Here is a 124,674-nt window from a genome sequence, read left to right as displayed (position 1 = left end):
GAAACAGCGAGGTGAAAGGTGAACCGCGTTATAGCGAGGGACCGCTGTAATTTTGAAGGTAAGTCACAACATACCCTTCGTAAATACTAATGTATAGAAACCCTTACCATTCATTTTTTGTGTGGCTTTTTTCACAGTTTGTTAACATGCTGTGTAGGTGTGTACTTGACTAGCCGATATCAACATAACGGGGAAACATCTGGTTTGACTATTCTTCACCTGTAGTTTGAATGCTGAACATTTGCCTGTTTAAATCATAAGACCAGTCATTATACAGAGATACTTCTGAATGTGGACGATGTGTCTTCTGCATGCAGTAATGCAGTTCTGCTTGTGTTGAGTGATGTAAACAACTGATCATCTAAACGCTTTAAACGTCAAAATTGATCATTAGATTTTTTATGACACAACAGTGGTGAGTGTTCCCACCTTCTGCTCTTTGTAACTTAACGCAATCTTTCCGTTTTCGAGTTTTGGACATGATTTTGGAGTATATCTTCGCAGTAGCGACTGACCGCAAAGTAAAGCTACCGGAAATGCACAACCCCACATCCGGTCTCAAACCAGGAAGTTAGCATTGTCTCGTGCACATAGTCAATTTATGGCAAATATTTTTAAAGGGGCTTTTTAAGCTAATTTCCAGATCCATTTTTTGTCGTTGGACTCACAGTTCAAAATAATCTTTATTTTTAATCTTGTACTGAACATTGTTGTAATAAAAATAAATAGTTTTAGCTGCTCTCTTTTTACGAGCACTGAAGCCTGAGCTTTTGGTTCACAGGGGTTACTTGTGCATACACTCATTATTTGAAATTGTGCTGTTATGAGCATCCATTACTGTGACAGTTAATATATTTGATGAAAGAAAATATGAAAGAAGATAAAGGTTCTAATAAAACAGCATGTATGTGTGTTTCTCTGAAAGGATTGAAAAAATAAAACTATACAGTAAAGAAGAAAATTCAAAGTACTCTAATGTAGACCACACACTATAGCACATATTTTTATTACTGGATTTATCCTACACTGGACAGAGCTCAGAGCTTGTGAGCATTGGCAGTGTGGACTGTCATAACTGGCAGAACCCATTTGGTGCATAGCTTGCAGAAAATTGTATATAGAAAAGTGTATATGAGGCAGATTCAGGAACAGGTTTTGGTCTTTGGAATGAACATATTCTGCTATAGATTCAGAGTTTTTAAACCTAGAAATAGCTGTTAAAATATATTGGTATGATTTAAAATAAGAGAAATATTCAATAAAGTCATGCACCAAACCATACCAAGTAACAGTTCTTAAATCAGACTTGATAAAGCTGTAAAAAGTAGCATTATCTTGAATGGTAGCAAAATGTAACTCAGCCAAACCACACGAGGTCACGTTGGAAAAACAAGCAGCACAGAGAGAGATACTGAGCTACAATAATGACCTGGATAATGGCTTAAATGGTGGAATCCAAGCAGCCAAAGAACCTTTAATTATTTACTTCTTTGTCAAGTTGTCCAAAATTAGAAGAAACTGAGCATTAGTATGAAAGCATTAGGATTTTGTTTTGTTTATGTCTGTGGCGTGCACATAAATGTGGGGTATTACCAGCCATTGCAGATTAGAAAGAGCTCATACCATACCAATATGCCGAGTCTCAGCACCAGACTTTAAAAACCTGGGTCACTAAGCAAGCCAGAGGGCAGTATGCAGCAACAATAATGCTTATTGGAAGTAGCACAGACTCTTGGGGCCTATGGGGGTCCTAACACTCATTACAGTAAGTGGACTTCAGTCAATTCAATACTTAGCGACAAAGCTGTAATCTTGTTAATGATGAAGTGATGTGCTCTTTGACACTTAATCTGACTGTGGTCTTTTATTCTACTATTTCTATTTTGTTCTATTAATATCTCATATTCTACATTAGTCATTGTTAATAATTTAACACAAATCATCTGTCATAGATCAAAAGGCTGGGACTTTTTCTGTTAGGTGTGTATGTACTTGGCTATTCTTATGTCTAAGGTTATATGTAAAAGCAGCTACAGAATTTAAGGTTATGTTCATTAAGTAGGCCATGCCATACTTGTAGAGGCAGTAATGGTGGTTTTAGTTTAGGGCTAGTAGATCCAGCGTCCACAATCAAGACTAGAAGTTCTTAAGACCACATCTCACAATGCTGTGATTGCAACCGTTCCCCAACTCTCTGTGAATGGTACTCATGGCCTTTGATCAATGGTCTTGACAATTTGTATATTAATGATCAAGGGACTGACCTCATAGCCCATTGTTCATTTGGTGGGCTGGTTTCAGTTATTGTGCAAATGTACTGTTTATAAGATTGGGGAAACCTGCAGTCAGCTGAGACTGAAGAAGTCACTTGGATGAATGACGAAACGATGAACTGAAAACACTACGTCCAGATGAATAGAATCAACTTTTTGGAATTCTTAAGACCATAGTTAAGACCTGCAGAGTAGAGTCAAGATCAGGATTTTTTTTTTTTAAAATAACACCATAATGAAAAATAACAAAAGTGTGAAGAAGAAAAAAAAAATTAATTAGAAAAATAATTAGAAAAACCCACAAGTACAATTTGTAGAAAATGATGCACAAAATGAGGAAAATCACTTAAAAAATTTTTTAGTTTTATAAACGTAAAAGGATGACACACGTGTTATGTTTATACATGCATAGAGAAACTGAATTATACATAATATAAAAATATACATATAGTGTCCAGTCTATCTGAAATCCCCCCTTATTTTTCTTGATATGGTTTGGTTTCATAAGTTATGATTCTTTCGCACTTTTTCCTTCTTTTCTGTATTGATTTTATTTTTATTTTTGGAAACAACAACAACAATAACAATAATAATAATAACAATAATAATAATAATAATGATGATGATGATGATGATGATGCAAAACCGGCAGTTCATGAGTACAGACCTGAAAAACACAAACTGTTCTGGTGCCACACATAAGGTTCGAGGGTGACTTGGCATAGTGTAAAACTATGAACTACTCCTCCAGATTTTCTGATAATGCTATTCCTGGTGTAGTTATGCCAGCATGATTAATCCACATGTGTTGAGGCATATTGTTATACTTCCACTTATATATATATTTAAACAGCTGGTCATCTGTCTCGTAGGAATTGTTTACTGAAGAGGTTTTTTGTGTGTTTTTTGTTGCTTTTGCCTGCTGCTCTGACTCTTCTGAGATTAAGTTCTAAATTTTGTGTCCATCGGTAACTTGAGATAGGCTGGTTGTCCTCCCCAGTCACGTGGTCAGCCTGAGCATCCTTTGGCAGATCCAGCAGGCTGCCTCGCGTGTCTCCAGTAAAGGTTGCAGAGTGAACCATCCCCGCTGCTGCGTCCTATAGTCGCCTCATCTCCCGCTTCTAGCTCCTTCTCCTCTGTGCAGACTGCTCTGCGAAAACGCAGGTAAGTCCGCGAAATGATCCATGCAAGCGTTACAGCGTTGAGTTTTGAGTGGGCAACTACGCACCGTGGCATCAGCGTGATGCTGCGTGGATAATTGCCGTGCAGCAAAGACATGCATGTGCTTTGGCAAAGTAAATGGCTGCTTAATGCTGCGGATTTAATGCTTTCGCTCAAACTGAGACATGCCAGCTTGCAAAGGAAGGCTGCAGAGTGAGTCCTCGCAGGTGCAGCGCTGTCTGCGGGTGCAGGGGCTGCTGGAGAGGCAGATACGTCTTCATTACTCATTGTGCAGGTGGAGCAGCGTTCCTCCGAGTCGGAGGCGGTGGCGTTGTGCTCATTGTAGTACGCTGATAGTCGATATTGTTGTTTTATCGCAGAAAGTAGCTCTAGTTGTCGCTCGCAGAAGATCGGTGGCTCTGGATTGTGTGAAATAGTCCGACGTTCAAGTTCAAACAGTAGCTGGAGGTGGCGGTAAGGTCACATAGTAATGACTCAGCAACCGTCGTCTGCTGAGGAGAGTAAACTCGGGCTGCTTTTGGAGGATTTCCAGGAACTGAAGGTTTAAAGAAGCTGCCTGTTTGTTCCCGTGGAAACCAGCGGAGTGGAGGTAACCTGGCACCTTTGTGCTTCTCTGTTTTTATAAATAAGGAATTTCAGAATTGAGTGCGAGTATTGATCATCGAGCCACTTATGTCTGAGCCACAAGGAGCTGAGTGGGATTTCAGCTGACAATATGTCCTCCAGAAGGGCTGCTCAGCTATCATAAATAAACAAGGAGCCTTTCGGAGGTTTCATCTCACTCCCTGTTTGCATTTTATGACAGCATAATTCAGTTTACATTACATAAACACTCACATTTTATAATAAAGCATGAACGATTTGCCATAATGTGTAGAGGCTCAGGTTACCCTGTGAGAATCATTTCCTCTCTGCCTGTAGTAGAGTGAAGAATTGCCTCGTGTTTAAGTTATCTTGCTCTTATTCCTGCCTCCATCCAAGTGCAAGGCAGTGATTTTGATAGTATTAGTATTGTTAATATGCTCGCGGACCACATCAGGCACTTTGCAAATTTTTATTCCTGTTTGCCAAACATTTTAAGATGTGGAAAACTGCAGTTACTTTGGTGTTATTTTTCAGTTTTATTGAAATCTTGGAAAGGAATTTGTGAAACAAATATTGAATATTGAAAAAATTGAAAAATGATCACTAATTCAAGTCACTGAATTGGACCTCTTGACTATGTTTGTGCTGTTGGAGAAGTTAATGACATTATCTGACATGTAATATGGGCTGCTGTGTGGTATAGCACATCTGACTATTTCATTAGTCGGTTACTTTATACTAATTAGCTGGTTTATGTATCTGTGTTTTGCACTCATTCAGTGGATGCTTTCAGCTTCTAGCCATAGCTGTTAACTTAACCCCTATCCTCTCTTCCCAGTATGGTCACTTTTGGGGCTAAAAGCCAAACGTTGTAGCAGCCAAAATGCTAATGTTAAGGATTGAAAAAGAAATATTTGAGAAAACTGAAACTGACCAGTCCAGAAACTGACCTGTCAAGAAGTTTATTCCTCTGTTTTGTTGAGGAAGTAATTTTATTAGACTGTTCGCACTAATGAGCTAGTTTGTTGGTTTGGTTTGGTTAAAGCTGGTGTAGTTTGATTAGTAATTGAAAAACAGGTACATCAGTAAAATTAAGTGAAAAACATGCAAAAATATTATGGATTTAATTGGAAAAACTGAAAATCTGACTTGTAATACCTTACATAATATATTACTGCGAAAAGTACTTGTATTACTGGAACAACTTACCAGGTGTCACTGCCAAAACAAGTTACTATAACAAGAGCTACAGTAAGTAGAAACAAGCATCAAATAGGCAACTAGCTTGGTAGTAAACCAAAGTCATTTTGATCTGATGGTAGCAACAGGTGGATATTTAGATTCACAGTAGTGACAATCAGACGTCTTTACTGTAAGAATTCTTTGAGTAGTTTGTTGAGACACTTCACTCTGGTTGAAAATGGTTGACTCGCCCATCATACTTATATTATTGCTAAAAGTTGAACAGTAGGTGTCTATCTTCTTGAAAAGAAGATCACCATTACTGTGCCAAATCTTTTTCAATTCAATTCAGTTTTATTTATGTATCACAAAATCACAACAACAGTTGCCTCACAGTGCTTTATTTGTATACAAAAGAATAATACAGGGAAAACAGAGGAAACCCCAACATATGACCCTCTATGACCAAGTGGTTTGGCGACAGTGAGAAGGAAAAACTCTCTTTCAACAGGAAGAAACCTACAGGAAAACCAGGCTCAGGTGTCCATCTGGTGACTGGTTGGGGGTGAAGACGGGACAGAAATCTGCTTCAGTTTTTTTTAATTTTTATTTTATTTTAGTTTTTTCCCCTGAAAAAAGTCAGTGGTAGTTTTATTTTTTAAAATGACTATAATATGGATGGTGTTTGTCCGAGACTAGTTTTAGGAAAATCAATAACGTTGTTATAGTACAAAGACAAAATATTTTTAATACCCCTTATTCTGAGTAATTTAGACATCTCAATAGATTTGTGTTGTCCAATTGTACTGACAAAGAATAAAACTAAATACACTTTCTCTGTGTATTCAGTCATTTTAGTACACAAATTGATTTCAGGTCATTTCTTCTGATGAAAATGAAAATGATTTATCAAACCTCGTTTTAGGTTGACAGAATAACCTAGTAGCTCTTTTCATTTTTGTCTACTTATGGTTGCAATAAAAACTTTGTAGAGAGTCACAGTCATCTTGTTTCTGTTGTTGAATTATTTAAAATGTTATGTATAACTGCTGTTAACAGCACCAATGAAATGTAATTTATTCTCAGTTTGAATTCAAAAAAGAGCTTTACATAAACACATTCATCTTTTCTCCGTTTGGTTTTATCAACATTGATTTTGTGATATAAATTGTTTATGGCGTCTGAGATAGAAATTAGAAATGGATTAATGATAAATTCAGTGTCTGAACTAAATCAGATTGAATAAATAATTTATCATTGTCGTTCCAGTCTCACAATATGAATGCACAAAACTGATGACTATAGTTATGAAAAGAGCTTTATACTTTTTGGTCGTCAAGCTTAAAATATTGCACTCTAAGTCTGTAGCATCATTGTGTTCAAGTTTGAGGCTTTGTAGAATTATGAGCCATCATGTCTCTGAGTTTGCTGCCCACTTATCTCTAAATTTAGATGTATATATGAAGAAATAGCTCACTGCTGTGTCTGAAGTGCCCCGATCTGGCCTGGAGTTGGAGAAGTGGTTGTTACTGCAGTCTTTGAGACTAGTAGATGAGTTTGTGTGCAGCAGTGGTCTGCACAGATTATATTTACATGACGCTTTTAGCAGTATTCAGGCGGATACATGTGATTTAACAGGTTAAATGTGGTTAACAGCAAGTCACGATCTTACACTCTCCGTCTGCACTGTATGTGAGGTCCTGTCCATGTTTGTCAGTGTGCACTGTGAAAGTCTGCAAGATGTCTCTACACTGATGCCAAGACTAATTCTTTGTCAAACTCGACCACTCTCTTTCTTTGGTTTCTTTGTTTTCATTACAATTGCTTAGTATGATGAAGCAGCAAAATCTCAGGGACACCAGGTAAACATTTCGAGGTTTACCTTAAATTTAAATTTTCCCATGGCACCTCTTGGGTGAATCTGTCCTGCATACAGTCATGGGCTTCATGCTTACTATACTTGATTTAGAAATGAAATGGACTTTTCTGTTACCTGAGGGGAAGCAGTTTGCATTAACATTTTTTTTATCAGTCAAAAATTAAAGTTAATAAGATGCCACATCCCAGCCACAGGTTCTTATTTATTTCACCCTTTTTTACTTATGTCATTAGCATCTTTTCTGAGTAGCATAAAATGACTTCATCTACAATTTAGTTATACAAGCTTCTAACAAGTCTTGAATCTTGTCTCTTACATAGAAAAATTCAATTTTTAATGACAGTTTCTTGACATCCTATAAAGAGCCGCAGTAGCTGCCAGTACAGAACACTAACGTGGGCGATGCTTACCAGTTTAACAATGTCACACCACAATTAACTGACTAAATTAATACTTCTGAAATTGTGTTTTTCTCTGTGGTTAAGGCTCTAAAATATACTGTCTCACATCCCATATTACATAAAAGGCTACAAGGCAAAAGCAAGTAATACAATAAAGCCTATATTAGCTATTTGCGGATCTACAAATATCGGCACTTATAATGTTTGATAAATGAACATTTGAAAAAGTAAAGAGGACACGGCAGAAACACCCAAGGCCATGTTGTGAGTGTTGGTGTTACATAGTTTGGCCACCAGAGGGCATTTTCAACTTCTCTGTTGGCAACACAGAAATACAACAACAGGCTGATCCAAGATGAGTCGGACAAAGTGTAAACGAGTAAATAAATAGCTTAAAAAAATATTAAGAAAATCTGTTGAATCTATATGTGTCGGAAACAAAAAAAAATATTGTCCGATATACTGATATATCAGATTTTTTAAATCTGATATATCAGTATCGGTTTTAAGAGTCTTTAAAATACTAAATACCTCTATTTTTGTTCAACGTTATTTAACTTGAATATGTGCCATGTGGTGCTGTTATGCCACATTAGATTAAAAGTCTTTTTAAAGTGCTGTTAGTTGAGTCCCTGCAGCCATCTGGGGGCTACAACACCTAATTTGCAAATGGCTGCACCAAAAGATAGCTCCATTAGATGTATTGATCCGCTGCGATTACCTTGATTAAATGATGTGTCACAAACACCAAGCTGTTGAACAGTAACTCTACAAGCATCTGTGGCTTTCTGCCTCTGTGCACATTACACTCGACTAATTTATGCATGATAAACAAAAAGTTTGCAGTCAGACACAAAAACAAATTAGCTTCTTCTTCTTATATAAATCAAACTGAATTCCCCTGAAAATACTATATCACTTGGGTTAACTGAGACATATATGGTGGTTTTTCTTTGCAAAGTTTGGAACTAGTGGTATATTACTTTAAATTCTCAAAATGCGGTTATACCCAGCAAACATGGTAGAAAGAGTGACCCTAACCCTCCTTGGTCAAAAGTGCACTGCAGATGCTCACAAGGCAAGAATTATTAATCACATTAATGCAGTCAATAAATTAAATATTTGTATTTGCCGTACTTTGCTAGTACTCCTGGAGCCTGTGATTTTTCTTTTAAATTACAAACTTCACTTTTGTGCTATTTCTGTGTCAGCATAAGATTTTTTAAAATGTCCTTTTGTTCTAATAAAAGGACATTCTAAAAAAAAAAAAAATGATTGAAACCAGTTTTTGAACACAAAGTTTTTCCAAAACAAGTATGATCAGATAACGTTCAACAACTACATAGAGCTGGGGGGGAACTTAAGTTTCTGACATCCAACCATTATATCACAAGCTAGGTCACAGTGGCAGCAGGCTAAGTAAAGTGTCCTAGATGTCCTGGGCAGGGCGATACATCCAGTTCCTCCTGGGGGGATCATGGGGCATTTTCAGGCCAGAAGAAATAAACATTCTCTCTAGTGGGTTGTGGGAATACCCTGGGATCTCCTCCTGTTGAGCGTGCCGGGAAACCCTCCAAAGGGAGGTGCTTAGGAGGTATCGTGACCAGATGCCAGAACTACCTCAGCTGGCTTCTTTCAACATGGTCGAGCAGCAGTCCTAAACCAAGATGCTTCCAGATGTCCATGCTCCTCACTCATATATCGAAGGCTGAAATATGAGTGAGTTTGGCCTTTTAAACTCATTTAAAAAGCCAAACTCATTTTGGCTACTCACAACTTTTATTTTTAACGATGACTAAAAGTCATAAATTCAACAACATAAAATTTAATCCAGGAAGTGAGTCAACATACACTTTTTAGCTTTCTCTTTATAAAAAAAAAAGTTTTACATATTTATTACTTATTTAGTTTAATTCATTTATTTTGCTTAAAGAAATACTAATGTCAAAATCACAGCCTAAAAGGAAATAAATCAGAGCATTAATTTTGTTGTTTTTGGGGTCATCCCAGCACTTTGATGGATGTACGGAAATCTGAAGGTGGGGAGAGAAGTGGTGAGAGTCCACATTCAGTACAGAGCAGGCATCAATTAAAAAAGACAAACATGGAAAGAAGGAGTTATAATGGAGCTGGGTTGCAAAGCAGCTTGCACAGGTGCAGGGACTATAAATATGAGAGTAGGCCTGGGCTTGACTTTCTACTATATAGCGGTAATAAAAAAAAAAACCCACATAGGCAAATTTAAATTAAGTGGGGTTGCAGTTATTATCTTTATTATTTAATATGTTATTACATTTCTTTATTAATAAGTCATGTATTAATTGGTCTATCAAATGTTAGTAAATACCATGTTTACTCAGAACTTCATAACATCATCAGATGTCTTGTAAATCTACAATAGTATATGTATTACAATGTATAGTATTAACCCTTTAAAACTGGTCGGAGAGGGCACGCTCCGTTTTGCGTAACTATTTTTAAATCCCTGTAGAACCAGAACCATGCAAGCTAGCACAATAATTGTTTTGCACATGAAACCGGAGGAGTTGTACTTACATCTTATGTCATCATCTTGTTGTTCCACATATGGCTTTGCAAAAACAGCATAAAAAGCGCTTGCAACAACAAAAATACAAACAGCAGCAACAAAAATATAATATTCCAGAAACACGCTTTGCCGATCTGATCAACTGTTCATAACACTTCCTTTGTTGGGATAGACGTCAGCGCGAACTATCGCGTGTCCACCATTACCTGGCCGAAACCGGAAGTGACGTCTTTTTCGCGGAAAATGTAGTTTTTTACCTTAGGGACCTTATAAGCCTGTATTGGTGATTTTAAAAGTCATGTCTGACTTCATGCTTTTTTTGAATAGTTTCTGGGATGCTTAGAACTCAAATTGCACTGCTGTAAATAGTTTATTTTGATGCACCTGCTGTTTTTTTGCAAATTCGCATTATAATATTTATTTTTGTTTTTCCAGCACTATATAAAATTTGGTGTATTTCAAAAATAAAACTATGAAGACACTCAAAATAAATTTCCTGTTGTTAGAAACTACTTTGTGCAACTTTTTTGTATTTACAGTTTTGAGGGACAAACCTCTTAAATTTCTCTAAATGGTAAAAATGATAAATGGCCTGTATTTATATAGGGCTTTACTAGTCCCTAAGGACCCCAAAGCGCTTTACACATCCAGTCATCCACCCATTCACACACACATTCACACACTGGTGATGGCAAGCTACATTGTAGCCACAGCCACCCTGGGGCGCACTGACAGAGGCGAGGCTGCCGGACACTGGCGCCACCAGGCCCTCTGACCACCACCAGTAGGCAACGGGTGAAGTGTCTTGCCCAAGGACACAACGACCGAGACTGTCCAAGCCGGGGCTCGAACCGGCAACCTTCCGATTACAAGGCGAACTCCCAACTCTTGAGCCATGATCGCCCCGTGAAATTTAAATTTCTCTAACTAGAAATATATGTAAAAAAAAAACCCCAACCCAAATACGATTTTACATCTTTTGTAGTTTATTGCACTTTTTTGCACTTTTTATTTATGTAGTTATTATAGACTTAATGCATACATATTATTCAAATTTGGGCTATAACGGTTGTATTGATGTATAGCAACTTGAAATGCTCCCAAAAATGGCACTACAGCATGTAAAAATATAAAGATAACTCTGGCGGACTTGTTTCTATGGTAGGTCTTAAAGGGTTAACCACCAATAGGCCCAACTATTGACATCAGTATTAGTGTACATTCAGAATTGGTATGGTTATTCAATTCCATTAACTCCGTGACTAGTCCTTAAACCTCCTAGTCTAGAGAATTCTTGTGGTACTTTTTTACAGCTCGTTTCTAACTTCTAGACCTTGTGATCGAATTACTTTTGGCAGTTGATATTTTATGCTGATCTCTTGAAACAGGTAACAGTTTAAACAAGGTGGCTGTCAAGCAGAGGGAGCCCAGAATGACGGTATTTATAAAGTCAATTGCAAGGTTAAGCATCCACTTTACATAGTAATCTGAGCAAATGAAATGCCTGTCTGTAAACACATTTTTTGGCATATCTGCCAACCTGCCATGTACTTGTGATATGACAAGGATTTCTTTCTCACATTCGTTATGCAATCATTGCATCGTCATATAAATATGTTTTTTCTTTCTTGCTCAGTTGCTGATGTTTAACAGAAATCCAGCGGAATACTTTACCGTCATCTCATCTTTACTTTTCTCTGTAGGTATCACACCCTGACCAGTCACCCTGATTCTTTGTATTGCAGACTGGATGTTTACCAGGCCTTTTGTTTTCCTTTTTTCTAATGTTGGCGTTCCTCAGCTGCTTCCGCCACCAGTGTCTGTAACACAATCACTAATATATCAATCCTTTCACACATTCAAAGGCAGAACCATTCAGAGCTCTCTGATTACATGGCTGTGTCAAGGGGGTGAGACATTTGATATCACTGGGCACTGGTCTGGGTGGTGGTAGGCAGGGCAAGATATGGGTCAGCTTTGTGGTGTGACTACCTACTCCATGTTCACCCCGTTACCACTCCATATTCACGTTGCTTGATGTATATTTTCGTTGCATATCCATAAAGCTGTGCTTTAAAACACTGAGAGTTACTCACAATGGATTAGCCTGTGGTTATGCAGGGGAGGTGTATGCATCTGCTGTGTACTGAACTGTTAATGCAGTACTATGGAGTGCATGTGCATAGTACCTCACTGTTAAAGACATAACCTCAAACTGCTCTAGATCTCAGCAGCCTACAGTACTTCTATTTGTGCAGTGCCTTGTGTATAATGTGAGCTGTGAGCCAAATGTAAATGTCTCAAAGGGAGCAAGTGAGTCAGCTGAATAAAACTGAGACAGATGTGGAGCCTCATATTGTGACTGTGGGAAAACAGCAACACCAAACACAACTGGTCACTCGGGGTTGATTTAACTGGGTTTCATTAATTCCCATGACTATTTTATGTTGGCAGTACATTCTTACTTATTATTTGCTTAATTTAGCCTAATGTATTCTGTTTTGCGTCCTTCTTGTTTATACTGCAGCGAAGCCTTATAAAAACCAAGGGGTATTATTAGCTCAATAAATCAAAAATATGAGTTAATCAAAGCAAAGCCTGCGCATGACAAAAGGATTTTCGGATTAGCGTATTCTGGTATTTCCTTCTCTGTCTGGTCTGGCAAAGCAATGTAGGCACACCAAAATTATAGACAGCACAGACTCAGTCTTTGGAGGAGTTAGTGGATTTTAAATGGCAGCTCTTCCCCTGCCCCGTCCCCTCCTGCACTGCCCAGAATAATATAATTACAGACCAACAACCGGCATGTTTACATGGAAGAGAAGCACCTGTTTTCCATCATGTTGAGACCAGTCCAATCACTAGCATTTATTTTTGACATTTTCAGGATGATTCAGCTGTCTGCTCTTTGTGGATGTGTGCTACTGGGGTTTTCAAATTATGAAACTGATCTAAAGACTTGAAATCATTTAATTCATGGAGCACCGGCAGTAATGACCTGTGAAGATATCTTAACAGTCACTTAGCTGGTAAGATGCTAATTTCTATCTGGAAATTTAATTTTAACATAATGGTAACAGTCCCACTGAGACTCACAGTGAGCTGGTTTTTGCATCAGTCTGGTATTTTCTGGTACAGAGCTCTAGATTTCCCCGTTTCCCTGCCAATGTCAGCTAGGTGAGAAGTGGGGAAATAGCTGTTTCAAATATATAATTACTTTACCTGACTTACTGTAATAAATAGGTTTAACTAACTTATCTAGGTCACACTACACCAAAGACAAATAATTCTACCGTAATACCATTTTACGTATTAAATGTTATTACCGTCACTCAGATATATACTTTTATTGGCCACATTTTCAATTATGACATAAAAAGCCAAGCAGTCAGTGACCAAACCTTCAGACTTTTTTTCAGTTTAACAATTTTTTGTCTCATAGGCAGCATGCTCATTGGCTAGTGATCATGATTTACAAAAAAAAGAGTTTTTGTTATTCAGTACGATCCAAAATAATTTAGTGAGCTCATAAACTCACCAGAACAGCGTAGGCTTAAGTATTTTTTTCTAACCACAGCTATCGACATCTAGTGACATTCAAGTAAAATTCATGTAGCTTCATTTTTCCACAGCAAAAGCTACGTGCATGTTTTATAATGTCAATTACATTACTACCACCTGAATATACTTTTACATAAATAATAATGTACAAGCCAACCAGCTCATAGCTGCAAAAGGTCAAAGCAGCTACAAAGGCAGTACAATCTGTAAGCAAACACTTCCAACATCTTTTTGTGGTACTCATTGTTATATAAAGCTTTTCTACTCTGAGCACTCAAAGCGCTTTATAATCAGTAATAGCAAACTTTAGACTTGCTTATAGGTGGATTTTGTTATGTTTTTACAGAACATTGTTTAATTTGGACCACTTCCTGTAATTATGCTAAGCTACCTAGCTTAAAAAAAACCTCAACATTTTTTAAAAAGGAAAAAATTAAAATTAGATTCTCTGATTCACATTTTGTTTTCAGATTTGTCTGTGGACTTTTAGTTTACTGTGTGTAATTTGTGGTTATATATGACTGTGTTTCTTTGGATGTGTATCCATCAGCATATGGTGATTATGTACTATATAACCTTACATGTGCTTGGTCACTGGAGAAACTATCCATCATATCTGGCTGCTAACCTCCTACCCTGTTCATTCTCCAGCAGGTTATGCCACCCCAAAGGCTTCCTGGATCCCCAGCAGTGAAAGAGAAGGGCTGATCCCGTCCTCCTCCAGGTTCCTGCCGTGCAGCCCTTCTTTCCCTCTTTCTCTCTCCTGCTTATTCCCCTCTCCCAAAGACACAAACCCTACCTGACCCCAACACCTAAACACTTTGACCTTTGTCACCCACTTCTTGGACCACTCTTGTTGGTCCAGTCACGTCCACCGCATCATCTTCCTCACAGCAATTCCATAGCCAGTCTCCCCTCATTCCAGCCACACTAGTCCACTTCCCTGCGGGACCCTGCACGTTTTAGAGGTCTGCTCTACCCTCTGGCTGCTTGCCGGGCCCCATGGCTACAGGAGGTCATGCCCCTGACATAGATGTGTTAATAAACCTACAGCAGGTAAGAAGTATTGTTTTCTTAAACTGAACCTGTTATTATAAAAATAACGATAGTTAGCATAATAATATAATAATGGATTGCACAGGAGGGGTTAATGAATGTCATTACAGTAGATGTCTATCTGAAACTTCAAGGATGCAGTTCATTTTCTTTCATCTTTTTCAATGCCATGTGCCAACACAGTGCAGAGCAGCTACCTGAATGATCCAACCACCAGCCTTCTGTTTAGTAGATGACCTGCTCCACCTCCTGAGCTACAGCCACCTATTAGACCCCTTTCCTACAATATTGCTCAAAGAAGTCCTACCATTTATTAGTGGTTTAGTAGAATCTGTTTAAAATGATGGTAATGAAACCATTACTCAAAAAAAGACATACCTTGACCCAGCTGTCTTAGCTATTTGTAGATCAATCTCCAACTTTTATTTTAAACATTATTGAAAGAGTAGTTGTAAAACCGCTAACTCAGCATCTCCAGAGGAATGGCTTAATTGAAGAGTTTTAGTCAGGATACAGAATTCATTACAATACAGAAAGTGAAGGTTACAAATCATATCATGCCGTTCACGGTAATACTGGTATAATGTTGGGCAACGATAAGAAAATGAAATATCGCGATAGAATATGGAGCATGCACAGTGCCTTTATTATCATACGCACATGGCGGAAAAAGCATGGCGGCGACGGAGAAGGGCAAAAGCGGATCGTTGAATGAAACGGATGAACCAGAATTGGTTTGTAAAAATGCTGCAACTTCATTGGTGTGGAACTGGTTTAGCCTTCGTCCGTCAGATACACAACAAAGCACTATTTTTGGTAGAGCATGCTAGAGGGCCGTCGTTTTTTCCGTGTTTTTTGGAAAATACGGCACACTTAAAATCAATCCTTTGATTTTTCTGAAAATCGACAGTGCCCCTTATAATCCCGTGTGCCTTATGTATGAATTCTGGTTGTGCTTACTGGCCTCAAAACGATTTTCTGTGGTACACGGCGCTCGAAAATCTGTCAAATGTTTTAGTACGACTTTGCTAAGCTATGAACCTGCACTGCTTGATGGGTTGTCGGAGCATTACGGCTACCGTAGTCAGGAGCCTCGCGGAGTGATACGTACTGTGCTTCAACATAATATTACCGTATTGTGTGTGTATAACCTCTTTTTAAGTTTTGTGGATATTATACATGGTTATGCTGAGGATATGTCGGCCAATTCCCACTGCAAATGCCTTTTGGTTAAACTGTCAGCAAGGAATTTGCATTTGCACTGTTAAATTTTTATATAACTTTAATGGAGATAAAAAACAGCTGCTTGTTTAAGTGAAAATACATTGATGGTTTTTTTTTGCACTAATAAAGTTGTGGAGTTGTAAAGTATTTTGTCTAGTGTCAATTATATCGTCAGTTATATCGTTATCGCAAATTTTTAAATGTATATCGTGATAAATATTTCTGGTCATATCGCCCTGCTCTAATTATGAGACATATTGTACATTTTCATTGCAATGCATCTGATAACCAGCTTCATCTATCCACATGAATGTCTTAAATACATAAAGGCCTGCTTCTAAATTCAGATAGACTTGAGGTCAGTCCTTAAAGAAACATGGTGTCTAACCAGCTAGTTACTCTATTACTCTGGATAAGTAATAGAGTAAGTAATCTGAATAAGAAAAGTGTTGTGTAGCAGATGTTATTATAGCAGCTTGTACAATAGAGTCGTGTTCCTTTAAAGCTACAGGAGGTCTCCAGAAACTTCAGTGCTGTTAGCGAGTGCGGCTTGAGATCAGAAAGCTAAGTGAGAAAAAAAGCCTACATGATTGTTTGACAGATAGCCATGAAATGATTTGTTTGAGTTGGTGTTAAGTCAGTTCTTAGCTGCAACATCTCCAGCTCTCAGTTCACACTTTCACACCAGTTAACTGCCAGAACACTTGTTTCGACCAGAGAGCAATGCCTGCAGATATTTCCATATCCATAATGGTGTACAATAGGCAATAAAACATAATATTTGTTGTTGTTTTGAATATTTTCTACTTGGATCTGTTAATTCAGTCGGAAGCATTTGGACATTACTGTTCTGTCATCCTCAGGCTAACGCTGCCCTTTGACGCACCATGTGTACCGAAAACAAAGGGCTTGTTTCCAATATTTCCAAAGGCATTGTTTATATTTTTGCCATATGGCAGCAAGCAATAACATTTTAAATTAACATAAGCTCGGCCGCATGCACCAATGTTACAGGACTAGCTGACAGTCCATTGATAAACTAACTGCTATTGTTCGTACTAGCCAGCCAGAAACATGCCAGCACAAGACCCATTGTACTCAGGAGACATATTTGCACCATCTGCTCTTTTAGTGGTCTACAATTACTTTTGGTGGAGCAGTTTATAGTTTGGCAGAGGAAATTAGGTGGATGGTGCAAAACTGATAATAAGCTCAGTTGCCTTCTCTGTTTAAATTCTTAAAACTGTTCAATCCAAGGTCATAAATGGATAATGAGCAGACCATATTTGCATATCAGAGTTCATTGAAGTTGAGCAAATTGCAGAGATTCAATTAATGAGTTGACTTTTGTCATAAAATCCTGCTGTTTAGACTCTGGTGTGGCTCGGTGTACATCCTTGCTCATATTTTGAGCAATAGCATTTCCTTACACAATAGCAAGATGATTATCTTGAGTGAAAAGAGCACTGAAATGTCTTGAAGACTAAATTGTTACTTCCAATTTCTCCAAGCAGTGATGAGTCACCCTCGGGTCTGTGGAAAATGCTCCATGTCCAGCTTTGCACAATGCTTTGTAGCTTTGCTTCAAGCGAAACAGAATAGCCGGTGATCTCAGGGAAAAACAGTTCTATCATCTAAGTAGGTGATGTGTCATTATGCACAGCGGGAACTGTGTCCTCCAAAGTGCATGTAACATATTGTAGTTTGGTGGCAATAACAGGCTCAACGATTGGCTGCAAAGAGTAGACTCTTTTCTACCTTCAATCACTTGTCTGCTCTGTGTTCAAATACACAGACGGAGCCTCTGCAGTGAGACGGAGCGGCTTCTCTGCACAGGTTTTAGTCTCCTATAGTCTGATTGATTCTGCTAGTCGAGACTTTGTTTTTGTGGTTTAGTGTGAGGGCATGTGTGTATGAATCATATGAAAGCAAAGCCCAATGGTCCCCGTTGCCACAGAGACCGCTGGTGTTGCTCTCTAACGTGAATGGTAAATGGACTGTTATTTATACCAAGCTTTTCTACGCTTAGTGAGCACTCAAGGCGCTTTTTACTGTAAGCCACATTCACCCATTCACACATACATTTATACAGTATTTTATTCTATACCTTTAAACACTTCTAACCACCACATACACACTCACTCTCTAATGGAGGCAGGTGTGGTTTAGGGTTACTGGGGGACACTTTGACATGTTCACTGGAGGTGTGAACTGGCTGAAACAACACAGCATAGGTCCTGGTTTAGTCACGTATTTTTGTTTCTTGCAATTTAAGGCACATCAATCAAATCAATCAAAGTGTATTTCTATAGCACATATTAATAACAACTGAGTTGACCAAAGTGCTTCACAGTCAGACAGAGCATGAGACAATGAGAGCGAAACAGTTAAGAAGGAACAGGGCAAGAAACAATAAAGGTGACAACACAACAAGCCAGATAATAGCCAACGAATATGAGCAGGGAGGTTATTCCAGAGTCTAGGTGCTACGGTTGCAAAGACCTGATCACCTCTGGACTGCATGTTGATGGGGGAATGCACATTGCTGCTAACAGCACTGATCATCATATGGTGGTAATGTGGGATGCTGCACTCCTGTAATTTATTGTATTTCTTATATTTGCATTGCACCTTTTGCTTATGTATCTAAGTGTTTTTTCTCAACGCTAACAGTGATGTTTCATATGTGGTGCAGCATGGAAGAACCTGGTTAAATTCTATCATTTTAATTTGCCATATTTTTGAAACTTCTAAATAAAAAAACCAAACCATGATGACTTGTTGCAGACCTTTTCTTTTTGTCCTTAGATTTACATTGTACTCTTTGACAGCCCCAGGGGAAACAAGTATCCAGCTTTGTTAATCAGTTGCATTGCATTTAAATGTTAAATTGACAAATCAGTGGTATCTCTTTATTTGCTTGGTCTTCAGTTATTTGAAGTTCTTATTTTAAGTGCTTACTACGTAAAAGGATCACTGGCTTGGTTGCAGTGCTGTCAGTTTGTCCTCTCTGTAGTAAACTTTAATTGAAGGTTTCACCAAAAGGGTTCCAAGTACACCTTCAACCTAAAACTGATACTGTGTGGCACCGTATTGTTCAAAAGTTTCAATTCTATACTGCAGCGCGGGCATATGTATAAGATAACGCAACATATGTTGAATATTTCTATTTGATAGCATGTTGCAGTTATAAATGGGCTAATTTACTGAAGACAAAGGCTGCTGTTTTCTACAGGGACTCTATAGAAGTTAACAGAAGTAATTAGGCTCATAAGGCTTATGGGTGCATGCAATAATTGAACCATATTTGAGGAGAGCTCACCATCCCTCATTTTATTTCAAAACATCATATTTATGCAAACTGTTCAGTTTGAAATAATTGCTCATAAACATCAGCTGTGCAGTGAGAAGAAAAGCAAAACACTGATGCTGATATTTATGTTAGTTGTGATTAGTTTTTCTGGGAAGCGTGCCAGCTCCTTAAATCAAAGAGGCCCGGCTTTAAGCGACAGGGAAGCAGCTTTAAACGCGGCACGCCAAATAAAAGGAGGAGGAAGCAACAGAAAGAGGAGCACTCTGCGAGGAAACACAAAGAGAAGAATTTTAAAGAGCTAAATATTTTTATCCGCCTGTGTTTTAATTAGTAAAAGGTTCATTTTATATTTTAAATTTAGTGTCCAATGGTGTTTTCCAGTATCCTAAATGTTGTATAAGCAAGGCCTGGCTACAGCTTTTATAAGCCAAAACCAAAGTTTATTCAAAGTCTTTGTTTCTTTGATGGTTGCTTCGGTAGCTGATGTGTACTCATTCGTCTCACGTTTGCTAATTTATTCAACTCGGCTTTATTTTCTTTCACGTAAACACATATTTTGATACAACTAATGTGACGTCCTTTTTTTATTTCATTTTAAAAAAATGTTACAAATACAACCTGTGAACCTGCTGCTCTCTATGACTTCATTAGATAATACATGTACAATGGTAGGACGCTAATTTAATATGAAGCTTCATCATGGTTAACTTAGTTTTCATTACTGTGAGAAGAAACAAGGAAGATCTAATTTAACGTGCATTAAAGACACAGAAAGTTCCCATCATGCATGCTGTTTTTCCTCGTATAGTTGTGACAGTCAAACAGTGCATGCTGCGATCTCTGTTTGCATTTAAAAACTTAAATAATTTACTTGAATGAACTATTGCAGTATATTACCTCAAACATAGAAGTACTTGTGTACTTTGGGTGAAGAGTTTGGTCATTCAACAAGGGTACAGCTGTTAAAAGGGGACAGTTAAGATAGTTCTTAGGAGTGAAAGAAGCTTCTATGTCCACTGTGAGCGACCATCTTTGAACAGAGGCGGTGGCTTACGACACCAACTGTGTGCCGTCTATAATCCGGTTTTGAGATCCCTTCGCAGACGCCTTAATGCCCACTCACATCCTCGGCGATATGATCTCAGTGGATCTAGGCTTCACAATGGGTTCACCCGAAACCTTGACTGATTGTGACCCACACCTGTTTTCACACCTTGGCTCTTGTGATTAGGCAGAGGATCAATAGGGGGTCCACGACCCTCTTGGGGACACTCCCATAGGGCTTAAAATCTGGGACTCTCCACTAATTGCTCTTAGAACTGAAGATGAGAGGTGAAACGTCTTCAAGCAACTTAAAGAAGTCCAGATGCTTTTTTTTTTCGCAGCTCCTTAGACTACGATGACCTGGATGACTGAGAACCTTCACAGACACATGTAACATAATCCAAATTTCTTTACAGTAGCTTATCATTTATAACTGACCTCACAGTAATCCTGATTCACCTTGTAACTTCATAACTGAAATGCGCGTACAGAACCCCGATGGCTTTCACTTAGTGTTTCCTGATCACTAACACGAGTACACGTAATCCTCACACAAAGCAAACACAGCCCCACATACGCCCTCCTGAACAGTAGTCAGCCGCTGATAAATATTTAAATGCATCTCTGGCTCACCATACCACAAATTATTAAAAATTAATATTGTAGTAGATGTCGGGCGGTTAGAGTAAAGGTTAGAGAGGATCTCAGCTGTGTTGATTGGACTTTTTTAATTTAAGCTTCTTTACATTTTAATTGGTTCAAAGTGACCAAACCAGCCACAGAGATTTTGAATTTTCATGAAATATTACATCTACAGACAGTAGATTGTAACCCACGGTGATGGCACTCATAGCAAACAGGGCAAATATACATTCCTGATTTTTTTCGGGGTTTTTTTGTGTAATATATCTGATTTCCATTTGGGCATACAGTACTTAAAGCATACAATATTTCAAATCACTGTAAAGCCATTGTGTGTGATTCTATTTCTGTACGTATCACGCCGCCACCACCTGGGCTGGGGTGGCCCACCTCCTGTGTCCTTCCACCTCATCTGACTTCAAAGCTAACATGAAAGAGTTAGGCCTCTTGTCTGTAGTAAACTCTCCCTAGAATATTGTTCCCTGTTGCAATATGTCGGGACTATTAAATTCAGGGTCTTACTCTGACGAATAGCCCTCACCAGAGCAGGTGAAGGAAATGAGGAAGTGAATGGGGAAATTGACTCATTGGAACACAGAGCACATTAAACCATGAACAAAACTGAGCTGGACATGCAGTAAAAACAAGGCGTTCACTGCTCACTCACTTTAAAAAAAAAAAACCAAAAAAAAACAACCTTTCTTTTATTCTGCCTAGCTACATCTGCCTCAGCCTTGTGTAGATAGGTAGCTTGGATCATTAAATGCATCATGTCCCTTCATCCTGCTGGTAATTAGGAAGTAATGGAGCCCTGGCACACAGCAATCTGAGACCACTGAACGGTAGCCAAAGTACGCACTGTGCCAGCACCAATCTGAGGCCGAGGAAGCAGCATGTGCCAGTGATTCTGACCTATCACAAGCACCAAATAGCTGAGGCAGGACACTCCCATCAGTCTTCACTGTCTCCAGGGGCTCTCTAGTGCATTAGTTCTTTGCTGCTTAGCACTTTGTTGTATTGATTTGATGTCCTCTGTGCATGTAACAGAGAATATACAGTCGCTGTGTTCCTATTCTGATGATGCAGAATTATTTTAAAATACAATCACATGTTTTGTTTTTTTTTGTTTTGTTTTTTAACAGCAAAAATAAATCTTTGGCTTGAGTGCAAATCATGTCTGGAAATAGAAACAGCAGACCTACTTTCCATATAAAATAGTAGCAAAAATAATTATTTGTTTTGCATTCATCCCAGATTAGCATTACACTTTCATTTAGCATGAATGTTCCCCTCGTGTGGCTGCTGTTTCTGATGAGTCAAGGTGTGTCGTGCTAAAGAACTGTCCGGTTAGATTTCCCACTTTGCTAGCATATACAATATAGTAATCAGGGTAACACATTTCATGTATCACGTAGAGATTTTATAGCAAACTGGAAAAACTTCTTGTTAAAGCTGAGGTTCAATGACAGGGGGCAAGAGTGGCCTTTGGATATATGAGTTACGGTTATTGCCATGCAGTTAATCATCCTTTTTTGTCTTTACTGAAAGTATTTGTACTGTCGTCCAGGTAAGGGTGGAAGAGGAAGATGAGGATGGATGCGTGGAGGACCAGGAGGAAGAAGAGGAGGAAGAGAACTGGGAGAAAGCTCTGTCCGTGGAGCGCTTTGCAGACATCATCAGTGACTCTGCTTCTACCAGTGGAGACAGGATGGGGCGACACTACACTGAGAAAGACTTTGAGTGTAAGCAAAGCTGCCGTGCGCACGTGTACACATGATAGTATAGCTTCACTTGCACAAACAAAAGAAGCCACTGGGACAAGAATGCAGTCAAATGTCGAATTTGATATTTTGGATTTGTTTTTATATTACTGACCAAAACTCATTTTCATTAGCATTTTTCAAATCGTCTGTTGTTCATTTTCGGTGACCTTTGCAAATTGTAGCTTCAGTTCACTGTTCTCAGCTCACAGGACTGACACCTGGTGTTGTCTTCTGCTGCTGTAGCCCATCTGCAATGTGTTGTTCATTCAGAGATGCTCTTCTGCATCCTTTGGTTATAACAAGTGGTTATAAGAAGAATCAACAAGGCCCTTTCACCCAGAGAGCTGATGCTGTAAACCCCAGAGATGGTTGTGTGGGAAAATCCCAGCAGATCAGCAGTTACTGAAATACTGAGACTAGACCGTCTGGCACCAGCAGCCATGACAGTACTCCTGTCATGTGGTATCCATCAGCTTTATCTGCAGTGCACTCTGTACACTGTGTATGAATTTCTACCACGTATCTTAGAATTGAGCACTGCACACTTATTTGAACTATTTACTAGATTTTGTGAACAAAGTAAGCAAGCAAGTAAAATGTATTTATATAGAGCTTTTCAAGACAAGGAAACAATCACAAAATTTTTACAGAGGAAAAGCTGCAACTCTGTCCAAACAAATTACAGGATGTATCCGTAAGAATTTCAAAAGGTGGTATTTTTTTAAGTAATGGACATAGAAGCTTATTGTAAATCTTAAAATACATGACTGAATATGACATTTTACAAACAAAATTTAAAAGTGCCTATTTAATGTGTCCCCCTCTGGACGTACGGCATGTGTCCATATAATAGACACATTTGTCCTATACTTTTGGGAGCATGGCTGGAGTCACTGCAGCCATTGCTGCTGGTACCTATACACTCAGTACACTGAAGACTACAATTTAAGATACACTGACATGAAACAATGTCAAGACAAGTCGATGTTTATTGTCAACCCAACAATATGCACTCAAGTATACAGTGGGACGAAATATCATCCTCCTGGATCAAAGGTGCAAACAATAGAAATGAAAATGAAAAAATATACATATGCAAGAAATAAGACAATGCCACATTATGTGACAGTGCACATAATGTCGATTTTTCTACAGTGCTTTAAAAAAAATCTTTTACTGTTGGTATCTGGGCAGCATTGGCATCATAACAATCATCAGTGCTGAAATATCCTGTACTGTAAATACACATGTATCCCAGCTGATCCTGACCCTGTCCGTTGTGGTAAGAGATTAGATCAAAGCAGGGCACCATATATTGGGTATGTTGAGTAAAAGGCTGGATTAGCTTTCAAGAGATTAGCTGATGGCTATCACCTGACAGGAGATAAGGAGCTGCTTTCCTTTGGTGTTTGTTAAAGAGTGTTTTAGTTATGTCTTTCTAGGGTCTTAGGAATTAAAGGAAGAGTCTTTCAACTGAAAGTTACACTTTTTTTACACTGCATGTTTGCTATTGAAAGGAATTCAAAGTCTTGGCCCAAGCAAACTATAAGTAGTCCTAAGGCTGGCTGGTATATCAGCTTTTTTAAGTACCCAGCTGGTTCTGAGGTTCTCCTCAAAGTTTCCAACTTCTTTAACAACAGAAGCTCACAGCTCACATCAGCACACTGCTGCCGCTTGGAAATTACTTGGAAGCGATTTTTGATTAAAAGTGCAGTTTCAGTCGGCAACTGTTCATTGCCTGAAAAGAAACAGAACAATATGTCTGTTGGTGGTATGACAATATAGGCTGCAGCCTGTGTGGGCACAGAGAGTAGGAGAGAAACAACGAATATAAAGGGCTCACACATCCTGAAACGAGGAAAAATGCAAATATAATGCTAATTAGTGATTTTAGTGAAAGTTTTTCAACACGTTTGGCGACTATAGTATTTCAGAAAAAGAATAACGTCTGCATTTTATTTTTATGACTTTCTCTGATATCTATCACTGTAAATGGCTAGAAAAGGTAAAAAAAAATTCATATAATATATATACCCTTTTAGCCAAATACAAACTATAAGAAGTCTCATCCCAATATTCTTCAAACTGTTCTGCATTCTGCTGAGCTGAATCCCAGTTAGAAATTGTTTGGGGAGAAGTCGATAATAAGTATAGGAGTTTTTCAGACAGGCTGAAATGTGTGAGGTAGCTAAGAATAAAAACATCCCCTCATGGTACCGCTGTCATTCTGTGGAGGACCCATGACTTTAACATGTGCAGAATTAATTTACACTGGGAATTGTCAGAGGAGAATGGTCAGACTGCTGCTTATAGGAAGGAAAAATGAACTCAGATAACCACAGTATGCAGAATATCATCTGTAAATGCACAACATATTGCTCCTTGAAGAAGATGGGCTAAAGCAGCAGAAGACCGCACTGGGTGCCGCTCCTGTTAGCCAAGAAAAGGAAACTGAGGCTATGATTCACATTGGTTTGCTAAAATTGGGCAACAGATGACTGGAAAAATGTTGCCTGATGAATCTGGATTTCTGCTACAACACTTGGATTGTAGTGTGAGTGAATTTGATCATGGGTCCATCCTAGAAGTTCAGGCTGCTTGTGGTGGTGTAATGCTGTGGGGGATGTTCTCTAGGAATACCTTGAAAACCTTATTATCAACTGGCAATTGTTTGAACACCACAACCTTCCAGACTATTGTTGTTGATTATTCCCATCCAGTTATGACCACAGTGTACCCATCTTCTAATGGCTGCTTTGTGAAGAATAATGTATCACAGAGCTCAGATTATTTCTGTCTGGTTTCTTGATCATGACGGTGAGTTCGCTGTACTCAAATGGCCTCCACATTCATCGGACTGCAATCCAATAAACCCCCTTTGAGCTGTTGGAGTGAGCGATTGATGTCATGGATGTGCAGCTGGGAAGTCTGTATACATCACCAAAGAAAAAGCATTTCACGTGATATGGAATGAGCTGCTCAGCCAGCTGATGTGAATAAACCATCTGATATCATGGCCTCTCTTTGACACAGATCACAGACACACATTTCACCATATGCACCACCCCTTGTCCACTCACCTGCCCGTGCCCCAGCGTTTACGGAAGAGGGTACACAGCATGGAGAAGAGGCGCAAAAAGAAGCGCAGGAAAAAAAAGACTTCGCTGCCGCCTTCTGACGTTACGCCTACCATACACGAGGTAGACGAGGAAGAGGCAGAGTCAGAGACCGAAGGGCAAGGGGTGGCTGTCACTCCCGCAGAGCTCCCTGAGGTCCAGCCACAGGTAAAATGTGACTTATACAGTGTAATCCACTCATGTACCTGAGCTGCTGATAAGATGATTGTGGCATTAATACTTAAACAAAAGAGAATTATCTGTGGTTTTGATTATGGTTTTACTACGTATAGCCAGATTTATATATGCCTCCCCCTCACTGATCCTCCTCTTTCTCTCAGTTTAGTTTGGGGAGCCAAGAGGACTTGGGGGAACCCCTTCACCACACTATCGTCTACACGGAAAACGAAGAACAACCTTTGTCGAGGAAAACAACTGCGCTGACTCTGACAAAGGGGGCGGCTCATAATGGGGGAATAACTGTTACTGGACAGAACGATGACATGGATGGAGGAGAAGCAGCATGCAACAGGTGTGGTTTCACAACATCTGAGTCCTCTCCAATGTCCTAGTAAACATTTGTAACATGTATAAAATCTGCAACACTGCCCAACACAAAGATGGCAAATATTCATATAATTTGTTTCATATGTTTCGCATAATTAGCGTGTCTGTTGCTACAGGACATTGTGAAAAAAGCCGATATGCTACAGCCTACTCACTGACCAGTACTGACTTCTTGTCAGTCTTTTAGCTAAATTAGCTCAAATTGAAACCTTTTCTAGGTCCCATATTCTACCACTTTAATACACATATTAATATTACGTCTTAAAGTCGTAGATGTAATAGTAATATGTGTATTGATATTACATCCAGAATGTGTATTTTAAATTCCAGTCGTAAATGCTGCACACTTGCACTCTGACTGTTTGATAATCAGTTTCAGTGTTGGTAACTTTAAATCAAACTAGTGTGGCTGCTGCACCTGCCCCTTTGAGGAAGAAGTTTATGAGTGATAGAGAGAAGCGGCCTTTAGCTGTGCATCTCTATTTTGATCTCCACCAACCCATGAATGTGTCGTTTTTCAGGTATCTGACCATTAGCAGCTAGCTGCTAAAGTTAAGCTAGCTGCTAAAGTTAAGCTAGCTGCTAAAGTTGTCTGTTTGTGGCTGATATGTTGGACAGGTAACAGTGTGTTCATTAAAGATTATATTGCTGGAAACAGCTGCCCACTGAAGCTGAAAACACAGCTGATTAAAGCAGTGGGAGGCTATTAAAGCTGTGGGCCATAAAACTGAAATACATTGCTAAAAGATGCTATAACACTGTGGGGGAATACAGGGATGAGATTAGCTGCAGGATTATCATTGTGAGCAAATTCTTTCACACTACACCAAGTCTTTTGTTAAACTTTCATCCACTTAATTATGCAGCTTTAACAGCCTTTTGTTATCAGTTTATCCCTGACTGCTGTCTGTTTCACAAGGCAGAATTTGGCAGTGATAAAGCCTATCACAGGAGCATGTTGCTGGTTACATTTTCCTCACAACAGTCATAATTTAGTATTTTATCAGTTTCAAATTTATTAAATACATTTTGGTTTATATTAAGTGCTTTCTGTTGTTTTCTGAATTTGAAACCTTTAACTGTGTGAATACTTTTTCGTGCAGCAAAACATATAAAACAGGCTCGTGCATACGAGAGCATAGGCTAAGTAAGCTGTATTTTTAGATATGTGATACTTGTCATTGGAAGCCAATAACATTTATAACCCATACGTGCAGTTTTTAGGGCAGTTATGATCCATTAATGGTTCCAGCTGAATCATTCATATCTGGCTTGCTAACACATACAATATAACCATCAGAATATGAATTATTTGGTGATGCTTTGAATTATGCATGGAGTTTGCTGTTGGGAGGTCAGGGGCGCCATGGTGATTCAAGTCCTTGTCTCTGCTAATGGCTCACTGGATAAAAGCACAGAAACGAGCATCATGCCTGAGCCATGCAACGTTTCATTGCTGTGTTTGAGTGAGCTCAGCTAAGGATGACTCAGAGGCTTGGAGAGGAGATCCAGGCCTGTTGTTGTGTTGTGAAGCCCTCTGTTGGTAAAGTAACCGCAGTGCATGAGCCAAGAGAGTATTTATCAAAAACGATTTTAACATAAAGTATATTAATACTTTATAATGTGATGATTTATGGTTGATTTGTGGACTACATTGTGGTTCATATTTTGGTTTTGAAAACAATAAAATAAAGTTCTTTCATAATGTCAAAGAATTAATTATTTAATTATTAAATTAAAATTAACTTATAGTGCTCTTTGTCAGTGTTCCCTCAGGATCAGATCCCTCAAGTTCAATCACACCTCATGGCTGGTTCCGCAAGAAGCCTGTCCACCACCGTCTGCCGGGCACCCAGCGAAGCAACTACGACCTGCGGGAGCGGATCTGCATCGGCAGCATGACTGCCCTGGAGACTGCCGTCTATCAGCAGGTGCCCACTGATGAGGCTGAAGCCCAAATGTTGGTCAGCGCTGATCTGGATGACATGAAAAGTAAGAAAAATACTACACTGTATTTTTAGGGAAGTTTATGTTCAACCCAGTATCACAGAAAAACATGTAATAGACACGTGTTCCACTGTGTCCATTTCACGCTTTGCCTCTCCAAAGTGTGAAAAGCACATGAATGCAGAAGTTGCAGCAAGTTGCAGTGAGATGCAATACCAGCAGAGGGAGATATTTTATTGAGAGCAACATGATTATAATTCAATTCAATTCAGTTTTATTTATATAGAGCCAAATCACAGCAACAGTTGCCGCAATGTGCTTGATTTATAACCGCGGGGAAGTATTTAAACAGCCATTACTCACACATTTACATGTACATATTTAGAAAAAAATATAGAATTGAGCTTGATCTAATAATGCTGTGAATAAATCGATTGGTGTGTTTAGTACTTTTCACTGGACAGCATCACAGTCGGCGAGGCTCTGTGTCACTCTATTTTATTACCATTTCTTCCACATCATGTTGACGAAGGTGTAGAAACTCCTTTTAATAGAGTGGAGACATACAATGCAGTAATAGAGAGAAGGACTGGAGGGAGGCTTAGGGCAGGAAGATAAAACCCGGTGGAGAGGAAATTGGTAACAGCGTAGAGGGGTAAGGGAAGAGTGCTGGTGCTGAGGTAAGTCAGCCTGCAGGCTGCTGGAGCAGGAGCAGGAGGGCGGGGTTGGCAATGGCCATAACAATGAGAAAACGAGTGAGGAGGTAAGAGGAGATTTAGAGTAAATTGATGCAAAGACCTGTTGAAACCTGTGTGTGTTTGAAATGCTGGAATAACTGTCTGTTTTCAGGTAGCTATGGTATTGTTTTTATTATTAAATGCAAGTCAAATAGGGGTTTTTATGTGATTATTGGGGACAATACAAAAAAATAGCCTTTTAAATTCCTCACTGGTGTTGAGGAAAAGCTTTGGAGCAGGACAACGGTAGATGGTTGTCTCCATCTCTGAAAGCACCTTCTGAGATGACTCATTTTTTCTTATCACCCACGCCACAACAGTGATGTGTGTAGTGGTGGAGGAGGGAGGGGAGTCTTTGTGAGCTGCCTGTATTGTTATATATCAGCCAGGGACTATGTGTGTTAGTGTATTATTGATGTAAATGCCAAGTAAATGCAGTGAGTTAAAAATGAAGACCTTGACTCGCATCAGTGCTCTGATCTGATCGTACGTGGATGTGACTTCAGATTCTTGGCTGTGTGCACCTCGCAATAAAGGAAAGTCAATGTCAGTATGTATTATTCTTAACATAGAGCTGGATATGTTTCCCTTGATGTTATCTTGAGTGCTGTTGAAGACATAATAAAGCCTGCTGCTTTGACTACAGATTAAATGATTAAATAGAACCCTGTTTCCCTCTCATTAAGTGACTAATTATATCCAGAAATAACAGGACATTTTTGATGACATAATAATAATGTGTGTTGTGGGTTTGCTGCCCTCTGCTGGCTCTGAAAAGTACTTCCACTATGCTTACACAATTGAAACATTCACGTCTTTATCTTTATATATATATATATATATATATATATATATATATATATATATATATATATATATATATATATATATATATATATAATTATTTTTAAATAATTGAATTTTGAATATTTGAATATTGATTGAAATAACAAGAATATTAATGTATTAAAATCAGATTCAACAGTTCCTTTTATTTAAATATCTTTAAATTTCAAATTCTTACATTTAAAAGCACAGCATTGCACAGATTTAAAATACTTTAGTCCCAGATTTGTAGTATAATCGGACCTAACTAATGGTTTTGATGCAAAAAAAAAATAAAAAAAAAAATAGGAAAAAGTCTACTACAAACTGTATTTTGTTTCAGCAGTGCTTCTTTTAACCTAGAGAGCCTGCAACATTTATTGACTCCATTTCTTCACTGAGGCCCAACATTGACGGGTTTTGCTGTTTTGGCTCCATCATGAACATCCCACACATCCGGTCTCATGAAACCAGCCCACACAGCCCCACGTATGCACTGTTAAAAAATAAGCCTTCCAAAACAGAGGATGGAGGAAGGAGGAATATAATATCGACTCATAATTTTTGCAAATGTAGGCTGTTCCTGTAATAAAGTCTTTGTATTTATTCAGTTATATGTCACTATGCTTTACATATATTGTGTCCTTAACAGCAGTTGGCTTCATATTGTAATTTGTAGCACAGTTATGGAAGTAGACATGAGCTACACTTATTTTTGCACTCCATACTTCATTTTGTTACGATTAGTCTTAATTGTAGGAGACTTCTTTTTTTTTTTTTTTACCACATGTTGCACAAAGCATCACTTTAGGAAGTGAAGGTCCATGCTTAAATGCTCAGAATTAACAGAAAGAAATTGTAAGTGATAATAAAAAAATAAATGCTAAAAGAGGATTTTTTATTTTTTTTTTTTGAAGCAAAAGCTTGTATGGCCACAGAAATACTCTCTCTCCGAGCATCAGGGGGCTTTAATTAACAGAAGCCTGCAGTCGATTCCCCTTCAACGCCGACCCTGCCCCTGGCTTTTCCTGCTTTCCCAGAGCAGAGCAATCATTGACTGTTTAGGGCCCCTCTAGAAACAGAAAAACAGGGCATTGGATTTGTAGGGAGTGATGCTTAGAACATGGAATGGCCATGTATATCATTAGTGTCTGCTCCCCTGTTACACTTTGGTAATTTGCCCTTCAAGTAGACAGACAGGTCTTAATCCGTGATGTGATTGGGACAAGTTTGCAACAAGTCACTTATTAAACCACATGTAGATGGTGTAGAGTGAACACCTCAGCAGGTCATTCATAAAACACACAGTTTTTTGGATACAGACACAGTCGGTTTATTTCAACAATGACATGAGCAGCACAAATAAACAGGTACTCTGATAAGAATATGTAATCTAATATAAAAAAGGACCATGAAAATCTGATAGCTCAGGTAGAGTGTGGGATTTATCAAGACAAGAATTGTTTCATTATAAATAAGTCTGCCTTATAACCCTGAAATCTGGTTAACAGATGTAGGGATATATAGAAGAAGAAGAACAAAACTTTATTTACTGTCAGATCAAATTTCATACTAACATCCTAATAACTAAGTTAATGCTGATGTGCCACATGCATTAATGAGGGCACGGCTTACATTTTTCCCTGCATGCTGTGAGAAACTGCAGGTATTTATTAAAGTCAAAGGAAAGAATCAGACTCACAGGAACCTGTGAGGCACAACAATTATTCTATCATGTTTCAGTTGTATTTTGATATTTCAATATGTCACTTAGATACACAAAATACACAAAAGTTAATGTTTGATGATGGCGAGCTGTGTGTGTGCAGATTGGTAAGTAAAGGCACACCGAGGTTTTTCTCTTTGTATTATGGACCGAACTCTGCAAATAGACCATATGGCCTATATTAGACTACTGTGCTAATTGTTACATTGATGGCAGATGTAGTGTTACTTGAAAATAAAAGTATTAAGGGCCAAAATTATGAGGGGCTTCACTCTTAAAATTCAGGGTGAGGACTTGGTGAAGAGCTACGAGAGAGCCAGAGCTTTGGCACCATGCTCACAGCTTTGAGCGAGCCACCCACACCAATTACACGCTCATTCTGCTAACAACTCCCCCCTGGTATTCCAAATAAATTAACACTCCTAGCAGCAGCTATCACCGGCATTCTAGGCTCAGTGGAGTTAGAGCTTAGAGTTGGAGGGGGTTTTTTTTGGTTGTTTTTTTGGTGTTAAATGGTGGCCTAACAGCAGTAAGATGCACACTGTAATCCTTAGTACCTGTGTTTAATTAAATAAGTAATTAATTTAATAGTACAAAAGTTTTGTGTTAGCATAGAGCAACAGAAAATCTGGCCAAACACTAGTTGTGTTGACAGCTGTAAGGTAATAAAATCAACTTGAGGTATTCTTGATCGTATTCAACAGGATTCAAAAAGATACTTCTCAACCGAAATGGGAATATGACCTCAGTAATGTTAGTCCGCCTCTTTAAATATCATTATTTAAAGCTTAAAATATCAGAATCTGTGCTTCCGATGTTTAAAAGCAATGTGACACTCTTTGACGTTAATATTCAGGTTGGGACGTTTATGGGCCAACTGTTAAATATGGTGATTAATTAAATAATACTGGGACTTAAACTCCAAGATGAGATAGAGGGGAAAAAGGGGGGATAAAAAAAGGAAGAGTATAATTGCAAATGACAAGCCTGTGGTTGCTGGCATTCGTCAGATCAGTGTTTTTTGCAGCAGCACATCATACAAAGCTCGAAGTGCTGCTGTCAGTCTTTGTGAGACAGCAAAAAATGGAACAATTTATGAGATTCTCTAATGGAAAAACAAGGTATGCTTGATGGAAATGTTACAGTGCGAAGTTCACCCACTAGACTCAGATTATTGTGCAAAGCATCGTTTGGTTTTAAAGAGAATTCGCAGTTTTGATCAGACAGATCTAATCTAGCAAAAAACCCGTGCATACACACAACACACTCATGCAGGCATTCGTACAAATGCAGAGTGAGTCACAAACCCAATGGACATGGTGAATGTCCTGTTCAGCTCACATTGGTGCACCTGGTTTGGCCAGTGAGACCAGGGCATCTGGGGGGGATGCAATGGTTTCCATGGAGATGCAGGGACAGGAAAGGTGCAGCTTCCTCTAACAATTAACGCCGTTAAACAGTATATCCTCAACGCGGAGTGCAGAAGCGGGTATTCTGTTCTTCTCATCAGATAGGTTTAATTTCCGCTGGTGTATTGTTTGTTTCTCAGTATGTATTTCTGTATCTCTCTTTGTGCTGTGTATGTGTGCTTTTTCAGTTTAATTCAGTTTAGGTGGAGATCGCAACCTTTGGCCCTTCTATACATCACATGGTTTGAAAGTGATTGCGGTGCTATGGAAACAAAAGGCATCAACTCGATCTCTGATCCGCTCTTTCATGCCTTGCCAGCAACCCCAATAATCAATAGCGTGTGGACATTGTTAGAAAAGGGTGGTGCCTCCATTCAGCTGACAGCTGATGGTCTGTTAAAGTAGACCATCCCTTATCAATAAGTGATTTTGGATTTGCAGCTAAAGTGGATGTCAAAATCTTTTATTTAGCTCCCTGATGGTGGATCTAGCAGAAGGTTGCTGCCTCGGGTGCTGCTCCAGCTTTGCATTTGGACTTAAGGCAAAAAAGTGTATTTTTGTGACACTGAGGATCTGCACATGTGACTAACTTATATTTTTGGAGTGAAAGGAATATTGAATATTTTGATTGACAATCACACCGATTCTTTTTTTTGTTCCACTTTGATGCGTGCAACTTATTTTTCAAAAGTTGCTACTGTGACCACCAACTGTTTTTTTTCTCTCGAGAGTCGGTTAGCTTGGACTTGGGTGCTATTGCACAACCAACGCAAAGAGGCAGTTGCATCCAGACTCTTCAGGTCAGTAGACCAGTGAGAGCAACGGCATTCAAGAGTTGGATGAGCAGGGTGTCCCCTTGGAGAGAGGTGGATAGGAGGAGGTACCGACCGTGGAGATGACAGACATTGAGGGACAGGAGAACCAAGGAACCAAGAAGCACCATGGACCAGAACGACGTTGCAGCACCCAGAAAGGCTTTGGAACCTCAAAGCAACACCAATTTGAACACCGCAGCTCATTTTCAATCGTGGATGGATTTGAGGATTTTGAAGAGTTTGTCTTGGATTTTGATGATTATGACTTGCTTGAGTCAATCCACAGCCAGCTGGGGTCACCCCTCGAGCCTATCCGTAAGTTGGCCGTATTTTCCATGGAGGTTCACCACTTCTGAGTAGGATTTCATCTGTTTGATTGATATTTGACAGCAGTGACAGTTACGTCATGCTTCCGAAACACATCAGGGAATTCACATGGGCAAGCATTTTATTCTATTTTTACATGATTAATCAATGGAAGGGAGCTCACTTGTTTCCATTGATCGTTTAGCCTGCTGCTAGCTTCATTATTGGCAGTAGAGGCTCATTCATGGCCACACACTGAACAGTGTTGTCCACGGTATTGACTGAATTGACACAGTGCTCGACTGCTGCTGTTTCCTACTCTTCTATTGATCCAGTGGCACCTATTTGGCTTTGGGCTCATCCACAGCTAGAGCGGAAAGACATTTCATTGACAAACCATGAGTGGTTCTGCTTTTTTAATCCCTGTGTTGGCTTTGAAACATGGCGTATTAGTGCTGTCATGATGCTCCACCACATGGATGAGAAATTTTGGGATGAGCCTGAGTATAGGATATAAGTTAAAACCTTAATTAGAATAGAATAGAATTCAGCTTTATTGTCATTGCACATGTCACAGGTATAAGGCAACGGATTGCAGTTTGCATCCATCCAGAAGTGCTTTAGCCATGATATAGATATATTACAATATATATTAGCACTAATATAGATATGTAAGTATATTACAGAAATGGGTCTATTATGGTATGTTATAATGTACACGATATGAAGGTATGTTATAAATATGCTATAACTATAAGTATGTACAGGCTGTAGTGAGTACAAGCTATGAACAGGATATAAATATGAAAAACTATACAGAAATATGAGATATACAGCTATACAGAAATGGGAACTATGCAGGTTATAAACAGTTGTAGAATTAAAAATTATTGTATTATACAGAATGATTATTTACACAGAATTATACAGTAGTGCAGTTAAGATAAGTGAGATATGTGGATAATTTCTACAAAGGCTGTATAAAGTGCTAGTGGTTGTGAGTGGTGGTTCAGTCCATGTTATTATTGTGTGTATGAAGGTACAGTTGTCCATTTTGTGTGTGTGTGTGTGTGTGTGTGTGTGTGTGTGTGTGTGTGTGTGTGCGCGTGTAGGTGGTTGTGGGTGTGTGTATGTCCAGTCCATGTGTTAACGTGGGTCAGATGTCAGGAGGCAGAGTTCAGGAGTCTGACAGCTGTGGGGAAGAAGCTGTTCCGGTACCTGGTGGTCTTAGTCCGGAGGCTCCTGTAGCACCTCCCAGAGGGGAGGAGGGTGAAGAGTCCATGTGATGGGTGACTGGGGTTTTTGATAATTTTCCCAGCCCTTTTCAGACACCGCTTCCTGTAGATGTCCTTTATGGCAGGAAGTGGTGCTCCGGCGATGCGCTGGGCAGTTTTCACGACCCTCTGCAACACCTTCTGGTCCGAGGCAGAGCAGTTCCCGTACCAGACTGTTATACAGTTGGTCAGGATACTCTCGATGGTGCAACGATAGAAGTTCACCAGGATGTCTGAGGACAGGTGGTTCTTCCTCAGAGTCCTCAAGAAGAAGAGGCGCTGGTGAGCCTTCTTGACCAGCTTGGAGCAGTTGGTCGTCCAGATGAGATCCTCGGAGATGTGGACTCCCAGGAACTTGAAGCTGCTCACACGCTCCACAGCCGTCCCCTTAATGTAGATCGGTGGATGTGGGTCAGCATTCCTCCTGTAGTCCACGATGAGCTCCTTGGTCTTCTCGGTGTTAAGCAGCAGGTTGTTTGTGTTGCACCACTCAGCCAGACGATCCACCTCCTCCCTGTAGACGGCCTCATCGTTGTCACTGATGAGGCCAATCACCGTGGTGTCATCTGCAAACTTAATGATGGTGTTAGAACCATCGGTAGGTCTGCAGTCGTGGGTGAAGAGGGAGTAGAGGAAAGGGCTCATCACACAGCCTTGTGGTACACCGGTGTTCATTGTGATTGTAGATGAGCAGTGGTTATCCAGCCGGACATGTTGGGGGCGGTTAGGTTATAATTAGGTTATAATGTGCATTTTTGGACTTCTTTTTTACCTTTCCCGAGGCAGATGAAAGCACTGGGGTTTATTTTTGGAGGTCTTAAAATACATTTAGTTCTTTATTACCTGTTTTAGCAGATGTGTCAAATTATGACTCCAACCAAAGTGATTCCTTTACCTTTAAACATCTTGATGGCAATAAGGTTTTTCAACACAAACCATGATGTTTTTTTGCCATCACCAGTGTGTGAATGTGTGTGTGAATGGGTGGATGACTGGATATGTAAAGCGCTTTGGGGTCCTTAGGGACTAGTAAAGCGCTATATAAATACAGGCCATTTACCATTTACCATTTTTTAACCCAAGGCCAGTATTTTCATGTGACATTAAATGACAATGAAAATGTACAGTGAGAGAAAGCGAAATTTTAGCGCTGCCATCATGAGTCTTAGCATTTTGAGCACTGCACCTCAGTACATTGTTGCTTCATTGTTGAACGGCTAGCGTACAGTAGTTTTATTTATGTTATTTATTTGTATTATTTTATACACAAATTCATCGTGTTAAAGACCGTATTTCACAACATCTTCTTAACTACTGCCTGTGGGTTTGTATAACTGGAGTGGTGCCACTATAGGCTGGATTGACATGAAGCCAAATTTAAAATATGTAATTTGAAATGTTGCATGTTGGCATTTTATTTGAAAAAATCTTTCTGCCTGTTTTAGAATGTGTCTGAATGTGTTTTAGAACATGTCATTAGAAGTTAGTATCATTAGAAGGCATAGCACACATTTTCACTGATTATGCATAAGATACTAGAGGTGGGAATCACCATACAACTCGCGATACGATATTATCACAATACTTAACGCACGATACGATATTATTGCGATTTTTAAAAAAAAAAAAAAATTTGCGATATTTAAATTCTGCACATAAAGGTAAACTTTATCAATATTCATTTTATCTAATATCAAAGTCTCACACTCAGTCTTTCTCTCATTTCAGTCAGTTTTATTGTTGACTAACTGAACAGTTTGTATTACAGTCTAGTCCAACTTAACTGAATGCAACCATTGGGTACAATTATAGCTATTCTGAACTATGCAATTTATGAAAACTATGCAGCCCATTCAGCAACTGAAGAATTTGAAAGTAAATAAAAAAAAAAATAATAGAATTTTACATTAAATAAAAAAGTTTTAAACTTAATTAAAATTAAACATGTCTTAAATTAAAATAAGTAAACTGTCATGTTTATTGCTGCCAAAAAAAAAAGTTAAACACATTTGGACAGTGAAGGAATGTCAGGATTCTTGCTCAGAAAAAGGATCAACATGCTCTGAAGTCAACATGCTCTGACTCCAGAGCATGTTGACTTCAGAGAAAAAAATGTTTGTGACAAAATATCGATTTCTACTGTCCCTGTATCGATACATTATTAGCACACAAAATATCACAATACTACACAGTATCGATTTTTTCCCCCACCCCTATAAGATACCCACTTTTATCGATTCATAAAGGCATAAAAACCTAGATGACCTCTAATTTCCTGCTTCTAAATTCAAATAAAACTGAGGTTATTGTACTCGGCCCTTAAAATCTTAGAGATACAGTGTCTAACATACAGTGCCATACTCTGGATGGCATTACCTTGGCCTCCAGTGACACTGTAAGGAATCTTGGAGTCATTTTTGACCAGGATATGTCCTTCAGTGTGTATATCAAATAAATATGTAGGACTGCTTTTTTACATTTGTGCATTATCTCTAAAATTAGAAACATCCTTTCCCAGAGTGATGCTGAAAAAACTAGTACATGCATTCATTAATTGTAGGGTGGACTACTGTTTTTCACTATTATCAGGATGTCCTAAAAACTCCCTGAAAAGCCTTCATTTGATCCAAAATTCTGCAGGAAGACTGCTGAACGGGACCAAGAAAGACAAAATATATTTTGTCCATACTGGCTTCTCTTCATTGGCTCCCTGTTCAATCTAGAATTGAATTTAAACTTGTAAAATAATCATTCCGCCTTTTATCTTAAAGACTTCATACCACCCCATTAGAACACTTTGCTCTCAGACTGCTGGTTCACTTGTGGTTTCTGGGGTATTTAAAACTAGAGTTTTCTGTTGTACAAGCTTCTAGTTTGGTTTCAGAGAAAGACTCTGCTTTTAAGATTAGACTTTAAATTTTCATTTAGAGGAAAGTGATGTAGTTAGAGCTGTGACACGTGACCCTGAGTCTCCTTTAGTCATGCAGTAATAAGCCTAGGCTGCTGGGAGCTTCCCATTATTAGTGTTTCTTCTTACTCACCTTTTTTTTTTTAAGCCACCCCAGGATAGAGGGTCCTGTGATTTTGGGGTTTTTCTCTGTCTTTAAAATATATATATATATATATATATATATATATATATATATATTTATTAGGGGTGCAACGATACTCGTATCGATATTGAACGTTCGATACAGTGCTTTCGGTTTTTAAATTTTTTTTTAATTTACTTTATCAACTTTTCTTCTGATGATGCTGTCTGTGTTGAGAGCTCAGTGGATCTGCGTTAGACTACTCCTCCTAGGCTGCACTGTCGAGCGCAGATCCACTGAGCGCAGCGCAAGCTAGCAAGACAGAAGCTAAGCTCCTTGCAACATGGCAAATTGAAACCCCCCCCCCCCCCCCCTCATTCAGATCTGGCCTTTGGAACTATCTTGGTCTTCATGTGAAGTATGACCCTGAAGGTAAGCGCGTCATGGACAAAAGTAAAACAGTATGTCGGATGTGCCACGCAATGCTCAATTACATGGGTGGGAACTACTGCATTAGCGCAGTTAGCTCGTTAACGTGTTGGCCGTCCAGCCCCACGCACGGGGCAATCCGCGGTAGCTCGTTAACGGAGATTTGCCGTGTTGTGGCGTTAATGTCATTTCAGATTAACGTTGACAGCACTAGTGGGAACACAACGAATATGACTGCACATTTACGCTGACATCATCCTAGTGCAAAGACAAGTGGAAGCAGACAAAAACAACAAGCACACATGCTACAAACTTTACCTGAGTCATTTAGACAGCCCTTAGCACATGATTCTCCTTATGGGGACCTGATATGTTTAATATGCTGCTGAGACTATACCCCAGAAGAAGCGTATAGTATAGCTTTTATTTTGGAAAGAGCCATTTCTCTGTAATAAACTCTCTTTTCCAAAGATGAGTGATTTCTCGATCAGATAGATTTATTATTTTATCCCTTTGTTGTTTCAGCAATATTAAATTTAAAAACTGTACGTTTGAGTTAAAATATATATTTATTATTTTAATAAATGACAAATGAAAAAAGCATGAGCATTTTTTGCATCGAAAAAATATCGAACCGTGACACCAAAGTATCGAACCGAACCGAATCGTGAACTTTGTGTATCGTTGCACCCCTAATAAATAAATAAATAAATAAATATATATTTTATTTTTATTTTTTAAGCTCTATCAGCAAATGTAAGGTTACAGGCCTTGATACTTCCAAAGATTTTTTTCTAAATGCTTGAAAGTTCATCAGACATTTACAAAATATCTGGACAATTGTTGCTCTAGTGTGTTGGATTATACCCTACTATGGTTCAGGTATCATTGGGCATCTAAGTCATGGTTTCTCTGCGAGTTTGGAGAAAGTCTGACATGGGTTCAACGAGTTCAGGAAGATGGATAGAATGTCCTTTTCACCTACACTGGAATGCCCTTTCTTTGCCCTGCCCTGTGGTGAGAAAAAAAACAGCTCATCCAGATCAGCTGAGGCAGTTCAAACAAGGCCAACCTTCAGAGGTTTTCGCCTGGGAGACTTTACAAAATAAAATGTAGCTTAACTTCATTTTCATTTCCATTCTCTCTGTTTCCCCAAGGAAGGCATGACGCAGCAGGATGGAACACTAACAGCAGTTTGTGCACTCGGCCTCCAGCTGCTCAGGGAGAAAAATTAAAAAAGACAGTGTTTACTCAGGAAGAAATTATTTTCATGCACTGGCCGCTCTGGCTGGTCGGCAGCAGTACAGTCCACCATTACTTTGGCATACACAAACCAGATCCACCAACCTGTGTTTCTTTAGTTTTGTAATGAATTGTAAATAGATTATGATAATCAGAACTTGAAATCATTTCTCTCTAAACATATTTCCACATATGTGGAAAAGCTATGTTAGCTTTAGATTTCCATTCCCCTTATTCAAATTTAGGGACCACCCAATCTTCCCCCTCTGTTGAATGGAGAGTTGTTGCCAAGGCTGCCTCATTATCCAAAATTCAATAACATGTGATTGGCAGGTCGAGGAAATTGAATTTGAATATAGTTTTTATGAACTGACAAATGTTTGTGCGTAAAACCTCCTCTTCTGTAACAATTTCCTGTTCCACACAATACTGTGTAGTCTGTGCCTTATGTTATTGGACGTTCCAGTATGGAGCACATTTTATAATTAAACACACACTTAAAAAAGCATTTCAGCCTACCTCTTACTAAATGTACATATTCGGGTTGTTTACTAATAATCCAGACATCATGACTTAGCACTTCTGACCTCTTACATTCTGATTCGACAACACTAGGTCACAGATTTGAGGATAACCCTGGGGTGCGTCGGCACCTGGTGAAGAAGTCATCCCGATGTCACATGAGCCGAACCAGCAACAGTTCTACGCCCCTGTCCAGCCTGAAGAAGAAGAAGAGGGCTTCGGAAAAGAAAACTCACGAGGTTTGCAGCGCGGTGACAGCCATGTTTTGTTTTGCTTATTTTTTTAATCACATGCAGTAGCATAGCTGGTGTTCTTTTCACTGTGTTATAGTTTTTGTTTTTTGTGCATCAGCATGACAAAATGTGGTCCTGGAGACATATACTGTTGCAGGGACACAGTCAGATGTGAGTACTTTTGCACATGTGCTGGGGCTCACAGCCTCCTGATAGTTGTTTCTATGACTGTGAGTCTTCGATTTTATTATGATAGCATCATAAAGAAACTTCTTTGGTTCATGAGTGAACTTTCTTTAAATAGCTTGCTTTGTTAAGAATTCTACCCTTAAACAGTGTTAAATAATATTGTGTTGGCACAGTGGCAGAGATAAACAGTGACAACAACTGAGATTGTTACTGACATTTTTACTGTGTAATAAAGGTGCTGCAGGGAAAATATCTTGTCCTTTAACTAATAAGTGATCCAAAGGCTGCTAGCAAGTTACAAAAGGAGACACTGTACAATGGCTTTACCTTTTTTGCCTCATATCAGATCGTACCTTAAATTCCGAATTAGTCCCCTCAGCCACAAAAGAATCCGGGTCACGGCACCAAGTATTAAATCCAGTTCTTGTGTATTCTCTTAACGGCAAAGAAAGACACTGCTCAAAGTGGTCTATTTATACACTTCCTCTACACGTCACGCACACTTTAAGTTTCAATCAAACACTACTTAGTTTCACTTTCTGCCTGCAGCTCATATTCTCTGCAAAAGCATGCAGTTTCCTGTCAGTACTTTTTGGCACAGACTGTACTCAGAGTTGGACCTCTCTTATACATAAAACAATATAATCAGCAAATAAGTGCTAAGAATATATATTAAATACATGACACCACTAACATCTCCCTGCTGCTCTCCAAAAGTGATTATAAGAGATGGATGTAGCTTCTGTGGCTGAAATGATCATTTAATATGCAAGTGCCTTTAACCCGCATTGTTTTTAATTTCCAGCAGGGGGCATCTCCTCTAGGTACATAATGAAACTAATTTCCATAGAAGTCTATGGGAGAACAGCCCTCGTCTCGTGACCTGTGACCGAAGTAAACACCTTCCTCACGAGTTCATGGTTTCAAGTCTTGCTGATTATAACATGATGTTCTTTTTGTAAATAATGGTCTTCATTACAGTCAAAAAAGAAATTAAATCCAGGTATATTCAGTTAACAAGTTGCTATCATTTAAATGTCTCTTGTGTTCCAGTTTCTGGGTCAGACTGGTTCCTTTTTGAAAAAGCTGGTGCTTCTAGAACGACCTTTGCTAAGCAATAAGTTGTGTCATGATGGCTTTATCCATTTACAGTCTGTGTTTGAAAAAAGGTTGATGAAGGGATTGAGAAATAACCAACATGCAGATATAAACTGTAGGCAGACAAACCAAAACTAAAAGCTTGAAAAGGCGAAAATAGATCAGCAATGCTCAGGGGAATTGCAGAGTGGGGGATAATTTTGTGTATGCTTTTCCCCTTTCTCACACACAATCCTAGTTAGTATTAGTATAAGTATTGAGCAGTAGAGCTTTAATTACAGGTCCCAAGTGTAGTCTTACTGTAGCTTAAGCACAAAGTGCATATTTGTTTCTTCTGAGTTTGACAGTCAAAAACAAAAATTGTGTTGCTCTGAGGAAAAAAGTCATTCTTTTTAAAAATGTAACAGATTGTCCCTCTAGACCACTTTATTCTTCTTAGTTCTGTCCAAAGACAACGAGTGCATGATGCACACAGCCTTTCTCTTAGCTGGTTGAGTGTGCTGTGTGCACTGTCTTCAATCATTATTTTATTCTTTCTCCGTGTATGTTTTGGTAAACAAACTGTATTGAAGATAGGAACTTGGAAAAGAAGTTGGGGGGATTTTCACAGCTTTAAATGCGTTCCAAGGAACTTGATCATGGATTATAAACAACGTGATAGACATGTTTTTCCCCACTGAGTTACACCCTCATAACACAGTTGTCAAACATATTCCAAAAGTAATCTTAGACAGGTACGTGTAACGGGTCAAGCGTGTGCTTTACCGCTTATGTTTCTGCCCTGTTTTATCTCCAGTTGTTTGTGGAGCTGAACGAGCTGATTGTGGAGAAGGACCATGAAATGCGATGGAAGGAGCGCGCTCGCTGGATCAAGTTCGAGGAGGATGTGGACGATGAGACGGACCGCTGGGGAAAACCTCATGTGGCCTCGCTGTCCTTCCGCAGCTTGCTGGAGCTTCGCCGCACCATCACACATGGTAAAAAGCTCCTGCGTGTGTCCAGCAAGCATCAGGTTATCAGTCATGCAGTTTATCGTATGTGCAGCTGAAATGAAATTCACAAACATAACTGTGATATGCAGAAAACCGCAAATTGTTTCCTGCTTTGTTTCTAGCTTGCTTAAAACTGTTTCTTCCCCTTAAGACTGAATAAAGTTGCAGCAGCGACTTGTTTGGGTTGGCCTTTCTTCTCTAGGTGCCATCCTATTGGACCTCGAACAGACCTCTCTGCCCGGCATCGCCCACCTGGTCGTGGAGACGATGATCATTTCCGATCAGATCAGAGCCGAGGATAGGCCCAACGTTCTTCGGGCCCTGCTTCTCAAACACAGGTCAGTAACCAGGCTGACCCTAGCATTAGGCTGTGCCTGATTGAGTGCATCACCAATTCATAACATTATTTCCTGCGGTGGTAAACAGTGAAGAACCACAGTTCAAGGAGAAGATGTTTCAAGTTAATGGAAAAGAGATGAAAAATAAAAGCCGAGCAGAGCAGTGAATCAGGGAAATAAAAGTGATTGTTTTCCCCAATTGGTTTGCAGCAGTTTAATTATAAAGACTAGTTAAAATGCTAACACCACCTTCGATTTTTGTAACACAGGGTGTCATCCTGTGCACTGCTGCTGCTTTATGTTTGTAGGCGTGTGTGCCAGTGTGTGCACTAGCTCTGACAGATAGAGAGCAGAAAAAAAGATGTGACTTGGTCTGTAAGTTTTTCCAAAAGTTCTCATTGTGTCAGGGGACACAGAAGAGCAAACCATTTAGCTTTCGTGAAATATTTGAAAGGAGTCTGGTTAAGGCTCTTTTTGACTTTGTGCCTGACCCTGAGTAAAGATCATATTAACATGTAACACACTCATGTTAAGAAAAGGTTGTTTAAGTGTTCTTTATGCGTTTGGATTTACAGTAGCTTAATGAGAATGTGCTTCCTTAACATGTTTATCTTTGGATCTTTGAGAAAAAAAGCTTCCTGTTTATCCCTTGACTTCTGTTTCATGAGATATTCCCTAAAATCAGTGAGATTTAGTTGGTTCTTTACCCATGTATTAACCAACCTGTCAATTTAGGGTACTGTGGATGCAGCTTTGTTTACATTCTGACCCTGGATTGTAGGTTTGGTCGTATGAAGAATTAGATCCAAGCCTTCCTGCTCATTAATCATTATCCCACAGAGGAGAGAAAAAAAATTCAACTCAGGGGAACTGAGCTGGGAATTTCCAAAAAGTGACATTTAACAAGACTTGGCTCATCAACTGCTGTACTTCCCCGGGTTGACTGAACTGCAAATGTCAAGACTGGGCTGTATCTGTACTGAGTGTTAAAGCCTGTGCTGTTAGACTTGGCGTTTGAGTCTTCGTTGTGTGGTCCTTCCTGGATGTTTGATCTTTGCCTTTGTTTAAGACTGTTGCTGATTCCTATGCACTGAGAGTGAAAAGGAGAGTGTAAAATTTATGTGTCCCCAAAATTCACTTTATAAATCCAGGCTTACTTTTTTCCTAAAAAACTATACGTGTTTTCATTTCAAATGTTTCCTGTTTCTTTCTAGCTGGCTCAGCTGTTATTTGAGCCGAGGAGTTTTCAGCGCTTTGCTTTTTTCTGCATTAGTAAGTCTAAGCCTGCCACTGCTGGATCGATGGTGTTGTTGGAAATTATTGGGTGTGATGCTGTTAAACCAGCGGAAGTGTATATGAGTAGATATGGGAAGGTGGTGGTAATCATAGGACACTAGAACGTGCTTTTCGTTGTCATAATCCGAATTCAAAAAAGTAATATTTAACTAGCTATTCACAAAACACGTGAGGATATAGTTACTTACATCCTGTACCCAAGTCAAACAAATAAAAGCATGGAACTGTGACTCCAGTGCTCCCTGATATTGCCACTCATTGATTTGCCCTGGTATTGACACGAAAGCTAAACTGTGATACACGTGGCCAATCGAATAGCGCTCTATAACACAGCGAATTACATTTTACAGTTACATAACGAGAGACTGGAAACAAGTCGAGTAAATGTTGGCTAAATTACCAGAGGAAAGACGAGCCCTGCCTGTCAGAAGTACATACAATGTTGCCATCTTACTCACAAAGCCTCCAATTAATATTAATAGAAACAAATCTAAATCCTGTTCTGCAGCTTATGATATTTAACTCAAGAGCTCCTGTGACTTTTGCTTTTCTAAAATGATGCTTTTGTACTTAGGTGGAAGTAGTATAGAAAATAAGTTAAGGAAGACAAGCGCGTTCCAGAACAACTTTTGAACTTGGAGTGAGACAGTTTTGTCAACTGGTGTTGAATTTTCCCTCACGCCTGTTATTGTTATACTTTACAAGGAGCTCAGAATGTCCCTTTTTTCTCCTGACTGCATAGAACCTCAGTCCTGCCAGGTTCCCCCTTTTTTTTTAAGGCAGAATGGTACAGCCTGGATTTGAAGAAGAAGAATCTCTCCTGGATAATGGTGTGGTGACCTTAGTTAGACCCATGGATTATAGCGAACATGGCAACATTTACAGTTCTTTTTTTACATATTTTGCACACATGCTCACAAAGCGCCACAGCAGATGCACTCAGAAGAAGCAGGCCAGTGGACGTTCTTAGCAGCGGGCCTTCATGCATTCGTTCCACATTTCACTGCCTTTTCGCATAAATTCCCAGCATGTCACTGGCTGGTTCCACAGGGAAAAGAACACTCCGTCATTAGAGTCATCGCTAGGCTAAAAGATCAGATTTATGACGTGGAATAAAATCACACTGAAGTGTGCTGCTAGGATTTAGCTCATCGCTTACTCAGACCACTTTAAGGATCCTTTGGAAACGTTTTGTGTGCAATTGACTTCAGTGTCACACTTCGTTCTTTTGTCTTGGGGCGCTGTCTCTTCCAATTTGAGCGCAGTCTTATTGGACCATGTGGGCCTAATGAGTGAGGTGATGTCACCAGTGGACTGAACAGTGATGTAGTGAAACTTGGCCAGTTTGACATGCTTAAAAACTCGTCTTTAAGTGGGGTGAAATGTGCTTAACATCACACGCAAAGAAAGCAGAGAAAATAAGAGCTACAAAGGTCAGTCTCTGGCTCTTTTATTGATACCGTAATGCAAATATCACGTTAATGTGTCAACTCAGATTTTCCTGAAACCGCTTTCTGATTAGCTGCAAAGCGGTTTAATTTTGGAAGGATTTTGCTGATGACTTTTCTAAGATTTATGACCTCCACTGCAGCCACATGAGGTAAAGATGGTCAACACATTAAATGAACAAAAGATGGATTAGGTGAATAAGAAGCACAGCTGTTTTGAGCATTTCTAAAATCCAGGTAATTCTGCAGCCCACTTAAAAATGATTAAGCTGTCCTTAGCATTAGGCAATTGAGCATGGATATTTTTGGCCTTGAAAACAGTAGTTATTAAATAATAGTAAAAGCAGCTGCACCTTCTGGAGGCTTTGAGTTAAGATTATATTTCTGATTCTTACCTTTGAAAAAGTGCTTGCAGAAGCACCCACTGGAATTTCAGGTCTTGTGAAAGTTCACGTAGGTATTTATTAATGTCATGGACTTCAGCCGGGGAAAAATGTTGACATTTACAAGACTGGACTTGCACCAAATTTGATTCAGACTATTTCCGTTGTTCTTATTCCCCTGAATGACCCTTATCATTTGGTATCACCAGTTCTTAGCTGTCTCCAGCTACGAGCAGGCTCGGGCAGTTAACACATTTAATTTTGGAGGTGCCGCCTCGTTGACAGAAGCGTGTTTCCGTTCTAAAGCAGCAACAAAAGTAAGCACAGTTGGGGGAGTTGTTGGTAGCATAATCCCATAACCTTCATCTCGAGTTCGACCACCTCCTTTTGAAGGTAACTTTCTTGGCCTTTCACTTTTACTCACTGACTTTTGTTTTCATTCACTGTCTGGTTAGATTTAGGCATTGAAATGTTACAGCAGTAGTCTATTTTGTACCACCACAAGTACGAGTCTGCATAGGTTCAAGTGTTGGAGATAGGACCTGAAATCCCCATCTCAATGTCCAGCCTCCAGTTTTCTATCACTGTGCAGGCTTTTCCTTGCAGACAGTATAGGATGGCAGTTGCTGGCCATATCTATGGATGAGATAACAACTGCAACTGGCATTTCAAAATGAGAATGTATATAACAATTTGATAACTTTGATGATCTCTTAGCCCTTTTTTGGCTCTCACATGAGATTGACTTTTGGGATTCAAATGAAATGAGTGGACAGGTATTGGTTGCTTATATCATCATTAGAATCTGCTCTCTTGCTGTGACCCTAATCTCCTTCACAGCCTTGGCTGTGCTTTTGTGCATTCTGCTAATTTGCAAAAGCCTCCATGTTAAGATGCTCATTGCTGTTTAATATTGTGATGTTAACTTTAATCACATTAACATTTTTTGCAGTTTAGTGAAAGTGTCACTACACTCATATTGCAGGCATAGCTGGAAATTATACTTTGTATATATATATATTTTTTTTTTTGCAGCCATCTAAGCGATCACAAAAATCGTTTTCATCGCCACCACTCATCCAGCAGTCTTCATGGCAGCTACAACCACAACCACGTCCACGACACCAACCAGCCATTGGTGTCCGAAGAGCACGATGAGCACCACGAACACAAAGGACCCGTGTACGATCCCAAACAAGACGTTTTTGTTAGCCTGTTTGTAAGTTTTCTCTTCTCTCTTTAATGTGTTACACATTTGTCAGTGTCTCTGTAGTTAACGTCATTTACACAGCTCATTTGATTTTTAAGAGGCTCCTGACAGAGATCTGAGAAATATGGGGTCTCGGCGATGAAACAATGTGACGTCGTTGAAACAGTGCAGGCAGACAGCGCGTTAAATTGGCTCTACCAAAGCCAAAGTGAGTGATTAAGTAGCTCTGACAAGATCCCACCGGGGTAATTGGACTCAGCTATCTAAGTGGACGGAGATTAAAGGGACGCTGGGCTGTCTTGTTTTAGTTTATGGTTTGCATTAAGTTCTAAGAAGCACACAGTGAGCACAGATTTTGAACGTGGTTACACAAAATTCCTGATGTGAGGCCCGTGGCTCTCACTTTGGCCTTTGAGACGCTTCTTTAACAAGGTCAGAGGTCATGTAAGTAGTTCTTGAAGTCGGAGAACGCAGGCCTCCCTGCGCCACATGTGTTGAGTTAAGTTCTTAGTCGGCGTACAGGTGCTTCTGGTTAAAGCATCTTGATATATTAGCTGCGAAAACTTGTTCCTCCTCAGCTTAAAATGTTGGCAAATTTAAACCAGCTTATTAAAAAATATTTTTCAGGCATAAAAAATGGTTTGAAATGAGATGTGACTGTTGATACCTACGTTCCCACAAATGTAAGAATGTCACATTATTAGCGCAGTTCTTTGTTATATCACATCACCCTGGCTAGCCAGTAATGTGGGTAATCTTTGTACTGTTCTTCCTCCAAGAAATCTCTCCACCCTCTGCCGGAGACTCATCCAGCCACAGCCAGATCTATGAAACTTCTCGCCAAGATTCCCAAAGACGCTGAGGCGGTCATTGTTTTAGTTGGTAAGCTTTGGGACAGAGTTTTTCTTTTCAATTTTTATAAACCACTGGGAGAATAATGCTAATTTCTTGATTTGGCTGTGTCTCACAAACTGCCACTCTCAATATTTTTCTTGTGAAGTACATCAAATCAGTAAGCAGGTTTTTTTTATTTCTTTATTTTGTCCTGTTCTGTAAGGTTGTGTTGAATTTCTGGAGCAGCCGGCTATGGCCTTTGTCAGGCTGAGCGAGGCAGTCCTTCTGGAGTCGGTGCTTGAGGTTCCCGTCCCTGTTCGATTTATTTTCGTCCTTCTCGGTCCCAGTCAGTCCAACGTGGACTATCATGAAATTGGACGTTCTTTCTCCACTCTCATGTCAGACAAGGTAGCCTCCAAATCTCATTCTAAGGCTCTAAGGTGTGTAATTTTTTTTTTTTACTAATAATGATAATCTGCTAAACCAAAATAGTTTTGAATCCTATAATATCTTTCCAGTGATAGAAAGTGGGGGTTAAAATTGGACAAGTCACACAGATTTCTAATTATCCTGCTTTTTCTGTCACGGCCATCCACTTCTGTTCTGGATTAGAACTTCCATGAGGTTGCCTACTTTGCTGATGACAGACAAGACCTCCTGAATGGCATCAATGAATTCCTGGACTACAGCATCGTGATTCCACCGTCAGACGTGGAGGGAAAAGACCTCCTGAAGACAGTGGCTGACTTCCAGAAACAGATGCTGCGGAAGAGAAAGGAAAGAGAGCTCAAGAAGCACAGCTCCTTAATTGGAGTAGAGTCAGAAATCAAAGGTAAAAAATAATGTACTTGAATTGTTCCAGTCAGCACTGGTTCAGAAAAGGCTGGAAAACTTCAGTGAACAACTAGACACCTGGACACTTGAGACTTGTGTATTAGGGCTCAAATCAACAGAAGAAATGTGTCTAATCTATTCTCGTGTCTTTTCTCTTCTGTAAGTTCTGATGTTTTCATAGAATCTATTGTAAATAGAAAAAATATAAAATTCATTCACTACCTTGTTTTTTGGAGGAAGAAATTATTAGATTTAGAAGAGCAAATGAATCGTTAAGTTATCAGCCAAATGCTAAAAAGCTTTGTTAGCAAGGAATGTGCATAGGCTATATAGACAGAAACCAATACAAGCTAATTAACAACCAAATAAAATACTAGAATTTTGCTTACAAAAGCTGGACTTCTTGGATGGCCTTTTCCAAAATCAACCGGCAGCATAAATATGGTCAAATGGTCCACATCAGTAACTAGCATCATAAACAGCTAGCATCAATCGCTACGTATTTTAGCACCCACTGGTCAGTCACAGAAGTAATGAACTAATATTTGCAAAAAAAAAAGCAGCAATAAAATTTAAGCATGGAAGATAAAGCACATAATTTACCCCCTGTACAGCTGTTATAAAGGAAACGTTTCTTTCTACTATAAAGTTGGACATTTTAAAATGAGGGTCAAAAAGAAATGACTCCCTTTTGGAGGTAACGTCAAGTGGCCAGTTGAAGAACTGCAGTGGTTTATTGTTTTTTACTCATTGATGGTCCGTGGATATTAGTTTGTTCATGCTGTGATGCCTGTATGAATGCCCACAGAGGTGAGTCCTGAGGAGGAGGAGGAGGGAGAACAGGAAGTGGATCCATTAAAGCGCTCAGGAATGCCGTTTGGAGGTTTGATCCACGACATCCGCAGGCGTTACCCGCAATATGTGAGCGACTTAAAAGACGCCCTGGACATGCAGTGCATTGCTGCTGTCATCTTCATCTATTTTGCTGCACTGTCACCCACTATTACCTTTGGAGGCCTCCTGGGTAATCAAAACTTACTTAAAAGATATAGTCCATATTCTTTGATGTACTGCATCTAATTTGTCTATCTCTGTGTGGCTACTTCTGCATACAGGAGAGAAAACAGAGGGCATGATGGGAGTGACTGAACTCATTGTTTCCACTGCAACTATCGGAGTTATATTCTCACTGCTTGCTGGACAACCCCTTCTCATCACTGGCTTCTCTGGACCCTTACTGGTGTTTGAAGAGGCCTTCTATAAGGTGACTTTTAACAAGACAATGACAGCACAAAGCCTCCCTCTTCATATCATCCCATGTACTTTTTCCTCTTGTCAGGTGATTAATCTGTCCTCTCACTCAGTTTTGTCAGGTCTACAACTTTGAGTACCTGACTGGTCGAGTGTGGATCGGCTTCTGGCTCATCTTCATCGTCCTGGTGATTGTGGCAGCAGAGGGTAGCTTCCTTGTCCGCTACATCTCACCTTTTACACAGGAGATTTTCGCTTTCCTCATCTCCCTCATCTTCATCTATGAAACTTTCTCTAAGCTCATCAAGGTAAGAATTTAAACAGTAATCAGTCCTGCAAACGCTAATAAAATCAGTCACATTGTATAGATTTACTCTTTTTCTTTTTTTCTTTTTTTTTTTCTTCCAGGTTTTTAAGGAACATCCACTGATGGCAGTGTATCCCACTGACGCCAGTGGGTCTCGAAATTTTGATGATCCCATATACAACCAGCCTAACACTGCTCTTCTTTCTCTGGTGCTCATGATGGGCACTTTCTTTGTTGCATTCTTTCTCAGGAAGTTTCGAAACAGCCGGTTTTTAGGTGGCAAGGTAATAAACTTCCTTTAACCCTTTCAAACAAATCATATCATGCTTCTCATGAGAATATAAATGGACTCTATAGAGCATTTTTTATTACATCTAGTCTAAGTCTAAAGTGAATGGACTTCTTTATGTTTCATGGAGACAAGGGTGAAACCACTGCGATACCTTGCCCTCACCCTATCATATGATCTATTAAGGTCAGCTGACATGTGTTGTGAGTGGGGGTTGAGGCGCTTGGGAAGAGATCTCAAGACTGCATTGTAGGTGGCTGACAGTTGGTGTCATAATCCACCGCATCTGTTTAATTACGGTTGTACACAGGGCACATAGATGGCTTCTTTTACTCTTCTGTCAAGCCCGCTTTGTTGTCGAAAGAGTGACCTTTACCCTTTAGGTGAGCGTGTACAGTATAGTGCTGCTCTGCACAGCATGCACAGTGTTGTTATCTTGTGTTTGGGAGCTTTTGTCCTTGAGATAAACCAGTATTTGTCTGAAGCTGCAGCTGGGTCTAAAGTACAATGCTCATGATAGGGTGAGGGAAGGTGTCACAGTGGTTTCAGCCAAAACCTCTGGTGATGTTAAGGACCCACACCTTTTTTCACACCTTGGCTCAGGTGAGGTCAGCAACCCTCACTAAGGTTTAAATACCTCTCTGAAACTCTCTTCCATTTGGTTTTAGAAGTGACGACACCTCTTGAATGAGAGGTGAAACATCTTCTTGAAATTTAAATTTCATTTACTTTCTAAATAAATACATATTTTACTGTATATTTTAGAAACGGTGTTGTTTAAACTTCATCCTCTGTGGCTTTTCTGCATGCTGTTACTACTAAATATTGTGGAAAGGTGTCCAAACCTCAGCAGGGATGTGTGACATGCTGTGAAAGAACAAGGGCCATATATGAAACATTGCTCTTTAGCACTCCTAGTGGAGGAAAACGTCAGCGTTTATGTCAGAAGGTTGATTCTGTCCATCTGGACAGAAATGTTTTGTCACTCATACAAATGTATTCTTCATTCGCAGTTGAATGCATAATGACTGTTATGCAACTGTATCATTTATAAGTTTGGGAAAACCTGCAGTGAGCTAAGACTGAATAACTCACTTGTTCCAGATGAATATTTCTGGCATTTCTGTACCTGGATGACAGAGCATGTATCAAGACTTCACAGTTTATATTTGAAGGTAAACTGTAGCTTAAGATGAGACGAGGCAGGTAGGCTGTGTGATTTCAGATCGTAAATATCTTTGTCTCTGCACTGAAACGGTTATGTGCAGTTATTCAGTGATGCAAATACGTTTTTAAGCTTCTGTTTTACAGACAAACTACTGCTGGCTAGTCTTGATAGCTAAAGTGGTTTGTTTTGATGAAAAAAGAGCAGATCAGTCATATAATTTATACTCATTCATATGAAAAGCAATTCAAATCAGCATTTTTCCACTCAACAGGAGGTTGTTCCCTTCTGCATGACTTCTTTTTTCATAATCTTTGACTTATGCTCAAGTGATGTTTCTCTTTATGAGATCTGGGATGTATTTTCACTTTTAATTTATTGTTTGGTTTCTTGATATCCCCAGGCCAGAAGGATTATCGGTGACTTTGGCATCCCGATCTCAATCTTAGTTTCAGTACTGGTGGATTACGCCATTACTGACACTTACACACAGGTAGCGTCACTGCTAATCACAGAAATCCTGCACAGCAAGTGCAGACATTTTTCAAAAGCTCTAACACATTTTTCTTTTCAGTATTAAAAACAGATTTTTTTTTTCTCTCTTTTAGAAACTCGATGTGCCATCAGGTTTTTCTGTCACGTCTCCTGATAAGAGAGGTTGGTTTATCAGCCCCTTTGGTGACAAGAAGCCCTTCCCCACTTGGATGATGGGGGCGTCTGTTGTTCCTGCCCTGCTTGTGTTCATTCTTATTTTCATGGAAACTCAAATTACTTCGTACGTTCGCACGCCATGATTATATACAGTTGCAAAGAATTCTGTACATGTGCATGAAATATGTTCACTAAAATAAACATTTTCTTGTTTTCGTCTTGTTCCTCCAACATCTTAGGTTGATAGTCAGTAAGAAGGAGCGTCGGCTGGTTAAAGGCTCCGGCTTCCATCTGGATCTCCTGCTCATTGTCATCCTGGGTGCCCTCTGCCCCCTTTTTGGCTTGCCGTGGCTCACGGCAGCCACTGTGCGCTCTGTCACTCATGTTAACGCGCTCACAGTGATGAGCAAGGCCACGGCTCCTGGAGAAAAGCCCATGATCCAGGAGGTGAAAGAGCAGAGGCTCACCGGACTTCTTGTGGCTGTGCTTGTTGGTAAGAGGAGAGGCAAGGATGGGAGTGGGGAGTACCAAATGACTATGCAGCACACCCCCTTCCTTTTTTGATCATAGCTTAGCAACTGTAGTTAGAAAGGCCTGACATCAAGCCTGTTGTTTTAGATATACATACATTGTATTTATGTATATTTATTTGCAGACTTTCTAAACAGATGGTTGTTTAGAACGTCTACAGCACTTTGACTGCAATTTCTCTTTTTTTTTTTTAAAAAAAATGTGTATCATGCTCTGTTATGTAAGATTTCAAATAATCAATTAAGTCCATAAACTCATTAGGAAAAGGTCCTAATTGCTGAGGAGTTGGGGTATTTTCTCCCCACTGCAGGCCATTAAAAGGAATGCAGTTTTAAGGTGCTTTAACACAAGAATGGAGCGTCAAAGTCTGAAAGTGAAGCCAGTGGCCGAGTCAAATGAAAAGAACGCTTTTTAAGGAATCTGTGCAGTCCTGTGAAAAACAAATTAAACCATTAATTCTTTCGGAGGAGTTAAGAGGATAAGTAGTAGCCAGATGCTGCTAATCAAATGCACTTGACTAACTGATCTTTAGCAAGTTTGGACACTTCTATAAAAGCAGTATTCGTAGTTTTCTGGTCTGGAGCATTCGGATGTGTTACTACAATGCCACATTTTCCCCAGGAGTGGACGGACCAGCATATTCAGCCAGATCTCAGATTTTTCAGTGCACAGAGACAGTGTTAGAAAACCCAAAAGCTCAGATTCTACAGGTCTCAATTAGCATGGTAAATATTAAAGTGCATGACAACACAATCAGAAAAACTGAACAAGTATTGCTTGTTTGGAAAGGGTTGCTAGGAGAAAGCCTCTTCTCTGTAAAAAGAAAGAACATAGTGTACTTAGCTTTGCAAAGTTTACATCTGAACAAACCACAGGACTTCTGGAACAATGTGCTTTGGACATATGAGTGGAGTCATAATGTTTGGTAATAATGCACTGTGCCACTTGTGGCAAAAGCCAAACTAAAGGTTGGCTGAAATTGGGTCTTGCAACAGAACAATGATCCAAATTATAGCAGTAAATCAACAAAAGGAAAAGGAGGAGATTAAGGAAGGAGAACTGTGCATAAATTAATCCTCAAATAGTTGACCTGCTATACCTAATGAGCTACATCAACCCTAAAGTTCTTCTTAAGTCAGACAGAAAAAGATTACTTCAAGTTACTTAATGTTAAGATGGCTCTACAAGATACTGAATGGGGTGCACTTGGTCTTTCAGGGGTTTGCACAGAGTCTGTGAAAATGTCCATTTTCACATGATTGCATATACACTGTGTGGCTGCTGCCATAGTAAGTATAGCAACATTAATTCCAAAGTCAAAATAAACGCAATTATTTTGTCCAATTACAGAAAAACATATAAAGCCTGTTGTTTTTTAAGAGTTTGCCAACATTAACGCAGAAATTAACCTATTTAATTTAGTTAAAATTAATTGAAAAGGGGAGACAATGTAATCGGCTGGCAGAATTACACTTCTTATCATTCTATGTAAGGAAAGTGTAAGGATCAGAATTTACATCAGATCAATATTCAAGATGGAATAAAACAAGAATCTGAACCAGTGGCTATTTCTAGGTAAATAAACGCGAGCTGGAAGAGTGGCAGCTCTGCATGTCTAGACATTCATGAAGGTTGACTCAGCCCAACAACAGCTTAAAATGATTTTTCATTCTGTTTGTCTTCAAAATGAGCCGAGACAGTCGTTCTACAAGAAGAAAATTTTGTGAAAGTGAAAATGCACTGCCTGACATTGCAGCATTGTTTTTCATCCACTGACTCATTGCGTTTTGCCGACTGAAAGTCTTGTTTCAATTAAGGTAGGGTTCCCGAAGCAATCTTAAGTCTAGTTTGATCCAGTTTGGGTATGCAGGCGTGGTGAGTCATCGTGATTGTTGAGCTTTTGTTTGAGTGAAATGCTGTTTGGATTAGGAAGAAGACTGTTTGGATTAGCCCTCAGAGTATCTTAACCAAGGCATCTGAAGAGGGAGTGTGTTTCTAATAAAAGGCACGACAGCGTGTTTGTTTTTAAGGGCCGTTCCCGTTCCCTTGTTGAATGAATAATTTTCTCCACAGTTGCCAGTTATTGTGCACGCATGCAGTAAAATCATGTTAAAAGTCCCCCTTTAAATCCCTGTTTGCCCATCAGGTATGTCCATAGTGATGACAGATATTCTCCGCCTCATCCCTCTGGCTGTGCTCTTCGGGATCTTCCTGTACATGGGGGTCACCTCTCTGACGGGCATCCAGCTGTACGAACGCATAACGCTTATGGTCACGCCTGCCAAGCACCACCCGGACCACATCTACGTCACCAAGGTAGCACACGCAATAGCAGTGTTTACATGCCCTCTGCTCTATTATGAGCGGTAACATGGAGAAACCAAAGCCAGCAGAGCAGCAACTGCGGGACCAAAATGACGTCCGTCCTCAGCGTTTGAGTTAAATCAAAAGAAAAACAGAGAGGCTTAGATGCTGAGAGTCAGAGACATAATACAACGTCACAGTGGATAATGACAAATCCCAATGAAAACCATACACACCAGATTTCTGGTTTAAAGTCCTGGTTTCGAAAGAGTTTTTTCCTGGAGTTTGGACCCAAATCTGAGAGTAACCTCAACAGTTTAGGGAAAAGCACAGTTCATTTTCTGGCCATCTGGTTACTAATTCATCCATTCCTCTTATTTCACCTGCAGCTGTCAGACTATAGCATAGTTTTATCTACTCTTTGTATTACTGGTGTCAAACCATTTACATCTGTAATTTAAAACATCTAATTAAAATATTAAAGCAAAAAAAAAAAATCAGAAAAGATAAAAATAAAAACTAGACTCTAGAAAAATGTCTTAATTTTAGTCTTTTAGCGTTACTTCATGTCGTGTTGCGCTGTATTCTAAAACCTTGTAAATTTTGCCTCCCATAAATCATTCAGTATTTATATTGCATCAGCTGGCTATAGCATTGCCTCAAAATGCTTTATATTAAAAGGTAAAGATCCTGCAATACTCGAGAGAGTCTTCTATAAGAAGACACATCCTCCTCTGTCACACCAACCCTCTGCATGTCCTCCTTCACTACATCCATGAACCTCTGGATGAAGCTCCGTCTTCAACATCCTTTGCCCAATATATTGTTGCTGAAATTTGAAATAAATTAAGGTGCACACAGCCAGGCTGTCTTTATGAGTTTCATTACTTTTGTTAAGCGGTCAAACAGCACGGGCAATGTGACAGCAGCCTGCATCTTTATAGAGACGGGTTATCTCTCTGCCATGGTCACAGAATACTTTGTGTAATAAAAAAATAACTCGTACATCAACATGTGATATATCTGGAAAATAGCAAAGCTCCGATATTGTCAGGTCAGCTAATCTTAACACCATCAAACCAACTTAACACCTTCAACTCAAAAACATAACCTCTTTTTCTAAAGTTGCTGTGTTTACATGTGCAGCAGATTACCTAGATGTTAAAAAAACAGTTATAACTGGGATGTAGTGGGATCTTTATGTACACACAGCAGCAGTACGTGAAAACACACACTCTCCATGGGACTACATAGTAGGATTGTATTTCATGTCTTACCAGAAACTTAAACAGCACGTCCTCAAGTGCGCAGATGCTTGCTCTCTCTCTCTTTTTTTTAACAGCACGGTTTCCAACCTAATAGCTCACGTAGAAAAGCTTAGATCTTGTTATGTAGGGAACACTCCCTGCTAACAGGTCTCCCATTCACAGCCAGAGCAACTTTGCAGCTGCTTATCGTGATAACTTGCAATAAAGCCTATGAGACTGTAAATAAATTACAACCATTCCCATGTCTTAAAATCCAGTCTTAATGGCTTTGTAATTCAAAATTTTCCCTGGTGAATTTCTTAAAAAAAGAGAGACAGGAAATCTAACCCTCATGCATGTTTAAAAAAACGATTAGATGCAGAATTTTCCACTAGATGGAGCCAAAAATGTGATTTGTGCATCTCTGGATATATCTGTCTGTGCTGTAATTTCCTGGTTTCTAACCCTCTGACCAATATGTGTGTGTTTCTTCAGGTTAAGACATGGCGCATGAACATGTTTACCATCACCCAGCTGGCATGCATCGTGGCTCTGTGGGTAGTGAAGTCTACTGCGGCCTCCCTGGCGTTCCCCTTCGTCCTCATCATGACGGTGCCGCTGCGACGCCTCATCCTCTCCAGGATCTTCGAGGAGCGTGAGCTCCAGGCGGTAGGTTTAGGTAGCAGAGGCTTTCCGAGAATGTTTGCCACAATCATCCGATCCCACATAGCCTCGAGATACTTACTGTATACGGCAAATTTAAAATTCAGCGGACGTTGGCATGTTTTTATATCGGTCTAATACTGACTTGCAGGGCTTGAAACAAACTTGACCCCTGACAGTTCTGATGATTATTTTTGCCCCTGTGATCATGGACATCTTTCTCATCCAAATTATTTCAAGACATATGCAGATATTGCTTTTGGGTTTCATGTTTTCTTGGACAGATCCACCTAAACCCATACATGTCATCACTGTCAAATTAAAACCTTCCATTTCCTAAATGTCAACTTTTTAAGAGCAAGAAAATAAGCTTATTCTTAACTTGACCACCGTTCATGTGTTCTCATGAACCCTCTGCGCTGCACAATTGCCCCAAACCACCTAAAGGACTGGCAAAAGTTGAAAATTGCCAAAGCTGAACCTCCTTGACGTCAAATCCTCCACTCCCTCGAACCTTCACCCTTGTATGAACTCCATAATAAATGTTCCTGTTTCACATTCTTTGCTTTGCTTTTCTGCACTATAGACAATTGGTAAACCAAAGAAAGTCAAAGGGGAAAAATGGCCTTGTAGCTCTGGTTTGTCTCATGTTCACATTAGTGGATGAAATAATGTGAACCTGAGGGAAAGTCATTCCTAGAAAAACTTCTAATGATCCATGTATGGGAAATGCAAATTAAAAAAACAAAACAAAAAAGAAAACTACTAAGTACATGATTTGGACCTTTGCTAGTCAAGATTGACACATACCATCAATGATTTTCTACAATAATTCCATAAATATAACCTAAATCCCAAAAAAGTGGAAACGGTTTGTAAAATGTTAATAAAAACAGAATGCAGCGATCTGCAGATCTCATAAATAAATCCATATTTTCTTCACATGGGAATATAAAAAACATATCAAAGGTTTACATTTTCCTGTGTTGCTACATTTTCTTGCTTCCAGAAAAATACTAGCTCAGTCTGAATCTGACACATCTCAAAAACGATGAGACAAAGGCAACAAAAAACTGGGAAAGTAAGTGGCACTAAAAAGAAACAGCTGGAGGAACATTTTGCAAGTAATTAGGTTAACTGGCAACTGGTCGGTTACATGACTGAATAAAAGGGAATTGTGGAACACTCTCAGAATAATATTCCTCAGTGTAAAATTGTGAAGCCATATGCAAACATGATCCAGAAACACGCTTCTCTGGGCCAAGGCTCATTTAAAATGGACTGAGGCAAAGTGGGAAACTGTTCTGTGGTCAGACGAATCAAGATTTGAAATTCTTTTTGGACAACATAGACGCTGCATCCTCTGAACTAAAGTGGAGAGGGAACCTCTGGCTGGTTATTGGTTCAAAAGCCTGCATTTCCGATTCTAGGGGGGATGTATGAGTGCCTTAGTTTGCACATCTGGAAAGTCACCATAGGGTATATACAACTTTTAGAGCAACTACACTACCATCCAGACAATGTCTTTTTGAGAAGGCCTTGCATATTTCAGCAAGACAATGCTAAAGTGCATACTTCATACCTTTACAAGACCTTTCTGAAACATTTGGGACATGATGGAAAATACAACAAAGCAGGCCCAGGACTGTTAAGCAGCTAGAATCCTCTATCAGACAAGAATGAGACAACATTCCTTTCCCAAAAGTCCAGCATCTGCTCTCCTGAGTTCATTTACAGACTGATGTAAAAAGACGATGAGACGCTACAAAGTGGTAAACATGTACCTGTCCCAACTTTCTCGAGATATATTGCTGCCATCAAACTCAAAATGACCGTATGACTTTGAAATGGTAATTTGTCTCAATTTAAACATTTGTATTTTTTCTGTGTTCTATAGTTCACAAAATATGGGTTTGAGATTTGCAGATCATTGCGTTTTCTATGTAGTTAAAATTACAGCATTCCAATGTTTTTTTGGGTTTTTTTGAACTGGGGATTCTAATTGTTTCACGAATGTTCTTCTTGTTACCACATTTTCCAATAACAAGCTATAACTCAGTTCTAAACTGTATATAAAGAAAAAGAATTTTATATATTTTTAAAAGCAGACGTTTTAAAAAATTTCTTACTTTTGTCTATATGTTAAACATAATTTGAAAGCCTGCACCTGTGATGCTAAATTGGCTAATGCAGATTAACACAGAAAATTAGATAGACATTACTGTAGTCTGCTTCTTCAAGATTTGGTGACTTTTAAACAGTCAGGCTAGCTTTTTCCATCTGTTTCTGTCTTTGTGTTTAATTTAGGTTAAGTTGCTGCCCGTTGCTACTTGAACTCGCTAAAAAGTCAATAATAGCTGAGCAGTGGTAAACCTTGAAAAAGTTATACGCAAACCAGAAACCTTCAGATTAAAAGTTGTGCCTCGCCACCGCAGCCAACAATTATCAAAAGATGCAGCTTTTATTTTAAAGGTTAATGTTTTCTGTTTCCAGAAAACAGTTTGTGTCACGCTTTTCCTAACTTCACCATTGCTAGCAGAGTACCCAGCGGCAGCAAATGCCATCAACCTTCAGCAACCACTTGCCAAGTGGTCAGGGAATACATGACTAGCAGATGGTTGCCGGCTGGTCTCTTGGGCTCTGTGCTAAAGCCTTAGCTTGCGAAAAGCAGCCTATTTTTTTCAGGCGTTCACAATGATGGTGTCAGTGTGCTAGTTTATTCCACAGCATTGTTTTAATTGGCAGCGCTAAACTATGCTTAATTTGTCCAGAATGAACATTAAATGAAAATAATAAGGTATTTCAACCCTTTGCAGCTGGATTGTGATGAAGATTCGCCCAACTTTGATGAAGATGGACGAGATGAGTACAATGAGATCCACATGCTTGTATAAATTTAAGCTGGAACCAGCTAAAAGGATCACCTACAACCCTGCAGGTCTGACCGATCGGAGGAAGCAAATCTTGGAAACCTCATTGTCTCTGGATAGCAAGAAGAGCTTCTGCAATGGTGTTTGTAAAATATACAGAATCTATAGCTGGATAAGCACTTTTTACCTTTATTTAATCCATTTTTTTAAAAGCACATCTAATGTTAGATCTTTGTGGTGGTGTCGATGTCTTAACCCTGACAGAAATAGCTCTGAATGCATACCTGAAGTGGACTATACCAAATCTAGCAGCATACATAACTTATATGAACTCTTTTTACCTGATGTCTCCCTTTAATTAGTCTGCAGGTTCTGGGCATAAGTGCAATGATAGCGGGGACCTTTAGGACTGCAGCAGGCTTGATTAATTCAGGCTTATTTTGGGACTGATCTGTGAGAAAGGAAAGATTTTCTTTAATGAGGAGAGGATTTCAATCAAACTTAATAATTTTTTCAGATGAACTTTCTCTAAATGTAAAGCCTTCAATTGGTTTTACCGCCTCTGTTGTTAAACTGCCTTTTTCCTTTGTATTACTGCCTTTGTCTATAGGTTGCAATGGTGTGCAAACAAGGAGTTAAGTCAGTCCTTTTCCTTTCTGTACAGACTTGTAGGAAAAAAGGTCACGTTTCTCTGCCAACCCAGCTCCCTGGCACAAGTCCTCATCTCTAAATGTAGTCTCCCGTGAATCCAAAATCCCCTAGAGACTGTGCCTCTTCATGGGCTGCCACTGTACTTTTTTTAAGGTGATTAATGCCCTCCACTGATCCCATTATTATGACCTTGGATGTATAAGTAAATAGCTAACATGGTCTAAACCTATTTTTCTACTTTGTTGTATCTATTTATTTTGTGACCTTTTGGACTTAACGCTATACCATGTTCTTAGTGGTATTTAGATTTCGGATAGCTTAAGCTACTGTTAGAGTTAGTGTAAAATATAAAGAACATTGTGTAGAGTGACACGTTAAAAACAGAAAAATGTGTCTTTATTTGAAGTATCTGTAAGTTTTTTGCTAAATTTGGTATATTTTTTAAGAGATGTCATGAATAATGCACTTGGCTAACACAGACACGATAGTACTGAAAATGTTGGGGAGCATTTAAACATTTGCAGGATGCATGAAGGTTGCATTGCACAGACTGACTGTGAGCTTGGGATTGTAATTTACCATCTATTTTTAGAGTTATCCTATATTGCAACGGACACCTGCTGCTTCAATAGGTACACCTGTTCATCTCTTTGTTATCGCAAATCTAATCAGGCAATCGTACTGCAGCAACTGCAGTAATGTATGTATGCATATAGACAGGTCAAGATGACTTCTTGAAATTTGTCCAAGCATCAGATTTGGGAAGAAAGGTGTTTTTAAGTGACTTTAAATGTGACATGGTAGTCGGTGATAGGCAGTCTGGTCCGAGTATTTCCGAAACTGCTGATTTGCTAGGATTTTCCCACAAAACCATCTCAAGGGTTTACACAGAATGTTGAGACCATTCTGTTCTCTTTCTGGGTGAAAATGCATAGCTGATGCCAGAGGTCAGAGGAGATTCTGCTTTGAGCTGATAGGAAGGCAGCAGTAGCTAAATTAACTGCTCATTGCAGCCAAGGTATGCAGAAGAACATCTTGGAATGAACAACATATTGAACCTGGAATCGGATGAGCTACAACAGCAGAAGACCAAAAACCTCAAAATCCCTCCACCAGATCTCAAAAGGGGGTCCAACCTGGTACTACCTAAGGTGTACCTAATAAAGTGTAGTTTTGACACATGCACATTTTCATAAGCCGTTCTTATTTCATGCTACACAGAAACACATAGCAGCTGCTGTACATAAAACAACAAAAAGATAAAACTAATTCATTAATTAGTGTTGGAAATTGGTGTGATTTTACTATATTTGGATCAATGGTCCATTTACGGTCAGCAATTAAAAGCTTAGGAACTGAAAGAAGAAGCTTCACATTTAGATGTTTTGAGGATATTCACTGTCTGGTTCACCAAACATTAGGATTATAAAGTTTATTCGTATTGATTTTAAATAGACGAGAGTTGTTGAATGCAACAAAAAAAGTGAGCACATTGGGTTCTGGTCTTTTTCCATGTTTGCATTCGGTGGCTCCCTTGCTTTCATCACTGACACACTCGGGAAGCGTCAGCTGAGTCCTGGGGATTCTAACTGGGTGGATAACTGCAGAAAGTCAGCAATTGTCTGCTGTTTTTTTCTTACAATATCTTGATGGCTCACTCTTTGATCACATTCAGTGAAAGTGGAAAAGAACAGCAGAGATGATTGAACCCAAACCCAAATTCCTCACTCTGGGGGATGCTTGGCAAAAAGGTTAATTCAACATGAAAGTCTGTTTCTTTGCACTGTTACTACCAAAATGTATCTACTGCTAACATTTAGTCTATGAACCTTTTAAAAGAAAACAGTGCATAGTAAGTTAGGAGAGAGAGAGACTGCTTGGCAGCTGAAGAGGTTTCTATAAATTACTGGCAAACAAGGCCAAAACCCCACTATAAACATACTTTAAATGGTCAGCAATGTACTGTTATTCATCTTATTTCACATAACCATGCCCTATATTATGAGCCATGCAAAGATTCAGTCTCAGGGGAAACTGACCTTTGATCTGTAAATATTGCTCCCCAGCCTTTAGTTTGTTGCCTCTTTGTGTAAATAAAGCGGTCAGGGCAATCCGGCGCTTGCTATGTAAAAATCTATGGCTTACAGTCCCGGCTTTTATGTTGTACAATGTAGGAAAAAGAGGTCAAGTGCGTAGAATTATGTGTTTACTCCAGTGAAGTGACATAGAAGTTTAACGGTAAATGAATCTCTCTTTCCCCCCTAGATTGTTCTCTGTAGGCCTGCACTTGAAGCTCCACTTTGATGTGAAGCGTACACCTGCTGCAGTCTGTATTTAATTCTGCAGCTCCCCGAGTTAATGAGTAACACAATGTGCTTTGAATTAGCACTCTGTAGCAGTTTCATTTAAAATGGGCTGCGTTATTAATGGACCTTTTCAACCATGTGTTTATGTTTCAGGAGTTTACAGAGACTGGAATGGCAAACTGAGGGCAGAGACAGTGAGGTATTTTCTTCATTATACCCACCCCTATCCGTATTCGTGACATTATTGAATGTTTGCCTCTGACTGAGTGTGTTTTTAGGGGCAGGAACTTGATTTATGGAAGTTCACTAATGACACAACTATGAGTGGTCACCATGTTAGAAAGCGCACTGCCAAATAAAAAAATGCAAACAAAATGAAAAAACTATTTTTGTTGTTGATGTTTTGGGGTTTTTTTTTTACTCTTTTTTTTTTTTTTTGTGACATTTATGTATTTTTTTGTAACCTAGAATTATTCTAATATTGTGTAAATTTAAAAAGTGTAAGATAAACTCTAGATTGCCCTGAGTAAGCAAGCATCCATCATATTTTCTGCCTTACAGACAATTTTTTTCAGTTTGTATTCATCTCATTTACAAGGACGACAGTTCATTTGAAATAATCTGGACTACCTTCCACTGTAGTTGTCACCCTGAAAGCTGTACTTGCTAGTTGTAGTCTGTGAGTCCAAAAGAAATTTAGCAAGCAGCATTTGGATGGTATTGTGGCAAAAACAATGTGTAATGACCATTTTTAAACACCACGGCCAACCAAAGAATTATTGCTTCCTATGTCCATTTCTTTATAACCCCAATGTCCCAATCTTCCGCTGGCTTCTTCCAGCAGGCTAACACACCATGTCACAAAGCTCAAGTGATCTTAAACTAGAGTTCAGCTATCACTCCAATTGAGCACCTTTGGGATGCAGTGCAATGGGAGATGGTAGATGTGCAGCCAACAAATCTGCAGTAACTGTGCAAAGCTATGCTATCATGTCAGTCTGAACCGAAAATCTCAGAGGAATGTTTCCACCACCTAATTGAATCTGTGCAATCAAAGATTAGGCCAGCGCTGAAGGCAAAATTGGGTCCAACCTGTTAATAGCAAGGTGTACCTAATGAAGTGACCAGTAAGTGTATAGTTTTATTTAGAAAATGAAAAGCATTTATAAATCTTTTCAGGCAGACTAACATTGTTTAATAGTTTGTTGAAAGCTTACATTTGTTCTATGTCTAATAGTTTTGTCAATATTTAACTTCCATACCTAAAAAGCACACACTAATGTTAGTTGTACACAGAGCACTAAGTGCATTACTATGAGAGACTAAGAGTAGATGCTGTACAGCCAGCTGTGAGTGGCTGAGAACATGAGAATCAAAAGGGGGGTAAAGATTTTATTTTTTAAAGTAAAATGCCTTGTTGGTGCCATTAATAACTAAATATGCAGTGAAAGCTTTGATAGTTCATTTTTTAGCCAAAGTTGTTGTTTGTCAACAGTGCTGTGCTGATTCGACCTGTGATGGTGAAAGAGGCTCTGAGGTGTATGCCCGATACGACTGTGTGTGACACGAGCTGCTGTGTCTGTGGAGTCCACAGCCTAAAAAGAACCAGCAAACTTACCAAAACATCCTTTCAGTATTTACACAAGAGAAAAAGTGGAATTGTGGGTATTATTAAGATAAGAAAAGGTGTGGCGCTGCCTCTTGGTCCTGTCTGGTGTTGGATGTCAGAACACACGAGATGTAAAGAAAAACCGTTCTGGTCTTTCTGACCCTGAAAGAAAATTCTGTCATGTCAACGTTCTCACGTCACCTCATTTCGTCGCCTTATGCCTCAGTGGTAGCAGGCCAGGCCACCCACCCAATTCTAAGACTTAGCTCTGTTATTTTTGAACCAAGACTAATCCGCTGTCATCAGCTTGAGTGAAGACATCTGACAAGCTTGGGTCTTTAGCATATTGAATAGTGTACTCGGTTTGACTATATATAACTATAAATCAGATACATGTGAAACGAGATTAACTGCTACAAGGAAATGCAGTAATACTGATATTTTCTTAAGAGCAACAGAAATATGGTGGATGCTGAAGGAATGCCACTAATTTTTTTTCTTCTGTCTTTGGTATCAGATTTTCCTCATCTCCTGCTGTAAATTAAATACTATCTCCAGTATTATCCTTTTTTAATCTTCCTTTTTGTGGATAGTATTTTTTTTATTCATAGAATAATAATACGTTCAGTTCAGTTCAGTGAGAAACACCTATGGTTTTTAAGATTATGCTATTTGTTTATGCTGAAGTCACACTAGGGAAAACTAAATGAACCAGGTCTGGAAACCACTCGCAGTCAGTTGTACTCTTCAAAGCAAATTTACTGAGTCCAGACGGTGATAAAAGAGCACTAAGACAGAGTGAGTAGGATGTGGTTTTACCTGTGCAAAATGACGCAAGCACTCTGCAGCCTTGTTTTTAATAGAGGAATATAATCGGGATACAAGCAGCCGGCAACCACTTGAGTCGAGTCCCGTATTGCAAGGAGTTGTCACAGTCGAGTTGCACTCAGCTGCACAGACAGACTCTTTCTGTGCTTACAAAATACGCAATGATTATTTGAAAAGCTTTGCCAGCCTGAGAGTGATTACAGTGAGTCCCATTCCCACCACGAATAAGTTCTCTCCACTTGGCAACCTGTGCAACTGCCTTCGAGTTGAAAGTGGTCGCCCAGAGGTTGAGGGCGTCACCCACTCAACCTCTGGGTGACCAGTTGGTCGACACCAGTAGTTGCACTTGGTCTTTGACAGCAACAAAGTTCCATGAAATCACAGCAACCACCATTTTTTTTTAAATCATAAGGACTGTTTTTACTCTAGTGTGACTGATCCACGAAAGACAAAACGACTATACGTTTCTCCCAGCACTGTGTAAGCTGCATTTAGCAAGGTTTTAATAAGAGCCAGACCAAAGAACTCTACAACACACAACAGCTAGCGAGTCTCATGATCAGCGGGGTCAGCAGTTAATTGGGACTCCCTGTTATGCACAAGGTGTGTTTTTGGTGGCAAGATTACCTGCTGACAATTAATGGTCCCGTTTTAGAGACCCGCATTAGCAAATTTCGCTTAAATTTGCTTATTAGAGTTAGGCGCTACTTGGTAACTTTACCTGCATGTTGGGGAACAAGGAGTTTGAAGTGGCACTTATTTAATTAACCGGGTGCATCAGGTAACAAATACCAAAAAACACCTTGTGCATAAATGATGCTAGAGTCTTATTAGACATAATATCACCAATTGGCACTCCTGGATCTGAACAGTCTCTAGTTTACCCACCGATTCTTGAGAAAATTCCCCTTTGGCTTAAAACATTCAACTTGCTTTCTGTTTTTTTGCTGGGCAACTGATCCTCAGTCAGATTAAGAACGCTAGCATCCTTTGCAGATTACAAGGAACCATAAAATTATTCAAGTATTGAAATCCCCCCAAAACACCTAATGGATCTTTACATTGTTTTACTGACACAGTTTTCTGCATGAGCTCTGCACAACAGTCCTTTTAAGTAGTAATTGGATGAAAAAAATAATTAAATGCAGTATGTTTGCATCTGTAGACTGACACTTAGGTCATGTGAATACTTTAATAGCAGGTCTGTCTTGCTATGGCTACAAAGAGGTTTTCAAAAAACTGTAAAGCATTATTTTTTTGTCTGAAATAAATATTTATTATGTGTTTCAAATACAAATGGAATTGTTTTTATTTCTGTCAACATAAAAATGATTACAGTATAAACCAGATTACTTCTGCCACACATGGAAGAATAATGGAAGTGAAGGACATTCATTAGGTAAGTGCTCAGTGTATGTTCATTTTACAGACTGTATAATGTGATAAATATGTACTGTATATTTACCAAACAAGTCACAGAGAAATACAGTGTTTGACCTTTGCAGGGAAAAATCACTACAACAATGAAATGGTTACATTTTCATAGATTTCCTCCAGTTGTGTTCATATTTGTTTATGGAGGGTAATATTCAAAACAATATTATTTTTTAATTAGTAAAATATCTCCTATAATTTTACAGTTGGATGACAAAATCCTGTAAAATGTTGTTTTCTGTGCATTATGGTTTTGGAACTCAAACATAAAAAACATAGCTTTGTAGATTTAGCCAATGTCCCCCTCAAGACTGCCTTTGTGGGACCTCGGGACGGCTTCCAGCACTTGTAATTAGTCTGGCTCACTCTATACAGGTCATAATGATGGTTTATAAAACGAAAAAACATTTTAGAAATACAATTTTTAGTGAAAAAAAATAAAAACTGTCCAAGTGCAGAGGCAGCACATAAGGTCAAGAGTGTCTTTTGTAAAAATCTGAGGTGTCTCATGAGAGCATTTGTCAAAAAGGACCCGACCTGTAGTGGATGCTTCGTGTGCTGACACTATGAAAGCCACATACCAACACTATGATGGTGACTGGAGATAATGTCAGTCACTAGTCACTAGATGTTGTTCTCTGACATTCTTCTCGAAATATTAAATTTAAGGCTGGAAGTGTTGTTGTTTTAACAAAAGGAGGAGTTCCAGAGAGAGAGATCGGAAAACAGCCAGAGCGCTGGAAATGGTGCAGAGGTGCACAGGGATCCTGAAGGGGACAGGGGAATATTTAAAACAGGTGAGATTTTTGCTTTGTTCCACCAAACGTGACCTTTGGGGGATTTGCAGTCATTGTTGCTCAATTTACGACACCCGTTTATAAGCTCCCCTGCAATTTGTCTGCTTAGATAAATACATTTAGGTCCAAAAGAGTCTCAGTTGTACAGTTGTCCTCTCCGTTGCAGTCTTTTGGATCATGAAACTCTTTGTGAACAGCCCAAGATACTTATCCAACCAAACTTAAGTAGTCAGGCGTTTTCACTACTTCATTGAATAGAAAATGTATTTTCTGATTTATGTAAAATGATTGTTTATTAGCTTGAAGTGTCTTCTTCCAGGATGAATTTCCTGAATCTCTGCAACAGAGGTAGCAAGCACAGTTAGCACTGTCAGAACACTGGCTAAAAAAAAATTCCAATTTTCCTTCGCTGGGTATTTATGTGTCCCTGGGGGCGATGTGAACACACAGAAGAGGCAGAAAAAGTGTGACAATAATACACGGTGCTATTAACATGATGAGAGTGAAGAGTGGGGGGTCACGAACGTATCCACATAGCGAAAAGTACGTCTGGTGGACCTCCAAGTAAATCTCATCTACCAAAAATCCATAACCCCAACACCGAGTTTTCTTAGCCCAGTCTTCCACACATGTCATCAATTTGTTGTAGTTGCTGCAGAGAAAGAGAGTGAGACTAAAGTCAAGGTGACTCAAAATTACTCAGGCGGTAAAGAATTTCGCTTGTAACATTTTTAGGGTGTGTGAAATATGTACAGCATGAATCTGTAGGCTGAGAATCAGATTCCACGTCAGCACATTTGGCATTATTCATACATGTAGCTTTAAGAGTTGGGCCTTAGTCTGCTCGGTGAATCCTTGGAAACCACAAGTCACTAGGGAAAAAGTTATTTTCCACAATTGCAGATTGCTGCAGTCGCCTGTAGCTTTCATAAAACACGCCACCTTTTCATAAAAAGGTTCACTGCTGCTCAGTAGTTGGTAAGTATTTGCACACAAGTCTGTGTCTTCCATGCAAACGGCAGGCAGTGGCAAAAATCTGCTAGTGACCGAAGTAATCACATGGAAGTTTTTGGTGCAGTAGCATTTTTGCAACCATTTTCACCTAGCGACTAGCAGAGGGATAAACATTGTGGTTGTCAGAGGGTCACCGATCAGTCTCTCCACCTGGGTGACTGAGGCCTTAACATTTCAGCTTCCTGTTTCCCGTTTAGCTAACAGTATTGCCAGGCAACAGAGCTGTTATGTGTGTTCTACTGACCACAACACACCCAACTGTCTGCAAACAGACCTTCATTTCATGGGATAACTGAGTAAAGACTTATTAATAAATTAAAAGATCAGGTAAGCATGAATTATTTATTTGGCATCATGAGGACAGACCAACCCTCTTTCAGAACCCACCATTAATGCATTTTAAATGGGTCATCAGCACATTTTCATTTATCATTAGGGGAAAATCAGCCATAAGATACCAAATAATATAAACATTGTTTATTTCTTGCAAATGCACTATTAAAATATCCTGATGCCAGTGAAAATGTGCAGGTGCACTGGTTCAAAAAATGGGAACATATGACTGTGCTGAGTAGGATGTAGCATGAACAAACAACAGCAGATGAATAGAAGCCATGCTTTTTGCCTCAGTTCACCTGGCATGATCATAGATCCATGTCACACAGTTGCATTGCACTTATAGGCGCCTTGTTTATAGGCGCACAAAGCCAAAAACATCAACAGCCTGAGTGTCTTCAAGATTTTTATAAATGGAGAAATCACCCGCTGATGTTTAGGCAGCAGCTTACATTTCAAGTTTAAGCATTAATTTGTCACGTCCTCGGGGCAGAGAAGCAACCGTAGCCTCTCTAAACAAACATAAATCTCGCAACCAGATGTCGCTGCAAAATTTTAGTGTGGAAAAAATCCACCGAGGCTCAATTGAACCTGACAGCCAGAAGCCTGATCAACAAGCAAGGCTCCTTGTGACGATGGACACTCCACCCTTACACACCATTTAAACTCTACGGTACCTCATCTCCCAAATTATGCTGACAGTAAAATATGGATTATTACAGTCATAATTAAAGTCCACTGCCATCCACTCCAGGTAGCACGGCAAAGACTAAAGTCTCCAGAAACAACTGCTGTCTGGAAATATGAGCCCAAGAGCAATGGTCTCACATGTTTTCATTAGAATATGAGTAATTAAAACTTCGACCGGCATCAAATGTAATGAGGAGACTGGAAAGCATCTGATTTTCCCATGACTAAAGGTTATTATACGTCTTTACTGAAAAGGCAGTAAAAAGAAGTGTCTGTATTTCATTGTAGAGTTCAATGAGTGAAAACACAGGAAGGCTGGATAAAGATCCAGCCTTCCTGTGTTTTCACTCATGTTGAGCTCAGCACAGACTCATGCATTAATGCTTGGTTAATCACACACCACTCATTCAAGTCTTGGAAACTCATGGGAGCCTCTTGTCCAGTTAAATAAAACTCATTTGTCTCTCTTATATAAACACAGAAAAAAAACCCTGACAACTTTATATTAGCTAAATTTAAAAGATAAACAAATGAAGAAGAAAAGAAGAGCCTAACATTTACCTTTGAACCATAGGCCACGGGCACATGTTCTGATAGTCACTTGTCTCCATGCTTTTGTTGAAATCCGAGAGGCAGTTGTCAACATTGATGTCAAACAGGTCCTCGTTGCATGGTGGACGGACAGCTTCCGCTGTGATTCCTGAAGAAAATGACATTGCACAGCATAGGCGAGAGTCAGCACCGCTGACTCAATTCAGGATAGCGCGTATTAATGTTAGAAACACCACTGTTTGCCTGTTCATTTTTTTTGTAATAATTCAAATTGGCTTTCAGTTAAATGTAATGAAGGGTTCTTGTGAATTAGAAGATGTATCAGGCCTGGATATATCTTGTAATTCCCCAATTTGAAAACATAAACGTAAAAATCTTCCATCTTCAGCTTTTCAGGGTCTCTATATTTATATTTATTTATTTAAATTATATTTATAGTTCATGTGGTGTCCATAAAGGAAACTTCATTCACACCCCCTTTTTTATATGACAAATAATTCTGTCTTCACTGAATCTTGCAAATATATGCATGCAGATGAAATGAATGAAATATTCTAGCTGAAAATCTTTTCTGATGTTGTGTAATTTGTTGAAAATCACACAAAACGAAAGGTACAACTGCCATAGGAGTATAATGATAAATAATATTGCATGCAGTGAATGCTGCTGGTTTAATTGTGCCCCCTTTACTCCTTCACTTTGCAAACTGTAGCCAAATATGTGTTGATAGACCATGCAGTAAAACTGAAATATATTATTAGCTCCATTAGCTCCCTTTGCCCTTCAGTGTGACTCCAACATTGCTACAAGCAGCTACATCTAATGCATGTTTGTGGAGCATATTAACATTATTAGAACTCACTGAACTTCCAGATGCTTTTATTTGTCCCTGTGAGACATCTCCACCCCCAACCCAGCCCCCCTCTGCCACCCGAGGTTCTCCTTTGCCGGCCCATTTAAAAAAAAAAACCTGGAAACGCTCCCATTTTCCTGTTGTGAATAACTGCTGTTTTGTCTGTCTTGATACATTTAGCTATAAAAACTTTTAAAAAAAAAAAGATTCCTCTAACCCAAATATACCTTTTAAGTTCTCATTTTTGGTCTGCAATGATTGTGTGATTGACTACACTTACCTGCGCAGATGAAGAAGATTGCCAGCAGGTAAGCAGTCAGCATGATCTATTAAAAGATTGTTATGAGAATTCATTAATACACCGAACAACCACTGGTTTACATCCTCAGCATGCACAGAGTGCAGGTGTTTTCAAACTTCCTTGACGGAGCCATCTGCACCAGCGTGACACTTCTCACTTTTTTTGCAGCAAAGTCTCCGACCACCTTGGCTCCTTCACGTTATCAGGCACCTTTACACAGACCAACAGTCTTGCTGTCTCTGGCTCATATCGAGTCCCCTGAGGAAGTCCAAGTTGTGAAAGAAGGGGTATTTGGTTACACGGTTCCTGTGTAGCTTACTTGCAGCTTCTGAAGATCACACAGTGGCTTAAGGGCTGTTGACAGCACTCATAAGACAGGTAGTGTTCCTGACACTGCAGTGGTTTTGACATTTTTTTAGGTGGTGGGTCATCTACACTTGTTAGTTGTGGTTTGCTTCTGATAAGTGATCCATTTCCTTTCTCCCACATTTTGTTTTCCTCCCCGCTGTCTGTCAGGGCCTTGGGGTCACGGTCCCATAAATCCCACCATTCAGCAACTGTGCAAACAGACTGGGTTTTCCTTTTCAACGTTTTTTACGAGATTATTTCTTAGGACCAATTTGCTTCATGCAGTTGAAATGACTGCTGACAAAGTAGTGATAAGCTAAAATAACATTAATAATGCAAGATGGTTTTCAAATGGGGATTTTGTAACAATGTGCCTACTGTGCATGTGTGTTTTTGCTAGTAGGGATAGTCAGATCACTCCTCAGCTCCCTACAAACCTAAATTCTCCATTCTGTTTTTATTCTGTTAATTTGTCTTGTTGAGCTTTACAAAATGACACTTTCTCCAGTTTTGTTTTCTCTGCTTCCTCCCCTCACTGGAGTGTTAATTCCTTGAAATGCATATAGTGGTTTCCACATTTGACATTTCTTGTATTTTCTAGTTATGATGCACAATAACAAAGACAAAGAAAAGAGACCCTTTCCTATTTTGTCAGTCTGCATTTCAAAGGTAGATATACATTTAACATTTAAGCTTCCAACTTTCACCTCAATCCCAAGCATACACCTTGAAAGAAAAAAGGATGTGTATGAAGACATGATGTCCATCTGCTTCCTGGACATTCCCACAAACTAATGAATTTATCTCGTGGGAGGAAAAAGTGAAAACAGATGTTGCCATGGAATGTTGAAAAGCATTTTCTTCTCTTTGTATTTTCCTCTCTTATGTGCACATGTGATGTTTGTCCCTCTATAAAACCACATATACTGTCAGTGATGTAAATGCACGAATTGTTATATTGCAGTTGGTTTTACAACCTATGCGGCGATCCATCCAGCCAACACTTGTAAATCATTTTATGAAACCCAAAACCTATAAAGATAAAAAGTTCTACAGTCACGTACCTCTGTTGTTAACCAGCTGTCGTAGATCCCTGGTGAAAGCGGAACCTGTTGAAGATGCTGCCGATTGTTTACCAGCCAGCTATTAGACGCACGACTTCTCACACAAAGCTTCTGTAGTGATCTGGTGCTGTTTCTTATCAGTGGAACTCGGAGCTAATTGGATTGTGCAACAGAAATGAACAGCCTGCTCCCTTTCCCAGACCAAGCCTGCCTGTTCCCATGCTACCCAAAGGCGTGTTCCAGTCAGAGCCCCCCTAGAGAGACTTTAGCAAAACTCTAAGAGTCAAGAAGCCAGCGCACAGGCACCACAGACACATATTTAACGTAAATGTTTATGCTTTGTGTTAAATCATATTCTTATCCAGCTTCCCAGCAGTGGAAGATGGGGTGGGGTGGGAATTAAGGGGTGGGCTACAGTGCAAAGTCAGCACACACAAACTGAAAGAGACTCACAATCAGAGGAAATTTGTTATTTCCAACTCCAACACACCCCAAGCTTTATGCTTGGGATCTGTTAGTTTTAACTCTGCTTAGAGCTGCCTTTAGATCCCCAATCTAGAGCCAAACTTATTGTTTACCTCTGCTATTTCAAAATGTTGCCTACATTATGTTTTTATGAAGACCCTGATGAAGGCCACAATGCTCAACGCTTCAGTAAAACAGTAACACTGCTTTATATACCACTAAGTGTTCTACACTCTTCAGACTTTCCTCTCCTTGGCATCTTGGAAGCACGTGAAGTTCATCCCTGCACTGTCTCTGTTTTTTTTGTTTTTTTTTCTTCCCATAAAATTACCCCAACTTTTCCAGCATAATGCTACGTAACGTGTTCAGTGCTCAAACCTGTTGAAATATAAGCTGGTTCTCAAAAGGCAGCAAGACAGAACTGGCTGCACACCACGTGATGATTAAATGGAAAAGAAGTATGAGAACCCTGCACTGGCAAGACATACATCTTCACAGTTGCAACCAGAAACTTGGCTTTGCTTATATAGAGCATTTACTGGAGGCCTGTCTTAAAATCAAAGTTTCTTGGATGAGAGGTGAAACATCTTTAAGTAACTTAAAGAAGTCCGGACGCTTTTCTTTCCAAGCTCCTTAGACTGTATTAAACGTAGCTACTTTTCTCCCAAATTCAAGGATGGCTGTTAGCTTTGATCCCTGGATCCTCCAGCCTGTGTGTCAAAGGGTCTTGAGGCTACTGTCGTTTTGGTTGTTTGTATACAAATAAAAGTTAATTTAGTAAGATTGTGAAATTCAAAATGCATTCACTGCTTCCATTAGCGAGCAATCAATAAAAACGGTATTAACAGCATGAAGTACCTTGCTTTGGGCTTTGAGTAATGGTGAAAAAGGCTTCATAAATTCCAGTCCATTTACAAAGATATTGGTTGTATCATATAACCGACAATATCAAAATGACAGTGGCAGGTAATTTTGTGTTGCTTTTGCACACAGAACTGTCTGCTGTACTGCGTGGTGCTGTAGACTCTAGAAACCCCCATACATCAAAAAATTGTTAAATGCATGATTAGTGGGATTCAATAAATGTGGTACAAAAGTTAAACAGAATTTCATTGCATATATAACAATCATATTTAAAGTGAAATATAAATATTGTGTCAATAATGAGAATAAATTGTAGTAATTTTGTCAATAATACTTTTGGAATGAAGGGGTGGAATGCTGGCCATCATCTGATATTTTGAGAACAACTTTTCACGACCTAATTTTTGGCAGAATTGATTTTGATACTGTCTTAGTAGACTGTTGTTATCAGGCTACTAGATGCTATGGAGAATTCAGCTGTATGGCAAATCCTTTACCTGCATCTGGAGGATGATTTTTGCAAGAGAATCCTCTAAATCTGATCAAGGGTAAGGCATAGATGGCGCCAGTGACCATCTTTCTCTTGGAAGGAGGCAGCTAGCAGGCATGGCTAATCTTGCCCCTTGGAGCAACTTACCCCAGTCTCTCCCTTCTTCTCCCAGGACTGCCTGGGGAATGTAACAATGCCCCAAAACAGAGTCCACTAAATCCAAAGGATCAACTGCCAGCATCCCAGTGCTCAACACCATGCGACACCCCCAGAGATCTTGGGTCCTGTCCATGACCTGAAGAACTCAGAGATGTTTTGGCAGCACAAAAAGGCCCGACACATTAGGGTTTTAATGTTTTGGCTGATGAAAATTTGCAGCACATAAAAAGATCATTTAAAGTGATGTTAACATGTTTAGCTTTGCTAGAATAATTGAAAAAGGAGGATTGTAGGATTTTATTGTCAGTACTGGAGCAAAAGTGTATGAATGCCTATTACACAGTCACACATGATGTAATGGTGGCTTAACACATTGTCATGTGTGGAGCGTATGTTGCACCTCTTGGAGACAGGGCATGGGAAATTTCTCGCCTATGACATGAGAAAGATATTTCCTCTTCTTTGACTGACCCAGGGATGCTAGTTAGGGCTTCCAGGCCTGCGTTGCAGCTCCAGCGTGACGTCAGTGTCGCTCCTTGTGTAACATGCTTCAACTTAGCTGGTCTGGGTGTATGAAGTAATGTCTGTCAGGGCCTTCTATCCTGGAACAAAGCATTCACTGTCGGACCAGTGGTTGAAAGAAATGCTACTGGCCTGTCAAATAGATCATGTAAGTTGAGAGATAAGATATGAAATATCAAACTGAAATATTTTGGTGTCTAGGTTACAGAAAGTCTAATGTCACTACGTCATCACCGGCTTGTATGTAAAACACATTTGAGCTTCATATTAACACTATTGGTAATAAAATAGTTTGGCTTTTGATTAAAGCCACAAAGTGTGGAATAGCTTTGACTTTGAAGCCCCTCTGAGGTAATGTAACAGAACCTTCGTGGCAAACAATGCAGGGAATTACTCTGAAACCCTGATGAGAACATTTACAATTTTATGGCGTGAATTACAATATGAAGAGGGACAACCACACCCCGCTTGCATTACAAGGGTCTTGCGATTTCTTTTTCAACCACGGTGCATGCAGCATGGTGGCAAAAGTACTAGGTTTCACTAAACAGCTGGTATATCAAATATTCTTTGTTTGAAATTGCCAGCCACTCTGTCCAAGTACATTTTAGTGCTGATATTTTCTAATTCACTTTAAAGCACATCTGAGCAAATATCTTAGAGCTGCACATCCATGATGTGAATCTACACGTTCCACGACATCCCAAAGTTTCTCTGTTGGACTCATTACAGTGAAGATGACGTTAGTTTAGTGGACTCATTGTCATGTTCAAGCAACCAGTTTGAGCTCTGGTGCATTATCCTGGAAGCAGCCATCAGAAGATGGTAGTGTCTGGGATTTAACTGATGCTAGTACTTCATTACACATCACTCTGAACTCTTGATAAAAGGCAAAGTCGATCCATGTTTTGATCTTGTTTACATGAATTCTGCCCTGCCATCCAAATGTTGCAGAAGTAACTGAGACTACTCAGACCAGGCAACATTTTTTCCAATCTCATGTTGTCCAATTTTAGTTAGGCAGTGTGAATTGTAACCTCAGTTTCCTGTTCTTAGCTGACCAAAGTGCCGCCCGGTGTGGTTTCCTGCTGTTTTTCTGCGAGATAGGAAGGCAGCTGGGTGGAATTACTTTTCTGGCATCAACAAGTCATTTCACCCAGAGAAATAGCTCTCACTGGTATTTTCTCTTTTTCAGAGCACTCTCTGAAAATGTTAAATATGGTTCAACAGTTTCTGAAATACTCTGACCATCCCGTCTGGCCACATTTAAAGTCACTTAAATCACCTTTCTTTGCCATTGCTCAATTTTAACTTCAGCAGGTGGTCTTAAACACATCTACATGCCTAAATACTAGGGGTGCAACGATACTCGTATCGATATTGAACCGTTCGATAAAGTACTTTTGGTTCGGTACGCATATGTATCGAACAATACAAATTTTTAAATTTATTTTATCAACTTTTCTTCTGACAATGCTGTCTGTGTTGAGAGCTCAGTGGATCTGCGTTCGACTACTCCACCTAGGCTGCACTGTCGAGCGCAGATCCACTGAGCGCAGCGCAAGCTAGCAAGACAGAAGCTAAGCTCGTTGCAACATGGCAAATTGAACCTCCCCCACCCTCATTTAGATCTGGCCTTTGGAACTATTTTGGTCTTCATGTGAAGTATGACCCTGAAGGTAAGCGAGTCATGGACAAAAGTAAAACAGTATGTCGGATGTGCCACGCAATGCTCAATTACAAGGGTGGGAACTACTGCGCTAGCGCAGTTTGCTCATTAACGTGTTGACACCGTCCAGCCCCACGCACAGGGCTATCTGCGGTAGCTCGTTAACAGAGATTTGCCGTGTTGTGGCGTTAACGTCATTTCAAATTTAACGCTGACAGCACTAGTGGGAACACAACGAATATGACTGCACATTTACGCCGACATCATCCTACTGCAAAGACAAGTGGAAGCAGACAAAAACAACAAGCACGCATGCTACAAACTTTACCCGAGTCATTTAGACAGCCGTTAGCACATGATTCTCCTTATGGGAACCTGATATGTTTAATATGCTGCTGAGAATGTAGCCCAGAAGAAGCGTATAGTATAGCTTTTATTTTGGAAAGAGCCATTTCTCTGTAATAAACTCTCTTTTCCAAAGATGAGTGATTTCTCGATCAGATAGATTTATTTTTTTTATTACTTTGTTGTTTCAGCAACATTACATTTAAAAACTGTACTTTTGAGTTCAAATATATATTTATAATTTTAATAAATGATAAATTAAAAAAGCATGAACATTTTTTTGTATCGAAAAAATATCGAACCGTATCGTTGCACCCCTACTAAATACATTCAGCTGTTTCCATCTGACTGGCTCATTTGATATTTGTATATAACAACACTTACTATGCAGCTGTGGCTTAGGAGCAGGTCATCTACTGAGTGACCTAACTGAAGGGTCAGCAGTTTGATCCGTGTATGTTGGCTTGCCTGTAGGGAAGATATTCCCCGCAGTGAAGCCATCAGATGTACATGTGACAGGCAAAAAACAACACAGAATAAATCGTCAATGAATATGTGTGTCAGTAAGTGTAAATGGGGACTCTACAGTGTGCCTTGTAGGGTTCAATTACTATTAGAAATCTTTGAATTTATCTGATAAAATAAGAGTCACATTTATTTAAAAGTAAATGTTAAGTGATAACAGTATAGCAAACTGCTAAACGGGTCTTTAATGTACACAATTTTTCCTACACCATTACCATTTGGGTGATGACATCCTTTTCATTGTCTGTGTCTGTAAATCATCACATTCCCTCCCATACAGCTTTCAAAGCAACTTAACACAAATACCAGTTTGTCACAGAACCTTAAAAAAATATAAGACTGTTGGTTATGTACATAACAAATGTGTGGAAAAAGTGTTTTGTCAACTTCTGTCTCCCGAACCTCCCACCTCTCTCATCATCATTCTTCTCCTGGGTTTATCTGTGAAAACATTTTCCACTCCGTTTCACGAGAGACGCTATCCAAACAGCACGTGCGCCGTCTTTAAAAGATGCACAACGTTAACTAAACCGTGTCTACCTGCTGTGTACTCTGCTTGCTCTGTAAACTGTTCCTGAAATGGAAATGTTTTCTTACGACCACTCCTCAATACGATGATATTCTGTGTGTACGTGCTGCTTAGCAACTCTGAATGAATGGGCGACGGCTGAACAATGTCGGGATGTCTAATTTTTTAAGCGGAACAACCTGATATTACGGCGCTGAGAGATATTTTAACTGGGCTCCTGAAAGATCCATCTCCCAAAGAGTCATTTAGCTGAGACAAATGGAATATTACAGAAGGTGGTCACATTTTCCAGAGTCGGTTATTTCCCTCAGTCATGGATAAATTCAAAGGACAGAACTGAAAAGGAGGCTGATATTTAGGAGGATACTGATAGAAAACTATACACACGAGGCTGATGACAATGCAGAATTTAGAATTAGTTTCAGAAAAAGAAAGCATAAAAATCCAACAAAATGTACTGTATTAATATTCTGCACATGAATCTCTAGAAGGAACACACACACACACACACACCTACATCATCGCAAGTGAAGGTTTATGAAATAAATGGCTATCTGCAATGTTCTCTGTGGGTTTGGAGAAGCAGGCTCTGCAGCAGATCTGTGGAGCAGATTATTGTTGGATTACTCCAGAGAGCACCAAATAGGCCCGAAGCAAAACCCAGGACTCTGTTCAAACTTAATTTTATCAAACAGTGGCTGCGCATGAAGCTCTGGGACTGATTATGAATCCGGTGTCCAGCGGTCACCTTAATCAGTGTGTAATTAAAGGCATGGCATCCCAGTCATGTCTGTGAATACCTGCCGCTGACCGGTGTGGTGCTACAATTACACTCATAGTTTTACTTTTAATAGCAGAGGACTTGTTCTGTTTAAACTGCAAATGCTCAAGTTTACTTTAATATTGCATTTTTAGATTCAATCAGCAGCTTAAATCACTCTTCTTTGTGAAAAGGAATCACATCATTTTCACCTGAATCTGCAATTCTTTGTATTCCTACAGGGTATTTCGCTGGCTTTCAGCCAACTGCATTAGTTTTTACAGCCCTGTTATTTGCTACTCACACCAGCCTCATTTCCAAGCACGGGGTGGATATTTTCTGTGGAAAAAAGCTCTAAAAACCACCTGTACACCCTCAGCACCATCTGCTGGGGGTGGAAAAAGGAAGGTGACTAGGAAGGTGCTTATCAGTATCCTAACATTTGCTTCACTTCCCATCTTTTCCCAATGAAAGTAATAATGGGAGGGAGTGGACACCTTTATACATTCAGATAAATTGATTAACATATTATATATTCTAATTTGTTCAACTGATCACTCAGTGTGATGGTACATTATAGTGAATCAGCTCTACCACTTGCTTGTTATATCTTACTTTAAAAATCAAAAATTGCGATGGTCAAAATGTTCAACTAGACGTCAGCCTTTGGGTGGAGTTCTGGAGTGTAAGACAGCAAGATGACTTTACCTCCTTCCTAGCCTGTGTAGTTTCTGTTTGAAGGGTCTGACTTCTGGCTAGATCCTGTGCATGCGGTTTGCCCCTTTTCATATGAATTTGTGGGAGGAGACAAAATAAAAGGGTGGTCCCTACTCATCCTGTCCAATACTTAGACAGTCCTTTCCTTTCCTCACCAACATGGTGGTAATTGTTTAAATTATGGTTCCCATTAAAATGCAAAGAAAAAAACAGGATACACTTTAAAGCAAGATTATCATGTCAGTTGGAGTTCATGAGCATGGGATGTTCGGCTTCAGTGTCAAAAACATTCAACATATTCAACTCAAAGCTGATGTTGTGGACCAATGGGACGTGTCACATTGACTGTGTCCACTTTAGCTACATACCTGTTAAAACATCCTTTGAGTAATTCTGCAGTAGATGTCAGAAGGGCTGTTTTCTGCCCTGATGACACACACACAATGAAAATAATACAAGCTGTGCTGTGTGCAGGTAAAATGGTTGAGCTACTGAGGGGGAAAAAAGAGCACTTTTGGCTCCTTAGTCTTACCTTTAACTGAGTGCTAACTGACACGCAGCAAGTGAGGGAGCCAAATCACAGAAAGAGCATTGACTTTAACATTTCCCAGGAAACATCTGGTTGGACTTTGCTAGTAAGGACATGTAGATGGTGCAATTGGAGTGAAATGGAAAAACACAAATGTTGAAAATTTTCCTCTCTGGTAATCTTGTAGTGAGTGACATTATAGCACCTGAAAGCAACAGTTTCAGTTTCTGAACCTTCTTATCAACAGGGATTTATATTTTGATACTTTCAGGGGGGAAAAAAGACTTCTTTCTCCTCAGTCAGTTGGTAATATGAGAGCAGATAGGACCCTGTCAGCGGCACCACAGTGTTTACCCAAACACAGAGGACTGTCAGAGGATCCAGAGGTTCATGCTGTAGGGTCATTTTACCTTTAGTGGTCACTAACAAACCTAGCAAGCGTTATAATGGGCATGTATTTCTTATACGGTTTGCTTTTTGCATATGTTGGGCTGCCTGGACTCTTACTCTGTGATTTAGCTTTCCGATGCCCAAGCTGCACCGCAGAGGATATGATGGCATGCACCAAAGTCGATCCGCTATGTGCAGAGATTGTGAGGGAGCCAGGCTGTGGCTGCTGTCCGGTGTGTGCCCGGCAGGTGGGAGAGCTCTGTGGGGTTTATCTGCCAAGGTGCTCCACCGGTCTGAGGTGCTACCCAAGTATGGATGCTGACTTCCCTTTACAGCAGCTCATTCAGGGTTTGGGACAATGTGGACAAAGAATAGATCTGAATCTCTGGGAACATTTGAACCCGTCGGGGTATGGTAAGTTCTATGAAAAAAACTGCTGCAAAGTAGTAGAATAAAGAAAGACCATTAAAGCTGCATTAATATGTAGTTGTTGTTTTCAATCACTAAATAGCTTATTATATTTAAATTGAATAAACTGAACAGAGAATAATCCCCCAAGGCTACATTGGCCTTACTTTTTAGACCTGGAGGATACATAGATCTCTTCCAAACCATTGTACAGGGTAGGGGTTTTACTTTTTAGAACTCATAGTGTTAAGACTTAAAGTTAGCTCCATGGCTACTTTGACAGGTACCTGGCAGCTACAGCCCATCACTGTCTGGGCTTTACCTCCACTAGTGGGAGCCTCTAATCCGAACTTCTTTTTTCTGCTGTTGGTGCCTTTTTGAACATTTTAACTAAATTATCTAACAGATAATCTGTGGAACTAACCATCTCGGCAATTTGTGCTTTGGCGAGGTATATTCAGTGTTTTGTCTGTTCGATGTTTCTGTGTTTGTGTAATTTAACTGTAAAGTTACTGAACACAGCTCATTAACCAAATTTGCTAGCTTTGCCTTATAGTGCTGCCATCTAAATACGTTCACTTCTTTCTCCAATAAGCCAACACAGTGGTAGCCAAAATGGTGGTGAAACTTCAAAATTCCGAATCCAAAACTAAAGGCTAAGATCAAGTCAAGGGTGATGTCACATCCATCTTTTAAATACAGTACATGATATATTGTTATATATTGAGGGGTCAAAACTAGGGATGGGTACCGGTATCCGGTGCCATTATGGCACTGGTTCTGACATAAATGGTAGTAACCAGACCGAAAAGCAGCGCTTTTTTTTTTTTCCTGAGATGTCATACACTTTGGATTCCAGCCAATCATTTTACCTTTGCGAGCGTAGTAGGCGGGCCCAGGTACGTACATTCTTTTAGAGCAGAGCTACAGATTAAAAATGCCCAAGGCGAAGCTGTCAAAGTCTGGCTGTGCTTCTGAGCAAATGATGCAAACTCAGCAGCCTGCAACAAGTGCTTTAAGTTGATACTGTGAAAAGGAGGTAACTCCTCGAATCTGATGAAACACCTAGCGATGTATAGCATTTTGTTAAAAGCCGAGAAATGCGCCGTATTTTCTAGCCTGCTGCGAGACCTCACACCGTGCACATCTACTGCGCGTGGTTTGCCTGTTATCTGCAGTGTTGCCAACTCCTCAGTAAGGAAAATCGCTATCGGCTGTCCTAAAAGTTGCTAGAAGTCGCCAAATGACGTCATCGCCTAATTTGCATAATTGGTCATGCTAATGTAATTGTAACCTACACTGTTGGAGAGAGAAATAACATCGTAGAAGAGACATAAAGTGAGTAAAAAACGTCCTAAATGCAGTTAGAATTTATTTAGAACTACAAATTAAATTTCTTTTAGCAATTATTGTTTTTTTTTAATGTCACAATTCCAACCCTGCTCCTTTATCCAGGCCTGGACCGGCAAAAGTGACCTGAAATTGGCACTCTGGTGGAGTTACTTTGTGTGTGTGAGAGTGTGTGTTTATAAGTAGTTTTAAACCTTGTGATCCACAAAACAGCATAACAGTAAAAGAAGAATTGACTGCGTTACAGTCAGTGCGGAGCAGCGGCTTCGCTCATGCGCGATTCATTTGCCGTTCGGACGCACAGGTGTGAACGTCTCCTGCCCTGATAGCAGCTGGGGAGGACTATCCTCCGCCTGTGTGCGCTTTGGCACGGGTGAGGTGCCCAAGGCAGCACCGCTGCTTGTTGAGAGTAAGAGCGATACGCGTTTTCATGTCAAAAAGTCGTCATAAATAAGTCTCCAATAATACCAGAAAAAGTCGCCAGATTTGTCGCTAGTCGCTTTTTAGAAAAAAAGTCTCTAAGGCGGTCTGAAAACACGCTAAATATAGCGACAAAATCGCTAAGTTGGCAACACTGGTTATCTGACCCGGAGTTAGCAACATTCCCCAAGAACCCAAAGAGGAGAATCCTGGCCCCTAGCCCTGCCAGTGTAGCAGAAATGATGACGGATGATGATGGCAGCAGCAGCCATTCTTCTCTGCGTGAGTAGCTTAATGTTGTTCGTGTGTAATTTACGTTGAGTAGGCTAACCACGTTATTGACTTAATGCATGTAAGGTGAACTAGCAAACACAGTCGTAGTTACATGCGGCTGTTTTCTTGTTTAATGGCAGATACTCCCGTCACCCTGGCCAAAAAGGCTAAAATGACCAAAGAAAAAGTGGAAAACAGCTAAACATGAGAGGTTTTTGGACAAAGTTTGTTTTCCATTGTTTAAGCACTGCTTCCAGCCAAGAGTGATGTCATAAATCCCCTATAGCTGCAGAAAAGGCTAACATTGTTATCTATTTACAAAAAAACAGCTGAACACGAGAGGTTTTTTGGACCAATTTTGTGTTCTCCATTCTTTACGCACCGGTTCGAGCACCGTTTAAGCACCGGCACCGTTTAAAAAGTACCGGTTTGGTACTGGTATCGGATAAAACCTAAACGATACCCATCCCTATTCAAAACCTGGCATTAAGGGTACAGGGGAGGTCATTGCATATAGTCTTTACAGAGTTAGTACTCATGAGAAGTACTCATGAATCCAGACTGGATTTCTTCTGTGTCTGTCATGTTGGAGAGAGGACCTAAAAGCAGATGCGTACAAACAGGACTAGACAGTTTATTTAGGCCGGGAGAAAAACAAAAGAAGAATACAAAACAAAAGGAGACTCAGACTTTACTAACCAAACTGGGCAAAGCTAAACATTAAGATCATAGACTGTGAAACCCGGAAAGACACATGGAGGGAGGTGAACTGACATTCCAGTGAGGATGAAGGGGAACTCACACAATTTATACACATGAGGATGATTAGGGAAAGTGGAGGCCCACAGGAGGGACTAATCGGGCATAATAAGTCAGGAGAAATGAAGCTGAACACAATCCACATGAGACAAGGGACTGTCAAAATAAAACAGGAAGTGTCATGCATACCAAGACTCAGAGTAGGACTTGCAGGCAGGGATAAACAGACAGACTGGGGGTGACAAAGGATGAAACACAAAGAGAAGAACATGGAGACAGAGCACAGATACAAGGACAAGTGAGAGAGAGAGAGGGCGAGAGACATAACAGACAGGAGGGGACACCAAGTAGAAAACAAAGAGACCAGACCAAGGGAGCAGGAACATAAACTGATAACACTTAAATAACTTGAAAATAAACTAGACACCTCTAACAATATAGCAGGGAAATTACCAGGGATTACCAAGCTCTACTATTTCTAGTCACAGGAACTAAACAAGAAAACAAAACAATATAAAATCCAGGTAATATGATCATTTCTCAAAATCGAAAATGAATTTAACAATATTCAAAAGGTCCAAAACACAGAGAAGTATATTAATTTCCTAGGAGTGGAAATCTAATTCATTATGATGTTAAATCACCTACGTCTGCGTCACCACAGCTTAAACTGACACAGTGCTATATGTGATGGTCTGTGTACATCTGTTTTGTACATCCAAAGATTTGTCCTCTGTCAAGTATCTTCTGTACTGTGCTTTAACTGAGACTTCTCCTATATTCTCTTATACCGCAGCGTGAAGTTATAACACAGAAGGAAAAACTTCACTGAGAATTAGCAGAGTCGAGACTACAGTTTCACTGCAGAACTCTTTTAATGTCAGAAAAACCACCATCTACATCGAACATATTTGTAACTATCCCAAAAGAAACAACCCAGAAATCTTGCTGGGACAGAGAAATGTTAAGCTTTGCTATCCCACATTACAGTTATTAGGGACAAAGGGTCACTATTGATTCCTGAAAATGAATGTTGACATATGCAATGTGTTTGGCAGGCAGTGGCAGACCCACATCTGTGAGCACAAACCAGCAGTATCCCTCCGATGAACTCTTAACATGTCTGTAACCCACGTAGCCTCAAAGCTCTCGTATTGGGAATGCCTTATTTTGATGTAGGCTATTGTATTAAGGAGGAAATTTAATACACATTGAAACTTTTAAGGCTAGCATTCAATCATAAATGTCTCAGTGTCTGTTGTGAGGATCAGTGTCAGTTTGTTATTGGAAAAGAGTTTCTCTGAAGAAGAAGAAGAAGGTGTGACCTATTTATATAAACTGCTTAGAGCTAAATATTTATTTGTTTATCTTGCGTCTCATGGCTACTGACTTAAATGGGAGGGGATAATGAAAACAAACCCATTTCCAGTCCTGCAATTTTATCTGAGCACAGTGCACTCGGGATGGGCTCTATGCTGTGATTTATCACCTTTGGCGTTCAGATCAGTTAAAATACAAACGAGCATTGTTTTATAGGGCAGGTTGCACTCTGTTAAGCTTGACTTTTCAAGCATGGCAGCTATTTAATATCAACATCTGTCTTTCTTTGTACCCTTCAACATCCACATTTCATTAACTACAGGAAAGATCCTGAAGTTTACACTCTCACTGTTCAGTTCAACAAAAAAAACAGTGTTGCTTTTTAGGATATTGTGCTTATTTGATGTGATCCTGGGTTCACGTGGGTCCTTTGGGTCACTGAAATGAGCAGCACATCAGCCTGAGTAAACAGTCTAGAGTTCATAACCTCCTTGAGCTTTGCTGAGACTTGGTGCTTTCAGCAGACAAACATCTGTGTATAAATATGTAAAATGTGTTGGCTAGGGACAAAATTTTTCAGTTTCCCAGTTTCAGTTTGTTGTCCAAGTAGTACTGATTAATCAACTGAGCACTTTGGTTGCATACAGGTAGGCGCTCCCTGTGAGACGGGAGTATGCTTGCCAAAGTGTTGTCTTTTTATTAACTTATCTAAATGGATAGATAGTAACCAGTGCATGGAACGGGAAGTCTCTGCCAAGATATCCTGTACTACACTCTGGAAACCCTGGAAGTCCACTCCAGGGCGTCAACTTGTGCTGTTTTGTCAAAGCCACTGGGATGGCTCATTTAGGTAGAGTTTGTTCCTCGTCCTTATAATCTATATGACAAGGTGGGTTATAGCATTGGTGAGAGGTACTTTTCACTCCAAAATCATCATTTTTTTGAAGTGCACTATAGTTGCACTGGGGTGTTTTTTGTTTTTTGTTTTTTTTAACCAGAACCACAATCCCTTTTTAAATCAAATTAAAGTAGCTTTCACTTCCTAAATCCAACCAGTGAGTGAATGCAGGGTTTAAAAATGACTAAGAAACACGAAGTTAAAAAAAATGTGGAAAACAAAGGTCACAACTGGATGGAAACCATAACCTTCTGACTCATAAACCGGTGAGACCCTATGCCATAGACACCTCAAAATATGGATATAGCTTTGGATTTTGAAAACTAAAGCCAGTGCAGAAGTGCCTTTACCATGCCTTTAAAGTGTCTCTTTAATGGCCACCAGGAGGGTATCTCCTGTGGTTGCAAAAAGACTCATAGACTTCATATCCGTAGAAGTCTGTGAGAAAACCACAGTCTTCCCTCACCTCTGCACAAACTGTCCTGATGAGTTTACGGGCTCGGTCATTTAAGCTATAAATCCAAGAAAGGAGGTCTAATCAGACTATGTTCATTAATGACTGAATGAGGAATTAGCCAATCAGTGAGGAGTTTTAAGCCCACTTCCATCACCCAAAAGGGAAAAAAAGAGAGATGGCAGAGGCTTCAGAAGAGAACTTCATAGACTATCTTTCAAACCGTCTAAATTCCCGTCCAGGATACAGCAGAGCTTAAAGATATCAGGCATGATGATGATGATGATGATGTCAGAAAGGAGAAGTAAAGGTTGGTTGTAAGCATTTTACAGACATGCAGCAGCCACAGGCTATGTTATTGCTTCTATGAGATCTGGAAGCTTGATTTGTCAGAGCCTACCTGACTTTAAAAAGTGGCATTTGTCACTTGAAATATTTTTGCAATTTTCCAACTTCTATGTCCACAAGCTTACAATAATCAGCTGCAATGACATTTTAAATCCAACTTAAATTCGTCCAGTCTGAAAAGCAGGGAGATATAATGATCGTGAGTGTTTCCACCTGAATTGCTTTTTTGACAGTCCAGTTGAAATGGCTCTCCGAGTATTTGGTGCACTAAGGTTTTAGTCTGGTGATGATTGTGAGCTCCAGTCTTGACATCAAACCAAATATTCCCTTCGTTTAAATTCTGGACAAAGGAAATGAATTCACTGACTCCGATGAGGTGCTGAAGTCTACGGCAGGTGTGGAAGATCTGTCAGAAACATGGATACATCATTATGCAGCAATATTTGGATTAGCCATTAACATTTCAGCATCCACTGTATTTATGCAGGGACGATCTGTTGAGCAGCACAAAATGTTTGCTCAAAACAAATTCGCTTGACTTACTTGAAAGGCTAAAAGTCTGCACTTACACTCCACAACATTATTTTAAGTCTGCTGCTGCCAACGGTTTGGGGAATTGTACAAGGGAGAGTTTCTCTAGTGGCCAGTCAATCAGTGATTGGACTTGGCCTGAATGCGTCGCATTGAATCCAGCTTAAAAAACAGGCCAGAAAATGATGCATGATCTGCATTTAAACAAATTGAATTTCCATTGACATACTAGAGTTACTAGCAGTGTGTGGTGGATACTGGATTTTAATTTTGATTTCTGCTAGCCTTCCCACAAACCAGCGTACTTGCTCTTTCTTTTGCCTGTCTCTTTGATAGACTAACAAATTTACAGACGAGGAAATAACTGAATCAATCACATATTCTGCTTGGCAGTGGTAAATAAAGTACCAGTTAAGTGCTCCAGTAAACTCAGAGAATGATTACATTTAAAACTCTTTAGATATGACTTTATGACCTAACAACACTGTGTAGAGAAACCCAGCAATCCCTTCAAGCACAATGGGAGGACCACAGAGATGAGCAGCTAAATGAAATTCACCCGTTAATTAGAGCTAATTTGTCAGGGCCAAACATGTCTTCTGAGAATAAGGCCTGCTGCTACACAGTACACAGTTCTCTGAAGACAGTACAAAATCTGAATCCTTTTTCCCAGGTTTGAGGTCACACATGGGAGGTCAGTCAATGTAGGCCAAAAAAAAAAAAAAAAAGCCTGACTGCAGAAGAAATAAAACAGCAAGAGATTAAAAGGCAGTGAGGGGCAGAATCAGAAAAGGTCTTATTGCCAAATGTTGAGCACGTTTACAAAATTAGGAAATTGCTGCGGTACTTTGTGCGAAACATACTGTAACAGAAACACTTAAATAAACATGTGTGTATATGTATGTGTATGTATATATATATATATATATATATATATATATATATATATATATATATATATATATATATATATATATATATATAAAGGTGATGATCAGTGCAAAAATGGAACAGATGCAGAGAACACAGCATAGGGTCATGTGTTTGTGGTGGGTCCTTTTGTATCTGGAAGGACCCTCCTACAGGAGCTTAGCTCAGTCATTCTCGACCACCCGAGCGGGCGTGTCCCATTTTGACCTCTGGATTTCCAGGCCACACCCGGCACAGATGTTTCTGTATACTATGCTGGCCACTTGGTTATGGTGTTCCACGTATGCACTGACTTCTAGCATCTTGCACCCTGCTCTTATGTGCTTGATTTTCTTGGGGGCATCTTTAAACACTCTGCACCTGGGGTCTTGCCTGGTGTGGTAGACCCCAGCCTCTATGGATCTTGTACTTAGAGCTTGGACTTGGGGTGAAACCCTCCATGCATGGACAGGAGCTTCCTTGTCTTGATGTCAGTGGCTTCTATTTCCTCCTTTGGCCATCTTATTATCCTAGCAGGGTACCTGATCACCGGCAGGGAGTAGGTGTTGATAGAGAGAGAGAGAGAGAGAGAGAGAGAGAGATAATATATATTGTATAATATACTGAGATGGATAATTGTTTGTATGTATAAACTAAAAATAAATGATTAAAGTACAGATGATTAAAATGGATAAAATTATATTATTTACAAATACGGGAAGTCATTGCATTAAGCTCATAGATGTGATGTGTGTTCTACTTGCTAGTCTGTCTATAAGGTGCAGTACTATACTGTAGCAGGTGGGGGGGCATACAGTCAGGACAATAGGAGACACCTGGCTCCATTGATTCCTCACTTTAACACCTCTACTCTTCCTAATTCCATTTTTGATTTTTGTCCCATGTCCAACAGCATATTGTCCACAATATCTTTTTGTTAAAATAAATATTTAATGACCACCAATTTGCAATGATTAAGCTGCACTCAACCAGGAAGAGAAACTCATGAGATTGGAATCTTTTTACTAGAGTGCTATGCACAGAAATGTGCTTGTATTATTTTGGTGGTGCAAAAAATATAAAAATGTTGTTATACTTTATTCTAATCTGAGTGTTTTACACTGCTGTAACTGCAGCTGATAGGACACGTAGAGAACACAGTGGAGGGTAGAACACACAGCAGGAATACCTGTTCAATCAACACTGATTTGACTTTGATCTTTGATTTCCATGTCTCCCTCATCAGGTTGTGGCATCCAGTTTAAAGTTTCAGAGTTCTGATGTGTAGCTCTCATGTTGGCAGCCAAAACCTTCCCCTAACCACAACCACGAATTAACCATTGTTTTATTATCATAACCATCTACCCCTACCCATTCATTCAACACATCGGTGGGTTGGACAGAATCCTCCAATAGTGACGTTCATAAGACCACTCAGACGTCAACTGAAAAATCCCCACTGCACAAAGCACAAACCTGTTTTGCACTTTCCTTGTGCTTCTGTTTATTTCTCTCTCCTTGTCTCTTCTTTGTGCCGTCGGTGGTCTTAGACTGCCCTTTATGGCCTGAAGGGGTTCCTCTGCTGAGACTTGCTGCTTCTCCTTCACTCACACTCTATGGTCTTTAATTATTCTGTGTCGATTTGTGCTGCACACAGTAGAATGTGTGAAAAGTTAAAGCTATAACAGATCACTTTGGGTGGGAGTTGCATGTGGGTGCCTGCAAACCTGAGAAAACTCCCTCTGAGGTGTAAATAGCCCTCTCTCCTTCTCTTTCATATCTTAAAGCACATTGAGAAGTTGCAGCTTGCAAACTGCATTACTTATCAGATTAAGATTCAGAAAACATATAAAGTTTGTCAAACATAATATTCTGATGTCTTCAGATTAAACTATGCAATAGATGCATCTTCACCAGCAACATTCTGCCTCCAAATGAATGCTCACACCACTGCCTGTATAGCAATATATTATACTGCACTTTGAACTAAAGTGTTTGCAAAAGGTTGCCTCTGTGTTTGCGTGGAGGCACACAGAGTGATGTTAACATTTGCTTCTGACCACCAGGCAAAAAGAAGTCCGAAGTTCATTCTTTTAATCTGTTTTTTGTTAAACCTGAGAACCTTCTCCACCTTGCCCTACCACAGCAGTAACGTGCAGCTTCCACAATGACTGACTGAAGTGCTTGTTTAAACACTGCCTAAGCTCACAGGCTATGGAACAACAAGGCGAGGGATACTTTTCCCCCCTAAGTCTGTACAGAGTTAGTGTAATTTTTAAAAAAATCATCCACAAAATTAAAATCTCATCCCTGATATTTTGTTGGTCACGCTGCCAAAACCACTCTGAGCAATTGCATTGAGAACCGCACCTCTGGAGTTTGTGGTGGTGTTCTGCACTAAAACATTGTCAACAAATAGTTTATTTGTTGGGGTTGGGCTGGGGACTCCATGAATCTGCATACTCTAGCTGTTCCATCAGATTAGAAGCAGGGAGGCCAGGTTAATGTCTTGGGGTATTTTTCATGTGCTTTTTGATGATTTTCTGCATTGCTCTGCTGTGGGAAAGTTCTGCTGCTGCAGAATATGGCACAATCAAGAAGTGTGTGTTTGGACTGCAAGACCGACAAAGAAGCATTCGCACATCTTCAGATCGCTCTCAGTGTAAAATGTAATTGTTCCCAGAACTTAAAAAGTACAGCATACTTAAGATGACTAAGTTTAGGCAACTTAGTCATTGTGAGCTTGGCAAGTTTCATGTATAGTGGGGTCTTTTATTTTGAAACGTGATTATTCCTGTGTCTGACTTCCTGCCTTGCTCATCTGCTCTGTGCATCTTGGCGTGGCTTCTCTCAAAACTAGAACTGGTCCATTTTGATCGATAAGATGGTGCATTTGATAGAGTGAAGAGCTGCTTCTGGAATACATTGCATTCGGTGAAATTGTAAGCGTTTTGTTGCGTTGGTATTGTCAGCTCAGAGTTCAGGGATGGAATATAAGCCTGCAGTTATTCAACAAACTTATCTTAAGCTTTAATGCCTTGGATATTAATTGTATTTAGCAAAGTTACAGAAAACAAAACAAAACAAAAACAAACATGTCACACTGGCATAAAGACTATAACATGGCTCTGGCCTTTCTCTGCAAGATACATTTTGGTAAGAACTGACCTAAAACCTCTTTAACAGAAGTGACCAGTAGATATATTGGATCACACCACCTGCACATGAGCGTATGCATGCAACACAACTCCATAAAAAATCTGCCAAACCCTGCGTGTTACTGGACTCTTGAGCAGTGAAATGCCCTCACACCTCCTCACCTGCATAGTTTCTCTGCTGTCTGGTGGGTTTTCTCAGAGTTTTTTCCACCGTTAAACAGAGTTAATGAGAAGCTGTGAAAAAGTGAAGCCGCAGGTCCTACTTCTTAATTAATGGCATCAAGTATATTTAGTAAAGCTCCTGCAGAAACTGAAGAGTTGGGCATCAACTGAAATGAGTTTTAAGGTTATTTCTTAAATGCAATTTTTAAATACATGATAAATATTCTTGAAGCAATCACATATAAACAACATTCTGGGGGTAAGTTTACAATGAATATATCAGCACTCGAGAGCCTGTTTTGAAAAATAATTGACTTTGACCTTTTTGCCTCTTAAGCCTGACAATCAGTGTAGAAGCACCAAAAGTTTCCTGTTAACAACTACAAAGGCAGCTTCATTGCTTAAAATGACACACAGCCACATACAAGAGTTGAAAGAGAGAGCTTACTGTAAAAGGTCTGAAGGGGATCTTCATTATTCTGTTTCTTTTTGTACATTTGCCAGCTGTAAAGTGTTTGAAGTGGTTGGGGCTTAAGAGGAACCATTTACACAGACAGTGGGTTTTATGTAGTGAGAGGCCACTTTCTTGGACGTCAAAGCCCAGTCAAGTATTTGAGACCAGCTCTGCTGTATATGATAACAGGACAAATACATTAAGCAACTCTGGAAAGACATTACTCATTCTGTGCTATGAGAGGACTGTGAAAGCTTCACATCGAGGCAATACCCAAAGCCAACACTGCAAACAGCTCGAGACAGGTAGTTTCTATGGCGCTGAAGACAGAATCAACAACACAGTATTGTGATGACAGCTGTTGGCTAAAGACAAGTTTGGGGTTTTTTCTGCTTGAAAATGCAGTCATGAGTTCCTATAAGTGTCTATAGAGGCAGTTCAAACAACCGCAGAAAAGTGTTTACAAGCTGTGCATCTACCTTATTTAACTCAACCACAACACAGCATTCCTGCTGCATTCACTTTTGCATTGCCAAGGGGAAATAATGCTTTACATTACCCATCCATCCATTTTCTTCCACTAACATTTATGTTGTGAAGCTATAAAATGCTTTTATGTGTTTCTGACGGCAGATATGATTTCTTCTTAAAAGCAAGCCCTTGCTTGATGTGCCCTGCAAAACCTTCCCAAGTCAAAGATTCCTTCGCAGTTCATGAATATCTTAACAAAACTTGGAACAAAAGTCTGAATTTGTATGCTGAAGTGGAGGTTAGAAGCTTTTACATGTAGTCAACACTGACAGATTGTAGGGAATTTAATTTGACCGCTTGAAACTTAAGGACTCATTTATGGTCACAGTCTGTCCACGTGGAGCTCACATGTGAATCTTTCCAATCTTGATAAGAAGACAATTTTGGCTTGAGGGATAGTAACGCTGGTCAACCAGTCTGTCCAGTACTGTTGCAAATAAAAATATATCACTAAAGATTGGATGGATTACAATGAAATTTGGTCCATCCATCCACCCATCCACTTATTCCGTTTTGTTTACAAGCCAGTGGATGTTTTTGCTGGTCTAAGGTCTTCCCCAGGGTTTCCTCTTGGTTGGACATCTCACTTTGGAAGCACGCTAGAGAGATTCCCAAACAGCCTCAGCTGGCTCCCTTTGACATAGAGTATCACAGGCTTTACCTCCAGCCCCTCTTGAACAACTGAGCTCTGCCTCACTGCACTATCCCAAACCACAAAATTGAACACTTTGGCTTCTCTCAGAAATTCTGTCCGTAGAACTTATGAACATAATTGTTGACAAAGGGCAGCCTTTGCAGGGTCTATGGCCATCGTCCACCATTTGCCTCTGTTAACTGACATGATATGCAAAGCTAAATGGAAAAACTAGCCATAATTATTGGTATCCTTTTCCTTTAGAAAATAACAGGTCCCTGACACTGGATAGTGCTTCTCTGAAGAATGTCTTGGAGATCATCTAATTTCATTGTTCTCATTTCATTGTGTCCCAGATGCATCAAACTGAGCCTCTTCCATGTTTTATAGTGGGGGTGGGGTTCATTCTACATTCCTCTGTGACCAAAGAGCAGATGTGTCTTACAAAAACACTTCCAGAAGCATTGTGACTTGTCATCTTAGATTTTTGCTAATTTCTATCAACTTTACAATGCTTTCTTTCCAAATAAGGATTTTCTTTCATTCAGGACGCAACATGTGATTTGACAAGACCCTGTAAAACTATGAACCCGGGGGATAGCTTCCACGTACCTATTGAACCTTTCCTTGGTCCTTTTTCCACCGCTCAGACTATCTTCCTGATTAACCTGGAGTCAGTTTTTACTAGGAACACATCTAGAGAGAATGGGTACTGACTTTCAAATTTCTAGTAATTCTCCAAACCTGATTTTCACTGGAAAGTCAGGCTGCATGGAAGTTGGTATTAGATTCCATTACAGCTTGTTTTATTTCCATTGTCCTGTTGTGTCTGTTCTCTTGTGGTTCACAGTGACACCAAACAGCACAATGAATACTTCTCATTGTGTGATATACACAGGAGTACTATAGGTTCAGTGATTGTAGGAGTGAAGACAGTGGTGGCAGAACGCTGTCATTTGGGAAACTATGAACACATTTTTATGTTTCTTACATGTTAAATGTTGGTCCTTTTAAAATGCTTCTTTCATCCAAAGTCTCGTATAATCAGGCTCTATCCTATCACAAAGACTGCATGGTATGATACTAACCCAACCTAAAAATTTGCTCCCAGGCTTCAGGCTCACTTGTGGTTCCTTGAGTTTCTAAAAGTAGACTGGGCTCTAAAAGTAGAGCCTTCAGGTATCAGACCCCTTTCCCATGGAAACAGCTCCCAGTCTGGGTTTGAGAGACAGACACCCTCTCTACTTTTAAGGCTAGGGTTTATACTTTAAGCTTTGCTTTCTGGTAAAGCTTAAGTCTGGATCAGGTGACCCTGAACCATCCCTTAGTTATGCTGCTGCTGCTGGGGGACTTCCCATGATGCACTGAGCATCTCTTCTTCCCCTTTGTAACCAACTGCTTCTCCATAGGGAATTAACTGATTTGGGGTTATCACTCTAATATAGGAGGATCTTTACTTTGTAATACAGGTGGAGTACAAAGTGCCTTAAGGCAAGTGTTTATGTAAACTGATGCTACATAAAATAAAAATTAGCGGAATTGTGTTGAAAACATTTGTTGGTCAGATAATTCACTTTTGTTTTTTTAGTTATGATTTTTTATTGTTTTTCTTTAATTGCTTTAATTTTCTTTCAAGAGGAAATTTCCAAATTTGCCAGAAAGGGATTTGTAAGACACAAGTTTCTAGCAACATAGAAGCCGGACTTACTCATTTTGCACACCTGGCAGAGCGTGCACCAGCACACATGAGCACAGACACATTCAGACAGTGCCATGGCATGTGTAAGGAGCTCCCAAGATTTGGGGGAAGGCTTCCTTCTCAGGCTTGATTTACAACCTCTTCTGCTTCAGTGCTAATTACAGACACACACGGTCTTACACAAATACACACTCTCACACACCCACAAAGCCTCTGGCAGGAAAGTTAGATGCCATAAAAAATCCTTACTCAGCATGAAAAGCCTTCATCAGATGTGCATCCTCACGAGTCTGGACTCACCTTCACTGACTGCCAGTCTACCTTAGGACTATAATTCATGACTGTTTTGACTGCTACGCTGATGAAAGTCCATGCAGTTTTAACCCCCTGATGTAGTTCTGTTTTAAAGTTATAGTCATCAGCATCGTTAAATTCACTGTCTGGATCTGCCCTGAATGACCTCAGTGAATTGTTTTGTTGTTTGTGCTTTGTTTCTCCTGTCGCCACCAAATGATGAACATACTTTGCTATAACAGTCAGCAGTAACTGCTCTCACAGAGACCCCCACTGCTCAGTGTAGCTCAGTATTTTAAACCTAAATGGGCTGGATGTAGCACTTGGGCATTTCACAAAAAACATCTTAGCACGGTTTGGTCCACACAACGGCTGGCTGCACAGAATTAGTCACATGAAGCAGGAGGGACACAGGATGCCTTGAGGACACAGAATGACTTTGTCCTTTAATTCTAGGATTAAGACAACTTTTCAAAGGGCCTGTTATTAGATGAATAATTACTTTTAATAGTAGCTTTGATTACTGAATAGATAAATATAGATGAGTCTTGAGCATTTTAGTAAGCACAGATGTTGTACACACTAAAAACTGTGAGGCAATTTTTAGTGTGTACAACATCTGTTTGTTAACTAAAGAAACCACAAGAAAACTTTCATACTCAAACAAATGACTCAAAATAAGGTTTTCTAGGAACCTAACAAGTATTGAATGTTACACAAGGATCGAAACCAAAAAGCCATGAAGTCTGAATGTTTATCTGGACATATGCTACACATTAACTGCATTTGCTTTGTGTGTTTATTTGCTGCAGAGGTGCATGGGACTGAAAATCCACTCACCGGGAGACCGCCTCTAACCCCATGGATTTGGCAGAAGACCGCCCTCGAACAACACCTTCAGGACCGCAGAACAAGGATGAAGATAAATCAGAGAGTATCTCAGGTCAGGGTTAAATCTTTTTCCTATAATTTAGCTACAGGTAACAATTCAGGGTTCATTTCACCGGGATTTGTTTTTGTAGACTAACTGGTAACCTGAAGTATATTGGCTCCATGTCTGACATAATTGGATCCACAAGTTATTATAAATCGTACGAGCAAAACTGTTGTAATTATATATTGTAACCTCCCCTGCAGCTCATCTGCCTGACATGGAAACAAAGAAGCATGTCGTTAAAAAGAAACAGCTGAAAAGAAAAAAAAAATCTCAGCAGTGTGTAATGTAGGGGCCTATTTGTTACCTGCCTATGTTACATCTTCTTTCTAGGCCTACAAAAGATAATCATTACAGGATACAGCGAAATGTTTGCCCATCAAAAGAAGCAGTGACACAAGGTCAAAAATGTGCTGTGTGAGCAATAATGTCTGGTACAGTGGTGCCCTCCTCTGGGCACTGTTTTACTCAGACAAACAGATTAATATGTGCACACAATAAACACACACTCACTTTTTAATCCTTGACATTCTCTATATTTTTATGTGTTTTACAGGCCCAGCTCAATCTCAGTTCATAGCTTACTTGGTAGGCTCCACATTTTCCACCCTGTACCATGCTTTAATATAAGCACTCATTTATGTGCTTTAATAGAAACTGTGAGTGTTGAAAAATACACCAGTTGATATGAGCTGAGGTGACAGTTACAGTGACATCAGATTCTTAATGCAACGACTATTTGTTTGTAGAGAAATTCTTTGTATAGCTTTGGCAGCTGAAGGCCTTGTGTTTGAAATGCTTTCAAACATAATGACACATTTCCACTCTGATGATTTACTGATGCGTTTGTTAATTAAATAGAAAGTTGCAGAAGCAACAGTACCCCTATTCAGTCACGGGCATCTTCAGTAACTGCTCATAATGAGCACCTTTACTATGAAAAGTGATCTTGTTTTTCTCACCACAGTGGAGTGGCAGTTGGCAGTTTGATGCAGTCTTTACATTAAAACCCCGCCCCCTTCCATTCTTTAGCACTCACTCATCATTTCACAGTGCAACACCGCAAAAAATTAAAACAGTTCCTAGAAAGTCGTCAATGGGCTGGCGTGCAAGCACACATATCCTGTTTCATGCAAATGAGCTTGGGCCCGAAGGGGGCTACGCATATGGACGCCCATATATGTCTCAATAAGACAAACAATGATATGCTTTTGCTCATTTTCTCCCTCATTTAACAACCTCGCTTGCAGCCAAACAAAACAAAATACACCAAGAAATAATAAGCGGGGCGGTACAATACAATGTCAAGATCATTAGAAGCAACAAAGGAGACAGTGCAGTAAAAGGAGTCGTGCAGCTGGGCAAGGGGAGGGACTTCAAATGACTAGTGTTGAGTATATGCACTTTGTTGTGAATAGTCATTGGAGATCATAGAGCTATATGCTGAACACAGGCTTCACTGTCAGAGCTCTGGTTGTGACAGATTTCTCTCTCTCTTTTTGTCTCTTTCAATTTTCTTTTTGACAAAAATTAAAAAAAAACTGTGACAGCCATATTCATTAAGTACATGCAGACATGTAAGAGGGAACCAGCCCGTTTTTATAGAAAAACATACCAATGGGCCAGTCTGTGGCTCCACAGTACAGAGAGGGACACAGGGAAGAGTGGTGTCCATAACTTCCAAAGCCAATAACAAAATGTAAGGAGCAAAGATATAATGTATCCAACTTAATTCATAAAGATTAAATTACTGCAATCCAATAATCCAATAACAAGTATAATAGTCAGGTTCTCATCAGTGTACCCTAGTTCCCTAACACATGATGCAGACCTCATTAAGCCAGCTCACTCATATTCCAACATAGGCTCAAGTAGCATTGGGTGCCTAGGCTGACCTGGAATCAAACCACTGATCCAATGTTGCTACTAGACTATCCAGCTGTTATTTTGTTGACTGTTAACCTAATGAGAGAGGTTATATGCAACAAGTGGGAATTATAGAAGAGCCCAAGACCAAAGATCCACTCTAAGCAAGAAGCACCTGGTACCTCAGTGCTCTAACATCTGTAAAAGAAAGCTACTGCTGAAGATAGTGATTCAGCGGCTACAGCGCACTGGGAACCGTCGTTGACTGCCGCCATGATTCTAGCCTACGTCACAGCGTCATGTGCGCTTTTTACATCCAACACAAAAACTGCAGTCGTGGTGCTTTGACTGTACTCAGAACTCGGAAATTCTGCCTTCTGAATAGGAAGATGTAGGTAACACCAGACTGCACATGAGCTGCATGCAGGGCTGGACTGTGACAAAAAATCGGCCTGGGCATTTTGACTAGAAACCGGCCCACCATTATAGGAAAAATCATAAAGCCTTTGAATGAAAACAAACACTGTCGTGGCAGTGATGTACACTGTCTTGATGGTATATATGCGTTAATCTATCAATCGTTTGTTGTAAGACTCAAATAATTATTTTTTAAAAGCTAGACATTTTAAATGAGAATAAGAAAGAAAAGTATTTCTTTGAACGCCCCTCTCCCTGTTAAGGCCCTACCTTGCCCCCCCTGCACAGTAACCAGCTGATCAGTTTCATGATTGAAGTAGAAACGGGAGAGGGAGAGAATGAGAGAAGAAGAGGCAGCTGACAGCAAAAGACAGAATAACTCCAGCTTTGTGTCTTTTTTCATTGTAGCTGAAGTCCGGGACAAACTGTGTTCCTTTTCACCTCAATACTAAACGCGTAATATTTTCTCTGAATACGGAACGATTCCGTTTTTTACAGGACGGTTGGCAACTCTAATAATTAACCGTATGAACAAAATAAAGTTCAACATCAGTAACATCATAGCACCCACCCAGCTGTATAGAAACCCCGTCATGCTAGCTAGTACGCAGTACGAAAAACTCAGCATAACGAAAATAAACTCCACCTAAACTTGGTTTATATCTGACCCAGATAGACTGCAGGTCATAACTTCTAACCTGAAGTTCAGTTCACCTGACAGTCAGACCAGCGGCCGCTTCGGGTTTCTCCTCTTGCCTCCCCTTTCCCTCATCCACCTGCTGGCCTCCGCCACATGCTAATGTTACTGAATCTGTGGAAGCTCCGCGATAGTCACCACACGAAGTAACAAATAACAAGCCTATCTAAATCCCAGTAACGATTAACGCGTTCCTGATTTTGGCATAATAACTAGTTACCGTGCTCGTTACCACAATAATAACGTAGTTACTGTAACGCGTTACTTAATAACGCGTTAGTCCCAACACTGCTTAGCGGTATGCACATAATGAGCCAACCCTGATAAAACAGAGCAGTGGAAATGTACTTTGGGATGACTAACCATCTAGAATGACAGATGCTTCTATGGAGCTCAGGTTGAAGATTGTCGCCTGACTCATGGTATGCCCACAACCAGTCGACTGCTGCTGATTCCTGATAAGGCCTTCCCCAAACTGCAGCCTTTTTGACCAGTTTTTTGGTTCTTGCAAGTGAGATGATCTGTTCTCCAAAGGCCCATCCAGAGTGTGCTCTGAACTGCAAGGGAACAAGTATGCAGACAGACACAGCCAAAGCTCAGAATGAGCAATAATCAAAGAACTCAACACATAAGTGCAGCTTAAAAGGGTCAGAGCACCAGCTACTAGCTGACAGAGCATAAACCAGGACTTTAAGACCAGGAAGGCTAACCTGAGCCCCACTGGGATTTACTACAAGAAAGCCCATGACTCAGTGTCCCACACATGGATTGTGGAATGTTTGGCTAACAGTGCACTGATAACATTCATCAGGAAGTACATGGGGCTGTGGAAGAGAACACTATAGACCCATTCCAGGGAATTTCACAAGTTACCATCAAGTGCAGGATATACCAAGGTGACGCGGTTCTGCATAGGCCTCCCCCTAAACCAGCTCATAACAAAGAGTGAACACAGATATACTGTAGATTCAGGAGTGGTGAAACCATCAGCTGTCAGTCATAAGTGAGTGAGACATGAATTTACTGATCCACCTACTTGGGGTTAACAGGGGGGATTGAAGAGGATTCGAACACTATTATGGAAGACCAAGGCCCTGCATGGGAAGTACCATAGACAGACAGAAGATGTGGCTAAGATAGTGTACGGGCTAATCTGTACCATATACAGATTAGAAATCCGTAACTCCCAATCGGAGATACCACCACAGGATGTTGAGAACAACAGTGCAGTGGGACTTCGAGTTCCAGACAGACAAGTTGCTGGCCAACCAATCAGACATAGTGGTGGTTGACAATGAAGACCACAATTTTAATAGATGTGGCAATCTCAGTGGACAGCAACATCAGGAAGAAGGAGCACAAGAAAATAAAGAAGTGCCAGGAACAACTGGAGCAGATGTGGAGGTTAAAGTCCTAAGTGGTAATAGAAGTATTAGGAGCTGAACTCCCAAACTGGAAGAGAAACTCCAGGCACATCATCAGGTCAGTCGTGGTGACAGGCTGTAGTAAATAAAAATAAAAAGATAAAGACTATTACACCAAAGCACTTCTGTAAAAGGGGTGTCTAAATTACAACTTAAGGATTGCTTGTCCAATCTTGAGACATCAATCTCAACACGAGTCTTTCAAGAGCACACATGGGCAAAATACAGCCCAGAATCAGTCCAGGGACCATCTTAATCTGGCCACTAACATCCCAATATGTAGGAGCAGGGACACTGCTCTGAAACTAAAAGTTGTCTTTGAGATGTTGGTTTATGTATGTCTTTATTAGGAAAAAGAAAAGGAGTCGAACACAGAGAGAGGGGGAGAGGGCTTTTGATCTATATGTTCAGATGTCTGATAAGGTTCGTGGCAGACTGTGCCTCCTCCCGCTCCCTTCTCTCATCCTCAGCCAACTAATCATAAGAACAGACCCCTTTGATCCCACGGGTAGACTGGCACTCGGTGTGTGTGTCTGCATTACAGTGCACACTTGAATACACTGTAAATGTGCAGAACAAGAAGAGTAAGTACAGGAAAAGTGTGCTAAGAATTTTGTGCGTGCATGAAAGCACAGGTTGGTGTGTGTGTGTGTCTGTGTGGTCATGGTCGTGGCCACCAGTTGAGTTAAGCAGCCCAGTCAGTTACGTTCCGCTCCAGCAGACTCACATCAATAATATTGGCTGAACTGCTGCTTGTCTAACTGTGGCTCATAAAAATGTTAACTATAAATGTGTATATTTGTGACATTTTTACAAGATACACAGATGTATTTTATTTCACTGTTCATTTTTTTTTGTTGGAGAACATTTTGCTCGGCCTCCAGCACAAGTCAAATTTAACCTACCTCTCTTTTTTGCCTCGCCTAAAAGTGACTACAGGTGTATTTGTACATGTTAATTACTCACTGTTGTTTTCCTCCCTCATCATGTAGAGTGCCTGTCAGCAGGAGTTGGACAGAGTCTTAGAGGAGATTGCTAAAATGACTTCAGAGGATAACAGAGGCCCACTGGAGAACCTGTATGAGCTCAAGTTTCCAAACTGTGACAAACATGGACTGTATAACCTCAAGCAGGTGAGCTGCTGGCATATCACCTGTCCCACGTCACATTATTTTACAAAAGAGAACATTTGGGTCAGATAAATTCACAAAAGACCCATCCATGATATATATTTATGGTAAGACTTTTCACGTTTTTGTTATTTTATGTTTTAGATTCTTACAGGATATAATTTGAAGCATAATAAAGAAAGAATTGAGACTTCCCATTGACGAGAGGGTAGACATAAAAGGAAGAAAGAAATAGCCCTTGTTGCAAAAAGCCTGCCAAACAATGCTGGAAAACCTGAGAAGCAAACCAAAAATATCTGCAAATTTGGTCAAGTAAATTAAAAAAATGGTTTTAGGTGATCTTTTCTTCAAGTTAAATTCCAGTAGAACTTTCTGTGTCTGTGGACCTCAGCCACCCGTGCGTCAAACTGATGTTACTTTCTTTTAAAGGATAATTATTGGTCATGTCAGCTGTCTTCAGCTAAGACCGAGAATCCAAGCATGAACATGATGCATCAGGTCATGAGTGCAACCAGCAGGATGATGGGCTGCTATTATTTAGTCTCTCAGGGTCAGACTGTCAGTGTGGATTCCACTGATATCTTCACAACAGTATAATTGACTGCCTCTCCAGTGAGTTTCTTATTCCACATATTGTCCAGCCTTGATGTGGTCAGTGTAGCCAAACTGCTGTAAGCTGTGACTAGAGTAGCTTTCTACTTTAAGATCGATCTGCCCCAACAGCAACTGGCAAGAGAGCCAGGCACTGGCAACAAAATCTCAAAAAGGATATTAGTTAAGTTACTAGAATTGAGAACCTTTTTGTTCACAAGCAGAAGCAAAGATGTTTAAAAATGCGAGTTTTATGATACACATCTTAAAGCCATGTCTTAGACTCCTGGTTGGGGGTTGTTGTGTGATGAGTCCATCAGTCATCTTACCTAAATGTGATCTATTGCATATTTATGTTCATCCTCTCACTGGAAATCAGACTCAAAAGAGATGATAGAAGGTTCTACTGTTATGTATCTACTGCTGGGTAATGTGCCAATCAGCATTACCTTACACACTCATTGGTACTTGCTTCAATCACCGAACTGGAAGTTGAGAAAAGTTTAAAAAAGTTTATCTTGGGTACCAAGCAGTTATCTTGCCAGGTTGAAGGTGCCATATGTCATTCAGTTTTTATGATCTCTGTTCACCTTGAATTAATTCCTGCATGGACACAGCCTAATGTGGTAGCATTTTCATTTAATTGTGAGTACAGGTATCCTGGAATAGGATTTTTGAACTGAATGCCTGAGCAGAAAGGCACAACAAAGAATATATTGTTGAGGAAACTTTCATCCATCAAGGGGAAATCTAAATTGCTGCCCCCGTTGTTCAGAAAACCAGGTCCAAACTATCTTTCATTCATCAAACCATCAAAACTCTGAACATGTGCAACACATACTGGTATGCCCAAAATGATCTCTAAAGTTCAAGGAGAGTGCAAGTGACTGAGTATTGTGTGCTTATGGCTTATTTTGATGTGATTCTGTTTATGGGGTGTATACAAATGTCAGGTGAGTCACTAAATGTATCTATCTATTTTTAGAGTAACAATCTCGTGTAAATCCGTAACCAGTTTGAAGGTGGAAACAGAAAGTAGCAAGCCCAAACAGGTCACCTTTGTTGTCCAAGTAATAATAATAATAATAATAATAATGGATTGGATTTTATATAGCGCTTTTCAAGGCACCCAAAGCGCTTTACAATGCCACGTGCCTCGTTTTCCATTCTTTGCCCAGGGTAGTCTAAAAGTTCAGTTTGAGAGACATCATTTCTTGACCAGTTACCCTTTTGTTTATCAAATCTTCCACTGCTGAGCACCATTTACAGTGCTCAGAGCCGCACTCTGCTTATACAAAAAGCCAAAGGACACAGAAGACACAGGTTATACAGTTGTGGCCACATTTCAGTTTCCGAATGGCAATAAAATCTTTTACAGTTATTGTTAAGTAAAACTGAAAATCATAGAAAATTACAAACCCACCAAACCAAATGAAAACACTGGTGTCTAAGCAGTGTTTCACATTGTTCCACTGAATTTCACGCCTCATCCTTCATTTGAACTACTCAAAACAAACAACAAAAAACGTTCTCGTCGTTGGACTAATTCCATTATTCAGATCTACTCACATGTACTGTAAACTCGTTTGTCATCTTTGCTGAATAATACGAACACTGAATCACGCATCAAGAAACTCACGAGTTTCACAATAACGGCCACACCCCAGTCAGTGCTGTCACAGCAGGTGTTTTCCATCTGCTGTCAAAAAGCAGCACACCTGCTGTGACATCACTCCTACGGTTCCTGCTATTGCTGTGGCATGTTTTGGTGATTCAGCCCATAGTGAGCAGATACATGGCGGTTTTATGCTCTGTGGGATTTGCTGGTGACTTACTGTTTCGTGGTGATCTGTAACACAAGACCATAACAAACTCAAGTGGTTGCAGATGTCAACAGGTTTTAAACTTTGCTGGTGGTTCTTGTAAGTAATGACCGCTGACTTTGATGATGGGAAAGAGCTTCTGTGGCTTTCGGTATCGGTGGAGATTCTTGTGCCTATACATGTGTAACGCATTAAAGTTTTGAGTGCATTTATGTTTCCTCCTTCGCTTTTCACATTTTCATTTCAGTTCCTCAGACTTTCTTTTTGGTTTTTCCTCTTTCACCCACGTATTACTTTGTGGGGTTTCCCCTCTCTTTTCTCTCATTGTCTGAGTCACACTCACACAATTCCTTTGTATCAGCCTGGCAAAATCACCCTGGCAAAAGTATAACTTCCTTCTCACTCCTGCCACCTGCCTCCTCCCCCTGTCTTTTTTCTTAATAAACTCTCACACCCGCCTCTTCCTTAGCGTTCTGCTCTTAAACACACACACAAACGCACAAATGCATGGGGAGATGTTGTCATCATGAATGAGGCAACAAGCTTCTGAGCTCAAGGTTACAAGGCAATAAAACTGTTTGGCGTACTTCATGGGAAGACTTTTGTTAAGCCGAGGAACGAACTGTGCTTCCGACTGGGGGCTTGAATTTGTATTATGCCCATCCATAGAAATCAGACAGGGGAGGACAAACAAGGTCACATATCCAGTGTTTTCTTACGAGGATAGTAGAGCAGAAAAGAAGATTTGAATAGGCGCCACCGTTTCCTAAAGCAGGGCTCTCAACCACTCAGCCAATTTTCATCACCGGTCACAAACAACAGCATTGTTTTGGACTAGAGTCCACGGTTCCCAGGGAGGAACACTGTACCTCCTCAACACTCGGCTCCCTTTTGGAGTTGTCCCTCCTTGTCGCGCGGTAATTACTGTAACTGTCACTTTTTTTGTTCTTTCTCATCGAAGGAAGAAAATGGAAAGTCTTTTCTTTCCCCCCAGCTCTTCATTCTTTTCGCCGTCCCCTACCCGGCCGCCCCGCGCGCGGGGCGTAAACTGTGTCCACTTCAATTACGACCTCATTTCAGGGGGTTGGGGGGGAAGGGTGGGCTCTGCGGGGGAGCTAGTCTGCTGGCATGCCTCCGTTTGTGCGTGTATGTGTGGGAGTGTTTGCGATCACATGTGTGGCTGTGGATGGGTTGTGTGTAGGGGGCATAACCTGAGGACAGGCTGTTATTGGGTGAGTGTTGTCCCACCCGAATCACAGTCCTCACTCTCATCCAATGACCCCCCGCCGCCAGAAGATCCTCGCACACACACACATGAACACAAATCTCAAGCCACCCTACGCCATGCTTCATTAATGCATCCCCTGCTTTCACTGTGTTTCCTTACCCTCCCGCCTCTTTTTCCCAGTGTTTTCCATCTTGCCTAGTTTGTGTTTTTCTTCTCTCCTTCCAGTGCAACATGTCCACCCACGGCCAGCGGGGAGAATGCTGGTGTGTTGACCCCTTAACAGGAGTCCAGATATCAGAGACACCTAAAGTCAGAGGGGATCCCAACTGTAACCAGTTTCAGGAGGTGCACAGAGCAATGCCCACTGCAGAAGCATCTCACTAGCGCACCATCAAAATGGGGCTGGGTTTTCTTCACAATTCCAAATTTATGAGGATTATTCATCAACAGGTGATGACTAAGCTCATACTCGTATGATATAATACTTTTTTAGGAAAGTGGCTTCAGTAAAAGAGCATAAATGCAGAGTGAACTACAGTATTTTTGCTGGTAAATGGACATTTTTCAGCAGTATGATATGTATTATAATCCACTCAAACTACAGTGCTCATTCTAGTCAAAAAACATGCATAAGCAACAACAGTTCGAGGCAGGGGGACATAAATACATTCTGATGTGTGTTAGGCTTAGGGTCGTCACCAAGTTAGATCATGATAAGTGTCCATCTAATACACACAGACAAAATCTGGATTTCCTTTAATATTCATCCTCAGTGTCATTATAACTTCTGAAAATAACATGCTGAGGTCTTTAAATGATAGCTTGTTATCAGCTCTGTCAGTCCATCATTCTGGTGATTTTCAGCTAATGTAAAGCTGTCCGAAAGTAAAGCTTTTTAAGGAATATAAGGCAAACGCATAACTTTTAGGGCTACAAGTAAAGAGGTCATTCAGAGACAAGAAAAGCAAAATAACCATCTAAAAGGGGCTAAAATGGTTTGCAATGCTAAGGGGAACTGCAGAGTCAGCTCATTTTCTGTTTTTTTTTTTTCATTATAAGAAAGCTCTTTGACATTACACCTAGTCTGATGAAATCAGCATAAACCTGTTAATTATATAGACTTTCAGCCTAAACCTACTAAGGATTTTATCTGCATTTAAATGTCTCATGTAGGATCTCAGTAAGTGCAGTTAGTCTTTTTTAAGAGACTAAATATTATATTGGTTGTGCCTCCATATCAGAAGTCTTACGCTGCTCAGTGATCGAAGCCCAAAGCTGGCAATTTCAGAAATTGAAGATGAGAGTCTACCATTATAAATACTGTCTAGGAATCAACCAATAGGAATGGAGCATTAAAATTCTAAACTTACCAGCGATCAAAGAGAATAAATGAAAAACTAAACGTGCAAAACAAAATGTTTGTGCTTCTGATAGAGCAGAAAATGCAGCTGAATTGTGATAGCAAAAGCTTGTTTGTATGATGCTTCTAGTAGCTGTTCCCACAACGGCGTCATGGTGGACACCCCACAACAGGGATATAAACCTCATTTTAAATATTGAGCCACATACAGCCCACTTTGATCTTAAGTGTGAAGAATTGGGGTCTTTGCTGGGCCATTTCTGGCCCTCAGGCCTTATCTTGACACCCCTGGTCTACAAGCATCAGACTCGATGTCCCGCTCAAATTTATTCCGTCCATATTGCACAGTTGTAGCTCGCAATGAAATCCTAGTGTGCTGGTGCATTTAGACTCACAGTGTAGCATTTTGGATAACTTTACATTTATGTTTATTAATCTACACTGCTACTGTTGCATAAATCAATAAATTATTATTAATTTATATAAATATAATAAATGACACAGATTAAATGTTATTCTAATGGCAAAATGGGGACAAACCCCCACTTTTTCTTTAGCTGAGTGGAGAATCTTTGAATCGCTGAAGATGATGTGTATACTATCTATACTCATACATATTTTAGCAGTAATACTTGGTGAACACTGTTTTCTATGATACTTTACAAGTAGATAATTAAGTTTTTATTTCGAGTAATGCTTTCTCTGATTACCTTTTGCAAAATTTCATGTTGATGTGCAAAATGAAATAAAATGCTCTGCCCATGACTGGAACAGACTTGTTTGCAGTTTTTGGTTGTCATTTTTTTTTTTTTTTTTAAGATTTTGCAGTGAAAATGTTGTGTTAATTTAACTTTGACTGTAAAATCTGACATCATCCATGTTTTTCTTGGAATCCACACCCATCCGTATAATAAACTGCAGAGAGCTGTTGTTGTTTTTCAGCAGTTTGCCTGTCAACACTTACGATAATAACGCTGGAAACCGCTGTGTGGCCATTCCTATCAATACTGTGGACTGACATGCGTGCGTGTGTGTGTGTGTGTGTGTGTGTGTGTGTGTGTGTGTGTGTGTGTGTGTTGCCAGGGTTACTAATTAAGTGTTGACATGAGGAGGGATTAGGCTGACATTGACAAATGTGATACTAAGTGGCAAAGGTGTCTATGAATAAACCAGCCCATCCATACACACTCATACACACAAACACCTACACACACAAAAACCCATGCACACACACTTTTGTACTGCTGCACATCATGACTTTAAGAGAGGAAACCAGTGTAAATGTAAGGATAATACTTATTCTGACATGATTTGTAACTTACTGTACAGTGCTGTCTCACTCATACACGCTGAGAGGAAGAATGTTTGCAGACAGTTTTTGGCCCTTAAGGCAAGTGCTCTCATTGATTTTATGTACTGCCGCTGCCACTGTAAAAATAGCAGTGCGTGAATCAAAGAAGTTGCAGGATAGTGAAGTTGTTATCTACGTTTAATTTGACACTTTAACTACACGAATGAATAGCTTTCGTGTAAGTGGAAATCTTTTTGCCATGTCAGTAGATATTTTTTTAAGTCAGAGGATAGCTGCGCCAATATGGTACTGGTTAGTGTATTAGGAATGAAAGGATGCCACAATGTTTGATGAAAAATTTAAATGGGCAACATAAAGAGGATTGAATTCAAAGACACCCTGAAAATCAAAGTGGAAGGCTAGCCCATTCTGATGAAATTTCACTCATGCCTAATGACAGTCCGGGCGTTGCTGCCTCGCCTATAGAGGTCTGTGTGTCTCTCCATGGATATGCCTCCCATCGTCATGCCTAACGATGTTACAGGCAACATAAGCTTCTCCACAGCTTCTCCAGACCCTTTCACGTCTGTCATATGTGCTCAGGGTGAACCTACTCTCATCTGTGAAAAGCACAGGGTGGCAAAATCCAACCTGGCTCCATGGTGCAGTGGACACGAGCACAGAGCACAGTAGAGGATGTTTGGGCCCTAAAGCCACCCTCATGAAATCTCTCTCTGATTGTTTGGTCAGGGATGTTTACACGAGTGACCTGAAGGATCTAATTTTGTGGCTCTTGCTGTTCCTAAGTAGATACTGGTCCTGTTGATGGGTTAAGGAGCTTCTGGAGTCCTGTCCAAGAGTATCTGCTTGTCTCAAGGCATCTCCTCTATGCTCCTGAGACTGTGCTGAGAGACATAGCAAACCTGACAAAGGTATGTATTGATGTGCCATCCTAGGGGAGTTGGACACTGACCCTGGTCAAATACAGAGCTAGTGAAAAAACAGTCAGAAAAGATGGGCTGGAAAATGTCAGTGCCCTCCACCTGCCAAACTGTTCTTGTTTTGAGGTTGTTTCATTGTTGCCCCTCTAGTGCACCTGCTGTTCATTTCATTAACACCAAAGCAGTTAAAACTGAATACCAACCTCCTCTGCTACTAACTATTTAATTAATTTGACACTATACTCTGACTAAAAAGTGTTCCTTTAAGTTTTTGTTTGCTTTATTTGCTTTACACCGAAAGTGTAAAAAAGTTGACCTACTGCACTGTCATAGAGTAGCAACTAGTCACTCATGAGGTAGGCCTGCCTAAAACATAATCTATCATACTTTTTGACTCTACTGGGGACAATAATTTACTAAATAAATTCAGTTTGTATTTAATAAGAAGTGAAACTCCCGAGCAATAAACTTATCAAGTGTTTACTGGGATTGAATCTCAAGGGAACCCAAGATCATTTTTCCTTAGATTTCTATACCACTGGATTTCTTTTTGCAACTAGGGGGCTTGTTTGTTTATTTGTAATTTTTTTTTAATTTGCTCCTGATTAGAATGAATATGAGTTGATCCCTTTGGAAGCCAAGGGACAAATTTTGAGCATCAAAGCTGTGCTGAAGCTAATTGTGGAGCCACAGAATTTAGACACTACTTTGATAATATCGAATAAGTTTTATCAAGTATTCACAGAAGGTACTTTTAGCGGCTTGATCAAAAACAACTCTGTTGTGAAATATTTTGATATTTTAGTTCCAAATGTAATATTTGTGTCTACATCAGCCACATTTACTTCTTTCTTCTAGTCAAATTGAAGGTTTCTAGCCAGAAAGTGGCATTGGCAAAAACCTCCAAGCAGCTGCCACTTAGAAGATGGTCCTTTGATTTGTGGCACTCAGGCTCTTAAACTTCATGTCAGCTCCAGCTAAATGTAATTTTACACTCAACAAGCAGGATGGGTGTTTTTTGCAGATTGCTCATCTGCAGGTATATACTTTATGTTCCTCAGCAGTCAATCACTCTTTTCTCCCTTTGACTTACATTTGACTTTGATTTACTTCTTTATTTACTTACCCTGGCCATCTGCAGCCATTCAGACATAACAGATTACTTAATTACTTATTTTACTTTTCATACAAGTAATATGTGTTCTCCATATTTTGTCTTTCCCTTTGAGCCTGGTTCGTGACACCATCTGGAGTAATTTATCCTTGGTGGCATGGCTCCATTCTGAGGCCTGGCAGTTCACACCTCCCTGCTTTTTCATGTGCATACATGGAAAGCCAGAGGCGGCGAGAGCACCAGCAAGAGCCTGGTACAAAACAGAGCGGCAGTGACAATGGATATCAGGCTGGTTAAGATAGACACAGCAGAAAAGGAAGAGCAGGTGGGTTGAAAAGTGGCTTGCAGATGTGCAACAAATGTATACAGGATTTAAAAGCCTAAATAATTTGCATATATATGATTTGCTCAATAAATGAAATATTCATTTGCTAATAAAAGTTGCACTGAATGATTGGGCTTCCTTGAACATCTGTTAAGTTTTTATTTTTGAAGTACATGTGACATCAAGTAGAAATTGCAAACACTGGGAAATGTCCCCAAGAACAGTCACCAGTGATTTGCCATCAAAATGATTCAAGACTTGGGTGTAAAAAGAGACTTCTTTGAAGTCCAGGCCAAAAGTGTATCATATGAGACCACTCCTGACTGGCTTTGGCCACGTAACCTTATACTTGTGCCCATGTGCCAGTTAGCTGAACACCAGTCCAATGCTGTATTTAATCACACTCCTGCTCCTTTAGCTACAGCCTCACAGCTTTGTTCAGTTTTTGTGACATATTTTATCTATTTTTTTATTTATGCCTTGTTTTGGAAGAGAGTTTGTCATAAATGTTTGACAGCTTGGCTCAGTGTCGTCCGTGGATCCTCGGATCCTTCGGCACATCTGATGGTAGTTCGAGGCTGGTCTTTTGCAAAAACACGAATCAAAACAAGTGTATTTTGTTTGGGCTTTAATAGATCTGGCACAATGAGCTAAGGAGGGTAGTTTTGCAGAAGGATTGAGAGTGGGGGTGAGAATCTCTGCTTGCTTGGTGTTTTTGAGTGTGTGAGTGCATGTGTATGTGCAAAAGCACACGTACTGTATGTGTGTATTGGCACGGAGAGTCCAAGATCCGCCCTACTTTCAGGCTACTATTTCTTTTGTTAGCATTCAACAAACTTCCCTTGATATGTTGATGGTGGGTCTGTTACTAAGACTCCCAGAAGCTGTACTTGTTGAATGTTAACAAAATAATTGTTGTTTTATCTGTGCTGAAATGATAAGGTGCTCCCATGTTAGCAGGAAGTAGAAACATTAACTCTCAATATGGACAAAAAAGCCAATTATTATGTTTCAGCTCAGCAGGGCAGGGAAGACAGTAACAGTGCTGAATCTGCACAGATGTGGTTATGCAGGGGCACGAATAGAGGAACAGATAATGAAGCTGTATCTTAAAGGGGAATTACACTTTATCCACTACCTTCACACAATACCAGAGTTCCTGAACACTCTGGTATTGCATGAAGTGGATTTCATAAGGCCAAAACAAGAGGAAGTTAGCTTTCTGCTAAATACAAGAAACAAGGCTTTTGGCAATTAGCTTCCACTTACCGCTTATTCAGGGTCATACGGGACTGGAGAAATCCAGTTATCATGGTGAGAGAGGTAAGGTACACTAAAGACTAGGGAACACGTTGGTACAGTGTTTATAACATCAAGGCATGATTATCTTGGATTTGGATTCACCACCAGGCCTTTCTGTGTGGAGTTCACGTATTCTCCCTGCACCTGCATGGGCTCTTGGTGAGTACTCTGGCTTCCTCTCACAGTCCAAAGACATGCATGCTGTGGCAATATGTGTGAGAAAAATGGTTGTCTTCTTCCTACTGTGTTAGCCTTGTAATAGACTGGTGACCTGACCAGGCTGTACCTCTCCTAGCAGCGCTGATCTGCCGCTCTGTTATGTTGAATTTAAAATCCTTTCTCGTACAAAGAAAGTCCTAAATGATCAGGCCCATCATATCTTGAGCACCTCATGGTGCCATATCATCACAACTAAGCACTTCACCTTCAGTGTGAATGCTGTGGTTCCTCGAGTTTCAAACAGGCAGCCTCTTTACTTTTATTAAGATTGTTCTACAAACTTTCCTTTTTGACAAAGATGGTAGTTAAGCTTGATCACGTGACCCCAAACAATCCCTTAGATCAAGTTGTTGGGGAATTTTCCATGTTGCGTTGAGCATTTTGTATCCTCTCCCTCTTTCTTTCTTGTTTCCCATGCATTTGCATGCAACTGTTGCATGTAATAATAATAATAATAATAGTGATGAAATGCATTTATAGAGAGTCTTCCATCAAAATGTTTTGCCAAGTGTGTAACGTAACAAAAAGCTAGACCATAATTGTACTGAAACACAAACACATCAGAGAGAGAAAAAGGCAACAACACCTAACACAACAGAAGGTAAAACAGACTAATGGGTCTTCAGGTTTTTAAAAAAAAAAACTTTACGTAAACATAACAATCTAATATCAGGGCAGAAGAGTCATCCGGCTCATATCATCTCCGTAATCTGAATGTCAAATGTCTCAATGTCAAATTAAAAAATACACCGATTTTTTACCTTATTGGTAGCAAGTTGCCACACACAGGTTAGGCAATTTAGTTAGTGCTGGTTTATTTAAACGTGTGCTCAGCTTATAGCAGTTTGTCTTTTCAGACGTCATCCAGTGTTACCCAGGTCATCCGTGTTCCAGCTTCTCCACATACACACACTGCGGTCCCTGAATGTTACTGTGTAAAATAGGAGAATCATGATTAGATGATGGCTGACAGATGTACCAGCCAGCCTCTCCTAGTGCTGCCCCTGAACCCTCTGCTCCACCCCTCCCCTGCAGCTGAGCCAAAACCCCACCCCACTGCTATACTACCGTTACAGTGAACCGTGCAGTCTTCAAGAGACAAATAGGTAAGTTTTGCCTTTTGCATTCTGTGTTTTGTCCTGGTTATTGTCCATTGTTTCTCCATGCTCCTCTTTCTGTCTTCTGTTTCCACTCCCTCACTAACCAGTCGTAGAAGATTTCTGCCCATCCATGAGGTCTGGTTCTGATGGAAGTCTTTTCCTGTATAAAGGGAGTTTGTTCTCCCCACCAACACCAAGCACTTATTCTCTCTATAACATTGTAGGGTTTTTTGCTTTATGATATAAATAACCTCTAGACAACTCTTTTTGTGACTTGGTACTATAAACTGAACAATATAATAGAAACGACTTGAACTTCATAGTAACCCCATTCTACCACCCTCAGCTGTAAGTGACCTGGAGCAGTGCTTGTAACATTATGTACTGTAAGTTGGCATTAATGCTGCTAAACAGCCAAAATAATTCTATACACTTTCTTCCGGGCAAAAAAGTGTTTTAATGTAATCAGATAAATACCCAAACTCAAATAAAACAATGCTATGACTTTTGTTTTTTACATGAAAGCTGATTTCGCTCATAAATGGATTCTGGTAATGCGTGTTGATTGGTCAGTTAAGGATTTGTGATAAAGTGCCCTTTCTTGATGGTACCAAGTTCCAGGTAAAAATTAATTTGCTTCTTAAGTTAAACTAGAAACTGTATGCTTGTGTAAGAAACAGTTTATTGTTGTGATTGAAAGTAACTGCTGTCAGAGAAAATCAAAAATACCTAGACCATAGAGCCCCCAATCTCATTTAAAACTTTTGTTGATGAAATTTCACAGATTCGCTCTGATTCCTTTTAAAAACAATTGTTTAAAATATAAAACTTCATTCAATTGTTAGAATGATGCAGATTATGTTTTTATATTGCTGGAATCTCCCATAATATTGAGAACGTCTACTAGACTGCACCGTAAGGTTCTCTTTCTTGGCTTGAAGGACGTCAAATCTTAATCTCTAAATATGGTTTACTTAACACACATTTGTGGGTCTCACTGTCACATCCGATCCACGATGAACAACCCACCATTTGGGATTCTAGGTCTTAGTCCATTTGGGATGAAAGGGCTTGGATGAAAACTAGAAAACTAGCAGACACTTGTCTGCCGTCTTCTACCACCAGCACTGGCGGATTCTATCACTAAGTCATGTGATTTACTCCCAACTGCCGTACTTTCTTTCAAATCTCCTTTCATCTCCATCTCAGTGATGACAAGAACCACTATTACCTCTTAAAGAGATAGTATTATACAAGAGCACAAGCAGTGATTTGAAGAGATCCTAAATACGTAGTGTAAACATCTGCATGCCATTTGTAAGCTTATGTCTTTAAATGTCCCATCATCCTGTCTAAAAGTCACATTTAATGAAGTGAGGCACAGGCAACGCAATGCACAAGCAACTAAAAGCATCTCCAAAGCTTTTTGCTTGGGATTTTTCAGCACTGACCATTTGTTTAATTGTATAATTGAAATACAGTACAGAAAAGTATCCCACCTTAGGTCTTGCATGGGCAGAAAAGTGCACAGCACAGCAGTTTGACTGGATTTGGGATGCAGTGAGGTGCGTGAGTTGATGTTAGACATAGACGTCCAACGTTGTTGGCCTAATTATCTAATAAAAGGGGCATAAATGCTTTGAAGTCCTAAGTGCAGTTGTCAGTTTCTTTGAAGGCAAATAGTAATTGTCATGTACACTACCTCACAAATCAAATCTTCTACACATGTTTCCTCCTCCCTGAAGTCAAAGCATGCGCTGCCCCTGGTCCACACACACACACACACACACACACACACACACACACACACACACACACACACACACACACACACACTCATGGAAACATACCACAACAACCTTTACAGCACCCTTGATCTGCTAGCTACACAGGAACTCCTGGATCCTTCTACCCTTTCATGCCCTGCTTCAGTCACCCACATCTGGAGTCAGTCAAAGTCTTGAGGTCCCCAGGGAAAGATTTTGGTGGCCCCCTAAAAAAAGAAAAGTCCTATTCTGTCACTTCCTTAAAGCCACAAGAGAATAAAAATGACCAGACACCCATCTTCAGAGATGCATGCACATGTCCTTAGAGCCCTTTAATGTTTAACTGAAAGCCAACAGCTAATCAGAAACTGGCATCTGTGCTCTTTGAGTGCATTTATATCATGATTTTCAAAAGATGGTTGTGACAAACACCTGGATGGTGAAACTGCTTCACATTTAGTATCCACAGAAAATACTTTCAAAGATTACCATATTGTTTCTTCCATATGCACGCAACTGGATATATACGTCTGTGTAAAGAGGTGTGTCACAGGGAGCGCATTCTTCTTTTAAGTGCTGATAAAGGCAGGTTTTCCATAACATGATTAAGTCTCCTTCAGGCTACAGATCTCTTCTTCCCAGTCATTTGAATAGTGAGCCGGCCCCTGTAGATGTTATCCCCCCCGAAGTTCAAACTCATGTTAAATGACTTCCTTCTTCCGGTGCAATCTTTTTGACTATGGTGTTGAAAACCAGGTGACTTGCCTTCAGGCAAGGCTTTATAAAGTCACATCCTGCATGCTGGATGAGATCCTGTAGCCTGGGTGTCTCAGACTTATGTCTAAGAGGTTTAACAGTTCGTGCCTCAGAGATTAGTTAGTGCTTACAATCAGGAAGATTCCCGCTCAAACTGTATGTTTCAAGCCAGTTTAGCAGCTACTTACTCCCCTTAAAAATGCAGTACTAGAAATGAAAGCTTCACGCAGAATGCTTAAATGAATACATAACTTTATTTAAATAAATGCTTTGTCATAACAAAAACAGACAAAGGTTAAAAGAGTACATAAATTACAAGTTGAATAAATATTACACAGTGATATTCACTTTAATAATTTGAGCTTTTTTGTCTTTTTTTTCTTATTTGTCTTATGTAGCTCCAAATACTGACCATTTTATTTCCTGCTATCCTCCTGCCACCGATGGGTCGATTTCACAAGCCAGTGAACACCAAATTACGAAACCCAATTGTATCGTCGCATTACATCCAAAAAGTGTTATGTATTCAGAAATAAAAGCTGTACTGTAGTTACTGTACTACTGAAGTATGTGAATTGAAATTCAAACCAAGTAGGAGATATGAAACCTGAGGAAGCTGCTACTCGCAAACAGGAATCCTGAATTCCAACCTGCAATTGAAATGAAAGAGATAACTGGAACGCTGATATTTGCCAAGTTCCAATTTCAGATATTTAAACTGATTGCAGTATTTCATTCCTCGGATTTCCACGACTCCCAGTTATTGTCCTGCTAACTGTATCTAATGTCATGCAATTGGTGACCCCACATCGGGGAAGTGGCTAGGCCCTGATCATGACCACTGCCCATGGCGCTCGCTCTCCCTCTTCGCTGTCTCCTCTGTCTCTATCTCAGCTGTCATCTCTGTGCAATAGGCCATGAAAACATCTCTAGCTGTGTTACTTTCAATCTACTTTTCCCTAAAAGATGCTGCTGTATTGGAGGTCCCAGGCATGGGCTTCACAGCCCCTGTCAACAAATATTACCTCAAAGCACCACCTCTGAAAGGTAAGCACAGGATAACACAACATTTAGCTTTTTTTACTTTTTGTTGTTCTTGCTGTTAAACTAACTTCATGATACCACATCTCAGGATGTTGCCGTGTGTCAATATCAATAGTGAGTAACTGAAATAAGTGCAAGCTGCTTATTTTCGAAAGTGGTAGCGGGGATTTGGTGTTGGAAGTGGGGCAAGGAGCCTTGACAATGTATTCCCAACTGGAAGCCATTTAGGATGCACACATCTGCAGAAGCATTAAAAAAAAGCCCTAAAACACGATTTACCTCCAAACATCCTTTGGCTTCCCCTCTCTGGCAATCATATACATTGGCATTCACATGAAGAAGCATGAATCTTAGCTTATTGGTTGTCAAAGAGAAGAAGGAGGTTTAACGGACTGCAGTTCCTCACACATCATTTTTGTCCAGAACTACCCCCAGGCGGAGATTACAAATGGATTTGCAACATATTATCGACACCATTTCAAAGGACCTACCACATTCACTGTTCTTCTCTTAATCAGAACCTCTATTGTCGTATCAAGTATCTGAAAATTGCCCCGCATGATATCCATGTCACTTTCACGTCAGTATTTAAATGTCTTTGCATATAGGAAGGCACTGTGACTTGCACACAGAGAGAGCGACTCTATTAAAGACCCTGTTATAACCTGTAACCTTTTTGTTTGGATCATGCCCCACTTAGATAAAGGTAGATAACCTCCGCATGGAGGCGTGTAAGCAGAAGGATTTCAGATTGTTAGCTTTTTTGACTTCCCTGTAGTTGACCTACAAGAATCCTTTGAAATTCTTTACAGGCTATTTTTCCCCCCAAGCACAATTACATTGTTCTCATACTTTGTTTCTACAGGAAAAACAAACATTCAGTAACTATATTTAAAAGTAATGTAATACACCATGGTTACACTGTAGTAGCAGTACTGAGGGGGAACCACTTGATAAAGAAACATGGCTCAAAAGTGGGTGGTCTTTACTTCACTGAAGGCAAAGAAAACAGCACAAACAAAACCATACAAAACTACACTTCACACAAATGGATCAGAGAAGCGGCCGGCCCGACTGGGAAGCTGGATTGCATGCACTCATGATCGGAGTCAGACTTGAGTCAGACTTAAGCTGAAAACGTTTAGTTCACCAGTAGAGCCAGCGGTGCTCTCTAAGCTCTGTGTCGCCCTGCATGGCAATGTCTGTTCAAATAGGCACAGTTGGCATATCAGGCTAGCTACATTGTCAAAGAGCCACATACATAGATTCATCTGTGATGGTCTACTTGCTTTTTTTTTGTTTTTTTTTTGTTTTACGCTTTTACATTAAGAGAAGGCCAGTCCCGATACCACTTCAAGCTCTAGCAATACTTGTGACAAAATCAGAAAAAAAACCAAAAAGAAAAAGGAAAAAAAAAGGACATTCTTTTTTGTAATAGGCTCACTCCGTCATATACCAACATACATACCACACATTCAAACTGTACACATGCACGCGTCCATGCACGCATCATTTTGTGATTTTTTTTTTACACATATCCAAGCAGGTTCCCCTATTCATAAGTGCTCTGACAGAACCCAGATAGAGTCAACTGTTACAGCATATCCCTATCTCTTCTTTGTTTTTTTCTTTTGGAGAACAGATAAAAACAAATTACTCTGGCCAATCGTCAGCTCCACAGTGGCATCATGTTCCACGGCCTAAAACTGATCTGTTTTCAATCAATAAGCCTGATGCTGTTTCTCTCTTTTTCTTCTTTACAATTGTTTTAATTTCACCTCACACAAACCCACAGCTTCTATAAAAATATATCCATTAGTTGCATATATTTTCATGGATCTGCAGCCAAGGGACCAGGCTCATAGAAGGGCGGTCCCGTGATCATAATAGTCAAAGGATCTAGTAAATCTTCTGGGACTTTCACCCTCATTTAGAGAAGAGTGCTTGGTCAACTGAAAAGAAAGGAAAAAAAATACAGGTGTCTTTTTTCAGCCTGTTGTTTTGCGATTGGATTTTTTTTTCTTCTTTTTTTAAGTTGAAAAAACAAATCTTGAAGTGAACGTAGGGCGGAGCATACAGGTGTGATTCAGAGAGGAGGCGTGGGCCCTGGGTCACGTGGTGGTTAAGGGTTGGGGGATGGGGGAGGTCAAAATGGCCCTCCCAGTTTCACTCATTGTTATTGCTGCTGCTCTCCAGGTCTTTACACTGAATATCACCTCCGCTGTAGTCTGTGCCGGGGAGCTGAACACCATACTTGTCAACACACCAGCAGATGCCTCGTTTGCGGCCACGAGATGGCTTGCACTGTGGAGAAGAAAACAGTGAGTTAATCCAGCAAGGTCCCATGTTAAAAGGCCTACATTTAAATGAGCTATTTTCCAACTATGTGATAACCACAAAGTGGGGATTTTTCTTAGTAACTCTGAATTATGGGGGAGAATTATATTTTAGCAAGGATAAACTGCATTTTTAGAGCTAGGGCTGCCTTGAGTTATTGGTGAATGATAGTTAGCTCTCTGCTAGCTTCCAGCACTGCTAATTGGAGTCACTGTATTTGACTTCTTTGGTTTAGGATGTTCATGTCCTTTGGAGCATTTTTCATGTTGTTCCATTTGAGAGGTCTGTGCACCGCTTTTTGTAAGTGAACTATTTGTTAGTTATTTAGCTCTAATTAACAGACATCTGTGTCTGTGTGGTAGAATGATGCAGTATTTGGAGGCAGCTTGCTAACCTGAACTTACCACTATCATCATAACAATGTTTATTTGCATTTCCTGGAGTGAATTCTCAAAGGGCTAAAGCTAACAGCTAGCAAGCAAGTCCACTGATTGCTGTCATTCCACTGAAATAACTATGTTTAATAACTATGAAATTATGCAGTTTATTGTTATGTTGGTCAAATGCTTGCTCAAAGGGTGGTGTGAGGCTATATAAGGTTTAAAGAATCAAGGCTCACCTGTTTGCGTTTGAAGAATCCTTTTCTGTCACAGTTGGGAAGGTACAAAGACAGCGCCATTACACGAGAAGTATCCTTCATTCCCTGAATGATCCCGTCCAGTTTTCTCCTGCATGGACCCTTTAGAGAAAAGCAGCACGGGATTATTAACCAAACAACTACCAGTTGTATACTGAGATATACACCGCAAAAAACCACATGAAACTTTGCACATGGAATACTTACAAATTCAGGCTCATGCTTGTCAATGGGCAGAGGAGAGTAATCAATGGTTGAGCCAATGATGCGCTGCTTGCCTTGCTTCCTCTTCTGCTCCTTGCGCACTGCAAGGACTTTTTTGCTGTTCACAATCTCTTTGGGATAGAGTGGTGGTGGTCTAACCCCGCCGGTACTCTGTGTGGTTCTGGTGTCCTCGTGTTCTCGGGACTCGCGATCTGCACCACAAAAAACAGCAACAACAGAAAGAGGTTACTTTTTTTTTAAATTACATTTTTATGCGCATCCAGCAAGTGTAACTGGAATTCTCTTAAGTTAAAGTGCCTTGATGCATGCTCAATCATTCAGGTAAGGAAATCCCAAAAAGCTGATTCTGTTCATCTGGACGTAGCATAATGTGCTCATCTCTTACGTTAAAGTTCAGAGAAGTAAGAAAATTTTGGGAGCCCAGTGGTAGCATTATTATTACTGGATTTTTTCGTTAAATAATCACAGAAATCTATTTTTAAATATAAAAATAAACTCTTTTAAATGCCTAATTTAGCTTTTATATGCTATACACAGTGAGCAAGAGAAAGAGAAGCAACTAAGTGTCAAACAAAGTTCCTTCTCACTTTTATCTCGTACTCATTTCTCATATCATTTCATGGTAGTTGTTTTGACTGGAACTTTAAACATTTCTGTGAAGGTAATGTCCTATCAAATGACATTAATAACATATTAATGTACAATATTAACAGTGACATGAGATTTGTTTTTGCAATGTTTAACAAACAGAAAAAAAAATCTTAGTTTAGGATGTTATTTTGCATTATTGTATAGTCATCTGCATAAATGATAAATCATGCCTGTCAGTCCTTTCCACATACAAACAATAACAGGTGGGTGCTTTTCCAAGAGTTTGTGCCAACTGTTGTTTAACATTTGTGTAGGGAGGAGAGAAGGCTGCAGCTCTGGCCAACAGCTGATGAACTCCTACTGGTAAGAGCTTAGTTTTAAATCATCTTTTCTCACCCAACCCCACTTATCAAAGGCCCTTTGCTCTATTTATAACTGGAAAAGTTTGAAATCCTGCATTCATGTTTGAGCTCAGGGCTATCTGCGAGGGAAAAAGACACAAAATATGTAGAAAAATATGCACAACATTTTTGCTCAACAGTCTACCAACAACACATCCTCTCATAAGTTTAAAAGTGAGACATGCCGGTCTTCACACATGAATCCAGACACACTGATATTTATGAGCATAAAGAGCTCTACTAATTGGGAAGCCTGGATCACGTGTTGCATGGAAAAAACTGCTAACATGTTATCTGGGCTAAACTGCAACCGGGCCTGAGGCCCCTGTGTGTAGTAACTTTATAGCGACGTGTCCCACATTAAACTGATTCAAATGTCAAGCTCAGGAAAATCCAGTTGCACCACGGAATCATATAAATGCTTGTACATTTGTGTCACACTGTATGCACTCCTTAGATGTAATTCCAGCTCCCCCAGGGGGCACTGTAGTCTCAGAGATCTGAAAGTCCCTTCTGACAGGATATTTACAGGTTGAGGTCCTTTATCCTTAACCCAAACCCTCCCCTCCCCCTATTCCTATCTTTGGGGCTCAGCCTCTTAAGCCTGGACCCCCAGCCAGAGGTTCTTTGAGGCCACAGAAACAAGCCCTCCACTTCCCCCCTCTTGGCTTAGCTGTACCATAAGTACTGAGTTATTGTGGGGACTTTGCCAGGCCCCAAATGGCTGAAGCCATGGTGCCAGTGGATGACCCTGGTTATATTTATCTGACAAGGAAACCCGCCGTGGTGCACGAGGCCAGGCGCACTGAACCAAAGAGGAATGCTGGCTGCAAACTATATGGCCAACTGCTGCTGGAAGACAAATCAACTTCCATACATGAATATGTTACTTATGAATATAACAATATGTTAGAAATGTGACTTAACAAGTTGCATGACTCTGACTGGCCTCTTGGTAGAGAGCCAGCCTGGAGAAAGGCGCTGAGACGTAACAAGGATACGAGCTCAGAGAAACTGATGTTCAAAGAGCCTGACACAGCATGAGTGTCTGGGAGTCTTTGGGAGGGGAGGGGGGGGGTGGGGGCTGGAGGCAGGGTGATTACCAGAATTGGGTCTTTGGCTTCTGCGCTGCACTGCCGTCTCTTTGAAATTAATCTCGCAACTCATGACTTGGCAGGCCTCAGTTTGTGTTTAGATATGTCCTTGTGTCTCCCCGCTCAGACTAAGGGGCTATTGCGTGCTATAAATAAACACGTCAAACAAGCATTCTCATGTACACCGTGCATGTGACCACTTTGGAAAACCTTTTTATTTCTGCTGTACAGTCTAATACTTTCTCAGGGCGCTTGATTAAAATGCCACATATCTGGCAATAAAATATCCTGGTGAAAATAAACGCTCTGTGTTTTTTTTTTTAAACGTGCATTCTTGTTTCATGTGTAATTTCATTGGGGCATATAAATGGTCGAAGTCGGTCGCTTTGAGAACATGCCTGTCTGGAGAGAATACGGTTAACAATGCGGGACAGATGAAGGTTTTCAAAAAATTCATGCAGCTTTCGAAAAGACAATGGTGCCTGACTTCCATGCTGGCGCTGAAAAAAAAAAAAATCACAAAAATCACAAAAATTCATCTTTTCTGATGTGGCCTCTTAGGCTCTGCCACAAAAACTCAGTTTTTCCATGCTAAGGGTACCCAGCTTGTAAAGGAGTCTTAGAGGGTCTGTGTTTAACTCCTGAAACTCGGCCAAGATGCTGGACGGGGGCCAAGTGAGCCAAGTCATGTGCATCTCTTCCATTCAGCCGAGCCCAAAGCCGTGCTGCTATCGCTTCTCCCTCTGCTCGAGCTAAAGATTTCATTAGGGCAAGAGGAGTGGAGTAGCCAAAGGAGGTGCACCTGATACTCCTCTGTTTAAAAATTAACATCTGCACACAATTATGCTTCATGAATATCCCAAGTTTCTTATGGGCACAAGTCCAAGAATGAAAGATAAGCTGCCCCTTCTTTTGATTTTTCTCTCCACTGGGTCTTTAAGACTGTAACAACATCGTTTAGAGAAAAAAAACAAAACAGGACAATGGATTCTCCCACCTTCCATTGGATTTCCCAACATTACACCACGTTTGTTACGTCTTGCCTTTGATAACGTCAGTCTGTGCCCTGCATCTGAAATTACATCTTTACAAGATGTAAGAGAGCGGTGAATAGAGGTGCTGTTTAATCTCATCTGGGGGTAGGACAAGATAATTGTGGGGATAAATGAGCCTAAGGGCATCTGTTATATAAAGCACAACGTTAGTAAGCCATCCCTCTGTGTCACACTGCCTCCGCTACTTAATATTTGAAAGCAAGGGCACGGCCCAATAACCCCGCAGTTTCTAGAGCAGAAAAGGAGGTGTGAACAAGCCAAGAGGGATTGTGGGAGTCGCTAAGGAGTGTGTGCAGCAGCGTAAAAGTTATCTGATGAGAAAAGGAAATGGGTCCAAATTATGGCAACGTTGCCAGTTGCAGAGCTCTTTTATGGCAAAAGAGTTTTCAGATAAAATGAAGAGTTTGTTTCAGTGGCAAAAAGTAATGAAATGGCACAAACAGCCATTTGGGTTTTGATTAAGAGATTTTGATCCAAACAGGCCAACAAGATACATCCTCTGCACATTACATGACAGATGCGCAGTGGTTTCTTGAGAAGGATTAAGAGACTGATGACTGAAAAAGGCTCACTTCCAAACCAGCTGGAACAGTGAGAAAATCTGGACTTTATCAAATATTCTGTCCAGTTTTTTTTATTATTTTTTTTACCACAAGTGCAAGTGAATTATGTTTTGACCTGCATGTCCTGTTGTTTCACTGGGATTTCTGTTGTTCGGCCTTGTGCACGCTCTCAATCAGCTTCTGAATATGCAGGAAATAACACTTCCCATGGTATTGTGCACGCAGAATATGTTCATTGCAATCAAAAAGTTTCCTGCTTTTCTGAATGCATGGTATAAATAGCAGCAAGAACAATTCAAGGATTATAAATTGCAAAACAGGGCCTATGAGAGGATGCAAAAGCTTTCAAAGAAGGAAATGC

At 40.0% G+C, this 124,674-nt stretch overlaps 3 protein-coding genes across 11 annotated transcripts in view; 2 read left to right on the top strand and 1 right to left on the bottom strand.

Annotated features, from left to right (window-relative positions):
- Positions 1–3,158: 3,158 nt before the first annotated feature.
- On the top strand, positions 3,159–65,286 carry slc4a3 (solute carrier family 4 member 3). Of its 9 annotated transcripts, XM_040027573.1 has the most exons (25): positions 11,149–11,511; positions 11,687–11,749; positions 12,938–13,079; positions 14,263–14,667; positions 22,458–22,632; positions 25,687–25,937; positions 26,111–26,301; positions 28,102–28,328; positions 40,694–40,839; positions 42,917–43,097; positions 43,315–43,450; positions 47,613–47,796; positions 48,567–48,669; positions 48,845–49,029; positions 49,234–49,453; positions 50,264–50,479; positions 50,571–50,719; positions 50,820–51,014; positions 51,115–51,297; positions 52,871–52,960; positions 53,076–53,242; positions 53,358–53,611; positions 55,796–55,965; positions 57,696–57,869; positions 60,680–65,286. In XM_040027573.1, the coding sequence occupies exons 4-25, from the start codon at positions 14,614–14,616 to the stop codon at positions 60,755–60,757; spliced, it is 3,729 nt and encodes a 1,242-aa protein (XP_039883507.1). In that variant the 5' UTR covers positions 11,149–11,511; positions 11,687–11,749; positions 12,938–13,079; positions 14,263–14,613; the 3' UTR covers positions 60,758–65,286. The 9 variants fall into 9 exon arrangements, 7 of the variants coding, with proteins under 7 accessions (XP_039883508.1, XP_039883503.1, XP_039883506.1 ...); XR_005695245.1 differs by lacking the exons at positions 11,149–11,511; positions 11,687–11,749; positions 12,938–13,079 and adding an exon at positions 3,159–3,437 and having other exon boundaries at positions 60,680–60,873; positions 63,844–65,286; XR_005695244.1 differs by lacking the exons at positions 11,149–11,511; positions 11,687–11,749; positions 12,938–13,079 and adding an exon at positions 3,159–3,437 and having other exon boundaries at positions 60,680–61,537; positions 63,844–65,286.
- A 15,994-nt stretch (positions 65,287–81,280) lies between these two features.
- LOC120730945 (insulin-like growth factor-binding protein 2-B) lies at positions 81,281–108,317 on the top strand. Its single transcript, XM_040027568.1, has 4 exons — positions 81,281–81,894; positions 96,895–97,025; positions 102,413–102,553; positions 106,418–108,317. The coding sequence occupies exons 1-4, from the start codon at positions 81,537–81,539 to the stop codon at positions 106,574–106,576; spliced, it is 789 nt and encodes a 262-aa protein (XP_039883502.1). The 5' UTR covers positions 81,281–81,536; the 3' UTR covers positions 106,577–108,317.
- Positions 108,318–116,601: 8,284 nt separating this feature from the next.
- LOC120730944 (insulin-like growth factor-binding protein 5) overlaps positions 116,602–124,674 on the bottom strand; it is a 12,620-nt gene continuing 4,547 nt past the window's right edge. The window contains exons 2-4 of the mRNA XM_040027567.1: positions 120,592–120,800; positions 120,367–120,486; positions 116,602–119,714 (exon numbers count right to left, since the gene is read on the bottom strand). Coding sequence (XP_039883501.1) covers positions 119,577–119,714; positions 120,367–120,486; positions 120,592–120,800 — 467 coding nt within the window. The 3' untranslated portion in view covers positions 116,602–119,576. The remainder of the gene's footprint in view (positions 119,715–120,366; positions 120,487–120,591; positions 120,801–124,674) is intronic.

Source organism: Simochromis diagramma, unplaced genomic scaffold (assembly GCF_900408965.1).
Source record: "Simochromis diagramma unplaced genomic scaffold, fSimDia1.1 OVJJ01000343.1, whole genome shotgun sequence".
Lineage (NCBI taxonomy): Eukaryota > Metazoa > Chordata > Actinopteri > Cichliformes > Cichlidae > Simochromis > Simochromis diagramma.
This window is presented reverse-complemented; position numbering and strand designations above follow the sequence as displayed.

Bases quoted from the DNA above. Each gene is read 5' to 3' on its own strand.
- slc4a3 (XM_040027574.1), top strand. From the start codon at position 14,614: ATGGCTACAGGAGGTCATGCCCCTGACATAGATGTGTTAATAAACCTA. The intron at 51,298-52,870 runs GTAATAAACTTC...TGATATCCCCAG, and splicing joins GCCGGTTTTTAGGTGGCAAG to GCCAGAAGGATTATCGGTGA. The intron at 55,966-57,695 runs GTAGCACACGCA...GTGTTTCTTCAG, and splicing joins ACCACATCTACGTCACCAAG to GTTAAGACATGGCGCATGAA.
- LOC120730945 (XM_040027568.1), top strand. From the start codon at position 81,537: ATGGGCATGTATTTCTTATACGGTTTGCTTTTTGCATATGTTGGGCTG. The intron at 81,895-96,894 runs GTAAGTTCTATG...TATTTGCTGCAG, and splicing joins TTTGAACCCGTCGGGGTATG to AGGTGCATGGGACTGAAAAT. The intron at 102,554-106,417 runs GTGAGCTGCTGG...CTCTCCTTCCAG, and splicing joins GACTGTATAACCTCAAGCAG to TGCAACATGTCCACCCACGG.